The sequence below is a fragment of the Tenrec ecaudatus genome, chromosome 5 (assembly GCF_050624435.1).
Source record: "Tenrec ecaudatus isolate mTenEca1 chromosome 5, mTenEca1.hap1, whole genome shotgun sequence".
In the NCBI taxonomy this organism is placed as follows: domain Eukaryota; kingdom Metazoa; phylum Chordata; class Mammalia; order Afrosoricida; family Tenrecidae; genus Tenrec; species Tenrec ecaudatus.
The window spans coordinates 35,060,854-35,196,126 of NC_134534.1; the positions used below are offsets into that span (position 1 = coordinate 35,060,854).

The following is a 135,273-nucleotide window of genomic DNA, read 5'->3' on the forward strand; positions in this document are numbered from 1 at the left end:
CCAACCTATTCCTCCTCAGACCAATCAGTCAGCATCTCGGGGGGTGAGCCCACACATCAGTGGTTTTTCATGTCCCCAGGTGATTCCAACGTGAGCTGTCATGTCAACAAGTCATAATTCGTTCACCTGTTAATTGCTTTTAAAATATATTCCACTTTATCCCTTTCCTGTGCATATTAAGTAGTCACTGGGTAGGGAAGATGAGCATCACAGAATGCCAGGTTATTAGAACAAAGTGTTCTTGTGGTGAGAAAGTACTTGAGTAGAGGCCCAATGCCCATCTGCTACCTTAATACTTAACATATAACTATATAGACATAGATCTATTTCCCTGTGGTTATATATATGTTGAGTGTTTTTATCAAGAGTGGATGTTGAATTTTATTAAATGCCTTTCTGCATTGATTATATAATCATATTGTTTATCCTTTATTTTGTTTATGTTGGGTCACATTGAATGTGTTTCTAAAATCAAACCATCCTTGCATACCTGGTGTTGATCATGTATTTCACTTGTTTGTTTTTTGATGCTTTGTTGAATTCTGTTGGCTAGAATGTTGTTGAAAAATTTGGCATCTATATTCATCAGGGACCTTGGCTTCTATTTGCCTGGCTTAGGCATCAGAGTCATACTTGCTTCATAAAATGAGTTTGGTAGTATATTGTCCAGTTGTATATTGCAAAATAGTATTGGTGTTTTCAAACTCTCTTGAGCTTGAATCCTTATGGAAGCAATGGTCAGATCTTTTCTCTCAAAGCTTCTGGGTTGGTGTATGGATGAAATATGGTCCCCCAAATTAAGTTTTGTAAATCCTAACCTCTGTGTCTGTGATTAGAGTCCCATTTGGGAGTGTTTTGTTTTGTTATGTTCATGAGCCAGGATTAGTGTAGGGTGTGTGGCCTCCAAGGACCCAGGAAGCAGAATGTGAGGATGTTCCCCAAGAACTGAGAGCCTTCCCCTGGAGACAGTGTTCTGGATTTGAACCTGTGGCCTCCTGAAACTCTCACTGCCCTCGAATCAATTCCAACTCACAGTGACCCTAGAGAGCAGGGTAGAACACCTCCTGTTGGTTTCCAAGTTTGTAAATCTTTACAGGAGCAGAAAGCTTTATCTTTCTCCTGTAGAGAAGCTGGTGGGTTTGAACCGCCAACCTTGTGCACAGAAGCCTCCTCGCTGTGATAAAAAGAAGTATTTGCTTGTTCAAGCCATCTATTTTAGGTATTTCTGTTACAACAGCACCAGATAAGCAAGACAGCTGCCAATCCATCTGTTGGTTAACAGCTGACCTCTTAACTGTGATGCCGCCAGGATTAGTTCCTAGAACACAAACTCTACCCACAAAGAGTACGAACAAGAGACACTCAGGAGTGACTGCTTCACAGCAATTAAGATATACTATTGGACAGCCAATGCAGATATTCTACATTGGGGCTGAGTCGGTGGTCTTGATTAGACCCGGATTCTACTCCCTCCCTCTCACTAGCCTTTAACCCCACTCTTGGGGGAAGTCTTTTGTGTCCATTGTGTTCTGTGGCCGTAAATGAAGAAGGTGTTTGATGTTTTGCATTGCTTATGGTTCAACTGTTCTTGTAGTCTGTTGCCTATGTGTGCATTTGGGCAGCTAACGGTTCCTTCACAGTTTAATCAGAGGCTTTCTAGGCTCATGTGCTTTTAGCTGGGAATTTTTCCTCAAAAAATTAGGAAATTTTCAATCGATTTCCTTAGCAAATTTCTTACATACTAATTTCACATGAAAAGGTCTTTCCTAACATAATTCTGAAGCCTAATTTATTTTTAGTTCCTTACCCCATGTCTTCTTTTTTCTTTCAACTTAATGGGGACAAATGAAGATTTTTGTAAATCCTGTATATATCTTATGGAAGAGTGGTGCAGAAAGGGAAATATACATATTTCCTTCTGGTTTTCAAATTAAAATTTTAAATCATATGTAAAAGTCTACAAATAAGTAAAGATTAAAATAACTATGGGCCCCGCGTACTCTGCTTTCCGCGCCAAATGGATTGGGTGAGCCGCGTCAAAACGGCCTTTAGGACTTAGAAGTCTTTTCAATCTTATGTTCCACTTTTTGTGTCTAGATGCACTAGGCTCTGCCAAGGTTCTGAGCTTCTCCCTGCCGGATGGGGCACTACGCTGCGATGGAAAGGCACTGCCTTTGCTGACACATGTCCTGCACTTGAATCCGCACCCCATCATTTACTAGTTGAGACTAGAAATATCCTTTTTGACAGTAAATTGGGGGCTATGAGGTTTCTCTTTTTCTACTCCACGTGACTTATGGAAAATCCATATGGATCTCTTCATAAATGCCCTTTGTCATAAAGAGAATGGAAGGGATAGGGGATGGGAGGAGGAAAAATAAAGGAGGGAGGGAGGAGAAGGGGGAGAGAGCAAGGGGGTGGGGGAAGAATGTACAAGTTTAAGGTACCCATGAAGATTCTCCAACAGTTCTGTGCACTGGATATTAATGAGTTTATTGGCACAAACGTTGCAATGAAGAGTGTTAGCCTAATAGGATAGTAAGAATCAGCGCCTATATCACACACCCACAAGAAAGTGTCGCCAGATGCACTTTCAGTACCACGGGGTAGCTTCTTGTCACTCTCAGGGAAATCCAGGTGGTCTCGGGAAGCAGGAGATCACAGTACTTTTCATCCCTTTCCCCCCAGAAGTGTTTGTATGTCAAACAAAGACTTTCTTAAGTTGATAAATTCCAAACAACATGCAGCAGTTAAAGCAAAAACACGATCGAATGGGGAAATCAGGTGTATCCTGTGACTGATGGCAGAGTGGTGAAGGGAAGCCACGCGCGTATGCGCGCGCGCACCCTGGAAGAACGAGCCCTTGAATTAGCAGGATCATGGCAGATGGAGGCTCCTGCTGAGGAATGCCAGTGGGGACGTAAGATTCACAGGTTTTCTAAATTTTCATTTTGTTTTTTCATTTTCAGAACATAAAGATCCCTAAAAGCCCTTTCTCAGAGAACCTCAAAATGAGAGGTTTGGGGAAACGAGAGTCTTGTAGAGGCTCTTCATAGGGATTCAGAGAAGACCCAGATGCGGTGTCGGCCCTGACCATGAACGTTTTCACACACACCACGGGCCGTCCCTTAGAGGCCAGGTCCAGCGTAAGCCCGCCCAGTGTTAAGATCCAGGACGGAGTCATGACCGGTCAGATTCCGACCCCGGCCACATCTGCAGTGCCCGATGCAGAGCTGGCTTCCACGCTGAATGAACAGACCACCTACTAATGAGAGAGAGAGTGAGTGAGCGAGTGAGTGAGTGAGTGAGCGAGCGAGAGTGAGAGTGAGTGAGCGAGCGAGAGAGTGAGAGAGTGAGTGAGTGAGTGAGCGAGCGAGAGAGCGAGTGAGTGAGCGAGCGAGAGTGAGAGCAAGTGAGCGAGCGAGTGAGTGAGAGTGAGCGAGAGAGTGAGAGTGAGTGAGAGAGCGAGCGAGCGAGCGGCACTATCCACTGGTGATTGAGAAATGACAAGGAATTGAGAGGTGGCAAGAATGAGTCTGAACTGTGACCTGCTTATATTAATTCTCTGGGCAATGCTCCGTAAACTCGCACCTTCTGACTGCCTATTTCAGCTAAATGTGGAGTTTTTGACTAGATTCGTTTGGCACAACTTTAATCCTATTTTTCCCGATCCCAGGCACGTTAACATCCTTCCTTTAAAAAGCATGCTACGTTACCTTGGAGGAAAATACTTCCTGCTAAACAAGTTTAAAGAGCTGCTAGGAAATGACCCCTATCAACACTCGCTTGTTTGCTTTTAAACTGTAATCAGTTAGCTGGTTTCTCAGGCCCAGTGCATACCAGGCTAAAGTCCGTATGAGCGCACGGCAACCAGGTATTGTCTTTCTAAAGGGGCTTCTGTGTAGAAATCAAAATGACATAGTCCCAGGGCTGTGTGCTGAGGCACCACCAGAAACCATGCAAGGCCGCCAATCTCGCCCTCCTCCCACCACGCCCCCACCCCTGTGTGAGCAAGTTTCAGGCTTTGAGTCATAAGCTGGAGATGACCTGTATGAGAGAAAGCTCTCAGGGAGGCGAGCCAGGCAAAGTGGCAAGCTAAGAAAAATGCAGCGTCAGGCTGAGCTCTGGGGGGACTTCACCTGTATGGGGTATATGAACCACAATGACCATGACTTTAAGGTCTGGAGGCTGACACGGAGGCAGGTGCAAAATGGGTATGGTGGGGTGGACCATCTCAGAGGTGCTTGGAGACTTCCCCAGGACACCCCACCCCCTCTCCGGGTCTGGGTGAAACTGGAGCTGGGCCTTCCTCACACTGGGCTAAGGGAACATTACAGGGAGTTTCCCCTTTTCTTGATTTCTCATCTATGGGGGCTAAAAGTTGGATGAAAGCCAACTGCTTCAATAAACACAACTGGGGTGGTGATGGTGGTACTTGAAGAGGAAGAACAAAGGAAACGCTTGCCTGGAGCCGTCCACGTGATTGTGGCCAGGAATGCTTAGGGCTGGCTGGTGAATGCTTTCTTGCAGCCAGGAAAGCCTCACTTCCTACTTCTTCCTGTCTCAGAAATTGGCTAGTGGCCCTAGCTGCCCGCTTTGACCCCAGGCCACTGCAGAGGCGTTGCAGGGAGGCGAGCTGAACTGGGAGCTTGCAGCTTATTAACACATGTAGGTAATGCGCCAATGCACGTATGCGGCAAGGGACGTCCTGGCAGTGCAGGGGACTGATTGCGGCAGGGAAGACGGACTTCTCCCAAGGCACTCAGCTGCTTTCGTGCTCAGCAAGGGGTGCGTGCACTTCTTCCAGGTTCCTCGGCGGATCCAGTACTGTGAAGGGCACTAAAGAAGTGCCCCTTCTGTTCTACTGGGACGCTCTGCTAATTGACACAGTTCTTCGTGACCCTTCGACTCCTGTCCATTTGTCGGATGCTGTCTGTACCACTGATGTTGACTTCTTTTCCAGACATCCCTTTGGCATCTCTTCTCGCCTGTCAAAAAGGTTAAAACAGAACTGAGGTACTCAAAGATATCCAAGGGTCCCTACATTCATTCTTCTCTCAAGATAGTCACAAAGCACACACACACACACACACACACACACACACAGAAACAGAAAGATCACCCAAGGCACCCAGGTGCCTTTGAGGGTTCCTGTTGAAACCGTGATGCCAAACTTGCACAAGTTAGGCACGAAGCGCGCTCAGTCAAACATGGTTGAATGAATGGATTGGTAAAGTGGGTACGAGAGGTTGCACCGTTGGTTTTAGTATACCGGCTAAGGGTTTTAACTTTGGAGTGAGACAGACGTTGGCTCAAATACTGGCTCTATCATTTCACAATGGCATGATTGAAATGGCATCTTTACAATGGGGCATATTAATAGTACCCACTTCATAGGTTTATTTGAAGGGTTAGATAATAGGTATGTATCAGATCCAAATCCCAAAACCAACCACACTGTCATCAAGTCCATTCCAACCCAGTGACCCTGGATAGGGGTTTCTGAAGCTGTGAAATGTTATAGAAACAGTCAGGCTCCTATTTCTCCCAAGGAACAGTTGGTGGGCTTGCACCAGTGACCTTGAGGGTCATCATTTAACCTGAAAGTGCCACCCAGGATAATGTTGTTATTGCTTGGGTTAATAATTGTCACTGAGTTGATAGTGACTCATCTTGTAAAGAGTAGAACTACTCTATAGAGTTTCCAAGGCTGTGATCCATTGAAAGCACATACACTGCCAGGCCTATCTTTCATGACACCTCTTCTCAAAAAAGCCAATCTCACTGCCATCAAGTCAGTGCTGACTCAGAATGACACTGTGGGTTTCTGAGGTTGTCACTGTTTTCAGGAGTAGAAAGCCCAATCTTTCTCCCTCCGTGCCACTGTGGTTACAAACTGCCAACCGTGCAGATCCCAGCCGAATACGTAATTAGTACGCCACCAAGTTGCCTCTCCGCAGGTTCAAAATGCCAACTTTTCAGGTAGTCATCCAGCACGTCGCCATTGGTGCTACTCAGACACCTTACTTAGTACAAAGCCTGTCTCTAAAATAATGGGCTGGGGAGGAGCATGGCATATAGAATATGCTACTTCCTAACAATCATTCTGTACAATGACATCGCAGCCAGCTGCCCGGAAAACCCAGCCTCAGGTCCTGTGGGAGCATCCACCCTGCTGGGTGTGAACTGGGTGGATTCTGGCACATGCTGTTTTACAACTTGGTCCCTTGACCTTAAGATAGCCAAAGAAACGGTGGTCTGTTTTTAAGTAAGTAAATAAGTAAATAAGGAAGGAAAGAAGGAAGGAAGGAAGGAAGGAAGGAAGGAAGGAAGGAAGGAAGGACGGAAGGAAGGAAGAAATAAAGCTGTGGTCTGTGGCACTACTGGAGAAGACGTAATGGCCTGGTTGTAGAAACAAAGCTGTGGTCTGTGGCACTACTGGAGAAGACGTAATGGCTCGGTTGTAGGCATTCACCAAAGGAGCCCCAGGAGGGCAATGGGGTAAGCACTGCACCATTAACTGCAAGGTGGGTTGTTCAAACCCACCATCCACTCCATGGGAGAAAGATGGACAGTCTCAGAGGGTCTAAGGAGCAGTTCTACTCTGCCCTATAGAGCTCCCACAGGTCAGAAGCCTTCACTTGATGACACTGGGTGCGCACTCACAGGGGATATGTGGGCTTCTTGTACGAACTGCTGCCAGGGCCCCTGTCCTTTCAGCTGCCTCTACTTCCCGACCGTAGAGAGTGCTCGCTGCTAATTCATCACAGCTGCATCTTCCCGCTGATCGAAGCCGCCCACCTGGAAATGCCACGGAAGTCGCATCCCACCCCTGGAGGCGACCCTCGGTCGACGCCTGCCTCCTGGGATACAAACCTATGACGCCATCCTTCTCTCAGCTCCCCGTGGAGTCAGGCTGGGGCTAGCCCGTGGCTCTTCAGCTGAGGTGACATATTGCTGAACTTGACCCCTTGCCCTATCCCGCTTCCCTCACCACCTCACCACAACCAGGTGTCACCTCAGAGCGCTCACTCCTTTGACCCCAACCCTCATCTCAGCCTCCACTTCTGGGCTCCGTGACCCCAGAGGCTATTTTATGGCTGATTTGGGAGGTGTTTCGGGATCAGTTGGACCGTCGGGGTGGCCTTACCCGCTGATTCATGAGCTAGGCCTTCAGGGTTCCCCTCATCATGCTCCCAGTGCCCAGCGCCATGCTGAAACGCAGTAGACCCTCAGTTCAGCATGGAAGAAATTGGCAAACGAATGCAGAAGCATAGCATCTTTGTCCGAGACATGGACCCTTGCTCTGACAAGCAGCCGTTGTGCTGTTGGGTGCTGTTGGTTTCAACATGAGGGTCCTCTGGGCTGGGATCTTTATGGAAGCAGCATGCCGGGCTTTTCTTCCAGAGAGCCAGTGGATTGGTTCGAACTGCCCACCTTTTGGTTAGCAGATGGATGCTCAACCAGGTTTGAGCCACCTGGCTCCTCTGTTGGAACCACGCCTAGCAATGGTTGTCATGGGGGTCTCTCCCCCAACAGCCCAGAGCTCGTAAAGCCCTGTGATCTGCAGAGTGGATATCTGTGGGTGTCTATTGAGTGTTTCTTCTCATGGCTGCCACTTCATCCTCCCCCTTTCCACCACTCTCCCCTATACCTGCCGATCAAACTCACAAGCCACAAACTCTGGGAGACAAAAGTAGGCACCGATTCTGTTTCCAAAGTGCGATCACTTCCCTCTGCCCTCCATTTCTGATCTAAAAGCTTGGAGGGGTGCAGCCTGAATTCGACAAATGGGCCTTCATTGAAATGCGCCGGGTTGATGGCGGCAGGGTCATGCATCGGTGGTGGGTCAGAGAGGCCATAGCACGGACACAGAACATCTGGGACGCAGGTGTGCTTTCCTTGAGAGTTGTTGGCAAAATTCCACAAAGGCTTAAAAAATTCTACACAGAAAATGCACTGTGCCCTTGTTCTAGCTGCAAAATCTAAGCAAAAAGGCAGGCATTTAGGTGAGTCTTAATTTCCAAGCCTGCTTCTGCGTCCAAGGCTAAGCATTTGTTGTCCCACAGCCACAAGAGGGTCGTCTTCTCCTTTCGGAGGGTATAATCGGTATGCTTGGAGTACAGCCGTGGGGCCAGACAGACCTAGATGTCACACGAGGTCTTGCCACCAATTAACTGTACAGACAATTTGCTTCAGCCTGAGTCTCAATCTCCTTGCTTGAAAAATGGGTATGTAATGGCCACTTTTAAGTTGTTGGCTATTTTTTTTTAAGAGGGTTAAGTACGTCAGGTAACAAGAACAGGCACCTGACTGACTTTTCTTGCGTTGGCTAAGATGGCCCCATTCTAAGTCCCAGGAACATCCCTAGGCCCTGGAAAACCAGGGCCAGGCTCCACCCCCCCACCCCCACCTATTACAACTGTTATCATTTTTATAGGCAAAATGGCTATCTCCGCCAGACATCCCAACTTCTAACTGAAAACCTCCTTCCACTGAAACAATGGCACCTGCAACTACTAACAGCAACCGAAGACCAGCTTAACACGCCGTGCATTTGGGTCAAAAGGGGAAACTGGAGTTCTCTCTTCAAAGGATGGATATATACGGTTCCAGGCAATAAAGAAATCCCTTTTCAAATAGTGACACTTTATGAACTTGGGCTGCGTCTTTGGGTGGTACAACTGGTTCATGCACTTGCCTGCCAACCAAAAGATTGAAGGTTTGAGGCCATCCAAAGACTCCTCTGGAAGACAGGGCTAGGAATCTAGGCTGGACAAGAGCTGGCCATTAGAACCCTGGGGAGAGCAGCTCTTTTCCGACACACGTGGGACAGCGTGAGTCAGAACTGGCTGGAGAGCAAACTGACTTGTTAGCTAAGGCAAGCCAAACAATGGGGACTAGGGTGTCTTTTCTTTGAAGCATGATCACTCTCACCTCATGAAAGAGACACGTGCGCGTCTGAGACAGAACCCCAAAGACGCCCACACTGTGCCCCTGTATGTGTATACGTGTCTGCACACATATAAAACCCAAACCAAACCCACGGGCCATTGTGTGGATGCTGACTCACAGAGACTCTATTCAGGGTTTCTGAGGCTGTAAATCTTTACAGGTACCGCCCCCCCCCCACTCCTTTCGGGGCCAGAGAGGCTGGACCTTGTAATTTCCAGTCCAATGCTCACCTGGCAGGGCCACTGTTCAGGTAATCATGAAACCACTATCCAATCTGATTGGGTCACACATCCGAAATGCTGGCAATTGAAATTTAAATGGTTATTTATAGGTTATTTATAAAAAGCAAACAATAGGCAACAGGAATAAATTTCAGATGGTCCCCTTCACTGCCACAAGTAACCCACTTAGCACCGTAGGAGAGAAATCCACTTTGTGCCTAAAGGAGATGCAGCAGCCCCTCCTTTGTAAAAAAAAAAAAAAATCTATTTAAATCTAATCAGCAAGGATTTTCTAATTTAGGAAAGAGAAAGTAGGACCATTTAGATAAGCAATGGAACCTGAGAACTTAGGGAGATAGGGCACTGAGACCTTAGTGGTTATTGGTCTGAGGAAATCTTAGGAGGTACTAGTCTGATAGGCCCTAGAATAAACAACTGATGGTCTGATAATCTGTTGGGACAATGTGCACATATTTCCTGTGAGCCTTGCTGCCTCAGTCCCACTGCTGATCATTGTCAAACCTGGTAATTACCTCTTGTGAAACCTATTTCCTGCCACATAGTTTAAGGTATATAACTTGCTTGATTTTGACTGAGTCTTGGAAGCAGTTCAGTGGTAACAAACCTGTTTCCTTCTGTCAGGGTTTGTAGAATTGAACTTGGAATTTCTCAGATGAACCTGATCTCTGGCTGTAACAGTGACAGGCTCTTCTGCACCCCTTACCTACCAGCAATAAATCCTTACAGGGCTGCCTGGACAGATAGCAAGCTGACCAATCCTTGCAAGCCTCTTGTGTGGATTACAAACCAATAATTTAGCAGTGTATGTGACCTCTGGTAACACAGTGGGTTAGTCATGAGGCTGCTAACCACAATGGCAGTGGTTCCAACCTACTAGCTGCTTGATGGGAGAAAGATGAGGCTGCCTGCTTCACTAAAGATTTGTAGTCTCAGAAACCATACAGAGCAGTTCTCCTCCATCCTATAGGGGCACTATGAGTCAGAATCTCATGGCAGTGGTTTAGGCTGGCTTTGGAAAATCCAGAACTCAAAAGGCCAATAAAAGAACCCCTGTGTATCACAACTCCAATGCCAAATATTTTCTGGGGAAGTTTCAAATAGTCAGTTGTTCTTCCCTCCTATGAGAAAGAACTGTGGATGTATGAAATAGTTACACCGTTGTCCCTCAGGCCTATGATACTTTGGGCAACAATGGATACTTTTTCTCTGATATAGTTTTCAGTTAGCCAAATCTTTTACTTAGTAAATGCCCCCCAGCCACCCCACCCCTACCCCAACACACTTTATTTATTTATTTTTTAATGGCAGGAAAAGAAGCGTCTCTAATAAAATTGCTAGTTTAATTTTTTTTAATGGTTCCCAATTCAAGGGTGAGAGCAGCATATTTGGCACCTTTCTCTCTTGTGGCTGTCTGCTAATTCAGTCCTCCTAACATTCTTGCTTTGTGAATTTTGTCACCACTGACTCTTGCTAATGGGCCACCTCTTGTTTCTCACCTAATTTTACAGCTTTTTCATTCTTCCCTTGCCTCATTTTAGCTTCCATAGATTTAGTAGCCTGTGAATCATAGCTTTTAACCTTCTTCCTCTTGAATTACAAGCCATTCATTGGCCATGGCGTCTCAAGGACAGCCAGGTGGGCTCTAATCACTCTTCAGGAGGGTCAAGTCCAGGTGCTGTTGAATTCAGAAGTCAGGAACCCAGCTCGCCACCTGTGGAAGTGGGGCAGCCCCTCCATTCCCCAGAGGTCTCCACTCAAGGGTGAAGCTGAATCCACTCGCTCACTTCCCCAAATGAACATACAGCTGTTCTGGGCTAGACTTTGAAGTCACAGATCCTCCCACAGGCCTGTGGGGGCAGCTTCCCATTTCTGTCCAGACAGTAAAGAAAAGCCAGGCTTCCCGAGGTGGTGATTTCCTTGGTCACTAATTTTCCTGGTTACCTTGTGTTTGTTTTTTTTCATTATAAAGCTACTCTGTAATCCAGGTGAGCAGAAGCTCAAAGCGTACAGGAGGGAATAGTGAAAAGTGACATTAGCTCTCGTGCCCCGCCCCCTGGTGCTTTCCTCAATGGGTGCCGTAGCTGGTCACGCCTTGTGGAGACAGTAGGCTTCTTCTGAGCATACTCAAGCCTCACCATGGCCATGGAGTAGATGCCCTGGCACGGAAACTCTGCAGGGCGGCGTGGCACTGCGCACAGGGCTGCTGAGGCTGCACATCTTTATGGACCCGTGGACGCCACATGGTTTCCCTCAGAGCCTCTGATGGGCTTGAACCCCTGATCTTTCAACTAGCAGTGGGGCACCTCACCACCCTGTCACCGGGACTCTCTAGTCACTTAGAGACAAAAACCAAACCACTGCCCTGGAGCCGGTTCCCGTTCACAGTGATACAGATCAGTTCTTGAGGCTCTGGGTCCCCTTGTCCTTCCCCCTCCGGAGACGGGTGGTGGAGCCATCGGAGGGGTGACAAGAATGGCTGGGCCACATGAAGGGTGTCATCCGCGGCGCTGAATGCTACAGGTGGAAGTTGTTGAATTGGTGAATGTTTTGTTGTGCATATTTTTGCCAAAATTGAAAAAAATTACATAACGAGTACAGAGAAAAAGAACATGTTCCAAAATTGATTGTGGAAGAGATTGTACAACTCTTCTCGATATGGTTGGACTATTGGATTGTGTGATATGTCAACAAAGTGCCAATAAAACTGTTTAAAAGAAAAAGGAAGCTGGTTGGTTTGAACTGCTGACTTTGGGGTCTGCAGTCCAACGCTTCCCTGATAGCACCACTGGGTCTTGCTATCCCTGCCTATTCTCTCTCCCTGTAGGTTTTCACGGTGGTGAAATGTTTTTAGATTTCCCATGGCAGCCATTTTTAGTGGACACTTCAGTGACGTCGACTGCACTTGGCACGTTGCACGTGCTGCCTTCCCCGTTCACCGTTTCCTGAAGATGGTTCTCTCCGACACAGACACTCAGGCCCCTCAGCAAGAACCCCACCCCCCACCCTCACCCCCACCTCGGCCCGCCACTCATAGACTGTGATCTCCGTGTCGTGGAAAAGGCATTCCACACCTTTCCTACAAGTGGGACCAGGCAATCTTTGTCCTTTTCTGGGTCTGCCTTTATTCCACTCTAGTTCATCCCTAGTGGCGCTCTGTCCCTACACTCTTGGCTTCCTTCCTGGATGGGAAGGAAGCCCAGTTTGGGTTATAGCTTTCTTTGGCCACTTGCTTTCGTCTCCCATTAGCTACTTCGAGAAGGTGGGGTTTCCTCAATATATCATTTAGAGCCTGTCATGTAATAACCTAACCAGATCCACTGCTGTGAAGCCAAACCTGAATCACAGCTACAGGCCAGCGAGCACGGTGCCACGGTATTCTTGAATGCAGTGTCTACCAAAGCTGCCTGCCAGGTCTTTTTCCGCAGTGACAGTGGATGGGTTTGAACCACTAACTTTGGGGGTAATAGTCAAACACAAGCCATCTGTGTTTTACTGCCACCTAATAGACAATTAAAAAGTCTGATGAAGACCATTCATTATAGATGAAGCTAAATTTTCTGAAAGAAAGGGAAGGCTAGAGGGAGGGCGGGAGGAAGATAGAGAGGCTCACCTGAGCCAGGCAAGGATCAGATGAGGCTTCGGCAAAACTCCCCAGTGAGGCCTCCCCCCAGCCTGGGGCACAGCCTGAAGCAGACAAAGACTGCATGCTGGCCCAGCCAGGGCTTTTATCTAGTGGAGCTGTTGCTGTTAAACTTCTACCTCAGATAGAGAGAAGACCAACCGAGAGAAAGCAGCCTGCCCTGCTTCAGACAAGTAATTGGCCTCCCATGGATCGGTCTCCTCAGATGAGGACCCTAGAGGAGGGAGCTGTGGAACAGCTGCCTCATTCCCACTAGGCTGGTTAATCAGCGTCAGTCATTCTTGAGGACCTCCTGCTGTTTCTGGTTGCCAAGCCAGTGCCCAGCCCTGGCAACCCTGTGTGTCAGAGCGAAACTGGGCTCCAGAGGATTCTCAGTGGCCAATAATTTTTGCCCACGCATTTTTCTTCCAAGGTGCCTCTGGCTGGCTTCAAACCTACAACCTTTAGGCTAGTGGCTGAGCCCTTGTTAACCATTTGCACCACCTGGGGGCTCCTACGAGGTGCTTAATAATGGCTGGATTTTTAATTTAGGAAAAAAATTTTTGGTTTTTATTTTTTACTTTCATAGTTTTATATATGAAAGTCATATATATATATAACTTCAGAGTTAACCCTATAATGCTGAGCATGACATTTTGGTAACATTTAATTAAAAAAAATAGAGAGAGAGATAGATATATAGATAGAAGGCTCAGGGGCAAGGGAGCCTTCTAATCTGCAGACTTGCACATGAACAGTGACTCTAGCAAATCTCTATCCAAATAAATTAGCAGACTCTCTCTCTCTCCCATGCTGCTAAATCCCTTCCCGTTTCCCAGATGTGAGCTAGTGAGCACACCAATGCATGCATCTAACAGGTTTCGCTGGTTTTCCTCAATGGTTTCCTTTGTTCTCTCCCTCTTGATTTTGTTTCTCTAAGATCTCTGTTTATTTTCTGAACCTTCCTTCAAGCCTGCAGGAGCAGAAAGATGACGCTGTTCGTTCCCAGAAAGAGTCACGGCATCGGATACCCAAAGGAGACAGGTCTACTCTGTCCTCTGGGGTTGCTCTGCGTCAGAATCGGCCGCTGGCCATCGGTTCGGTTGGTTTGGGGCAGCATCTCGCATGACTGCTGTCTGAGAGGAATCCTGGGCCGGGCCGATCCTCTCTGTTGAGCCGGCCTCCCTCTCTCTCCCCCATCATCTTCTCTGAGGTCTGGCTTTTCATTCTGAGGTTGAACTAAGCAGTGTCATCGGACACTGGGGTGGGGCCGGGCCTGCTCCCCAGCTGAGAATTAGCCCAGACACCGCTAATGCCTTGAGCACAGTCTAATCATGTGGCCCCAAAATAATCAAGCAGCTTGGACATGTGCTGTTTCTGAAAACATGAAGGGTTCATTGGGAGTCTGGCCACATCCTCAGAGCTCTGTCTGCTCACAGCTCTCGCCGTGGCCCCCTTGGCTGGACCCTGGAGGAGGTAGTTCAGAGGAGGAAAAACAGGAGTTCTCAGCCCAACGAGGTGGCATCTTCAGGGGAGCGGAAATGTTTGGAGGCAGCACGGAGTTCCTGGGCGATTTGCGAGCAGCAGAGGACAAGCAATGACAGAGCTTCCTCTGGGGCTGTTTATGGAGCAGAGATTGACCCTATGCACTGTGGGGTCGATAAAGTCTCCAATTAGGAGAGGGACTCAAGGTGCAATGGAGAATAAGCTAGAGCAAGCCACGGAGACAGGCCGTTCCAATTTGTGAACGTTCCGTGTTGCCACATGTGTTCGGTGTGTTTGCCAGTTAACACCCATTAACAGCAGGCACAGGGCCAGGGCAGAGGGAACTGAGCTTGGTGGGCTGCGCCGTGGGGAAAGGCACAGAGCACAGTGCTGAGCTGTCGCTTGCGGTTATGACCAACGCTAGCTGCCTCTTGTCACCCCTCTGAAATAGAGCAGTTGCCATTCCCTGTGGGCCCACAGCTGTCTCAGTTGTACAGCGATGCTGGCTGGTCCACAGCCCAGCAGTTCATGGACAAATGGAATGAAAAGATAATGGTAATGAAAACCCAACAACAAAAGTTCCTGGGATTTTTCCATGAATGTTTTGAAGCCCACTTGTAAAACTCAATACTCATTCAATTGTACTCTTAAAATAGTGACATGCTATGGGATTTCTTTCTTTTTAAGCCAAACTCCTCCGAATGACTTGTGTATTTCTATTTGGGCCACACGCCCCACTTGGCCCATCACCGTCTGTCCAGCTTCTCTTTAGCTGGCCGCTCTGTTGTGGCCACACGGGCCTCTTCATGGGACCTCACACCTTGCCATCTCCTTCCTCCTTTTGGTGGGCTCTTTCCCAGACACGCAGAGGCTCACTCCCTGCTCAAAGGACAACTCCCCAAAGACATTTCCCCAGACCCCTGCATGCATGCATGTCATGGTCCCTGTCGTTGTGAAGGGTCATTGAGTTGGCTCCGGTCCATAGAGACCCTCTGCACGACAGAACGAAACCGTGCACGGTCCCACCACCATCCTCACCATTGTTCCTGCACCTGAGCCCACGGATGCAGTCACAGGTGGCCTCAGTTCCATTCTTAAGGCTCCCGTGACAAAGGAGAACTGGCCCCAGAGGGTTGGCTGGGCTGTCAACCCGAGGGGAGGAGACCATCAGGTCTTCTTCCTCCAGTTCCTTGATGCCTATTGATAGTTGGGCACCTCTCAATGAGGGTTCTGAGAGAAGGCCTTGGGAAATGGCCATGGGGGTGGGCCTCGAGGAGGCCAGCGGATGTCCAGGTCAAGGGGGCAGTGATGGTCTGGCGACAGACTTTTCCCCTGTCATGCGGGAGGCCCAGGCTCTTTCCGCCCCAGTGAAGCTCATCTCAAGCCTAGCTTCCAGACGAATATGGGCTTCAAAGAAGGGCCTGGTGACCTGTCTCCAAAGATCAGGGGTGAGCCACAGAGTTTGAAGGACAGTGGGGTACGGGCAAGAGGAAGAAGGGGTAGGGGGAGCCGAGTGAGAGGAGGAAGAAACTGCAGACCCCCCTGAGCCTAGATCCTGAGGAGCCTTCCTTCTGGGCTGGGCCCTCTGTGACCCCAGGACTCCCCCCACCCATGATATTCTCATCGGGAAGGAACCAGGGGCAGCAGGAAGACTCCTGAACAATCACCCGTTGCCTTCCAGTTGAGTTCCACTTCTGGAGACTCGTGTGTCAGCGTAGAGCTGTGCCCCCTAAAGCTTTCAAGTCTGGCTGGGTTTTCAGAAGTCGAGCGCCCGGCCTCTCTTCCTACGTGATGACAGGCAGCCTCCAACCTCCAACCTTCCGGATAGTAACTGAGTACATCTACCTCTCCAGGGAGAAGGGAAAGGCTGCAGACCAGACCTGGGGATGCCCTTGTCCTGCCTCTTCTGACAGGGGAAGTGTGGGGATATTCTGTGAAGAGACCACCTGGGGGTCCTTCTTCCCACTGCCTGTCTGGTTGGAGGCTCTAAAGAAAAATGCCAGGGCTTGTGTCCTACTGCACTGCTGCCCTCTGTCCTTCCCCATCTACTTCCCATCCTACCAAGCCCTAAGACAGGCCGCCTGCTGGGCCTGAGATGAGCCCGGTACTTAGCCTCGTCCTGACTGTCCAGGTGGTAAGAGCTGCAACAGGAAAGATGGACCTTCCACAGAGTCTCTTTAAGCACCATGTACCTCCTTTGGGGTGAAGACAGCAAGAACCCATCTTTCTGATTCAACAATAAAATAGCCCTTCAGACAAGAGTACGGTCTAGCTATTTGGTTTGTAACCAGTCTGACATGGGTGGGCTGGAGAATGTTAGTCACCCAGGTGACCCATTGCTGCTCCTTCCAAGGACACAGCCTCAGCCTAGCATTGCCCTGACCAAGTTTTACCCCATTTCTCCAGGCTTAAGTTGGCTCTGTGGCTGGGATCCTACCTCGGTGGTCCGCAGGCCATTCTGTTGCTGGGTCAGAGGACCTGAGCTGACACTCTGAGGGTTGGGGCACTGGGTCCCACAGCTCATCTTCATCTCGGGGTTCACCATTCCACTTGGGCCCGGAGGTCGGGGGAGAGCACTGGAGGCGAGTCCGTCTTCCAGCACACCTAGGGAGGAAAGAAGAGGTTGGCACCTGAGGACTGGACTTGCTGCTGCAAAGCATTCCCAAGATTGTGGAGGGAAAACTGGAAGCTGCCAGAAAGGCCACCACCCAGAGCTACCCATTTCTCTAAAAGTGTGTGCACACCTCCATGATAGGATCGCTGAAGACAAATGGGTGCATAAGCAAATGTGGTGAAGAAAGCTGATGGTGCCCGGCTATCAAAAGAGATAGTGTCTGGGGTCTTAAAGGCTTGAAGGTGAACAAGCAGCCATCTAGCTCAGAAGCAAATAAGCCCACATGGAAGAAGCACACCGGCCAGTGCGATCACGAGGTGCCCAAGGGACCAGGTATAAGGCATCATGCAAAAAAAAAAAAAAGATATGTGTGTGTATGTATGTGTATATATGTGTATATGTATATATGTATGTGTATATATGTATATATATATCATATTAAATGAAGGGGGAAGTGCAGAGTGGAGACCCAAGGCCCAAGTGTCGGCCACTGGAGATCCCCTCATAGAGGGGTTTAGGAGAGGAGATGGGTTAATTAGGGTGTGAGGTAGTATCGATGAAGAACACAGCTTTCCCCCAGATCCTGGATGCTTCCTCCCCCCAACTACCATGATCCGAATTCTACCTTGCAGGGCTGGATAGGACAGAGGCTATACACTGGTACATATGAGGGTTGGAGGTACAGGGAATCCAGGGTGGATGATACCTTCAGGACCAAGGGTGTGAGGAACGATGCTGGGAGAGTGGAGGGTGAGTGGGTTGGAAAGGGGGAACTGATTACAAGGATCCACATGTGACCTCTTCCCTGGGAGAGGGACAGCAGAGAAGGGGGGAAGGGATACTCCAGATAGGGCAAGATATGACAAAATAACGATGTATAAATTACCAAGGGCATATGAGGGAGGGGGGAATGGGGAGGGAGGGGGGGAAAAAAAAGAGGACCTGATGCAAGGGGCTTAAGTGGAGAGCAAACGCCTTGAGAATGATTGGGGCAGGGAATGTATGGATGTGCTTTATACAATTGATGTATGTATATGTATGGATTGTGGTAAGAGTTGTTTGAGTCCCTAATAAAATGTAAAAGAAGAAAAGAGAAAAAAATGATTAGGGCAAAGACTGTACAGATATGCTTTATACAATTGATGTATGTATATGTATGAACTGTGAAAAGAATTGTATCAGCCCCAATAAATTGTTAAAATAAAAAAAAGATATTTATGTATAAATAAAAAAAAGAAAAAAAGTGTGTGCACTTGTGCACTAAAATGAGAGTTAAAAACTAATTTTATAACCTGAAATTTTGCTTCCTATGCCAGTGATATTTTTTACACCATTAAATAGTCTCTCATATTTTCTTAGTCTTTGCTTGGTTTTTCCAAACATTATGACAAAGTGGAAATATTCACTAAGCTTTTTTTAAAAAGCCTTTTATTGTGAATTGAGGGAAAACTTACAGAGCAGATGATCAGCTTCACATTCAACAATTCATACGCGGTTTGGTTCCTCTCAATCACCACAGTCCCCTCCATGTTACCATCACTTCCCCCACTTCCTCCCTCTGTTTCCTGCTTCCATTTCTCCTCCTTTCCTAATCCATTTGAATTGTGTCTGGCAAATGCTGCCCTTTTGATCTTGAATGGTTGATTGTTCTAAGGTATGCCACTATTGCTTATTTTTTAGTGCTTCCTTGGGAGAAATTCCTCAAGATGACTGACTGGCTTAAAGGTTAGAGGGAGATCTTTGTGTAATGCCATCTCAACATGTTTAAGTGCACAAGTACCACTCTCATGCCAAATCCCATGAGATGATAGAAGTTTGAATAAATATATATTAATATAGGGTCACTATGAGGCAGAGTCAACTTAATGGCAGTGGAAGAGATCAACAAGAGGAACAAAACCTTGAGACTGTAGAGTATCTGGTTTTAAAATGGTTCAGGGCTGATGCAGAGGGCTTAAGTGGAGAGCAAATGCTTTCAGATGATTAGGGCAAAGAATGTACAGATGTGCTTTATACAATTGATGCATGTATATGTGTGGATTGTGATAAGATTTGTATGAGCCCTTAATAAAATGTAAAAAAAGAAAAGGAAAAAAAAGAAAATGATTAAGGCAAAGAATGTACAGATGTGCTTTATACAATTGATGTATGTATATGTATAGATTGTGATAAGAGTTGTATGAGCCCCTAATAAAATGTTTTTTAAAAATGGTCCAGGGAATCAAAAGAAGATTAGCATTCGGTAAAATTGCTGCATAAGACAAGTTAGAGTATTGAACAGAAGGAGGTTGGTTACTTTGAGGACTAAGGTGCACCTCGCCCAAGCCCTGGTATTTTCAAAGGCCTCATAGGCATGTGAAAGTTGGACATTGAGTACAGAAGACAGAAGAAAAGTTGATGCATTTGAATTGTGGTTCTGGAGAAGAATACTGAAAGTACCATGGACTGCTAAAAGGACAAACCAATCAGTCTGTGAAGAAGTTGGGCCAGAGGGCTCCTCAGAGACAAGGATGGAGAGATTTCGTCTTACCTACTTTTGACATGTTCTCAGGAGAGACTGGTCCCTGGAGAAGGACACATGTTTAGTAGAGGAGCAGCCAAAAAGAGGAAGGCCCTCAACGAGATGGACTGACACCATGGCTGCTCCAACAGACTCCACCCCAGGCACACTTATCAGGACGACACTGGACATGGAAGTGTTTCATTCTGTAGTTCATCAAGTCGCCATGGATCAGAATGGACTCAATGACACCTAACAACACCAATACACACGAGGACAGCTCCAGAGGGCATTACAGAAGCAGACAGAAGCCCACAGGGAAGGGGGCCAGGAGTGCCCATGTCCGTCAGCCATCCTACTGCTCCCCAGACCGAAAGGATGGAGGAGCCTGTCAGGGACTTGGCTCACGGAGCAGTACTATGTTCTCAGAACTGCCAAGAAGACGGGAAGCACCATTCACCAAAATAGATACTGGTTTCTTAGCCGTGAAGACAGGCTGGGGACCTCACATAGCCACTCCTGCTGTTGCTGCTGCTGCTGCTGCCACCGCCGCCCCCAAATACACAGTCAATGATAACAAGAAAGCTTCAAAAGAGGACAAGTAAGAGTTAATTTGACATCTGGCTTTTTATGAACAACCACTGAAAATAAGACTGTGGGAAAATATCTTTGACATTTCAAAAGATAAACACATTTTAAAGTCTTTTGCAACCTTTTGCCAAATTTCCCTTTCTAAGTATTTCTCCAACTACCTAATTATCCTTCCGCCAAGAGTATAGGAGAGGGCTCATATGAGACAGACTCTCACAGACACGGAGTAAATAGGCTTTCTTCCCACCCCCTCCCCATTTTTGTCATTTTGAGAGCCATAAAGTATCTAAACACTTGGATTTACACTTGTTTACTCGAGATGTTGTATTATTTGTACGTGCATTGACGAATTGTGTGTATGTGTGTGTCATTGTTTGCCTGTGCTCACTTCTAATCAAAGTTATGGAAAACAAAGCCCTTTCCCAGAGTGTTGCAAAACGATTTACCATGAGGTAGACATGAAAGCCCAAGCCCCAGTCCAAGCCCAAGGCAGGGACTGGGCCTGTGTACATCTAGGGTGGAATTGCTTTGCTGGGAGGAACTGAAGGCTGCTCCTGCCCTGGGCTACCTTAGCTGTTGGCTGCAGTGTGTCATAGAAATGTCCCCGTTTTCAATTAAGTCCTGTGTCTCTTATCTGGATTGAGGACAGAAAGACTGTCACTGAGCTGTCCACCAGACGCAGCATGTCCCTGCCAGCCTGAGGAGAGGATGGCCACCAGTTTGTTCTGTCCCGAGATACTGCACGAAGTGTACCTGGCTCTAACCCTCTGCCACACCTGGGACCAGGGCCTGTGAAGGGTTGGAGAGCATAGATGGAAACTATGTGGGGGCCACACCTGACCTCTGGCTGCACAGAAGAGGAGAATCCACATCTGCCCAAGGATGGATCCTAGGATATAGAAGTCAGATTTGCCTCCAGTCCGGCAACTGTCCCTTCCCCAGCTCGCTTCTTTTCTGGATTTGGTAATCCACTGCAGTGGCCACACACTGCTCAGAGAAGACAGCTATAACTGCGAGGGTGTATCGGGCAAGGTAACAGGCCACCACCAGTCCGGATCAGAATTCATTATTAGGAGACAATCCTTATGTGCACAGCCACATAGCTTCTAAGCTATGTGTGTGGCCATATTTCTCTCTGGTCCTCAGCCTCGCAGCCACATGGCCTGCTGGCTTCTACCTCATTCTGTGGGCTGGGAAGGCCACCTCTGTGTCTAGTGGTCTTAGCATGGCTCCTGTGATCGGTCTCATGGTCTCGGTGCCTCTGCCACTTCAGGCAGGGATCTGGTAGGGGCTCTGCTGGTGGCTCTTCTTGCTTGATGGTCATGGGATTCTTGCTTCTGAGATGACTCACTCTTAAACCCAGCAGAAGGGTAAGGCCACCAATCCCTTAGAATCCTCGACACCTCCTTCATATGCCCCCGTCCCGTTATAAAGACTATGGAGAGAAGAGCCATAGGAAGTAATTTTACTTTCCCACACCTGCCCATACCAATGTAACCCAGTTGTTCTCTCTCATGGAGGACAGCAGGGATGGGGTCAGGGACTGGGAGGTGCAGGCCGTGGAGAGTAAATCCCATTCAAGTGGTCCAGAGCGTGAATCAAAGCTCTACATTCCAGCACATGCCCCACTGTCAGCCTTAGCATACGAAGCTAATTTCTGAGATAAAATGATTACAAATGTCAAGACTACACTCACGGAGCATTCACCCCTATGCACAAAGCCCCTGATGAGTTGGGGCTTTGGGTCACCACTCTGGTTGCCTGCCCTTGAAGCCAGCAGAGCCCAAGCTTAGACCAGGGTAGCCTTGGTAAGATGAGTTCCTTGATGTGGCCTTTTGCCTTGGCTCTTTGGAAATACGAGAGATTTCCCCCCTCTAAACCCCGAGGAATTACCTTTGCCCTAGTTTTCCATCCCTGAGGGGTTCCCATGGCGTTTGTTGATTGGCATTTACTGGGTAAGCTAGAAGCCACGTAGTTGGATATTTTTCACCTGGCCCTGGGCTGCCCTGTGAGTAATGGGCACATCATAGTGACTGGTCAATATTCTGTGCAAATGGCAGGACCATGGGCGATCCAAATGAGGTGACTCTAACCTGGTATGCAAAGAGGTATCTGACCTGCAGAGAGGGACTGGTCAGTTGGTGAGCCTGATGGGAGGACCATGCCTTGACATTGATGAAGGATCTTGGTGTATTTGCCGCGGTTCCACAGAAGTTTTTCAAACAGATGTAGGCAGGACGAACCTCCTGGAAGGGTTGTAACTCAGCCCAGGGCTGAAACGTTGAAGACAATGTGAGGCCCTGCAGCAGAATCTGTGGGGACAGATGGCAGGGTCGAAGGAGTTTGTCCTGTGGGGACGAACAGGAGGTCTGTGCTCAGGGGAGCTGAGCTGTCCTTCACCAGAGAGGGCCTTTTGCCTGCATGCTTGTTTTTCGTCTCAAGTTGCCGTCTGTTGACCGAGTTGTATTGTTACTGCCTTAAAAGCAGGCTTAACTGGAGTTCTGCACATTCACGGTCATGGGTTGTCAGACTCCAAAGAAAGGTAGAGTGTTGTGGAGGGAGGGCTGGTGTCAGGAGGTTTAAGGAGGAAGGGAGCAGTATGCCTGGCTGCCACCTCACAGGACCCTGTGTTGAGACAACCCCCTTCCTCCACCTCAAGTGAGACCGTTGTGATATCACTGCTCCTACTACCGTTCAGAGACAAGGGGGTGGTTGAGGTACCAATGACTAATCCTTCCTGCCAGCATCTTCCCTCTCCACCATCCAGGCCTCTTTGCCGGGTCTCAGAGTGCCTAGAACCCATGTAAACATCGCTCATCCGGTCCAGTCCTGTATTTCTTGGTGGCTGAACAGAAATGTGCTCTGATGTCTAAACCTCCAATCCAGGGCCTTGGCCAAGTGCATGAGAATGAAAACTCCTACTACGTGGGACGATGGCGGCTCTGAGTGCTGGAGTCGCGGCAGCCGCATGAAGTGGGCACGGGGGATTCAGTAGGACAGCACATCAAGGCCCTAAGGGGTCTGGGGCGCGACAGTTGAGCACGCATTCCACCGCGGACCTGGAGATTGTCAGTTTCGACCAACCTAGCAGCCCCTGGGGAGAGAGGTTTGGCGATCCTCTTCCATAAAGACTCCAGCCAAGAACCCCCACGGGGCAGTTCTACTGTCACGTAGGGGCAGTAGAAGTGAGAATGGACTTGACTCTACCTAACATCAAAGGTCTATCCGTCTCTGGCACATTCACTGGACTTGCTCCGCTTACAGCCCGAGGTGGCCTTGCCCATGAGCTACATTAGTTACAAACGTGTCTGATGCTTAGGTCCCACAATCAGTGCCCAACATCTAACCCACTCCGCCACCATGGTTCCTATGATGACAGGGATCTATAAATGGCCAAGAGGCAGAGAGCTTGAGAGGTCTCCCGAGGGACACAAGCGGAGGGGAGGGCGTGTCCTCTGAGACCTGGAGGGACTTCTAGGGCCCAGGAGCAGGTCTGCAATGGAGAGAACTGCCAGCTACAGCCGGGCTGGGTCGCTGAAAGGATGGCAGCGGAGGCAGAGGTTAGCCGAGAGCTGGGTTGGCAAAGCAGAAAGCCAAGGGGAAGTCACCGGCAGGGTGGCCCAATGGGCTACACTGGTCCTGAGCTCAGTTAGCAGTAGAGAGGTCCAGTGGCGGACAGGTCTGGTAGCACAGAGCTAACTGGGTGGAAGCTGCCTTGCCATCGAAGAAGTCAGGGATGTTTTCTCCACTTCAGCCGGGCCTTCCAGATCTTGCCTGTGTGCAACAAATTCGTCCACCCCAGCAGAGAAGCAGAGAGTGTAGTGGGTACTTGTTGTTGACACTGGTGTCGGAGACGGTGCAGAAAATGGAGTGGGGAAGTACGCTGACCTGCGTCTCATAGGAATCAATTTTGTGCAGATCCCCATCCTTCTCCCTCATGAGTTTAGGCAAGCCTCAAGGTCAGGAGAATGACCAGGCTTTTTACTCCCGTCAAGAGTTACTGCCTCGGAAACCCACAGGGACAGCTGTCCCGTCTTACATGGTCACACGCAGTCGGAATCCACTCGATGGCAGCAAGTTTTATATGCTGGGCTCAGGCTCTCAGAACTAACTCGGCAGGGACCCAAGGGTACAGATTTTCACAGGTCCCCTGAATGACCGAGACAGGAGTCTAAAGACAGTACTTTGAGGTTCCCACAGAAATAGATGCGCGGGCTAATCGCAAGAGCTGCATGCAAGAAGCCCATCTATAGATTGTTTCCATGTGAACTCAGTAGCCATAAATGCAGAAGCATTTGGGTGCCTCGAGGCATGTCTTTGCTGAGACCCTTCACAAAATTTTCATTCCATCCACGAGACACCAAATCACTGACTTGGGCAAAAGATGGGAAACAGCTGTGGCCAATGCTTGCTGGTCCAACAGCTTCTTGCCAAGGCTGCTTGCAATTTTGGAAACGGGCCTTGGTGGGTGGGCAGGAGCGAACGAATCCATTGGCTCTGCAGCCCTGTGGAGGGCAGTCCAGGGTACAGTCTCCTCGTACCCAGAGCAGCTGGCCCGCCTCAGTGAAGTTAACCACCAAGGAGAGTCTGTTTAAAGTCACCAGAAATCACCTAGAAGCCATTCCTTAGGAGCACAGAAAAGCCTTGTGTAAGATGTTAGTTTTGGAAGAAGACTCTAAAATCCTATCAGACGAAACTGTCTCAAACGCTGTCTGAATTCGGACCCTGAAGACATGGTCAGTGATCATTTTGTCTGAAGTGAGATGTAAATTCATGGCAAATGCTTAGGCACAAATCTGTCTCCTCAATGTCGGCGTGATTTAGAATGGGAAGATGGCTGTCATTTACTTCTTCAAGCTGATGAGTAGTTGGTGGGTAGCTTCTATGTACAAGAAATTGATGTGTAACTTTTGGCATGGTTAATGTAAGACGTTTCTAAAAAAAAAAAAAAGTAATGCTCTCTCATTTCTCCAGTTAACCCTGACATTTCTAGTTAACCGATTTATTTTCAACAAATATTTCAAGACAACTCAGTGAGAGTAAAATAGTGTTTTTTTTCTTTTCCCCCCAATAAATGGCCCTGTAATAACTGGATCTCTACATGCAAAAGAACCAAGTCGGGCCCACACCTCACATAAGCAACCTATTAAAGTTGCTACTCAAAATGGGTCAAAGACCTAAGTATAAGAGCTAAAACAAAAAAACTTAGGAGAAACCACAGATGGAAATTCTCATGGTTGTGGATTAGGCAATGTATCTTAGAAATGGTCCCAGACTCACAAGCAACAAGAGTGACAACTATTCTACTCCAAGGTTGCCTTCAAGAAAGTGAAGACAAGCCACCAAATAGGGGGGAGTTTCTGCACATCTGATGAGCACTCACTTTACAGCTCAATAATAAAGGCAAACCATGCAACTGAAAAGTGGGCCAAAGATCTGAAAAGACAGTTCTCTGAAGAAGATAAAGCAAATGGCCAACAAACCCATGGAAAAAAAAAAAGCTCAGTGTCACTGGCTAAGAGCAAAATGCATATCAAAACCCTAATGAAATATTGCGGCACACCCAGATGGTTATCCAAGAAAGGCAAACAACAAGCGTTAGCATGCACTTGGAGGAATGAGAACCTCCGCATACAGCTGTGGGAATGTCAAAGAGCGCCGCAGCTTTTGAAGAGTCGATTGCTCAAAGCGTGAATTGTAGTGTTACCACCTGACCCATAAATTCCACTGCTAAGTCCATTGGTTGTTAGATGCTATCGAGTAGGCTGTGACTCATAGCGACTATCTATGTATAAAGAAGGAGACACTGCCTGGGACATGCCCAAGAGAAATGAAAACCTATATCCAGAGAAAAATGTGTACATGAATATTCATAGCACTAGTCATAATCCTCAAAGAGGTTATCATTTTATTAATCATTTTATTGGGGGGGCTCTTACAAATCTTATATCTATCATTTAGTGGTATGAAGCACACTTGTCCATATGTTGCCATCAACATTTCCAAAACATTTTCTTTCTACTGGTGCTCTTGGTAGCAGCTCCTCTTTTTTCCCCTCCCTCTCTCGTGAATCCTCGATCAATTATATATTATTGTTATTTCATGTCTTACACTGCCCCCATCTCCCTTTACCACGTTTACTGTTATTTGTTCCCCCTTGGGGGTGGGGGGCTATATATCCAACCTGTAGTGGGTTCCCCTTTCTTCCCCCATCATCCGACCCCTAATCATCCCCCGACCCTCATGATATCGCTACTCTCATGACTGTTCCTGAGCGTTAACTCAAACATTCATCGGCTGATATTCATGCAACGGATTTGGCATTAAAAAGAAATTAAATGCTGACACGTGTTACAGCATAAATGAACCTCAGAAACACTACTCTAAGGAGCCATTCACAAAAGGCCACCTATTGCGTGATTCCATTGACAGGACATGACCAGAAATAGTCCACCATACAGGGAAAGAAAGGAGGTGCCCGGTTGCCTAAAAGTGGGCGCCTGGAGGCTGGCGGGGAAGGAAATGAGGAGTGACTGTGAATGGGGTTGTTGTGGGCAGTGAACATGTATCACAACGGTGGCAGCAGGGCACAACACTATGAATACACTAAAAAGCATTGCATTTACACTTTAAATGAGTGAATTGTATGGTATGTGAAGTATATCCCAAATAAGGGTGTCATTAAACCACGTAAGCAGCATATTGGGATGTTATATTGACTAAAGGAAACAGAGCACATTGCAGCTTGGATGGCAAAGGTCAGGGAGACTTCAACAGGGCTTCAAAAAGTAACAAACACTAAGAGACAGTGGAAAATTTCCACAACCTGCTTGAAGCCCCTTTGTACAACCCTTTAGAACCACCTGAGCCCTGGCTTAAGACCGCGTGCTCTGACCAGAGTGGCATTGGAAGGCAGTTGGTTGTTCCCTGAGATGACCCACTGGCTGCCACATTCGCCCTGAGCCCTGGTGGACAAGTGATGGAAAGCGCTTCTGCCCGGTGCCCCACAGCATGCAAGGGAGGTGCCTGCTGAGAGCGACAGCTGTAGCCCAGAGAACAGCAGGCAGGCGCGCGCACAGAGCTCCCTGTCTGTCCTTGGTGAAATCTGTCTTTGTTGTTGTTCTCTATCTCGCTTCCCCAAAGATTGACCCAGGAGCCAAAGAGCGAGCCAACGCGCTGGGAGTCAGCAGCAGGGAGGCGTTCTCAAATGCTCTATTTCCTCCCTGCATATCCTTGGAATGGGCCAGTCCCCTCTGCTGGCTCACTGACCCTTTCCTCTCTGTCCCTGGTCCTCTCTGCCGTGCCTCCTTTTGAGGCGTCTAGTCTTGCTCAGAGACCATCACGAACAGGTTCTTCAGGTGGTGCTTCTTGCCTTGTTAGGGGCCACCCTGTCAGTTCTGACCCCTAGCTACCGTCTGCAAGACAGAAGGAAACGGGACACGGCTCCGTGCCATCCTCCCAATCGATCCTATGCCTGAGCCCATTGGTGAAGCCACTGTGTCCATCTGTCCTGTTGAGGGCTCCACTACTTCTTGCCTTATCTGTGTTAACTCACTGGAACTGTCCTCATACTACGGAGCCCTGGTGGTGTCGTGGGTAATGCGTTGGGCAAAGTCGGTGGTTCAAACCCACCAGCCGCTCCACGAGAGAAGGATGAGACCTTCTACTCCCCCGAAGATTTAGTCTCGGGACCTCACAGGGGCAGTACTAATGTAGGGTTGCCGAGAGTCGGAATTAACTCGGGCGAGTTTCCATTCTGCAATATAAATTCCGCGTTCCCATGAACTGCACTTCATTTCTTGCTATGACCATAGCAAGGCCTCCATACTTTCCTGGAGCTTTTTCTTCCTAAACTGTTGAAACCATGCCTCTGGTGTTCTTCCCTCTTTGTCTTTAATGCCTAGTCCTCTTTGACTAGTTCTCTTAAGCTGTGAAGGTGTGTACCCTGAGTTCCATGTTTTAAACTAATGTTTGTTATGATTATACAAGAAGTAGATGTTCAATGTTGGAACCAGACGACAGTGGTAAAAAAAAAACTTTTTTTGGTAAAATAACATTGCCCATAATTGAACCATCCAGGACTAAGAGTTCAACATTTTGACTACAGTCCCCAGACCTTTCTCAATGCATAGGCCCATCAACAAAGTTTAGCGGGAGAAATGAGATTAAACAGTCTTTCATTATTTTCCCTTCTCTACGGAGTGTTCGCAGTTGGCTTCTTCTTCCACACCGTAGATTACTTACCTTTACAATCTGTCTTCTAGAGCAACCATTTGAGAAATATTTGGTGCCCACGACATGGCAGAGGTCCCCAGATGGCGCATGTTGTTAATTCACTTGGGCACTAGCTGAGAGGTTGGCACTGCAAGTCTCCCAGAGGCCTCTTGAAAGAGAGAGATGGCAATCTACAGCAAAACCAGTGATAGACACTCGGCATGGCACAGTCGTGCTCGCTCTGGGACAGAGTCCACGTGGCTGCAACCGACAGCGCTAAGAAGGCCAGTTGGCTCTATTCAAATTAAGAGACTTTAATCAGAATTAGGAAAAATAGGTCAGTTGACTAGGTTTATTTTTTGAACTTTTAAAATCACCAAAGCCTCTATCTTCCATGGAGACCCCTGGTTTCTACAGAGAACTAACTAGTAGGGCCGAGCCCATCCTGACTTCTAATGGCTCTATGTGCAACAGAACCAACCTCCCCCTGCTCCGGCCCCAAGCCCCCGGTTGTAACCACTGGGGTCAATCCATCTTGATGATGGTCTTCCTTTTTCCCACTGACCCTTTACTGTGGGCCAAGCATGACTGTCCCTAGGAACGCACGGTTTATACAGGATAATAAGCACGGTCCCATTGAAGCCTCCCCAATGCTTGCATTTTCATGGAAACTGTGACTTAAATTTAAGAACTACTAAAACATGGGTGGTCCCATCAAGTTATTCCAAAACCCCACTGCCAGTGAGTTGATTCTGAAGTACGGTGACCCTTTACAGCAGTGGTTCTCAACCTTCCTAATGGCGCGACCCTTTCATACAGTTCCTCATGTTGTGATGACCCCCAACCATAAAATTATTTTCGTTGCTACTTCATTATTGTCTTTTTGCTACTCTTATGAATTGGGCGACCCCTGCAAAGGGGTCGTTTGACTCCCCCCCCCTCCCAAAGGGTCACGACCCACAGGTTGAGAACTGCTGCTTTATAGGGTTTCTGAGGCTGTAAATCACTAAGGGAACAAATCTCTCCTCCTTTCTCCTGCGGAGCAACTGCTGGGTTTGAACTTCAGACCTTCTGGTTAGCGATCCAGTACACACCTGGCAGCTCATCCGGGCTCCTGCACCAAGCTGTCAGTCACACAAATCAAACCAGCACATCCCTTCTACCCTCCAGATTGGCAAGAAATCTGATGACATTAAATGTTGGCAAGGTATCTGCTAATGCTTCTCACACAGATTCCTGGTAGGAGTGCTAGAACTCTTTTGGAGGGTACCCGGTGAAAGCCTACTTGGGTTTAAATGCGCACACCGTGATGCCTCAGCAGTCTCGGCCCGCTGTGTCAGCCGTAGGAAGTCTCTTTCGTATGCACGGAGGCCAGCGGAGGATGTTCTGCTTGTCACCAGTGGGTGACTGCTATGTAAATTGTGGTTTACCTGGACTATGGGGTTCTGTATAGCCACTGACAAATCTGAAACGGATTTATACAGTTAGAAGTATGATATATAAGGAGTGGGTAAGGAAAATTGAGGGAAAATATCAACTAAAGGCAAGTTTTACGTGCACATAAGTACTATGCTACGTGACTTTGTACAGGATACACGCAATGATATAAATAGATTATGGATCTGAGGGAAAGCCAATAAGCTGGCAGTGATGGGGACCTCTGGGGAGAAGGCAAGGGACTAGAATCAGGAGGTGGCCAAGGGGACCTTGTTAGAACATTTCTTTATTCCTCATGTAGGGCTTGTAAAACAAAGTTTGGGTTTTTGGTTTTTTTAACTAAGCTATGGTACCTGGCTGCCAATGCTCGTCAGAGGTGCCACAAATGAATCCTGATAGAAAGGGCGTGGAAGGGGTAATTGTGGAACCGAATGTAAACTTTTTAGGAAGTTCAGGTTGACTGAACCCTGGAGACTACAGCACTCCCAAAGACTCTACCTGAGGTGCTTGTCACACCTTGCAGAAAAGAGTGACATAAGAGGGTAGCACCTGACCTTCTGTACCTTCTTAAGGAAAATCACCACCCTTGGCTCCAGCTGCCCGCACTGATTCCTCTGAGGCTAAGGTCAGACACGCTACCACCCTCCAACAATCCCTCCCAAGGCACTCTGTTTCGCAGCTGGGATTGAAAATTCACTGCAGTGGTCACACACAACTGACATGCTACTCACAATGATGGATTTTCTTAGTGAAATGCACAGGTTACAATTCAGGTGAGAAAATGTTCAGGGATACGATTGTTTAGCCAGCATAAGTTCCTTGTGCCATGCTCACAGGCAGGTCTCTCTCTGGTTCTCAGGCTCTTGACCTGTTCTCTGTTCTGCTCAGGCAAAGCTCTTTTAGGGCTGCCAATATATGTCCAAAGGGCAAGCTACTCTGCTGTAAGCCTCAACACATGAAGTTCTCAGAAACACCTGACTCCATGAGCTAGCCTCTTGCTTCAGTCCACTGCTAGGCCCAAGCTCTGGCTCCTGGTTCTGCTCTTGCTGCTCCTCTGCCACTCTCTGGTATCAAAGTTGATTCCTAGTTCAAGGTGGTTCAGTGTTCAGGGATTTCAGGGTCCAAAATACATGCTCTATGCCAGGTTCTTCTCTCTTGCTAGTAGTGAGATGCCCCACTTCCTATTTCTGTGAAGGCTCATTTTATACCCAGCAGGATGCTGATCACAAATAACCTTGGTAATATTCACAGCTGAATCATATAAGTACCTTTCTCCACCTTCTTCCCCAGCCCCATCAGGAAAATGAAAGTCTTTGATGGGCGTAATGAAGGCTATGGCTAAAGAGACATTAAGTAATTTACTGCATTGCACACCTTGAATGATTAAATAACAGATTTGAAATAGAATCACCCATGAATATTGTGCTTCTTTCAAAAAAGGATTATAAGAACAAAGATCAACAATTACTCTATGGAAAAGATAAGGAAGGAAGGGACCAGAGAAACTAGGATAGCTAAAAACAAAATGACTGGAACAGATATGAAAGTGTTCCTTGTGGGAAAAAAATGTAACCAATATTACTGACCAATTTGTGTAGAGATTGTTCAATGGGAACCTAGTTTTCTATGTACGCCTTCACTGGAAACATATAAAATATTACTCTTTGAAAAATGGAGCTATGAAAGTACTCCCTCGATGTTAAAACACTTTGTTCTCTTAAACTGGCATTCCGTGGTGCTCACATTCCTGACACAATCGCTGAAGACAAAGTGGGTGCATAAACAAAGGTGGTGAAGAAAGCTGATGGTGCCCGGCTATCAAAAGATATAGCATCTTGGGTCTTAAAGGCTTGAAGGTAAACAAGCAGCCATCTAGCTGAGAAGCAACAAAGTCCACATGGAGGAAGCACACCAGCCTGTGTGATCACAAGGTGTTAATAGGATCAGGCATCAAAGAACAAAAAATCATTTCACTGTGAATGAGGGGAGTGTGGAGTGAAGACCCAAAGCCCGTCTGTAGGTAACTGGACACAGGGAGGAGACAAGCCAGTCAGGGTGCAGTGTAGCACCGATGAAACATACAACTTTCCTCTAGTTCTTTAATGCCCCCCATATTATCACGATCCCAATTCTACCTTATAAATCAGGCTAGACCAGAGCATGTACACAGGTACAGATAAGAACTGGAAACACAGGGAATCCAGAACAGATAACCCCCTCAGGACCAATAATGAGAGTAGCGATACCAGGAGAGGAAGGAGAAGGTGGGGTAGAAAGGGGGAATCAATCACAATGATCTACCTATAACCCTCTGCTTGGGGGATGGATGACAGAGAAGTGGGTGAAGGGAGACATTGAACAGTGTAAGACATATAAGACATGGAAAAATAATAATAATTTACAAATTATCAAGGGTTTGTGAGGGAAGGAAGGGAAAAAATGAGCTGATACCAAGGGCTTAAGTAGAAAGCAAATGTTTTGAGAATGATGATGGCAACAAATGTACAAATGTGCTTGATACAATGGATGAATGTATGGATTGTGATAAGAGTTGTACAAGCCTCCAATAAAATGATTTTTTTAAAAAGAAAGAAAAATAGAGCTATGAAGAACATAGGTGACACAAAGGGTTAAGCACTTGATTATTAACAGAAAGACTGGCAGTTGGAGATCACCCCGGGGTCCTGAGAGAGACAGAGCTTCTGAAAGGTCGAGGCCTTGACAGTCCTAAGGAGCAGCTCTGCTCTGCACCCCCAGTATGGCCCTGACTTCAAGCCACTCAACAGCAACCAGCAACCGCAGCCTGGCAGAGTCTGGCTGATCCATTAATAATATTTTTAGGCACACAAAAGACCACTTGGTTATTCATTTTTTAGTTTTACATCACAGTTAATCATCAAAAATACTCTCCCCCAAACAAATCAAAAGCAATGACATGCGATGACCGTGCTGATCTATCGATTGACTTGTTGACAAGGACAAGTCTGTATTGTCGATCATTTATAAGTTAAGTGATGAGCTGTCCAGCTGCCTGTACAACAGCCCAGTGGTGACAGTCATTAAGCCATCCCAAGAGCAAGTATGAATGGAAGCAGTAAGAGTTGTTCACAGGAACCTGGGGGTTACTTAGGGAACTGAAACCAGGCGTGGTCAGTCCCATCGAGAGAGGGTGCCGTCAAACTATACAGACGGCTTTCTGTTTGGGGTCTCAAAGACAATCCACAGCTCAGACATCTTACTCCTCCAGTGAAACAGAGGTTTGGGAAACTTTAGACTCCAAGTCATTTGCCTTAAGAATCCAGCAGGTCACACGGGAGAGTAGCCAGTGAGAAGACAGGTGTGTTTAATTAAACCAGGGGTGGGGATGAACCTTTTTTCTGTTGAGGGCCATTTGGATATTTATAACATCATTTACAGGTCCTACTGGTCAAATATTAATGAACTCATCCCTTATGCGATGGCTATAACTGTTTCTATATGGTGAAGTGTGTGATTTGAGCTGGAACCATGATTTCCTAGGCCTTAGGAGGCCTGTAGACCAGATGTTCTCCACCCTGAATTAAGCACTCAGGGCATTCCCTTGTTTCCTAAAAGTGAGAGGGACTTGAACCCCTTGTGGGTGAAGAGCAAGGATGGCAGCCTTCAGTATGGAGTATAACTCAATGTAAAGAAGACCAAACTCCTCACAACCGGACCAACAGGCAACATCACAATAAATGGAGAAAAGTTGGAAGTTGTCAAGGGTTTCATCTTACTTAGATCCACCCCAATGCTCAAGGAAGCAGCAGTCAAGAGATCAAAGGACTCATTGCATTGGGTAAACCTGGTGCACAAGATGTCTTTGAAGTGTTGAAAAGCAAGGATGTTACTTTGAAGACTAAAGGATTGGGTCAATACCTGATCCAAGCCAAGGTATTGTTCAATCGCTTCCTATGCATGAGAAAGTTAGACGGGAACTAGGGAAGGCTGGAGAAGAGTGGGTGCGTTTGAAGTATGGTGCTGGCGGGCAATGTTGAAAGTACCTTGGGCTGCCCAAAGAACCAACAAGTCTGTCTCGGACGAAGTACAACCAGAACGCTCCTTAGAGGCAAGGAGGCGAGACTTCCTTTCCTGATGGGCTGGACTGACACAGTGGCGGGACCAAGGGGCTCAGGCCTGGGAACCCCAGTGAGGAGGGCTCAGGGCAGTGCCTCATGCTGTCGGACTTGCAGCTGCTCTGAGCCAGAACTGACCTGATGGTACCCAACAACAACTGCAGGGACCTCTCTCATCCTCTGGCCCACCGAGTTGATCTCCTGCCAGGGACTCAGACCTCTGGGCACCCCTTCCAGGTGCATCATTTATCCCCTCACATGCACAAAGAGCCACACGCAGGTGCCTGGTTTGCACTCAACATCATTCCATTGCAGGTGAGCAGCCAACTCGCCTTTCCCAGTGTAACCATGGCTACCTGCCCTGCAGTGGAAAATAATTCTAGGGGCCTCAAAAGACCAGGGTGCTGTAGACATTTGATGATCCAGTTAAGGGGCCAAAGAGGCTGCCCAATGAAGAACAGAAGGGCTGGCCGTTTGTGGAGGCCACTCTCCACTGGCCGCCCGGGACCAGCAGACGAGGAATTTGATCCTGGCCCAACGCTCCTTGGTTTCTCAATGCCCTTTGAATATATAGCCCAACGTCCTGCCTGTCCCACGAGGCTTTCTGCAAGGTGGGCCCTGCCTTTCTTCCCGGATTCCTTGATCGATGACCTCCCCTTTGCTCTTGGTGGTTGCTGTTCAGTGGCATTGAGTTTATTCAGACTCATAGTGACCCCTGTGATAGACTGCAACTGCCATGTAGGGCTTTCTTGGCCATAGTCTCTGTGTGTGTGTGTGTGTGTGTAATATCTATTAATTTATATTTTATTATTTTTAACTTTCACATTGCTTTTTTTTAAAAGATGATTTTATCAGGGGTTCTGACAAATCTTGTTACAATCCATACATCAGGTGTATCTGACATATTATATATTCATATGTTGCCATTGTTCATTTCTAGACATTTACATGACCCCACTGCTGCTTCCCACTCTGGACTGGAGGGGACCATGTGCATCGGTAGAGGCAAGAGATAAAGCTCATGAGACACGAACCCAGGAACAGGAGTAGCGAGACCAAAAGCGATAGGGGGAAGAAGAGGGGAGGGAAGAGTACTGATCACAATGAACGACACATAGCCATACATCACCCCCCACCCCACCCCCACCTGCAGGGGGAAGAAGGACAGACCAGAGGGGAAGGGAGACAGCAGTCGGTGTGAGAATGAAAATAGTAACAATCTATAATCTACCAAGGGGCCATGAGGTCGGGGGAGAGGAGCTGATCCAAGGGCCGTTATCTTTATGGGAGCCGGTTCCCGGGTCTGCAGCCCACGGGGAACCACTAACCTTTTGAAGGCCCGTCACGTGTGCCGCAGGGCTCTTCACTAGACACCAACACTGTTCCTTCTTAGCATGCGCTTCTCCTTCCCCAACTCTCCCTCTGGCCTGGCTCCACCTTCCCCTTGACCTTCAAGGGCAGACCTCAGACTCCTCCCCCACGTGAGATCAGCCTCCCCTTTCCGTCCCTCCCACCCCAACACTGTGAATGGCTCGCTTTGGGGCATTCAGGACTTGCAATCATTTGGTTGGTGTCTGCCTACAACAGGAGCCCAGGAGCTCACAAAGACAAGGACCAGCCTATGGTGCGGTCCCACCCCTCGGGGTTCTCCGAAGCACTGGAGGGATGTCCGTTGAGGGATTGCTTGAGCCCCTGAGCAGATTGGGAGGGCTAAGAATCACCAGGGCAGGAAGGAGCGGTCATTTAGAGCCGTGTGTGAACTCGGTTTCTCCCTACAGGTAGCAAACAGCCAGAGTTGCAGAGCGCAGGTGCTGACGTGAAGCCAGCTGCTGTCCCTGGTGCAGCGGAGGCACAGAGTGCCTAACGGGGCCTTGCCACATGCCGTCCCCCACTCACCCCCATACGCCGCTGGCAGGGTTCCCTAGGGGCTCCAATCACAGGGTCAGACTGGGAGTCAAGGCTGAAGACAGTGTGGTCACCCCTTCCCAGAGTGGCCCTTTGGGGGATTGTGGGCAGGAAGGAGGGGCAACTTCTCCTCCTCAGGAACTTCAGGGCCCTCTGGAGACAGCTGCGCTTAAAGGAGCTCTCAGTAAAGGTCACCCTGAACTCAGCTACAAGGAGGGCGGTGCAGTGTGGGAGAAGGCTGTGTGGGGAGAGGTGAGTCACGCCGGCTGCTCCTTCCTCGCCTCTCCATGGCAGCGTCACTGTTGGAAAGGGCAGTTTTGATGACGGGCTTCTGGTGCGATGCCGAGGGCCTGCCTGCTGGACCTTCTGTTCCAGGTTGGAGGGCCCACAAGGTCGGTATTATGCCAGAGGAGAGGAAGAGCCCCCAGCCCCCAAGGGATCCCTCCTGACCCAGGGAGCAGCATGTTTTACACAATCATTAGCTTGCTCCAGGGCTTAAAATATACCCTAGCTCCCAGAGGGGAGCTGGCAACCTAAATTCACACTCTTCTGTGATGGGGCTTAAAAGCCAACGTTACAGTAAGAGGCTTTGTGACCTGTATCCACCTTTTAAGGGCAAATGATTCTTGTTCGCTAGAATAACCTCAAAACTTCCTGGCTTTGGGATTGAAGAATCTAGGGGCTGACCCAGCATGTTTGGAAATCAAAGAAAAGAAGATGAAGCTGGTGTGAAAAGCAGCAATGGAGGTGGGCGTGTCTGACCTCCTCCGGCTTCCCTATTGCCAGGAGGAGGGCCCAGACCTGCCTCCACGGTCCACCCTCCATGACCTATGCTGACACCAATCATCTTCCCACACAGTATCTCTGCTGGGTTCGCCCATGCATCGCCATGGCCACACAGAGCTCACAGGCAATCTTCACAGTTAGGAGGTTCTTTGGGACGTGAATAGGTTATCATAAGCCTCCATTGGCAAACAGTAAGGATACAGTCTATAGGTATCCTCAGTCAGCAGCCAAGTCTCTGGTTCTCAGCCTCTCAGCTGTGTGGTCTCTCCCTTGACCTGTGCCTCTGTGGGCCCGGGAGCCAGTGTGCCTGTCACTCTGTGCTACAGATCCACAGACTTGGGCCAGATGAGAAGGTGCCCATCGTCTCCACGCTGCTTCTCTGACTGTGCCAGCGTCTCTGATACAGCTGGTCTCTGCAGCCTCAGTAGTTTCAAACAGAGATCTTTTTGGTTTTTTTAATTAAATACTTTTACTGGGGGCTCTTACAGCTCTTATCACAATCCATCCATCCATCCATTGTGTCAGGCACATTTGTACATCTGTTGCCATCATCATTTTTAAAGCATTGTCTTTCTACTTGAGCCCTTGGGATCAGCTTCTCATTTTATCCCTCCCTCCCCCACCCTTCCTCCCTCATGAACCCTGGATAATTTATAAATTATTATTTTCATATCTTACATTGTTCACTGTCTCCCTTCACCCAGTTTTCTGTTGTTATATGTCAATCTTTGTGATGGAGTCCCCCTCTCTCCCCCCACCTTCCCCTTCCCCTCCTGGTATCTCTAGTCTCATTATTGGTCCTGAGGGGTTTATCTGTTCTGAATTCCCTGTGTTTCGGAGCTCTTTTCTGCACCAGTGTACATGCTCGAGGTCTAGTCAGATTTGTAAGGTAGAATTGAGGTTGTAATAATGGTAGGGAAGAAGCATTAAAGAACTAGGGGAATGTTGTACGTTTCATCGGGGCTATATTGCACCCTGACTGGCTTGTCTATTCCTTGTGACCATTCTGTAAAGGGATGTCCAATTGTCTACAGATGGGCTTTGGGTCTCCACTCCATGCTCCCATCCCCATTCACGTTAGTATGATTTTGTTCTGGGTCTTAGATGCCTGCAATACCTGATCCCATCAACACTTCATAATCACACAGGCTGGTGTGCTTCTTCCATATGGGCTTTGTTGCTTCTCAGCTAGATGGCTGCTTGTTTATCCTCAAACTTTTAAGACCCTAGATGCTATGTCTTTTGCTAGCCAGGCACCATCTGCCTTCTTCACATTTGCTTATGCACCGTTTTGTCAGATAGAGATCTTGAACATGCTCTCCCAAGGACTTCAGGGTTTCTCCCTCCTCTCCCACTGCTTCAAAGATGACGCATCCTTATAGCCAGGACATGGTAATGAGACCTGACCAATCCCTCTATTCATATTTGCATGGTCCCATCCAAACCTGATGGCATAATGGTTTTGCAGTGGGCCGCTAACCCACCAGCTGTCCTTTAGGACAGGACTTTTTGCTTTCATAAAGTGACAGTCTCAGAAACTCACATAAGTTTCTCCCTCTTGCCCCACAGGTTCATTGTGAATCAGAATCTACTCGATGGCAGTGAGTTCTTGATTGATTGGACCCAATCATTTGGTGGGAGTTACAGAGACTTGGGTAGAAGAATCATATTAAGAAATATCACTCCACCATAGTTGGTTTCTGTCACAGGGCTAGGTGCAAACAGTTCATGTACTCTGCAGCTAGCTGAGAGTCTGGAAGTTCAACTCCAGCCAGAAGCACTTCAGAAAACAAAGGCCTGGAGGTCTACTTCCAAAAGGCCTCGAGGACCCTATGAAGCACAGCTCTATTCTGCACACATGGGCTCGCCATTGACATGATGGCAAGTGACAATGACAGCAGGAGCACTGGTAGTGCCATGGGTTAAGCGATAGGCGGCTAACTGAAAGGTCGGCCATTTAAACCCACTAGCGGCTCCTCAGGAAAAAGATGAGGCCATCTGTTTCCCATACCCTTGGACACAGCAGTCAAGGAATCACATGGCTCATGGCATTGGGAAGTCTGCTGCACAAGAAGACCTCCTTAAACCGATGAAGAGCAAGGATGTCACTTTGAGGACTAAGGTGCTCCTGACCCAAGCCATGAGATTGCCAATCGCCTCATACGAGTATGAAAACTGGACGTTCCATAAGAAATCTGGCGCTGGCATAGAACATTGAAAATACTGTGGACTGCCAAAAGAGCAAACAGACCTGTCTCGGAAGAAGTACAGCCAGGATGTCCCTTAGAAGGGAGGGTGGAGAGACTTCATCTCTCATACTTTGGACGTGTCGTCTGGAGAACCCAGGCGCTGGAAAGGGGCATCATGTTTGGTTGCTTGGTAAAGTAGAGGGGCAGCAAAAAAAAAAAAACAACAAAGAAGAAGAAGAAGAACAGCCTCCAACATAGCCATTGTGACGATGGCAGTGTTTCCTTCTGTTGTACCCAGGGTCGCTGCGAGTGAGAATCCACTCGATGGCACCTAACAGCCACCACAATGTTTGATTGGATCTGGGACAACGTTGTAGCCTTCGTGAAGTCTGGTGATATTCTATTGGGCCACCTTTTTCCTCCAGTTTCTTTTACCTGTTTATACTATCAGTGGGCTGAGAGGTAGCCTACATGCATATGTATATATGTAGGTGACATTTATGGCAGGAATAACAAACAGAGCATAACACCCACAAGCTCCGGTGGGTTCACCGGCTCTAGAAGGCAAGATCATTTGGAGTGTGGAAAACTATCACACTGGGTCTTTTTGACAGAGCCAGGGGGGAAAACACCCTTGGGTGTATGGTGGGGGTGAAAGGGTACATGCAGGCTTGTGCCACATATTTACTGAACCTCTCTGACTGCCACACTGTGCTCTAGGGGCCGGGGAGGCAGAGGTGCGGGGACAGACCAGTCCTTGACCTTTGGGAGTCCATAAGTGGGAAGCTGGGGGCGGGGGGCGGGAGCTATATATCTGAGATGTTGCTAATGACCGAGGCCGGTAATGGCCAGCGAGAGGCAGGGGGCCATGTCATGGGTGGCCTGTGTGCATTGTCAAGGCGTATGGACCTTGTCCTGTGGGCAATGGAAGACTTGGAATGGTGTGGAGGGTCCATCCACCGAGAGGGTTCATGGCTGGAAGCAGGGACTCCAGGGCGGACAGCCTGCCTTTGTGGTATACACACCTCTTTTCAGAGTCCCCCTCAGCCATCTGGGTGCATTGGGGAGATGATGATCATCCCAGCGAAGCTCACCAAGTTAGAACCGCTTCTAGAAGCCGAGATGCCTGCAGCTAGAAACAAAGTCCCTTCAGGAACACCAGCTTTTGCAAAAAATTAATAAAACAATAATAATAATAATAATAAAAAGCAAAATAACCACACCTGACAACTACCATTTAGTATTTCAAAAGAAGCAAAGGGGGGTGGGGAGTGAATTGGTTAGGACAGTCCTCCTATAACAGCAATCTAAGTGAAAAGGCTTTTGCTAACAATTTCACAGCCAGGATGAAAAAGATTAAGCAGGACACCACTCACTCTTCATGTTTAAGTACTTGTTGACATCCATAATCCTTCCTGTATTAGTCACATAACATGGTAATTCTGTGGGTGTTCTATTGGAAGCGTAAAACAAACCCTCTGTGGGACTGCTCCACGACCCACCTGCCATTTTGTGGTACTGGGCTGGCCTGAAGTGTGGCGTGGTGTTGTCAAGCTGGGAGCCATGCCACTGGCCTTGCAAACACCAGCAGGATCACTCACGGTGCACAGGGTTCAGGAGTGTTTTCAACTAAGACTGACTGGGACGAAAGGCCTGGTGGTCGGTGTCTGAAACTTACCCACTGAAAATCTTACATCGTGTGGAAATTTGGAAGGCACTCTGAATACAGGGGCCACACCAATGGATTTGAGGTTACTAACTGCTATGGAGCAAACCGCGTCCCCTGACATTTACTGTTGGAATTCTAATCCCTCTCTGCATGGTCAGCAGTTCGAAAACACCAGCAGCAGCAGGGAGAAAGACTTGTCTTTCTACTCCTGTAAACAGTTACAGTCTAGGAAATCCGCAGGGGGTCGCTGTGAGTCGCCATTGATTCGATGGCGGTGAGCTTGGTCTTTCAACACCAGTGCATAGAATCCCATTTGGGACTGGGTTTTCTTTGTTATCTGTGTAGGGTCTGTCCTAAAACGAATCCTTCCCGGGTTATACACAGAGCAGATAAAACACAGACGCCATCACAAGTGGTCGCCAAAGAACCAAGGAGCTGGGGCGACGGGAGCTCAGAGAAATGAGATCTTCCCACAGAGCCAACCGAGAGAGCCTTCCCCTAGAGCCAGTGCCCTGGATCTGTTCGTCGCCCAACTTTGAGGAAAATAAACTTCTGTTCTTTAAAGTTACCTTTATGATACAGTCTGTCGGTCTCTCCACAAAGCACCTTCCTGTCTAAGAATGTGTAGGTAACTCATCATCGAACTCAACCAAACCAGATGCCAATGCGTCCATTCCGGTTCTAGTGACCCCTCAGGACAGGGTAGAACTGTCCTGGTAGATTCCCACGACGGTCACTCCGGCGGGAGTAAAGAGCCTCATCTTTCTCCCTCGGAGCAGCTGGCTGTTTCGATCCACTTGCTCTGTGGCTAGCAGCCCAACAACGTGGGACCACTACACCATCAGGGCGCTTGTACGACAGAGCAGGCGCCTGCAGTTCTGACTTAGCGCTATTTTCCTGCAGGATTTCCAACCAGTTTGTTCTGGTCTGAGTCCCTGCTCAGAATTTGTATTTCTACCCTGACCTACTGAATCGGAATCCACGGTTCAACAAGATTCCCAGGTGATTCCTCCTGTGACTGGTGGGAGCCCTAGGAATCCCTGGCAATCCTGTTCAAATGTAGATTCCGATACTGTATGTCTGCAGTGGAGAGGCAAGTTCTCAGACAGGGATCAAACTGGATAAACACCAGTTCAAACACTGTTTTAATACCCCCACCCCCCGCCAAAAAAAAGAGGCTCAACTCATTTTCAATGATTTAGGAGCTCCACAGGCAGGTCCTGATGGTGAGGAATTTGTGGGGGTTGGATGACTCATTTCAAAGTGTGGACAAACTGACATAAAGTTCAAGGGCAAGTAGGAGCCGTCCATCAATTGGATGCGCCCAACTCCAGGATGGCCTGGACTTGTGTGGTAGCAGCATGCGTTCACCACCACCGATTGTAGCCAAGTTCTAGGACCGGGCGGCGATTCCGTGACTCTGAACGACTCGCTGGTAGCTGACAACACCGAACTCCTTTAATTTTGTATTTCTGCAGTGACTCTTAACCCCCCACGTCCAGCCCCTGCAGCTTTCCCGGGCTACCATTAAAAGTGGGTTGAGTTTTCTTTTTGCTTCCTGAGAAACGAGTTAAAGCTCCCTCCCTGCCAATACATTGCAGCCAAGTTCTGGGAGCAGGCACAGTTGGCTTGGGTTGAAATCACATTGCAGTTCTTTTTAAAAATCATTTTATTGGGGCTCTTATAGCTTGTATGATATTACGTACATCAATTGTTTCAAGCATATTTGTACATATGTTACCATCATCATTTTCTAAACATTTACTTTCTATGTGAACCCTAGGTATAAGCTCCTCTTTTTTCCCTCCCCCACCCTCATGACCCCTTGATAAATTATAAATTATTATTGTTTTAATATCTTACACTGACCGCTGTCTCCCTTCACCCACATCTCTGTTGCTCATGCCCCTGTGTGGGCTTGTTGCTTGTTGCTTCTCTGCTAGAGGGCCACTTGCCTTTCACTTTAGGCTAGACCAGAGCATGTGCACAGGTACAGAGAAGAGGCGAGAACTCACAGTGGTGGTGGTTATGTGTAGATCATTGCTATCAGTTTCCCTTCCTTCCCTCCTTTCCCCACCTTCTCCTTATTCTCCCGGTATCACTACTCCCATTTCTGTTCCCAAGGGTTTTATCTGACCTGGATTCCATGTGTAATGAGCTTTTTATCTGTACCAGTGTACATTCTCCTGTCTAGCCAGAACTGAAAGGCAGGGCTGAGGTCATGATAGTGGGGGGTGAGGAAGCCTCAAGGAACCAGAGAAATGTTGTGTTTCATCGGTGCTATACTGCACCCTGGCTGACTAATCCCTTCCTTGTGACCCTTCTGTGAGGGGACGTCCCATTGTCTATAGCTGGATTTTGGGTTTCTGCTCCGACTGACCTCATTCTCAACGATATGTTTTTTGTTTGTTTTGGGTCTTCTGATGCCTGTTACCTGATCTCATCGACACCTCATGATCGCACAAGCTGGTGTGCTTCTTCCATATGGGCTTATTGCTTCTCTGCTAGATAGCTGCTTGCCTTTCGCTGTGGGCTAGACTGGAGCATGTGCACAGGTACAGATAAGAGATAAGAGCTCATGGAATCCAGGAACAGGAATGGGGACTAGCAATACCAGTAGGGTAGGGAGAAAGTGGGGAGAGGAAGGGAGGAAGAGGGAACTGAATGCAATGATCAACACTTAATCACACACACCCCCAGGGAGACAAACAACAAAGACCACGGGGGAAGGGAGACAGTGGTCCATGTAAGGTATGAAAATTATAATAATTTATAATTTATCAAGGGGTCATGAGGGTGGGGGGGGCGAGGGAGGGAGGGAAAAAAGAGGAGCTGATGCCAAGGGCTCAAGAGAAAGTAAATGTTTAGAAAAATGATGATGACAACACATGTACAAATATGCTTGATACAATTGATGTATGGATTGTTATAAGAGCCGTAAGAGCCCCAATAAAATGATCTTTTAATAAAAATAAACAGATAAAAGCATCGTGTCTTCATTTCTTAGGACTGCTCTAACAGAGACACCACGCGTGGGTTTGAGCAAACAGGAACTCACTTTCTCACAGCTAAGAGGCTGGAAGTCCCAATTTGGGACCCGTATTCTCTCTCTCCTCCCCTCTCCCTATCCCTCCGCCCCTCTCTCCTCCCTCCTCCCTCTGCTGCCTCTTCCACTCCTGTTCCCGGGCTCCTTGGCTGTCTTCCTGGGGTGTGGCATCTCTCTTCCCCAGCTGAGCTTGCTTCCTTCTGTGCGTGATCAGCTCCTTTTAGATATAAAAAGTGATCAGCTTCCAACATACCATATACTGGTGTGGTCTTATTAACATAACACAGAAACCTATATTCCAAATAGAACTGCATACATAAGTGCAGGGGTGAATATTTACAATACACATTTTTGGGGGTCATTTACATAATTCATCACCCATAGCAAAATGGATTTTTCTTCAAGTTTCCACGCAGAAACTTGTCTCAGGGATCAAGTCTCAGGGATACCCCGAGAGGTTGGTACCTCTACAGAAAATGTCATGAGCTCCAGGGCATGCAGGGACTTCAGAGTGGTCCCGGTGGTCAGAGATGCTCATTAAAGTTGATTCATTCCGAGTGCCACACGACTGCCTGAGACGTATCCTGGCTCATACATCATGGGAAGATGGTCACCCTAAGAATCTGTGTCCTGTCTTTGTTCTACTGTCGTCCTCCCTGAAGCAGACTCCATCTTCACCGTGTTCGCTCCCCTCTGATACTCAACTCTCTGCTCCTGTCATTTCACCTCAAACCGTATTTGTGGAGGCCCAACACCAGCAGGCCATTTCCCCAAACTCAGGTGACTCAGAAAAGTTGTGGTCGTCATCCTCAAAGTTCTCCCATCCAGTGAGAGCATCAGAAACAGAAATCAGTGGGGTCCTTAGCAGTCAAGCCATCCTTGTGGTCCAGTGTCTAGGTGCCAGGGGCCCAGCGCTGGACACACATAAGCTACCAGGAGGTAGAGCGCAGCCTTTAGGTGCTGCTCTTGCAGGAAAAGCAAAGGAGCTCCATTCATAGTGCCGAGTTGGCAGTCTAATCACAACCAAAAGCAAAGCTCAAAGACACCAAGAAGCATCGGTGAGAGGAGATGCATCAGCAAGAAGGATTGATACAACAGAGGCCAGAGGTGACAGGGCTCAACTAAGAACATGGGGCAGAGGGTGAGGTTGACGAGGACAAGGGTGGAGTCCAAAGATATGCAGGGAGGGAAAAAGATTTAGGAAGTGAAGTTAGACAGTCTCACGGGAGCTGCAGGCTACCTTTTCCCAGATAGAATTCTCTCAACTCACTCTAGACTCAAAATACATCCAACGCTGTCAAGCCAATTCCTCCTTGACTTGCCCATTTCTGTCAGTCAAGCCACCAATGTTAGAGCTTCCGGCCTTAAAATCTTATGTGTTATCATTTCCTCTTCCTTCGCCCTCCTTCCCCATCTTTAACTGTGACACCAGGTCCCGTCACTTCTTCCTCTCCATGTCCATCTCCCAGAATAGCTCTGCTCTCCATGCAAGCTTCCTGTGGAGACAGAGGTCTGAGTTCCCTTCCCCTCCCCTCCCCTCAGGGCTGGCAATCCGCCCACTGCTGGTCTCCTTGACCCCCATACATTCTCACAAGTTATTCCTAAAGCAGGAGCTGCTTCCTCGCTTCAGCTCACCCCACTGAGCGTCCTCAGAGCCCAATACCGCTGCCTGGCCTTGGCGTGCTCCCTCGTGTGCATTCGTTTTGGTTATGTGGGCTTTGTTCTAATGACAGGCTTAGGGGCACAAAGTGGCTAGGTGACAAGCTTGGATTTGTGTGTTTAGTGTTAAAATAACTGAAACAGGGGAGTTTTCTCTTTGCCGGATGGGTCTGAGCAAGAGAAGGTGGGTGTGGGGAGGAGGTTGATCAGATTATATGACTCAGGTGTGATTATCAAGAGGGTTCATGGAGAGGATAAGATTGTAATTGTAGAAGATGTGCCTAAAAGAGGGGAGAAGTTCATTTATCAAGTCTGAAGGAGACAGTGAGCAGAAGGGGTGGGTTGAGCTGTAGTCCTGTAGTGGAATGAACTTCTTAATAAGGCTCTTCTGCCCATGTTTCTGTAATTCCACCAAATGACTGGTAAGATTATGTAAATACAGCGCAATCCTAACGGAGGGGATCAGTCCGTTTCAGTTACCACCCCCTTGCTTATCCAGCTGAGACTTCTTTGCAGCAGGAGCAGAGAGAAAGCCCAGGACCAGCGGAAGAGCACCTGAGACCATGACAAAGAGAGCGAGCAAAGACTGAGCAAGAGGAGCACCACTGAGGCAATGGAACGAACTAGAAGACAGCGACTGGCTGGAGTCCTGTGCCGGAAAGCAGAGGCTCAGGGCAGACCTGGCGGAGACGCTGAGGACCAGAGAGAGACTGGGCTGCTGGCTGAGAGAGGTGTTGCTAGAGACCAAAGACCTTACTGTTTACTGATCCTGACTTCCGGTAACCTATGACCTTCCCTAATAAACTCGCATCATGTGAGTTCTGTGGGCCCACTGCAACAAATTATCAAGCCCAGCCTAGAAATAGCGTGCTGTGAAGGAATGCTTGGTGTCAGAGTATGCAAAAAAAAAGGAGTCTGGAGGCAGGTCTGACCCTTGCCTGGTGGCAGCAGGGAAGCCAGTCAGGAGGTCGGGTAAGGTCCTCGCACCCTTGACTGTAAAGCCTGACCTTTCCAGCCGGCTTGTGCTCTCTCTAAATGCCAGGCTCTTGCCCACCTCCCAGTTCCTGCTACTCAGGCTGGTCCCCTACCTGGCATGCCTCCTTCCCATCCAGAATCACCTGTCCACATCTGGTGAGTGGAATCCACTGGTGAGGGCCTTGTTGACTATCTTCTGCCTTGAAAGTCAGCACCCACCATTGATCTGACATAGGTTCTTGATTAGCCCAGGTGCCAGGGTTCTCGCTTCCCTGCGGGGCTAGTGCCTCAGGAAGCCTCTCGCTCTGCCCAGCTGCCTCTACTCAGCCAGCACACAGAGGGACATTCAGGAGAGTTTTGACACCTTAGCTTTTGCTCTTAGTTTCCTCAATTCAAATAGGAAAAACCCAACAATAATCATTGAACCAATTGTCTCATAATTTATACTCTACCTTTTAATTGTGACATCTTCTAAGAGCAAAATGCTTCATGTTAAAGGCCTCATAGGCACGTGAAAGTTGGCCACTGAATAAAGACCGAGGAAGGATCCATGCATGTGAATTGCGGTGCGGGGGCAGCCGTGGACGGCGCAAAGGGCAGGCCAGTCTGTCTTGGAAGAAGGGCGCCCGGAGTTCTCCGTGGAAGCAAGGATGGTGAAACTTCATCGTGCATGCTGTGGGCGTGGCATCAGGAGGGACCAGGCTCTGGAGAGGGGAGTCATCAGTGGTGCGGTGGAGGGGCCAGTGGAAAAGAGGAAGGTCCTCGACAAGGTGGAGCGACACCGTGTCTGCATAGAGACGACTGTGCCGGTGGCGCAGGGTTCCGTTCTGTTGTGTATGAGGTCACTTTGGTCAGAACCGACGTGATAGCACCAAACAACAAGAGCAAAAACGCTTTAAGTGAGATGAAACTATAATGTAGGTTTAAGTAGTATAACCTCTGGGAAAATATGAATATCAGTATCTGTATAAACCATAGTGGCCTAATCCATCTTTTTTTTCTCTAATGAGAGTTCTTAAAGTCTTAAAATTAAATGGAAGAAAATTAGTACTTATAAAAAAGTACTGAACTAGAGGCTGGTTTAATTTAAGCCTCACGATGGTATTTTGAGACAAGTCCAAAAAATCCACTGCCATCAAGTCAATTCTGACTCATTTATCCATATAAAGTCAATTCCGACCTTTCGGAACAGCGGTTCTCAACCTTCCTCATGCCGCAACCATTTAATACAGTTCCTCATGTGGTGGTGATCCCCCAACCATAAAATTACTTTCATTGCTACTTAATCACTGTCATTTTGAATCAGGAGACCACATGTTGAGAACCGCTGTTGGGAAACTGGCCCATACGGTTTCCAAGACGAACGCTTACAGAAGTGGACATCTCTTCTCTCCAGTAGAGTCACTAGTGGGTTCGAGCTACAGACCTTTTGTTAGCAGAACTCTCTGTGAAACAGGTACAAGGATATTTTAAATTGAAATTTTATGTTTAAAATTACTTGAATATGCTGAGTAAAATGTACTTGGAAATCTAGTGGAAATAAAAGACATTTCTGTCAACACTGACCTTTTCAAAGAAAATATTGGAATATGATTGATATAGAAAGTTGCCTATTAAAATAAAGATGTGAGATTTCACAGAGCAATTTGAGAGTCTCAAATGTTAATTAAAACATAGAGCAATATTAAATATCATCACACAGTCCAGTGCACTGTGACATATTGGGAAGTAAAAATCAGTGCTTTTTAAGTGTCGGCTATTAAAGACTGTGTCTAATTACATATGGTTGTACAAAGTAAAAAGAGCCCTGCTGGCATAGCGGGTTACTCATTGGGCTACTAACCACGAGGTCAACAGTTCGAAACCACCAGCGGTTCCACATGAGAAAGATGAGGCTTTCTACTCTCATAGAAAGCTGCCATCTCAGAAACCCATGGGGGCAGTTCTACTCTGTCCTATAGAGTCTCTCTGAGTCAGAATGGGCTCGATGGCCCGAGGTTTGGGTTTTTGTTTGTATACAGAGTGTAACCAGGTGAATGTGGGCATTTTGTTTTGTTTTCCTATAGCAGTTTCCTTTTGGAGCCCCGATGCCCTCCCGCCCCCGTCCCCTCTCCCAAACACAAACTAGAATTGTGTTTAAGTTGCTTAAACACAAAATTATGTATCCACGTCCCGTATTTTAAATGGCTGTATTATTCATCAAAGATTCCTTTCCTGACCTTCCTATTGGTAACCTGAGTAGGCGGACTTGACCGCTAAGAAGAAGACTCTACCCGATGAATAATGACGGGCAGGTCACCTCGACATTCAGGCGCCTTTTCCCCAGGAACCTCAGCCTCCAACTTTCAGAATGTCTTTGTTTGGAGCACGTGACCCACTGAAACCATTCACCACTTGGTATTCTCCTGGGCTATGTGATGAGCAGGAAGGCCCTGGTGGCGTGGTTACGAGTTCAACTGTGATCTGCAAGGTCAGCAGTTCGAAACCACCAGCCGCTCTGAGGGAGAAACATGGACTTTCTATTCCCATAAACAGTGATAGTCTCAGAGCACACGGGCAGTCCTACCCTGTGCTCTAGGGTCGCTGTGCGTCAGTATTGACTCGAAGGCAATGGGTGGGGTCCTGTGATTGGTGGTGGGCAGTACCCTAAGCACAGTGTATCTCGGCTCCTTGGCAGGAGCTCCAGGAAAAGAAGGTTTCTTTCCTCCTTTCTATTGCGCTTGTATCGGGCAGCTATGAGGCATGTCTGTGGCAGTGCTCTGGCCACCAAGAGCGGCAGGAGCTTCCTCAGAACAGAGCCAGCACAGAAGAAGAGGCTTGGGGGAGGGGGAGGGGGCCGTGGGTTTTTTTTACATCACATAACCCTGAATTCAGTCTCATCAACCAAGTCCTGCCCTTGGCCTTTCAGTACCCGAGTCAATGCAATCCCCTTTTAGCTTAAGTCTTGTTTTAAATAATGTGCCGCTTATTTACTGCTTGCCATCAAGGGTCCTACCCAATGCACAACATAAACTACAAGCCCTGTCCTTCAGCAAAACCCAAAGCAAGTCAATGGCCTCGGGATAAAGTTCAGAGATGTTAGAAGAAACCGGAAACAAAGAAATACAGAGAGGAAGTGGGACACATGATGTTACATTGGGGGCATGGGGGGGGGGAGAGTTTGCAGCCAATGATATGAAACAAAATGTGTAAGCATTGTTGAATGGAAAACTGATCTCTCTAAAACTTCACCCAATTAATAAAGTTTAAAACAATATTTAACCAAGTCCTATGGTATCTGGATATCAATTCCCAAGAGTCTCTCAGCTCAGGCTGTGATCACTGCATGGCAGGGAAAATGGGTGGGGGGGCAATAGCGCATTGGCACTAGGGAGAGATGAGCTCCCCCCAAATAATGGCGCCTACAGGGCAGCAGGAGCCAGCCCAGCGAGCCTGAGCACCAACGGAGAGCCAAGTCTTGAAGGGCAGAGCAAGTGAGCCGTCTTGGGGAGGATCAGAGTTTGTTCCCTTGGCTCTGTCATCCATCCACAACCTCAGTTCTGAGCGGTAGAGGATGCTCAGCTGCACCCTGGGCTCACCAGCTGTGACACCCGACATGTCCCCAGAGGGGGTCAAATGTCCCTGGGCAGCCAAGCTGGGCCGTTGAGAAGGACTGCTCCAGAGCCCTGCTGGCACACCAACTAAGAGGAACCTTGAGTGCCTCCTGGCAGTGGTGGTGACGGCAACTGCCACAATAAACGTGCCGGAAAACCCGGCCCAAGACGCATGTGGGGAAGGCACGGGCTGGGATGCATTAGTGGAGAAATTTTTCAAGCAGTGGATGAGAAAGAACAAAACCAGGATCCCAGGAGAGCGGAACAGCAGCTAGCCTGTCCCGTGCGTGAGAGACCCCTGGTGACCGCCTGTCCCATGCGTGAGAGACCCCTGGTGACCACCTGTGCCATGCGTGAGAGACCCCCTAGTGACCGCCTGTGCCATGCGTGAGAGACCCCCTGGTGACCACCTGTCCCATGTGTGAGAGATCCCTGGTGACCACCTGTGCCATGCGTGAGAGACCCCCTGGTGACCACCTGTCCCATGCGTGAGAGACCCTTGGTGACCACCTGTCCCATGTGTGAGAGACCCCTGGTGACCACCTGTCCCATGTGTGAGACCCCCCTGGTGACCACCTGCCCCATGCGTGAGAGACCCTTGGTGACCACCTGTGCCATGCGTGAGAGACCCCTGGTGACCGCCTGAGTGAATCCAGGAGACTTTGCAGCAGGTCCTGAGAAGACCGTGGTGGTGAAAGCTGGTCTGGGCATGTGGCTTCTCGTGCAACATCCTTTAAACCCAGAGGCCAATGAAACCTCAAGGAATTTGGATTAGACTTGGGAAATCCTATAAGCTTGGGTCGCTTGGCCCCACATTACTCATTTCTGTTCTCTCGGTAAATTTACTTACAGCATAATAAACTCTAGAAGCTACGGCTGAAACTCAGTGTGGCCTCTGTCCTCAGGACGGGGACATTCCAGTACATGCACCGGGAGACAGAGGGAGCTGGAAGGCCTTTGATGGACACATTTAATCAAGAGTCTCCCTGGCAGCAGGAGGATTCGTCTGGGGGCAGAGGAGGTCTTGAGACAGAGCGTAATCTCTGTGGCAACAGAAATGAAGCTTGATGACAGCAGCAGGGCCCTCTGGAATGTTCACAAGGAGCCAGGTTCATTTACTGACCGCATCTTGGTTGACATGCAATGCTGTGTGGTATGGTCTAAGGAGGATGGCTGCTGACCGAGCGGGGCTCTGCTGTACAGAGGTGTCAGAGATGCCACCGTTGCAGATTGGCCCCAAGTCGTTTCCTTCTTCATAGTCAGCTGGTACCTGTTACCCCAAAATATGCCAGCAGTACAAAACTCAAATTTATTCATAGCCTTTTTTTCCAAGTTTCTTTTTGCCCTAAAATTTATTTATTTTATTTTTAAAATCCTTTTAATGGGGACTCGTACAACTTTTGTCAAGATCCATCCAGCCATCCATTGTGTCAAGCACATTTGTACAATGGTTGCCAACATCATTTTCAAAACATTTTCTTTCTACTTGAGCGCTTGGTATTAGCTCCTAATTTGTCCCCTTTCTCCCTCACCCTCCCTCCCACACAAACCCCTGATCATTTAGAAATCATTTTTTTTCATATCTTACACTGATCGATGTCTTCACCCACTTTTCTGTTGTCCATACCCTAGGGAGGGGGTTATATATAGATCTACCTAAATCAGTGGTCCTCAACCTTCTAATGCCGAGACCCTTTCATACAGTTCCTCATGTTGTGGTGACTGCCCCCCCCAAACCATAAAATTATTTTTATTGCTACTTCATAATTGTAATCTTGCTACTGTTATGAATCGGGTGACCCCTGTGAAAAGGTCGTGTGACCCCCCAAAGGGGTCGCAACCCCCACGTTGAGAACCACTGGCCTAAATAAAACAATTGGGCAGTTTTTAGCCACTTAGAGGCTGCCTGCTTTACATTCCCCACAAAAACGGCAACCCTGCATCCTCCAGCTAAAACTATAGTTAGAAGGCACTAAGGTGTTGCTGGACTTCCTGGGTGGCACTGATGGATAACCTTGTGTGGCTGCGAACTAGAAGGTGGTGTCACCCAGACAGGCCCCCACAACAAAGAAGTACGCAGGTCCCAAATGTCAGTAGTGTCGAGATTGGGAAACCCTGGTTTTGAGGTTGTAATTTTGTTGAAATAAGACAGGCCCAAAATTTTATGATTCCGTGAGCTGGTTAATATGTGATGGGTTTCTTTCTGCCTCTGGTAGAGAAAAGATAACCCCAAGATGGTAGGTTTTTTGACCTGTAAGCGAGAGCAACTTGTATCATATTTACCAAGCTTACCTTAGCTTCCTTCTTTCTACTGCCTTTTAAAAGTATAGAGAGAAAAGTGGTGGGGGCCACATCTGGACCCCCCAGCTTCAGTAGGGGGAAGAATAATCCAATTCCACACCAACCCAAGCCCAATTGCCAGAAGCAGGGGTCAGACCTGCCTCTACTCTCCACACTTCTGTTCTGACACCAACCAGCCCTCCCACGGCTCTACCTGTCTGCTGGGCTCTGGATGATTGAGTGCTACGACCACCCAGAACTCAGACAAGACTCACAGCTGTGGGGGTTAGTAGAGAAGCAACAAACTGATCATGATACAGTTTGGTCCACAGTGTGTTTTCTACACCATATCACAGACATGTAGCTCTGATCCTCGGCTTCTCAGCCAGAAGGTCCCAGTGGCCTCGGCCTCTGTGGGCCAGGAAGCCCACCTGCTGCTCTGCCTCATGGTCTCTGGTCTTGGTGCTGTGGCTTCTGGCGCTGCCTCCACTATTTGAGGCAGGGATCTTACAGTGGGTCCACAGGTGGCTCTTCTTTCTTGGTGGTCTTAGATCCTCTCTGTTTCTGCTTCTGAGACAACGCTTATCCCAGAATAATGGCAAACCGGCCAATCCCAACTATCAGTATTTCACACACCATATTTGCATGGCCCTACCTAACCATTTGGTGGAGTTACAGAGACATGGATAGACCGTAAATAAGTTATTTCATTTCTCCAGACTTAACCTTCTTGTATTCTTTTTCGAGCTATTTATTTGTTGGATTTTGTTTGGTTATTTCAGTTATACCTTTTCTTTTTAGAACTCTGTAAATTCAGATACAATTGTAAGAAATAGTACAAAGAAGTCCTATGCATCCTTTTCTGGGTTCTCTCAATAGGAACATGTAGCAAAAGTCTAGTACAACGTCATCATCAGGATACTGATAGTGATAGAATCCAGAAATCCTATTCAGATACCCCCAATTTTACTTGTATTCATCTATGAGATTTGCTCCTTCCCTGCTTTAAAAATATATATTTACATTATGTGCTGTACTTTAAATGATCTGTATCCCTGTACATAGAAGTAAGCATGAAGATAAAGTATTTTTTGTTTTCTTACAATTTTATTCCCCAGCACTTATATCAGTGCCTGAAACATAATAAAATCAAAACTCAATGTAATTGAGTTGATTTCAAGTCACTGTGACCCTATGTTGTATTTCCAAGACTGTAAATCTTTATAGGATCAGGCAACCTCATCTTTCTCCCTTCACAGCAGCTGGTGAGTTTGAACCACCAACCTTGCTGATAGCAGTCCAGTGATCTCCCAACACCACCAACCAGGGCTCCTCATGGAACGTAACACGTATTCAATAATTGGGTTGTTTATTTCTGTGTGTGGGTAAAGACATGAGTGAGAGAAAGAACATCCTTTTCAGGGAAATGTTGGTACTAGATGAATAACAAATGGACAACATTGCATTAGCACGCACTCATTCACACCTTTAATGTTCTTTTTCATTATATCGGTCTGTGGGTTCCAAAAGACTGGGCCTCTGAGGGCCAGAAGAAGGGCTCTGGAGCAAGGAAAGTTTCATTTTGAGTGCAGTGCACCTCAGTTTGGCCTGTATTTTGCTGAGTTTCAACTTCCTTATCCACATAAGGGGAAGAGTCACTTTGAGGGGCTGTCAGAAGGATTGGGAGGATGACATTTACAAAGCAAAGGCCTGCACAGAGTCTAGCTTCCCCTCAGGGTTCCACAGTGGCTGGGGCGGGCCATCTCCACCGGGGTCTGGTCCCAAAAGCTTCCTGGGGGCCGGACTCTTTGTCTCGGCCCACCTGCTGGCAACCGCCCAGGCTGGCCGAGACAAAGGCCACCCAGAGGCAGTTTCCTGGCATTCATTGGAGCTATTCTTACTTTGACCTGTTTCAACATCAACTCCCCTCAGAAACGTATCTAGGGAAAATAGCACCCCTGGAAAGCACTGAAATCTCACCCCATGTCCAAACAGCTGACACACACCTTTGAGAGAACTTTAGCACAATGTCAGTTCAAATATACACGCCACGCCACGCTCCCTAATCTTTTACTGGACACATTTTAGTACCACATGAAAAGCACAGCAGCCCCTTACTGGTTTCCCTGCGGAGAATGGGTCTGTGATGTGCTCAGTCTCCCCCCACCCCCCCACACACCCACCCCTTCAGTGTCTTCTCTTTCTCCGCTCAGCACAGCAAAGTCACCCAGTCTGCCTTGACCTGTGGAGACTCTCAAATACAAACATATTCCTTGTGATCTGCTGGATGACCTCACACTGTTGGCAAGGGGAGCTGTGGGGGTAACAGAGACTGCCCATGTGGCCCCCGGGGCACGCTCCATGCCTTGCCATACCTGGCTCATTTGCTGCAAAGGTGAATGATGAAACCAAAAGGCTTCAAAGCACCCGAGGCCAAGGGACACAGCAAAAAAGGCAGGCCAAGGCCGAGGCTGGGGCAAGCAGACCGTGAGACAGAGCAGAGGAGCAGCGTTAAGACTATGACACTGTGGGGCAGAGCACTGGGCTGGCCCACCGAGGCAGAGGCTAAGGGACCATGTGACTGGGAGGCTGAGGACTGGCAGGAAACAGCTACGGGCTGAGGAGAGGTCTGGTTAAGGGACAATGACTGCATCCTGACTATTCACTGATTCTGACTTATAGTAACCTGTTACCTCCCCTAACTCTTCCCTGCTGTCGGCTCAGTTCTCAGCGTGGGCCTGCGGGGAGCAGGTGGACGAACCCGGAGCGGAGTAGCTGACGCAGTGAGAGCCCTGCAGCCACCATGTGAGAGGCTCTTTCTGAAGACCAGGCCATTGCCATCTCTCAGGCCCTTTAACGTCTATTTCTGAGCCATCTCAACATCAAAGCCTGATCAAAACCACCAGGGAGCCTGAACAAGTCCTTCAGTGGAAGCCCCCCCCCCCCAAAAAAAAGTGGGAAATGTAGTCGGTAGTCAAGGTTATCTGAAAAGGTTATACCTGTAACTGAACATTGTTTATTCTCAACTGCTATCATCTGGTTGCAATTCTTATAGCAATTCTGAAATCCCTTCATTAGAACCTCAGCCATTTATTTGCTTGTAAAAATGAAACTTTAAACATCTATAAACTTTTCAAGTATGCATATGTTTGTAATAGATACATATATTTAACACATATATATGTACGCACACACACACGTGCACACAAGGAAGCTTCAAGAAGTACATGGAAAAATCCATTGTATCTTCATTCCCTTTTTCCATAAACTTTCTGAAGCTCCCTTGTATATATTTGCATATTTATGCATATATATGTAGACAAAATTGGGAGACTGGTATGACGCACTTCCATATACCATCAGGCCACATCAATGCCTGTAAGCATGTGGCACAGCGTCCTGCATCTGTGTCCTCACTCCCTGCCACCCCCTGCACTAGATTGAAGCAGATTCCAGATGTTATATATGTAACTTCATCCACATGAACTATAGTATGAAGGGCTTTTTAAAATTTTAATCATTTTATTGGGAGCTCATGCAACTCTTATCACAATCCATACATACATCCATTGTGTCAAGCACACAGGGCTTTCTAAAAGACAAAGATTCTTTTTAAGAGGAGCTGATACCAAGGGCTCAAATAGAATGTACATGTTTAGAAAATAATGATGGTAACATATGTACAAGTATTCTTGATACAATTGATGTATGGATTGTGATAAGAGCTATAGGAGCCCCAATAAAATGGTCTCAAAAAAGACTCTTTTCAAAAGCTATCAGATGAAGCCATTTGATATTATCATTTTTTTAGGGTAAAAAATAGTACAATGTCGACAACTTTAATACTTTAACCTAATATATTAGCACAACACTATTATCATACCTTAAAGTAACAATATTTCATTAATACAGTCCAAGATCCGGTTCAAATTTCTTTAATGATCCCATAAATATTTTGTCTGTAATTGGTCTGTTTGAATTGGGATAGAAACAATGTCTACACATTATGTTTGTACGTTTCCTCTTCCTTCCCATCCCCTATACCCCAATTCTTGCTTTCTGCTATACCCTTTTCTAGGCTTAGTTTGCCCTTTTCCTGGGATGGACTGGGCATTTACGGAGCTCCTGGGTGCCGCCAGGTAAGCACTGGGCTGCTAACTGCAAGGCCAGCAGTGCAAACCTACCAGCTGCCCTGTGGGAGAAAGATGAGGCTCTCTGCCCCATAAAGATCGACAGCCTTGGAAACCCTATGAGTTGAAATGGACTTGGCATTGGCTGCTTCTCTAAGGAGCCTTGGTTCCCTTCACGGAAATAGGACCAAGTCTTTAATTTGGGAATCTGAGGTCCTGGGTTGGTTTTTATTTAGGTCTTTTCAGTCTAGGATATATTTATTTTCTTTTTAAGAGACAATATGTGGGGATACCCCCATCTCTAAAAATAATGGGGAAAGCTCTGCTGGGTCTGCCCAGCGTTCATTGGATTCCCCCCCCCGCCTCCCCCTCAGCATTCATTGGATTCCCCCCCACCCCCATCCCCCTGCAAGCATGGAGCAAGGCGCTTTGAGTTAGTGCACCCAGTGGCATCGCCTGGGAAGGTTCTCTCTGGTCACATTGAAATTTTGTATATGAGCATTTTCACTGGAACTTCTTTTTTTGTGATGGCCAATTTAAAAGAACAGCATGCAGCTGTGCAATTTTGTTTCCATTCAGAAAAATGCTGCAGAAGAAACTTGTGATGTTAAGCACAGTTTACAAGAACAGCAAGTGCTATGGGAAAAACTCAAGTGTACGAGTGGTTTTCTCATTTTAAGAAAGGTGAAATGTCGATTGATGACAAACCTCATTTTGGACGTCCGTCAACTTCCCAAACGGAAGAAAATGTTGACAAGATCCATGCACTTGTGCTTGAAGACCAACAATGGACCACTGAAGAGATGGGGAATCTTAGAGCTCGGTTCAGCAACTTTTAATGGAAGATTTGGTGCTGAGAAGCATCACTGCAAAATGTGTGCTTCCATTTCTGACTGACTGGTAAAACATGTGTCAAGTGGAAACATGCTGTACTTTGAAAGAACAGTTCTGAAATGACCCAGACTTTCCCCCAAGGCCATTACTGGTGAGGAGACATGGTGCTAGTCTTAGGACCCAGAAAGCAAACATCAATCAAGCCAGTGGGAGACCCATTGTCACCTCGACCCCCAAAAGCTCCTCAGGTGAAATCAAATATCAAGATGATGCTTATTTATTTTTATGATGTGAGGGGAATAGTGCATTTGGAGTTCATTCCACCAGGTCAGACTGTTAAGCAAGCTTTCTATTTAGAGGTTCTTTAAAGATTGTGTAACAGAGTGCGACAAAAAAAGGCCTGATCTGGGTCTGTCTGAATAGGACAGGCTGGATGAACTGTATGGAGGAAAAACAATGGGACCGACAGTTCTGGGGGGAATTGGGGTAGAGGAGGGGGAGGGGGGCAAGGAAATGGTGTTAACAAACACAGGGACAAGGGAACAACATGGGACCCAAAATGGTAGTGAGGGGGGAGTGGCAGGCCTGGTGGGGAATGAGCAAGGGTAAGGTTGCGTACAGAAGAGGGATAGCTGTAGCCCAGGTGGGGACGGAGCATGGTGGTAGGGCAGGAGGAAAGTCAAGGGACATGGAGGAAAGAGCTAGGAGTCAAGGGGCATTTATGGAGGTCTAGACAAAGACATGTACATGCAAATATATATATGAGGATGGGGAAATAGATCTATGTGTCTATATTTATAGGTTTAGTATTAAGGTGGCGGAAGGACCTTGGGCCTCTACTCAAGCACTCCCTCAATGCATGAATACTTTCTTTTATTAAATTGGCACTCTACAATGCTCACCCTCCCGACACAACTGCTAAAGCCAAAGCGGGTGAACAAGTAAATGTGGTGAAGAAAGCTGATGGTGCCCGGCTATCAAAAGAGATAATGTCTGGGGTCTTAAAGGCTTGAAGATAAACAAGCGGCCATCTAGCTCAGAAGCAACAAAGCCCACATGGAAGAACACACCAGCCTGTGTGATTGCGTGGTCCCGAAGGGATCAGTTATCAGGCATCAAAGAACAAAAAATCATATCATTGGCTGCACACCTCCATGATATGATCGCCGAAGACAAATGGGTGCATAAGCAAATGTGGCGAAGAAAGCTGATGGTGCCTGGCTATAAAAAGAGATAGTGTCTGGGGTCTTAAAGGCTTGAAGGTGAACAAGCGGCCATCTAGCTCAGAAGCAATAAAACCCACATGGAAGAAGCACACCAGCCTGTGAGATCATAAGGTGCCAAAGGGACCAGGTATAAGGCATCATGCCCCCCCCAAAAAATATATATATATATACCATATTGAATGAAGGGGAAATGCAGAGTGGAGACTCAAGGCCCATTTGTCGGCCCCTGGAGATCCCCTCATAGAGGGGTTTAGGAGAGGAGATGGGTCAGTCAGGGTGCGATGTAGTACCGATGAAGAACACAGCATTCCCCCAGATCCTGGATGCTTCCTCCCCCTCAACTACCATGATCCGAATTCTACCTTGCAGGACTGGATAGGGCAGAGGTTGTACACTGGTGCATATGGGAGCTGGAGGTATAGGGAATCCAGGGTGGATGGTGCCTTCAGGACCAGGGGTGTGAGGGGCGAGGCTGGGAGAGTGTAGGGTGAGTGGGTTGGAGGGGGGCAACTGATTACAAGGATCCACATGTGACCTCCTCCCTGGGAGATGGATGGCAGAGAAGGGGGGAAAGAGAGACTCCGGTTGGGGCAAGATATGACAAAATAACAATTTATAAATTATCAAGGGATCGTGAGGGAGGGGAGAGTGGGGAGGGAGGGGAAAAAAAGAGGACCTGATGCAAAGGGCTTAAGTGGAGAGCAAATGCTTTGAAATTGATTAGGGCAAAGAATGTACGAATGTGTTTTATACAATTGATGTATGTATAAGTATGGATTGTGATAAGAGTTGTATGAGCCCCTAATAAAATGTAAAAAAAAAAAAAAAGGTCTGATCTGTAAAAAAAAAATTTTAATTTAAAAAGGCCTGATCTGTGTCAGGCAGGGGACTGGTTCTGTCACCACCACAAGGCACCTGCTCATGTAGTCATCTCAGTGTCCCAGTTCTTGGCAAAAAACAGCATGCCTCTCTTGCTCCACGCACCTGACTCACCTGACCTCGCTCTGTGTGACTTTTTTTTTGTTTCCAAGAATGAAGAGGAACATGAAATTTGACAAATGTGTTAAGTGTAATGGATAGTACTTTGAAGGTGACAAGATTGTTTTATTAAAAAAATTTAAATGCATAGCTTTGAAAAAAAATCTAGTTTTGTTGTGTAACCCCTCGTATATCATGTGTTGTACTGCCATTCCCAAGGCACATTTTTCCCTTGTAAGGCTTTTATTCTCTTTTTTTAATGCTGAAAATATTTTGATTCCTAAAATTATTAGTAATAACTTTCTTTGTCTTATATACCTAATAACATGATTACTGAAAATAGTCTAAGATTTTTGCTTTATTTGGTCTTTGGGATATAGACCAATAATGCCGTACAGTTAGTGTACTGTGCCTTAAGCTACTTGAAACAATTTGAAAAGTAAACATGAGTAGTCACATATATATTCTCTTCATGCTTAAGGTAAAACTGGACATTCTTTGCTTGGTGACGTGGTAGGTTATGCACGGGTTGTCAACTGGAAAGTCAACAATTCAAATCCACCAGCCACTCCGAGGAGGCAGGGGAGACTCTCTGCACCCAGAGGGATCTGCAGCCTTGGACACCCACGGGGATGGTCTACTGTCCTTTAGGGTCACAGAGAGTCAGACTCAATTTGCGGGCAGTGAGTTTGATTGGAGCCTCCCAGAGACCAAGTCAAAGCAGGACGGAGAGATGGTCCTCAATCATTTCTGTGGCTACACAATGCCACGCAATTGTACGGATGTGCCACCATTTATTAAACCAGTCTCCCACAGCCTACTGGGGGACTTTCCAGTCTTTGCCATACAAATAGTGTTGTCCATGTGTCTTTTAACTTTGCCAGTGTGTATTCTATCTTTCCTGAAAATAGGACTAGCCTCCTAGGTCTGGTGCCATCTTGCGTTCCTGCCGGCAGGCTATCGGAGTCCCTGTGTCCCCAGAGCCTTGCCAACAGAGCATATTGTCAAGTTAGGAGGTTTTATTACTTTAATAGTTGAGAATTTGTAGCTCAGTTCATTTTAATTTGCATCTCTGTGAGAGGTTGCTGACATGAGCGTAAACCACTGTTGCAAACACACCCCACCCCCACCCCCACCCCCATACAATCGAGGCACATTTCTAGGCATGTTCTCCTGGCCATGTTCAGTAGTGGCACATCTTCACCATTTCAGAATGTCTGAGATCTTTCCCGAAAGCTAACCATCCCTGAAGTTACGTGAAAGCCTTTTTTAAGGATAAGATCGTTGGGCTCTTTGTTCTGTTGTCAGATTGAGCAACTGGGTCTGGCTGGGCCTCTCTTGCTCCTGGGGCTTCAACGTGTGGTCTTCCTGCACAGGCCAGTCTGCCTTCCTCCCACCATGGTGGCCTCTTTTCAGTTTCTGTCTACGTAACTGCTCATCGCTCCAGCCTGGTCTCAGCTAATTGCCTCTGATGACCTAGCCTTGCCAGTCATACAGCGTCACTTCTGTTGGCTACAAGTGAATCCCAGGCTTCTCCAGATGCAAAGGAAGGAGAGTCAGATGTCACCCCCTGACAGGAGAAGGCCCAGGTGTAAAGAGGATCGTGGTTTTGAGAATGGTGAAGAAGGATCTGAGCATTTACCCTATGGGCTAGCCAGTCACCGTTTCCGTGAGTGTTGGTAGAAGATGCAAGGCACTTGGGTCAAAGGAAGGGGCTCCATCTCTAGTACCATAGCAAGCAGCATGGCCCCTGGTGTGTTTGCCTCAGTTTGTACCAACTGCCACACAGGGACACGTAAGGGTCTAGGAGGATGCGTGCTCAGGCAGAGGGGGACATTACAGATTTCTATTCCCACTAATCTCCTGAGACCTCTCACAAAGGCTATCAATGACCTGGTCAGCACATCTACGCTCATTCCCCTTGACCTCGCTCTGCAGCTTCCTGAGTCACTGATCTGGCCAGGGCACCAGGTGGTGTAGTGGGTTACTCACTGACAAGCAATGGGTGGTGGGTGATGACCTGCCCCCTCCCTCCTAGTTTCATGATGCCACTGTTGTCCTCCCACCTTGAATTACATCTTCTCTGTTTCAGCTTCCTTTTTGGCTCCTCTTCCATCATCCGAAGGTGTCCTGGTGGCCCAGTGGTTAAGTATTTAGCTGGTAACTGAGAGATCACCTACCAGTTGATCAAGGGGAGGCAGATTTGAGAGCCTGCTTCTGTAAACATTTACAGCCTGGGTGTCCCCATTGGGTAAACACTCTCCAAGGGCATTTCAGTGGATTGGAATTGACAGATGACAATGAGGTGGGATTGAGTCCTGGTCCTCACCCCCACACCCCAGGTGTGTGCATTCTTCATGCCCATGCTCCAACTCTCCTCTCCCAACAGGCTCTGACCATAGTCATTTCTCCTAGTGCATGGCTGCCCAGGTTCCATCTCCCTCTTGATTCTAGCCCACATTTCCCTGACACTGTCAGCCAGGTAGGAGCCCTGTCAGTGTAGCAGGTTATGCCGTAGGCTGCTAACTACAAGGTCAGCAGTTTGAAACCACCTGCCACTCTGTGGAGAAAGATGAGGTTTTCTACTGCCATAAAGATTTACAGCCTCAGAAACCCACAGGGGCGGTTCTACTGTGTCCCATGGGATCGCTGTGAGTCAGGATCGACCCGATGGCGGTGGGTTTGGCTTTTTGGTCAGCCAACTGCTTTCAGTTCATCTTGTTCCAAACTACACCGACCTCTTCTTCCACACACCTGCCCTGCTACTGGGTGTTCCTTCTTGCCAACATTGCCCTGATCATTTTTCTGCATGCCTGGGGGCAGGCTTTGGAGCTCTGTTTTATTTATGCCAATTTTCCCTGGGCATGAAGAGCCCAATCGGACAGACTACTTGTGAAAGAAATGCTTTTGATAGTTGCTTCCTGCTCTTCTTGTCCCAGGTCTCCCAGCCTGGTTCTGACCCCCAGCATGGGCACCGGGTCCATTCAAATCTCCTGCCTTTGGCATGGCTGGGTGTGCGGGCATCCCGATGGCGGGACAGATGCCCCACGGCTTCTCCTGCTGCCCTATAAGCATCTCTTGTAAAGTCATGGCTCTGCGGCATGTTCTCTGCATTCCCCAGAGAGAGCGCACACTTTCTTTCCTTCCTTCTTCCCTCTGTCCTGGACTCGGTCCTTTGCTCTGTCCACACACACTGCTCAGCACCCTCTCCAGGGGGGCACAGCTCCAGATGCTGCTGTTTGCATTAGACTGTAAATTCTCGGTCTGGGGAAGGCTGCGGTTTCCCGTGGGGACTCTACTCCATCGTCTGTCAAGTCAGCCTTCATGGAGTTCTGACCATGAATCGGCCACGTAAAACACCCTCTCTCAAACGCCAAACCAAAACCAAACCCACTGCCATCAAGTTGATGCCGACTCATAGCGACCTGACAGGACAGGGTGGAACTGCCCCTGTGAGTTTCAGGGACAGAAACTCAGTACAGGAGTAGAAAGCCTGTCCTTCTCCCCCAGAGGGGGCTGGTGATTTCAAGCTGCTGACCTTGCAGTTAGCAGCCCAACACCTAACCACTATGCCACCAGGCCTCAAGCACAATGTTGTAGGAAGGAGAATACAACTCCCCTGGCCAGCCCAGGGGTGCTGTCAGGTAAGCTCTGGATGACTCACCAGAAGGTTCGAGCCCACCAATCCCGCTACCATCAAGACTTACCGGCTACAAACCCTGCATACGGTCCCTGTGAGCTGAATCGATTCAACGGCAGTGAGTTTAGTTTGGATGTAAAACCTGTGATACAGTCACGTGCACTAGCCTTCCTATAGACCTGCGTGCATTGCCAGTCAGACTGGCTTCTTAAAACCCACTTGCTATCATGATCCCAATTCTACCTTGCAAACCTGGTTAGACCAGAGGATGCACAGTGGTACAGTAGAGATCTGGAAACACAGGGAATCTAGGACGATGAACCCCTCAGGACCAACAGTGAGAGTGGAGATACTGGGAAGGAAGGGGGGGGTAGAAAGGGGGAACCGATATCAGGGATCTACATATAACCTCCTCTCTGGGGGACGGGCAACAGGAAAGTGGGTGAGGGGAGATGCCGGGCAGTGTAAGATAAAATAATACTTTATAAATTATTAAGGGTTCATGAGGGAGGGGGGAGTGTGGAGGGCAGGGGAGGGGAAAAAAGGAAAATGAGCTGATTCCAGGAACCCAAGCGGACGGTGAATTTTGAGAATGATGAGGGCAACAAATGTATAAGGATGCTTTACTCAACTGATGTATGTATGGATTGTGATAAGCGTTGTATGAGCCCCGGTAAAATGATTTTTTTAAAAAACCACTTGCTTCTTTAGTCTGTGAGTCTCTCAGGCTCTGTAGGTGACAGGTCTTGGGACAGCCGTTCAGTTGCTTTTGTCCTGCGAGAGGAAGCGGGCAAGAAGGCAAGCAGATGGAGGCCACGGAGGTGGAAGCTATATCGAGGAGAGCACCCTCATCTGTCAGGCCCAGTTTTCCGAAGTATTTCATCATTAGAGCCTCTCTGAAGCAGAGTTTGACTTGGAGATGGTATGTGGGTGGGGGAGGGGAGCACCAGTGCAGAGCCCGGACTGGGGCTGCACACCGATGGCCCCATCACCAGCAGAGCATGCTGGGGAGGCAGAGCTGGTGGTTCTACTGCTATCCTGAAAGACCTGACTTGATTTTTCCCTAAGAGGCCCCGAGTGCTCAATATATTTGAATGCATCTCCGGCTTGTTTAATGTGTTCCAACCCAATGCACACACACTCCCCATTAATGAGGTCCTTCTGCCTCTTCGAAGGCCCTGTAATAATCCTCTTAAAAGAAGATCAGAGCCATCCTCTTTGTGCAATTTGAAAGAACATGTGGAGACTGGGCTTTCAAGTCCCTAATGCCCACCGTGACTCCGCTTGTCACAGCCAGGGGGCACAATAGGAGGCGTATCTTCTGAATGGGCTCTGATGTCTCCCAGGTTAATTGGCATGATGGACTCACAAGACCAACCAGAAACCTAAGAATGGGAAAGTGAGAACCGAGGAGAAATGGCATCCTTTTCTGGTCTCCAGGCATCATGGGAGTCCACTCCTGTGCCCAACAGGATCCCTGGGGGGTCAATGGTGAGGGCTTGGCCGCTAACCAGAGTCAGCTCTTCTAACCCACCCCCAGCCCAAAGCTCCGAGGGAGAAACAACCTTACCATCTGCTCTCATAAAGATCACCACCCTACGAGGCAGCTCGACTCTGTCCTATCGTGCCCCCTCTGAGTTGGGATCCACTGGGTGGCACACAGCAGCAGCGTGGCACTTGGGGCCCCAAGGAGATAAACAGTGTTGGATTGTGCATCCACCTGCAAAAGGGCGATGTGACTAACGGACACATGAGTGGTAGCTTTGTTTAAATGGTGCCTTTCTCTAAGAAGTCTCACATCGTGGCCAGAAATGAACACCTGGTCCAGAACAGCAAACACTGGAATGGTAACTCCTCCATCAGCTGCCCAGACTGGGAGCACACTCAATCAACGGCAGCAACGTCTGAAAAGCCCAGCTCCGGTGCTAGTTCCAGCCGGTGGGGGTGGTGGGGGTAACTGGGTGCTCAGGAGAGGCAGGCCAAGACCGGACAGGAGAGAGGTGTTACTTTTCACATTTGCAGGGGCACGTCTGAATGGGGGGCCAGCTGTGAAGAGCAACTCAGGCCCCCAGGGGGTTGGCACTGAGGAGAGGGGGGTCCCCACTGGCCTGGAGGCCCAGACAGGGTGAGCTGCTGAGAGCCCCAGGAAGAAGAGGAGGTGACGTCAATCTCCAGGGCTGCTTTCCCATTTAATGCGAGTGTTCCAGGGGGGTGTTTCCTTGTACAACCCTACCAAACTCAAGAGTATGCTTTGCATGATAATCTAAGACCTCAATGCCCTAATGTTATCAGGAGTATTTCAATAACCTTTCAGAACTGTCTCTAAGATGAAACATCAACATTATCCCACTTAAGCATTCTCTGCAGGCTCCATGAACATTGTTTAAATGCCCGGTCGGTGTTTGGACATTTACAGCTGGGTTTGAAGCTGGGGTTTCTATCCTTCAACCATGGTTGGGTGATCTTCAGCAAAATTTTACTTGCATGTGATATCAATATTGTTTTATATTTGAGAATTCTGAGGGGTCACCTTTCTTTGGAATGGGTACAAATATGGATCTCTTCCAGTCAATTGGCCAAGTAGCTGTCTTCCAATTTTCTTGCCATAGATGAATAAGTGCTTCCAGTGCTTGTTGAAACATTTCAACTGGTATTCCATTAATTCCTGGAGCCTTGTTTTTGGCTAATATTTTCAGTGCAGCTTGAACTACTGAATTGTATGATATGTGAATTACACGCCTATAAAGCTGCCAGAAGCAGTGCCGATCATTGGATCTGCTCCAGATCGTCAACAAGGAGTCCTGGTATTGGAATTTCAGCCAAAGGACACCTGGCTAGCAGTCAGCAACTCAGTCTTGCCCAACTGCCCACTAAAATACCTGTAAAGACACAGGAAAAGACCAAGACTCCCAAAATATCATCAAAAGTGAAGACTAATACGCAGCCCAATCCCACGATGTAGGATAAATGAGCCCCATTCGTAAAAGCAGATGGTGTTTGGTTGAAAAACATCTGCCCGGGCAATATGTACTGTGTATGAGGGACCTGGAAAATGAGATCTAAATATCAACAGAGGTACTATTGGCTTCTGGATTTGTCTAGACTTTCTCCTGCGATTGCTTCCCCCTCTCCTCCCCCAAGTTAGGAACATGCATTGCATTTGAAAGTAAGAGAAAAAACCATTTTGTTCAAAGGCTGCTCCTCTTTTTTTAAACCATTTTATTGGCAAGTCATTTGCATATCGTATAATTCAATAGTTGGATCATTCAACCATATCAAGGAGAATTGTACAATCACCACCATGTCCATTTTATTAGAACAGTCCCCCTGGATGAGTGACGCAATCACGATCCATTCCAGTGCTCCCTCCCCCTCCCGTCTCCACCATTTACTCCCCTGATCCTCTTACCCTCCCCGTCATCCACCCCCCACCCCTGGCTTCCCTGTATCCCTGTGTCAGCTGTTATTCTCATCATGCATCCACTCCTGCTGTGCCTCACAGCTGGGAGACCCCTCAGAAAACAATAAAAAACAAAGTTGTGCTAAGATGCTAAGGATAAACAACATGAAAGTATACAGACCGAGATACAAATAATGGGTACTCCTCTTTAAGGAGCTGCCCGCCCCCAAGTGATTGACACGCAGTGATGTTATGAGCACCCCCTGTGGCTGTAGAGAGGGGCACAGGGCACTTAGCCTGGGGAGGAGGCAGCAGGGGGAACCCTAAGAGTGCTAGTCTTCAGCCTTGTGAAACATTGGATGCTCCCCTTCCAAGTGGTTAAGGCTTTCCCAAACAGCCAAAGACAGACGAGGCAGCGTCGGTTACTAAACAGTCACAGGACACAGACACTGGTCTGGATTTAGAAGCAAGACCCTGAATTCAGGTCCCGACTCTCCCACTGCCGAGGTGGGCAGCCTTGCTCAGTCTCCTTAACAAAAACAAAACCAGTGTGCACATAGTAAACCAACGCTTGCTACATGCTGGTTTTGACCCTAAATGGCAAGGAAATAGAGCATTCGCAGAAGTAAAGGTGAGGAAGCGACTATGCCAGCCCTCTTTCATCCCCTGCTGTTCACAATACTGGTGTTCCCTCTAAGAGACTTATCTTCAGAGAGGTGGAGGGTGTTGGGGTGCGGGAGTGGGGAGAACAGGGAGAACGCAGAGGAGGGGGAAACCACTAGCTACTGGTTGCTATGCTAGGAAGGGCTAGATCTCAGTTTAAGCTCAGGGTCAACCCAGCCAGTCTGCTTTACTGATGGAAGCAGTAGTGGCCGCCACACCATTCCGAGAACTCTGTGGGAATCCTGACCAGGATTGGATTTTGCCATGAGAAACCAAATGGTCTCCTGGTAGCAACTAGTGCCCAAGGACTCTGCACCTAAAAGTGCCAGGGATGAGTATCCAGGCACCAAAGAAGAACAAATTCAGACACCCAACTTTGCCAAGGGTAGACCACCCTATCAGCAGGAAGGTAGCATAGGCCACAGATCCCCAGCATAGGCCACAGATCCCCAGAGGCAGAAATCTAGGAGCCTGAGAAAAAGATGAGCAGAGGCTATGCTAGAAAAAGACTCCCTACTAGACAGAGAGAGAACTGATTATCTTCTCACCAATGGGATTTATGCCTGGAACTAAAAATCAGGCGGCAATTCTGGAATTCACTCACAATCTTAAATTATAAGACAAAAGCATCTAAGATGAGCTTCAGAAAAGAAATAGAAAGTAAGCCAACTTTTCATCGCTACCTCAGTCATCCGCTGATTCATTCATTCTAACAGTCATTGCACAATATGGGAGATGCCAGGCGTGGAAACAGCAATAACAAGGATCCCAGACTGAGAGAGAGCTCATGGGCCCACTGGAAACACAGAGGCCTGAATAAGGCCCAGCGATACAGGTGACCCATGGAATCTCCGAGACCAATCCCATTGGCAAGACCTGCTATTTCTGCCCAGGAGAAAAGGACACAGACTTGCTGGATGGCCTAACCCTTTGTGATTTGCCTAATGGTCTACCACCTGTTTCTCTCATAGCCAAGAAACTTGTGTCGGAGGGAAAGGCAGGCCCGGGAGAGGTGGGGATAGTCTCTCACTGTGTAACCAACCAGGCAGACGAGAACTGGAGGAGTCTGAGCAGAAGGAAGAACGCATCATCCCCAGGGCCGTCAGAAGACAGGAGTGGACACGTGGAAATTTAAAGAGTGGCGTGCACGGGTGCACAGTGGGAAACAAAGGAACCTCACCTGGGGTCACAGAGCTTGTCATCCTTGAGAGGGACAGACCTGCCTCCATTCTTATTTGGGGTACACCAACAGTCACGGCAGCACCCTTCACACTAGCAAACTGTGAAAGCAACCAAAAGGCCCGTCGACAGACGGACAGGTCAACAAAGCCCACTGTGGGCCCACAGTGGAACACCATTACTGTCAGGCAGAAGTGGGAGTTAGCAGGGCAGGTGAGTGAAGACATACCAGGAGCAGGTGAAAACGCTTCAAGGATGCTGTGAGAGGCCAGGCCTCCCCCTCCCCTTTCAGGGGCCTTCCAACCCATGTGCAGAAGGCTGACAGTTACAGATAGCTTTGAACACTGTTGCTTAGCCCTGGATCTGCAGACAACAACGTTGTAGTGGAAAATTCCCTAGCTACTCCCTTCCCCCAGACCCAGGCTATCAAACTCCACCTCTCGCCCACCCAGATGGCGAGAATTCATGGGCCCTCAGCTAAGGACCCATGAACCTCGCCCGGGAGCTCAGGATGCTCCTGTCCCTCTCTCTGTACTCCCTTCTCTCCCGGGCTGTGCGACTTCTCTGGCCCCAATTTAGGGTCCGTGAACCTCACTCGGGAGCTCTGAAATCAACCTTTGAAACTGCTTTCTACCTGTGCCTTCTTCTTTCTTTCTTTGCATGGCCAAATCTACCTTACCGTCACTTACTATAAAGAAGCGTGAAGTCCTGCTGTCTGTCAGAGCTTTAGGCTGAGGGAAAGAAGACCTTCGCAAACGGACGAAACTACGCTAGGATCTCACTTAACTCGACGGAAGCAAACATTCGAGGCTTCAAAACGTTCCCAGGAGAATTACATTACCATTTAACTCCACTCCCTCCGCTGTGGACTCAGGAAGCCCCTCCTCTAGAGATGGAAAGTGAATAAGGTGATGGTGGGTGAGAAGGCGGGGAGAAGGGCTTTTGTGGGTTTGTCTGTCTTTTCCCCTCAGGGGACTTAGCTGAATGGTGATGGAATCATTTGGCTAGTAAGCAAGGTTATACAACTTGAAGAATGGAATCAGTGGCATTTATTCCATCTGTAGAAATTGTTATAAATAAATGAAATAGGAACATATAATTATTTGGCAATTGTATGTAGAGGGAGCTGGGAGGAGGGTGGAGGAAAAGAGGGTGTCCTGGAAATGCAGCAGGAAGTCCAGGTGGGAAACCAGACAGCTAGGGGGCCTTCCTGCCCACCTCCAAGCTGTGGGGGCCTGAAGGACCTGTACTGCTCCCTCCCGGCGCACACAGGGGTCTGGACATGTCCTGTCACCTCCTCAGAGCCCAGCTCCCAGATCACCCAGGCATACCAAGCCGTGGCCAGCCTCACTCCTACAGCACCCACAGCAGGTACCACCTTGACCTGAAGTGTGTCTGCTCTCAGAACACTCGAGCCCTGTCTTTCTTTTCAAAGGCCAAGCGACGCCTCACTCACCTTGGTACGAAATGCGTGTTGAATGAAGAAAAGAGCAAATACAAGTCTTGTTTCTTGTCAACCCAGGCAAACAAAGACCTAGAATATTATCTACATCCATCAAACTGGATCACTGGCAGCAATTTCAATATTAGATTGAAACCAACATGATGAATTTAAAGAGGAATAAGTGCAAAATCTAAATGACTATCGTCAACAGAACGCAGGGCTATTGGGAGGGGGCAATCCTTCATTGGTTCAAACAATCAGTCTTAGACTTTGAGTCCCTGTCAAATCTAAAACCAAGATTTCTCTACTTAACCCCCAACTGTTTGGGGGAAGCCAGGCATGTAGGAAGGTGGGCTTTGTATTCAGACAGAGCCCATGTAAGAAGGTGGGTTTGTATCCAGCCCTGGCTCTACCCCCAGGAGCTGGGTGAACTGGTGAAAGTGACTCGCACTCTCAGTCTCATTCCCTCCCTTGTAGGCTGGCTCAGCGAGTGGTGAAATCTGTCTTTCTCTCCGTTGTAAAACCCCAAACCAGAGCAAACTCACCTTTGTCGAGCTGGTTCCAAATCATAGCAACTCTACCCGCGGCAGAGGAGGCGTGATTCTGAAGGTTTCCAGACTTCCAGAGACGGAATCTCTGCCATGGCAGACACCTTCACCTTGATCCCACTGAGCGGCCAACGACCCACTCACACCCACTGCTTAACTCATTGCGCCCCCATGCTCTTCGTTGTAAAGGGGGGGGGGGCGGGATTCCTCTATCATTTGGCCTTTGAGGATTAGATGAGATCATTTACATGGAGTTTCAAGCATGGTACTGGGCCTCAGGCAGAGTCACCAATACATGTTAGCTGGTGACACTGAGCGGCTAACCACAAGTCAGCAGTTCGAACCCACCGGCTGCTCCACAGAAACATGAGGCTGTCTATTTCTGTAAAAATTTAGTCTTGGAAATCCAAATGAGAAGTTCTACTCTGACCAATAGGGTCACAGGTGAGTCGGAATTGACTTGATGGCAGGGAGGAAGAACTTTTAGCTGAGGGTGTTATTAAATGCCATGACTCAGAACTGGCTCCTTGGTGATGAGTTGGATTTCGATTTGCTGTGGGCTTTTTGTTTCCCCAGTTCATTTGGCTGTCACTCAATTCATTTGGCTAAATCCATCTGTGTGGGTCTCTAAGTCTGCACACACCTGTATATGAGAGCAATTTAAAACCTAAAGCGAAACTTTGAAATTTTACTCCCTGGGGAAATTAGAGGGGAAGAAGCTAACAGTACAAATGGGAGTGCTTAAGGATGTAATTTATGGAACTTGTGATTAAATCCAAGGGAGACTGGGTAGTTATTAATGTACAGAATGGTGGAGCTGGGCTGGGTCATGGTAACCTCAGAGCTTCTATCCCTGAGAGAACCCCATTACACAAGGAAGTAAAAATCAATTGAGCAAATGGATTTCGCAAGCACTAACTAACTCATGGCAGGCCAGTGTAAGTTCCTGCTGTGACACAGAGGCGGGCTTAGGTGATCCTGGGAAGGAATGGATGGCAGATACAGTGGTTTCAATTAAGACTTAAGTTCCAACGAGTGCATTAATCTAATCCAAACAATTGAATTGAACTCTGCTGGCTAATAGAGAACAACAACAACCAACGACAGCATCGCTTAAGGGGAAGGAGGCAAGAGGTTGTTTTCTTTGTGGGATGGCAAACCAAGCCCCCTACCACAACAAAATTCCGAATCCATCCAACAAACACTGCATCCCTGCCCCAGACGGAAGAGGCTCGAGTGAGATTTCAAGGCAGCTGTGCTTCAACGGAAGCCTTAGTGGTGCTGTGATCAAGCACTGGGATTCTGACTGTGGAAAAGGATGTGGCAGTCTGTCCCCATAGAAACCACAGCCTTGGAAGTCCAATGGGGTAACTCTGCTTTGTTCTGTGGGGTCACCACGAGTCAGAATCTACTCCAAGACACTGGGTAGAAATGGGGTCTGTTTGTTTTTGGTAGGTGTGATTGCAGATTGAGGTAGGGTGAGGGAGAGCTTTGACTGGGATTCTGTTTAAAGAAAGGCAATCTTTGGGCTGAGCCAGGTGGTTCAAGGTAGTAGGGCAATTTTTTAGAAGAAATGACAGAAAGAATGGTGAGGGAAAATTTGAGAGAAACTGGGGGATTAGAAAGGTAGTCGGGCGGCTCTAGGTCACATGGCTTCAAGTGGGGAAATGCACAAGATCTGGGAGGGAAGGAGGGAGGGAATTGTGAAAGAGTTGATAGGACTTAAACCCCATTCCAGCCAAGGATTGGTTTAGGAAGAGTGGCTATTCATTCAGAAAACCTCCACTAAATCCCAACCACGTGGCGCCTATGTGTTAAGCCCAGAAGACGTAAAGGTGAATTAGAGCCACTCTCTGCCCTCGGGGGGGGGAGGGGGGGCAGAAGGAAATAGCTTCAATTTGACACCCAACAAGAGCAGCCAGGTTCAGAAAACAAGGGTTCTTGAGGTTGGAGGAGCTGCAGATCCTAAGGGTTCTAAAGAGATTGAAGGCTTGTCCATCCCCGAGTAGGTGATCTCCACAGAGCCCTTCCAGCTCTAGAATCCTGGTGAAGAAGCCATTCCATGGGTTTGGAATACTCGGCCCTCCTGGATCATGCGCTTCCCTGTGCCCCACGCCCATCGAAAAAGACAGCTGTTTGTGCATCTGGCATCTCATCATCTCATCACAATACAGACACCGTGGGTCATTCGCTGCCACCTCAGTAGCCTGAGACTGAATTCGTGAGTGGAACACTGAGTAAGAAGAGCAGGATGTGGAAGAGAATGAAGAAATTGATCTTCTCAGACAGCTGAAACTCAGGAGGTGAGAGCTCACTTGAGTGACCTACTCTGGCTAAAGAAGGACCACCACCACCACCCCCCCGCCCCCGCCCAGGAATCAGGACTGAGAATGCCAAGGGAAGCCCTGGCTCAGTCTTGAGCTCTGAATCGTCTCCTCCCCGCAACCCACCCGCTGCCATCAAGTTAATCCTAATCAACTCTAGTGAGCCAACATGGGGTTTCAGAGCTGTGGAGCTTTGCAGGAGCGGACAGTCTCATCCTTGTCCCTCAGAGCGCCTGGTGGCTTTGAACAGACTACCTTGTGGTTGGCAGCCCAACTCCTAGCCCACAGCTCATAGCAGCAATCCTTCCCTCAAGGCGGATGGAAATTTCTAGGGACGTGAAACTATCTTGCCCATGCGAATTCTCCCGTTCTTGGGGTGTGATCCTGGGGCAGAGGAGCCCTGGTGGCACACTGGACACACAGTGGCTGCTGACTGCAAGGTCGGCAGTTTGAAACCACTAGCCGCTCTCAGAAGGGAGGTGAGACTTTCTACTCCTGAAGAGTGACCGTCCTGAAAGTCCACAGAAGGCCAGCTCTGCCCTGTCCTGTAGAGCTTCTATGAGTCAGTACGGGCTCACTAACGGGGAGCGTTGGGGCTGTCCTGGGCAGAGAAGCCGCGCTGGTGTAGTGGGTTACACACTGGACTGCTAGCCACCAGGTCAGCAATTTGACCCCACCACCCACTCTGCAGGAGAAAGTGTTCTGAGATTTCAACTCCCATAAAGATTTACAGCCTTGAAAACCCACAGGGCAGTTCCACTCTGTCCACTGAGTGGCTATGAATCAGAACTGATTCGATGACAGTGCGTTTAGTGGGTTTGCTGGGACTGACGCTTGAAGGATGCAGGTGCTCTGAATGGCCTTCCTGGTGGACTGTCCGTGTCCAGTGGGGCACTACGCATGAGAGTGCGTGTCCCAGGCCTAGTTGTTGAGGGGACCTCATGATGAATGGGATAGGACTCGAAGTGGCAGAGTGATAAGGAAGTGTTGGGAAAGAATTGACGATCAGTATATATCGGTTTAAAATCAATTGCCAATGAGTTGATTCCAAAGCAAGGCAATCCGCAGTGTCCGAGTGGAACCATGTTTCACAGGACTTTCGAAGGCGGGTTTTCCAGAAGTAGATTGCCAGTTCATTTTTCTGAGAGTCCTCTGGGTGGACCTGAACCTCCAACCTTTCAGTTAACAGCCAAGTACATTAACCATTTGCAAAACCCTCCTTCCCATTTAGCCATCCCATGACTCCCTCATACAGCCACACCCACAGACTCAGTCACCAAGGCAACCATTCCTTAAAGCTGAACTTGATGTTCTTTTGACATCTTTTTTAGCCAGATTGCCCTGGCATAGAGTGTTGGCCTCTCACCCTACTGAGAAGTACCATGGCCCCTGGCGAACTTTAGACACTGCCCCACCTAGCATTCACCTGGTCTCTTGAGAAGGCTCCCCTTTGAACTCTATTGGACCCTGAATCCAGCCAACATGTCATTCAGAGATGTGATGATTGTGAGGAAAATGAGAAGGCAAAGAGGACAGATTTCACTGAGGGCTCTAAGGAAAAAGTCTGTCACCAAGCTCAAGTGTAAAGGAAACCAGCTTTGGTCCGAAAAGAGAGATGGCCAGTTTTCAAGATTAAGGCGTCAGCTTCTCATTTAGGAGCTATGGATGTAGGGTTGCTTGTCTCTTAACAGAAGTTCACATTTCTTTTCTTCCTCCTTACACTCTGCACTTAGTTCATATTTCACTACTCAGAAAAAGAAGAAAGGAGAACCAGGTAAGACATTTTCATCCAAATAGGAACCTGGCTTTTGATCATGGACTAGAACCATGTCGAGTTTTTTTTGATGGTTCCTTTCAATGTTGTAACATGCTTATGATTAAAGGTCTGTCTTATACCACGTAGCCTATTTTCAGTTCTACCCTAAATTTTTGTTTGCTCGTTTGTTTTAACGATCCCGATTTGGGGCTGGTGGAGAGAGTTCTTTGCACGTTCTTTATCCCTGGTAGACGGAATTATCTAGGTAAGAGTCCAGCCTGCAGTCCTGCCTCGGATCAAGCGCTGAGGCACCCTGGGGCGGGGAGAAGTCCCCGTGGTAAAACAACTGCTGGAAAAGTAATCGTCGGAGAGGGAGTAGGGGCGAGGGCCAGCAGGGTCTACTTGGCCCTGGTCTTGGCAGCCCGAGAGGGGGCTCCTGCCCAACACGGAGACCAGGCAAAGCCTCGAGGGCTCCCTCACCCAGGCAATCCGGCCAGGCATCCTACCTGTAAGCCCGAGGCAGAAGGGCCAGGTGGCCTGCGGATGGAGGGGGCCAGAGCGCAGGTGGCCAGAGAGAGACGAGCCAAAGCAGGGCAGGGGCGACACCGGGGGTTGGGGGATGTAGGTGGGAGGGGGGGTGTCGTGCGCGTGGGTGGAGTGAGTTGCGGACAGGCGGGGGGAGAGGCGCTGTGCAGATGACCCGTGCGCCCACCCCTGCCCTCCCCCGGCCAATGAACGTGCTCGGGCGGAGGCCAGGAAGAGCTGGGGTTCCCCGCCACTCCCCAGAATCGGAACCTTGGGCCAGGGGCTCTGGCGCCGTCAGTCCATCTGCACGCCAGTCCTGGCTGCCTGGGCGCCCACCCGGCTCGATCGGTCTCTCTCCCCCACCACCGCCCCAATTCCCCAGGAGATGGTGCCGCGCGCCCCCAGCCCTGGGCTTCCCCTGGCGGCCGGCCTCCGGGCGCCCAGCAGCCGGCCACTCACCCGCGTGCAGGCCGCCCGCCTCGGGGCCGCTGTCCGGGGCGCCGGCGACGCTGGGCGGCGCGTCCGAGTCGGTGTAGGTGAGCCAGGTGGACTCGGTCTCGCGGGTCCAGCTCTCGTAGTAGCGGGGCTCGATGGCGTCGGCCCGGCTCCCGCCGCAGCCCATCCTCCTGGCGCGTCGGGAGCGCCCGCCTGGCGCGTCAGTCCCGCCGCAGCCCGGGCCCCCGAGCAGGAGCAGGAGCGGGAGCAGGAGCGGGAGCAGGAGGAGGTGGCGGCGGCGGCGGCGGCATCGCGTCCCTGCGCCCCGCTTGGCCGCCGCCCGCCGCAGCTCGCAGGCCCTCCCCTTCCCCACCGCTCCTCCTTCGCCCCACTTCTCCTCCCCCACCCCCTGCCCCGCCACCTCAAGTCCCCCGCCCACCCCGCGCCTTCCCTGCGTGCATCCCAGCCTGCTGGGACACCTGACCAGTGAGCCCAGGGTGAGAAAGGGTCCCATGCGGGGTTTGTTACCCGCCACAGGTAGCTGTCGCAGCCTCTTGTCTGTCCACCCATCCATCCATCTACCCATCCATCCAATGACTCATCCACTTGCCCGTCCTGCCTGGCATCCACCTTCAGGGAGAAGTGAAGCATTTAGAAGGACCCCAAGCTTCCTGGTCATTGGTTTGGAAAGCCGTGAAGTTGAGACAAGCTGGGTAGAAAGGGTCACACGAAAGCGACTTGAAGGAGCGCTCAGACACCCGCGCCATCTTTGCTGGCTTCAGTCGCAGGTCGCAGGGCCTACTGCGCTGGATCCTTTCACCGGATCCTCAGAACTTCTCCAGAAAGCAGAAGAGGACCAGGCTTCGCAGAACATCAGCCCTCTTTTGGCAGGGGGAACAGGCCTGCCTGGCTTCCTTCTCAGGGTTTTTGTAGAGAATCACAAGATTTCAGGCAGATTCAAAATCTTGGTCTGCCAGGATGCTCCTTAGAAGTGAGGAAGGCTAGACCTTATCTAGTGTAGTTTGGACATGTTGTCGGTTGAGAGAACTGGAAAAGGATGTTATGTCTGGCAAGATAGACAGCAAAAAAAGAGGAAGACCTTAAACAAGATGGATTGACCACAGAGTCTCTGAGTCTGCATCCACTGGATAGCACCTAACAACGGATAGATTGGGGGGGGGGGGCAGGGTCCAGGTGGGCGGGTCCTATGGTCCTTGGACCTCTTGCCCCCTAGAGAGAGACAGGCCCAGAGAACCAGAGTGGGACCTCAAAAGCAGGGTGCGTGTCCTCTTGCTAGGACCCTTCTACTTCTGACTATAGTTTGGGGAAACAGTCACAGAGCAAGTTCGTTTTCCATTCAACAATGTTTTCACATTTTGTTTTATAACATCAGTTGCAATTCCCTTTCCCCACTTTCTCTCTTGGTTCAATGATTCCATCCTTCTTTTCGGCCCTGGATGTATTTCTTCACAAACAAATTTGTTTGTTCTTCTAATATCCTTCGTCAATATCATAATCCAAAAGCATCAGTTCTTTGTGATCGTTCTTATTCATTGACCAGCTTCCACATGGCCACGGGGTGTTTGAAAATACCATGGCTTGGGTCAAGCATACCTTTCTCTTCAAAGTGACATATTTTCGTTTTAATATTTTAAAGCGATCTTCTGTAGCAGATTTGCCCAATGTAGTAAATTGTTTGATTTCGTGACTGCTTTGTCCATAGGTCTTGATTGCAGATCTAAGCAAAATGAATCCCAAAGCTGTCTTCATATATCATAATGTTTATTGGTCCCGAGGTGAGGATTCTGGGTAACAAGGAACCCTGGTGGCATAGATTACATGATGGGCTGCTAACCTCAAGGCGAGCAGTTCAAAACTATCAGCCGTTCTGCAGGAGAAAGATGAGGCTTTCTCCTCCTACAGAGTTACAGTCTCAGAAACCCAAAGGGGTTCTACTCTGTCTGATAGGGCTGCTCTGGGTCAGAATTGACTCAGTGGCAATGAGTTTGTTTTGTTTTGATATTGAAGTGCAGTCCATTTGGAAGGCTGTAGTCTTGATCTTCACCAGTTAATGCTTCAAATCCTCTTCACTTTCAGCAAGCAAGATTCGGTTATCTGCAGATCAAAGGTTGTTAATAACTCTCCAATTCTGATGCCCCTTCATCTTCCTGTAGTCCAGCTCTTCCCAGATTATTTCTCAGCATATACAATAGATGAGTCTGGTGAAAAGGCAACCCTGGTGCACATCTTTCCTGCTTTTATACCACGCAGTATTCTCTTGATCTGTTCATACAACTACCTGTTAGTCTGTGTACAGTTTCCACATAAGGGTTCTGGAATGCCCATCCTCTGCAGTGTTATCTATAGTGTACTCTGACTGACACAGTTGAATACTTTTGCATAGTCAATTTAAACACAGGCAAACAACTTTTTAAAAAGTCTCTTTATTACGATTGGGTATAGGTTTCCCGACCAGACAATCAGTGTTATCTTCGACAATTCATGCATTGTGTTTGAACTTATTCACTGCAATACCTCCACGTACTATTATGTATCCTCCTTCCCTCTCTGCGCTTCCTGTTTCCATCCCTCCTTCTTTTCTAACCCTTTGAACTCTGTCCTTGGGTAAATGCTGCCTTTTTGATCTGAAACGTTGATGATTCTAATGCTGTGGGGGTGGAGAGTTCAGTTCCAGATCTGACAGGTGACTAAGAGCTATAATTGGGGGGAGGGGGGTGGAACACCAGTCTCTATCTAACCAGTAAGCCTGTTTATGACTTTTAGTTCTGTCCCACCTTCCCCCTCCCTACTCTACCCAGGCCCCTGTCATGGGCTCTTTGGCAGAGCAATGTGGCAGTCGCCAGGCACTACCTAATTCTTGTCTCACATTTCATGAAGACTGATGTTCACAGTGTCCATGAGTCCATGCTACTAATTTTTTATGTGTCTTTCTATTTCCATCCCTCTTTCCTCTGGATAGGGAGAGACTAATAGTTGCATCTTACAAGTTTTTAAGACTTTAGTCACTACTCACCAAAGCAGGATGTCTTTGTCATGCAGAGAAACACCTTTCTGGTTTCCTCTGCTTTCAGCCAAGACCCAGCTGACATCTGACCTTAACATTGGCATCCTTTGTGCCACGTCCTCTTCTGATCCTGGCTTGAATTTCTGGAGTGTTTCCCTGTCTGTACTTCTGCAACCATGTTTTAATTAACTTCAAAAAAAATTTACTTGTGTGTGATATTAATGACATTGTTCAACAATTTCCACATTCCATTGGCTCGCCTTTCTTTGGAATGGGCACAAATATGGTTCTCTTCCTATTTGTTGTCGAGGTAGATGTCTTACAAACTCTTGGCATAGACGAGTGAGTACTCGTGGAAACATTCCAGTGGGTATTCAGCCAATTCCTGAAGGCTTTGTTTGATTTTGTTTTTCACTTTCAGTGCAGGTTGAACCTCTTCCTTCCGCACCATGGGTTCTTAGTAAGACGCTACCTCCTGAAAGGGTTGCCTGTCCGTTGATTTAGGGAGAGGGGAGGGTGATTCTGTGTATTTCCTCCATCTTCTTTGGATGCTGCCTGTATTAATCAGTACATTGCCCACAGAGTCCTTCTACTCGACTTTTTCTTTTTCAGCTTTAGAAACTCAGCGCTTGTTCCTCTGTAAATAGAGACCCGTCACTGTGTGGGGTCAGTGAAGCGATCCGAAGAGTGCCTGGCCCCGGGAAGGCACTCTGGCCAGTAACTGCACGTTTGAGGTCAGGAGCAGCCAGGACTAAGGAGCCTCTCTGAAGGTAACGTTCGCTTCACATGCATGAGTGGGAATCTGCCCACCACACCGTAGTTTGGTAAATGTTCATCTTTTCTCCCCTTCCCTTTCCTTTTCCCGTCTTTTACGATATGATGACTGACAACCTTCCTGTTCATAGAATCTCTTACCACTCTTCCTATACAATCACCCTCAACAGAGTGACATTCTTTTTTCCTGAAATATGAAATGTGTTCTGGTCATTACATAAAACCATAGCCTCCGAGAACTGGGTTGTTATTGAGTCAGCTCCAAGTTATGGTGACCGTACGGATGACAGAATGAAACATCGCCTGGCCCCAGGCCACCATTGTGAGTACTGATATAGTTACATCCACTTCACAGGGCCTTCTGACCTGTGGGGCTCATCTCATAGCACTTTGTTGAAAAATGGTGCTCCAGACTTGTGATCGGTCATGGGCACAGGGTTCTCGTGTGTTAGCATCCAGAAATACTCAGAGGTCATCAGGCCTTTCTCCTTAATCGGTCTTAGTCTGGATGCTCCACTGCTGTCTGTCTGTCTGTCTGTCTATCTTTGGTGCCCCTGCTGATTATTAAGTCTGCTGCAAAGATAAACTGAAGCCAGGCCAGAGAGAAGGAAAAAGGAGACATTTACTCTACGCTTCCTGGGTGAGATTCATGGACGCCAGCAGGGAGTCCGAGAATCCTTGCTGCTGGGGAAGGAGAGGAGAGAAGGGAAAGGTAGAGATACAGGAGCCCTGAACTAAAGGGGAAAAATTATGAGCCCCACTGGGGGGACCCAAAAAGTCGTGCTCATCTGTGGTGGAGAGCGAGCTTTAAGTTGGTCAGGAGAGGAGGAGGGTAAAGCATAAAGTGAGCAGGTAGAAACAGGGAGCTGTAAGTCCTCTCTGTCCATAAAAATTCCATGGTAGGGTGCTGCTTTGATCATCCTGTTTGGTGCCAGGCAGGTGGCTCATTGATGTGCAGCCCTTTGGAATTATCCGTAGGGGCAGGCAGGCTTTTTCTAATGTCCTCTGACAGGTACCTGACCCAGCACTGATATCTGAGAGACGGGGTGGCATGATTTGCATCATTGCAACAACACATAAGCCACCTCAATATGACACACTGACAGACTGGGTGGTGGTCAATGAATTTCAGAACCCAGAATAACTGAGAATTCACTTAATCTCATCTTTCAGTTTTACCAACAAGGAAACCCTAGCTCGGAGAGGTTCTCAGAATTGTCAAAGTCTAGCAGAGCTGGAGTTTTCAACCTAAGCCTAGAACCACTGGCTGCTGCATCCATTTTCTTCTCATTACTATGCTCTGGTTTGTATTGGATTTGCTCCCGGATCTTGAGATATCGTAAATTATTGTGTCCCACCTGTTCAGAATTGATAACTTGACTAGCTAAAAAAGAGACTGGGGCATGAATTGGTCATCAAGTTTGAAATCAACAAAGGAGGGTCTGGTAATGAGAGAGGTCTTGCAAAAGGTCATTGGAAGGCCTTGGCCAAAGCCATCCAGAGTAATGGAGGAGGTTATGCCCGCTTGTGGAGTGCCGTTGGTTAAGGGCCGAGATTCTCAAAAGAAAGCATCTGTGGCTTAAAGACCCTGCATCCTGGGCTGGTTTCTATGGAAACTCTAAGCCAGAGGCTTGCGGGCTCCAGGGTTTTCTTTGTGTGACCCAGCCTCACTGCCTCTAAAAGCAAGGCTGAGAATTTGCCTTTCCACCTCAGTCTACTAAATCGGAATCTACATTTTAACAAGATCCCCAGGTGATTCTTGGAGGTGGAGATTCTGAGTCAGCATATCTGCTGGGGAATTGCAACTTCTCAGCACGGGGGCCGAGAGCCCATTCAAAGGAAGCCCTGAGAAAGGGACCTTCCCTAAGGCCCAGGAGAGAGGGCTAGGGGATGTCCCTGGAAGAACCTACACCAGTAGGAGCCTCAACCAGCCTTCAGGTTCAGGGGTGCGGATAGACTCAGCGCCCTGTAAGTTTTTGTTTTTTCCAAGTGAAAAAGTAATCAAAACAGGAACAGTAAAAGCAATCATTCTGGCCAATGGGACGTAGAGTCTTGAATGCCAGACTTCAGCATGTGACCCCTTCTCCTGGGGTGCAGCAGGGTGGCTCTGGGCATACTCTCTGAATGCTCACTCCCCGCCAGCACCTTAGGCCCAGCTCCATGACTCTATCAACTGCAGTTTCACATGGGAGTGCTGGGCTTTTGTCCGCAATCAGTTTCACCCATGCAGGATGACTGAATGGCCTCCTCAGGAGGCCAGTACTTCACTTGGAACTCAGGAGATGCCTTTTGACAGATTCGAAAACAAGAAAGGGAGACGGACATCTGAAAATGACAAGCAGATCAAGGAGACTTTGACTTTCACTTGATTGGAAAGGTTAGAGATCAGGAAAGAGGGAATTTTGAAAACAAAGGAGAAAAAGAAAGTACTAGTACTTGGGTCTCAAAAAAAAATAAACTCACTGTCAGAGTCAATTCTGACTCACAGCGCCCCTATAGGACAGGGTAGAACTGCCCCTGTGAATTCCTGAGACGGCAACTTTTTACCAGAGTAGAAAGCATTATATTTCTCCCAAAGAGCTGCTTGTAGGTTTGAACTACTGAACTTGCAGTTCCTAGCCCAATACATAACCACTATGCCACCAGGGCTCCTGAGTACTTGGATATGTTACCACAAAACAGCTTATAAAGGAACATTTGCAGTGAACCAGACACTGTAGAGTTAGTTCTCTGTCCATCAATCTTCAAACCAAAAAATTCTCCTGGGAAGAGGGGTCAGCTTCCTTGACTTACTCATATTTAACAAGGTGTTTCAATGGCTGCTAGAAGAGCCCTGGCGGCCTAGTGGATTACATTTTGGGCTAATAACCACAAGGTAAGCAGTTCAAAACCACGAGCCACTCCACCATGAGGGTTAGTGCTCCTAAACAGATTTGCAGTCTTGGAAAACCACCAAGGCAGTTCAACTAAGCTCTGTAATAGTGGTTCTCAACCTGTGGGTCGTGACCCCTTCGGGGGTCGAATGACCCTCTCACAGGGGTTGCCCGATTCATAACAGTAGCAAAATTACAGTTATGAAATAGCAACAAAAATCATTTTATAGTTGGGGATCACCACAACATGAGGAACTGTATTAAAGGGTCACGGCATGAGGACAGTGGAGAACCACTGCTCTTGAAGGTCCCGATGGATTGGCATCGACTTGATGGTAATGAGTCTGGTCTTTAAGTTAGTTACAATGGCTGCAAAGTTTTTGTTTTGTTTTTTTAATCATTATATTGGGGGTTCATACAACTCTTATCACAATCCATCCATTGTGTCAAACAGTTTTGTACATTTGTTTCCCTCCTCATTCTCAAAACATTTGCTTTCTACTTGAGCCCTTGGTATCACCTCTTTCTTTTTCCCCTCAGCTGCAAAGTTGTTTTTTTTTTTTTTACTCTTTCTCAGTTCTTGGATTCGTAGTCTGTAGCCCTTCATCCTATCCCAAATTAAACACTGGAAAAAGCACTTTCTGGAGTTTCAGAGTTTCCGTGGTCATTGTACTGCCCTTTCCTGTAGTCCTCGCTCACTGAAACAATGCCACAAATGGCCCGTCCATTTGTTCACCAGGGACACAGGAGCCCAAATCTACTGGCAAAAAGCCTGCGGAGAAAATGTGATAAAGCTGAGGTACAGTGACTGGCTTCTTGTTTACTGATGGAATAATTTCAAGGGGTAGACTGTAATCCGTAGAATAAAAGAGGAATGGATCAGCTAGGAGAATCATTCCAGAAAGGCCAGTTTCAAAGGGAGCTGTGTCCACATCGCATTACATATTCAGAAGTACCTTTGGCACCTTCATTCTCCCTTCCTTCTCCACTGGCACCGGGCGGGTGAATAACACGTTCTCCTGCACAGGAGTCGCGGGGGAAGGTTGACGCCTTTGCCAAAGGGCACCCTGAAGGTCGGGAAGTGAAAGATAAAGGCCCAGATCTCTTAGCCCCTACACATGGAACCTCACTGCCTGTGGGGCACACAAAGGGCAGGTGGCTCCTTCTGCCACTCGTCAGTGGTGATTCAGGCGAGTAGAGCACTTCAGGGTGAAGGAGGAATTGGGGAATGGTGATGGTTGAACATGATGGATGTGTCTCATGTCACTAGGCAGAGCAAGACAGTTGAAAGGGCAAATCTGTTACCTATATATTTACCACAAAAACAAACAAAAACATTAGCATAAAACAGCAATGACAACAAACCTTTTGCAGGCATCAAGTCTCTGTGCTGGTGCCTCCTCCATGAAGCTTGGGTAGCAGGTCGCATGAAGGTGGGCAGACACCAGTGAGGATAGTCTGATGACAGGAGCAGAAGTGAGATACCTGGCAGTGATTTTAGCTGATGGGTGGGGCAGAAGGGAAGGCACGCAGGGTCTGGGCCTCCCAGGCAAGACAAAGAGCAGAGAGGATGTCCTCACCCTGAACGTTGCCCTGGAGAACAAGGCACACCCTTCCCTGTGCCGGTGAGGGCTCTCATATATGTTCCTGTAGCTCACGTTGGCCAGGTCATTGTGATCCTTTCTCTGACAGACAAGGGTTCGCTATTAATGTACAGATAAGAAAACAGCGAATATATACCAGGTCCTCCAGAAATCTGAGTGATGCAACTGGTTAAGTACTTGGCTCCCACGCAAAAGGCCAGCACTATCCAGAGGCGCCTTGGAATAAAGTCCTGGCTCTCTCTTTCCCATAGGTCATCCCCCAGTCCACCAGCATCGAGCTGATTCAGACCCATCGAGACCCTGTGTAGGGGTTCTGAGGCTTGTCCGTCTTTGCAGGAGCAGACAGATTCATCTTTCTCTCAAGGAGGGCCGGGGGGGGGGGCGTGCAACAGTCCAGGCTGCAGTCAACAGGCCAATGCGTCCCCAACTGCACCATTGGGGTGCCTTCTGAAGACCATAGCCACCGATCACAGCCCTATGGAGCAAAATTCAAGTCTGAAACACACAGGACCCCCTTGATGGGAAGCGACTCCACTATACCTGGCTTCGGTTAACCTGCAGCTCCAGTCATGGAAGGTATGTTACGTCTTCTGTTCTTTTGCAGAGTTCTTTACTGCCTGGATCAAGTGAAATTAAAATGAGTCTCGGGTAAATGAGACACACACACACACACGTATTTGACAGCTCCCTCAGTTGGAATCCAGTTTGCTCTCTCAGTTGGAATCCAGTTGGCAGCACACAACAGGTGTGGCAGGCAGGGCACCTGTATTCAGGTGAGACAGGGCCAGGCTGACAGATGGTGGCTTGTACTTATCATTTCCCTAAGTGGTGAGCAGAAAAGGATCCCATTTCAGGTCATTTATTAGATCGGTGCTATTGGGGTTGTTGCTATCGTGATTGATGCTTTTGTCAGATAGATGCCGAGAGACGGGCGAGCTACTGGGAAGCTGCGCCTGGCTGGCAATCCTGTCCCAGTAAAAGTCAGGTGGAAATGAGGCTTCCTTTGCTCTGCCATCAGGAGAGCAATTGCTTTGTTCCACACAGAAAACATGAAATTTTGGATGATAGAAAATAGGAGGAAGGAAAAATAAGATGAGCAGGGTTGACAACTGGGTCTTTGATTTTGAAGTTGCCTGGTGAACTGCTGCTTCCTGAGCTGACCACAGGAGATTAAGGCTCGGCGACTAACCTAAACGGTGGTTCAAGCGCCCGAGCCACGTGGTGGCCTCAGTTCTACTCCGTCCGATAGGGTGGTTATGAGCTAAAATAGATCTAAAGGCAATGTTGTTTGTTTTGCTGTCAGTTTGTTGGGTTGTTTGGTTTTCAAAGAGAGCGCACTAGCAGAGCCCAGGTAGCCCATAGGGCGTTTTAAATGTGGATATTGTCCATATTGGATGAAGTTTCGGGCACACAGCCTCTTGAGTGGGTTGCCTAAACACTGCCAAATCAAGGTCTATGAGCCATTGGCAGTTCAGCGGTAGAATCCTTACCTTTCCTAAAGGGAACTCAGGTTTGATTCCCAGTGGATGCCTCTTAAGCACAGTGGAGGCTTGCTTGTTGCTAAAAAGCCTAACAGATGTCAGTGGTGCGTCCAGATTAAGATGAACTTGGCAGACAGGCAGAACCAGGTGTTGTTTGCCTGCACTGTGCATGGGACTGACTCAGAGGCAGCCAACAGCAAATCAGAGAGGAGAGTGAGTGCTTTTTCCTTCCCTCGCGCCAAACAAACCTTTGTTCGAATTGTGTCTCTGACACTTACTGACTGTAAACCACGAGCACCTCTCTTCTCTGTCTCCTCCTGTGTGAAGTGGAAATAACAGTGGTACTTTCCGAGCTTCGTGAGAGGCTCTTTAGTCCCTCCGGATTTCTTGTTCCCTTGAGAGCACTTCATTCTGCTCATACAGGTTCTGTCCGTAGACCAAGAGGCCGTCGCTCCAATAGAACAAGGGGACAGACACTGCATGGTTGAAAAACAGGAAAGGTGTGTGTCAAGGTTGTAGGCATCCTCTCGCCATACTTACTCGATCTGCATGCTGAGCAAATGAGCCAAGGAATCGGACTTTGGGAAGAAGAGCACTCTATCAGGAGTGGAAAAAGACTCATTAACCATCTGTGACATGCAGATGACACAAGCTTGTTTCCTGAAAGATCAGAGGACTTAATGAAGATTTTTAATAAAACTACAGCCTTAGGGTTCCCATGTGCATTCAGCTTCTAGTGAATCCCCTCTGGCCACTGACCAGGGGTATGAATAGTTGTGCTATCCGACATTGGAAAATGGATTCATGCCTATGTAGTGAGGTTAAAATCTTAAACCTTATTACTTATTCTCTTTTGGGACCCATTTTTAAATTTGTTCTAGTGTTTAATATTTTCTGCTTTCTTTTTTTAACCATTTTATTGAGGGCTCGTACAACTCTTATCACAATCTATCCAGTTCCTATCTTGGCCAGTGTACATCCTCCAGTCCAGCCAGAATATGTAAGGTAGAATTGGGATCATGATAGTGATGTGGGGGGGAGCTTTCAAGAGCTAGAGGAAAATGATATATTTCATCATTGCAATACTGCACCCTGATTGGCTCATCTCCTCCTCACAGCCCTTCTGCAAGGGATGTCCACTTTCCCACAGATGGGCCCTGGGTCCCCACTCCACACTCCCCTTCATTCACAATGCTATGATTTTTTTTTTCTTTTTTGTCTTCGATGCCTGATACCTGATCTCTTCAACGCCTTGTGATCTCACAGGTTGGTGTGCTTCTTCCATGTGGGTTTTGTTGTTTCTCAGGTAGATGGCCTCTCATTTATCTTCCAGCCTATAGGACCCCAGATTCTATATCTTTTGACAGCTGGGCACCATCAGCTTTCTTCACCGCATTTTCTTATGCACTCACTTTGTCTTCAGGGACTGTGTTGGGGTAGGCTGGTATGCTTCTTCCATGTGGGCTTTGTTGTTTCTCATTTAGATGGCCCCTTGTTTATCTTCAAGTCTTTAAGACCTCAGATGCTACATCTTTTTATAGCTGGGCACCATCAGCTTTCTTCACCACTTTTGCTTATGCACCTGCTTTGTCCTCAGTGATCAAGTCGTGACAGGCTAGTGTGCTTCTTCCATGTGGGTTTTGTGTTTCTCAGCTACATGGCTGCTTGTTTATCTTCAGGCCATTAAAACTTCAGATGCTATATCTTTTGGTATCCGGGCACCATCAGCTTTCTTCACCACATTTGCCTGTGTACCCATTGTCTTCAGCGATGGTGCCAGGAAGATGAGCATCTCAGACTGCTGAATTGTTAGAACAACGTGTTCTTGTGTCGAGGGAGTACATGAGCTGGGGACCACTGTCCATCTGTTTCCTTAATACTAAACCTATAAATATATGTACATATATCTATTTCCCCCCATCGTCATATATATATTTACATCTGTATATGCCTGCATTTAAATCTCTATGACGACCCTTTACCTTCGATTCTTTCCTCTATTTCTTTGTACTTTCCTCCTGTCCCACTATCATGTTCAGACTTTGTTTGGGTTTTAGGAATTCCTCTCGGTTACATTGCTCTTGATCCAGCCCTGCCAGACCTCTTATACCCACTTGCCACTGATTTTGAATCAGTTGTTGTCCCCTTGTCCCTAGGTTTGTTAACACCCACTTTGTGCTTTCTTTTCTATTGCGGTTTTCCTCTGTTTTACTTTGCTACTTTTGTTGAGGGTTTTTGTTTTGTCTTGTATGTTTTTCTATATATGAAATCTGGAATCAGTAAATTTATACAGCCAGTAACTGAATCAATAGTTTCTTAGGGCTGCGGCGGGGAAGGCTGGGGAGAAACTGATAGCAATGATTACTCAACTCGTTGTAATGCGATTAAACCACTGAGTTCTCTGATATGTGAATTGTACATCGATAACACTGTTTTCAGAATTCCAAGTTGCCTTCCCAATACAATTTTTTTCCTCCTATGTCAAATTCTATAAATATTGCCCGTGTAATTTTTCCAGTAAACAAATAAAACTTCAGCCCTCAGCGTGGATTACACCTCCTGACAGAAAACAAAAATCCTCACAGCGGGACCACGGAGCAGTATGGAGATAAAGGAGCAAAGACCGGAGTTGCTGAGTCAGCACCACCCAGCCACCACCACTGCCCCTGGATCAGGCCGCGCGCATGGCAAAGAAAGGGTGCTTTTCGGAATGTGCTGGCCACCGGCCTGACAGCGCAGTGGTGCAAGCCCACCTCGCTGTTCCTCTGGCCTTCGAAACAATGTCTTCTCATCATGATGTGTCCGTGGCTGGCTGGGACAGTCACGTCTTCCTTTGGGAAATTTCCCTTTCCTATTGGCTTAATTACAATTACTGGAGAGGCGTGGTCCGTCCTCTCACCCCTTCACCAGCCCTCACGTGCTCCCTCACCTGAACCCAAACCCTCGTTGCCAACGCAGGACGGAGTAGGGCTGCTCCTGTGGGTTTCTGAGCCCGGACATCTCAACTGTCTCCCAAGAAGCCACTGACCTTCCAGTTAGCATGCCAACAGGCACCCTTTATGTTGAAGGGGCGTTTTGCTCACTTGCAAGAGCCTTACTTGAAGTCCTGGCTCCCTCCCCTGGGGCAGCAGAGGGCTGAGCACTAAGGTCCCTGCCTCAGCGAGGCTCTGCCCGGAGAGGCCAGACTTCCCTTCTGGACCCAGAGAGGCAGAGCCCACAGGCAGGACCCACTGTCTGTCTAGAGCCATGGGTCCCCACCTTCCCGATGCCGGGACCCTTTCATACAGTTCCTCAAATTGTAGTGACCCCAAACCATCAAAGGATTTTCGTTGCTACTTCATCACTGTAATTTTGCTCCTGTTATGAATCGTCATGTAAATATCTGACAGGTTGGGTGTATTTTCATTGTTACAATTGAACATCATGAAAGCATAGTGATTCATCACAAAAACATTATATCATTATCTATTGTGAAATATTTATTTCTAATGACAAATGAATGAAATTTTGTCTTGAAGCGCGTTGTAGCCTGGGTAACAGTCTTCACGTGGTACTTGTATGTGAGCGTGTCTGCGTGTGGGTGGACACGCCTGGAGACGGATAGAGGAGCGATGTCTCGGTTCCTAAGACCATCGGAAATATGTGTTTTCCGATGGTCTTAGGCAACCCCTGTGAAAGGATGGTTCGACCCCCAAAGGGGTCTCGCCCCACAGATTGAGAACTGCTGATGTAGAGGCAGCTGCTTTTGCACCCTGAGGTGACTGTGAAAACCGCCTGGGGGCTCAGTGTGTCCTCCCTCCTTCAGTGACACCCTTCCTGATAACCCGTGGGTTTGATGGGCCTCTGTATCCAGAAGAGGCTCCCAGGCCAGCAGGACCAGCCATTATACAGGGCAGTGGCCCAGGGAAGGGCTACACTCAGAAGGAGGGGGTCACCCTCTCTACCACCCTACAGAAAACAATGCCACGGCCTTTCATTTCAGATTGCTAAGTGGCAAAGGACACTGCCCTCGCCAATAGAAACTGCCCATTGATGCCCCGCCCCAAGACAGGCCCAGAGACTCCCCATAACTGCCATACTTTACGTCTCCATCCAGCTCACACTCGTAGCTGGCATTTAATGGGGCACTTAGATGTCCTAGAAGAGCCTCAGTGGCATTGTGGATTGTTGGACGGCTCACTGCAGGGATGGTGGCTCTGACTCCTCACCAGCCGCTTCTGGGGCGGGGGGCACGGGAGAGAGAGGGGGCTCTCTGCTCTCATAAAGAAGCACTGCTATAGGCAGTCGCTATGAATTAGAATCAATTTGGTGGCGGTGGGTTTGATGTGGGTTTTTATGCCTTGGCTGGGAGCCCTGGTGGGTCACATGTTGGGCTGCTAACCACAAGGGCATCACTTTAAACCACCAGCCACGCTGAGGCAGAAAGGTAAGGCTTCCTAATCCCGTAGAGAGTGTCTCTCTGAGACACCCACAGGGGCAATTGTACTCTGGGTATGGAGTCGCCACGAGTCAGGATTGACTGGATTGAATTGACTAGGCAGTGAGGGTGTGGCATGGCATATCTTGGAGTTCATGGGTGTAGCAGAGAGTCCGTGCACTCAGTTCTTAGGCCAGAGGGTGGGTGATTTGAGTCTATCCCTAGATATCTCAGAGAGAGGCCTGAAGATGGGTTTCAGGAGAACCAGCCAGAATGCCCCTCTTGGAGCACAAGTGTCCCCTGGTGCAGGAAGTACCAGGCATCACCCTAGGCTCCACAGCAAGCCCTCTGGGAGGAGTTCTAACATGGGTGCTTGGTGTACGATTGGGAGCGGGGACCCAAGAGTCAAATAGACCTGGCTTTAAATGCTGGGTTTGGTGCTCCTGGTGGGTGCAGGGAAGACTATTTGCTCTAAGCCTCAGTGGAACCCTACAGTGTCTGTAATAGCACCCACCTTCTGGATCTGACGGCAGCAGGTCCACCAGTCAAAGGGGCTGGGGGAGCATGTGAGACAGAAGACAATGGGCTAGAGGAACCGAGGAAGGGGCTGGAAAAGAGCTCATATTAAAAAGAGAGAGAATCTAGCACATACTGTGCCCAAGGACAATGAGTTGCTTTCCAAAAGAGAAACTAATTCTGAGTGTAGCAGAGGCCGATAGGGTAGTTACATAATCTGGTGTCAATTTGAGAGGATTATGAGTGAAGGGTGGAGTCTGGCCTATCAATCAAGATATAACCAATGAGGCCTCTGTGTGGGCACGGCCTTCTTCTGAGAATTCTGGGAACTCCTGTTTTTCCTCCATGGAGGTGGGAGACACTGTCTCTCTCTGCTCACTCCCTTACAGAGACGCTCTACTGACAAGACAAATGTCATTACACTGATAGACCTCCATTCCCAGGGAACTGGAGGAACCACATGAAGACCCTTGCCTACACTGAGATGCTTCTACCACCACTGGATCCACAAGACTTTGCACTCACTGGCCTGTGATCTTCCTGCATTCAGCGTCATTGTACGTGTTGCATAAGTCTGAAGAGGAACTTATAGATTGGTATTTTACATATGGGCTAATATCTGACAGATTGACTTGATGTGGACTGGGCTGGGATATTTTCTCAATAGTCAACTGCTCTTGTATATAAAGCTCTTTCTTATACAAATGATTCTCCCTGGATTTGATTCTCTAATCTAGCCAGACTAACACAGCCAACTTTAATTTACCTAGCCCAAGTACCAGGATATGTCTTAACACTGTACAGAGTTATCAGCATATATACCCTATCCAAAAAAAAACAGAGGATAGTGTCTGAAGTCACACACTCTACTCAGGGACAATCTTAAAGATGCCCCCCAAAGGAACAAAGGGTATGGCTTGATACTTCATACTCTACTAAGGTAGAGTCTAAGGATGCCTCACCACCACCCTTCCTTCAAAAACCCACTACCATTGAGTCAATTCTGGGTCATAGCAGCCCTTTAGAACAGAAGAGAACCACTCCCTCCAGTTTCCAAGACTGCAAATCTTTACAGGAGCAGAGAACCTCATCTTGCTCTCAAGGAGCTCCTGGTGGGTTGGAACTGCTGACCCTGTCATTACCAGCCCAACACTTAACCCTCTGTGCCACAACAGCAATAAAAAATCATGGCACCAAACTAGAACCTCGGACTTCTTGATTTCAGTGGTCACGTTCTTCAGATTTTTTTTCTGATTTAATTTTTTAAAAATTTAATCACATGGTTCCAGATTTAGAAAATGACTACCATATGCACCCTGAAACCACCAGCACTGGCTCCAACCACCACCTTCTCTCCCTCACATGCAACAACATCATTAGATTGTTATAGGACAGTGCAGAGAGATTTTATGAATTTCATGTTACAAGTCACACTGCCCTGAGCCTCACCCTTTAGCCTCAGGCAGAATCCCCTGTGTCCTTCCATGTCTGTGGCCCGGAGAGCCCCATGCTGTGTCCAGCTGCTGGGGCTCTCCCGGTCCTCTATCGTCCATCATGGGGGGCCGTGGTCCTTCCGGCCTGTCAGTCTTCTGCCATCAGACACAGGCCTCACTTCCAAGCTCTTGACTCAAGTGGACCCCACTGCCCTCCTGAGGGGTCCTGAGGGTCTCCTTTCAGCCACAGTCCTCCAGGTTTCCTGAGCCCCCTGGGAGCTTATTGAGTTGATGTTGACTCATAGCAACCTTACAGGACAAAGTAGAACCGCCCCACAGGGCTTCGGAGGCTGTAACATCTTTCTGGGAACAGACTACAGCTTGGTTCAAGTGATCCATTTTCCCATTAGCAGCTGAATGCTTAACTACTGTACCATCATGAACCCTTTTATGATGAAACCACACACACACACACGCGTGCGCGCAAAGAACCTGGGAGGCAGCTTGAGAGAGACAGTCGACATTGTGGGGGTCAGGCCTGCTTTTCGAGGGGCACCATATTAAGGTGACCAAGATACCCCCCACCCCATGTTCCTGAGAAAACCTGGTAGTGTAGTGAATGACACATTGGGCTGTCATCTGAAAGGTCAGTATTTCGAAACCACCAGCCACTCTACAGGAGACAGACAAGGCTTTCTACACTCATGAAAGAGTTACGGTCTCAGAACCCCCAAGGGGCAGTTCCACTTTGCCCTGTAGGGTCCCTGTGAGTCAGAATTGATGGCAGTGGGGTTTGGAGCCTTCCTGAGTCTGTGCAGAAGCAGAGGTGCCTGCCCCATACTCCTGAGGGCCAGGGTCTCCAGCAATAGCCCCCTGGCAAGTGTGAAGAGCTCCTGCCTGGCTTCCCCTGACCTGAACCCCACCAGGGGCAGCAGGAGGGTGGGGCGAGTGGTGGAAGATGGTGAGGCCTGGGCATCATGGTCAGTTTCCTCAGGCTTGAGACTTGGAGCAAAATCACCTAGTCAGCAGAAACTCTGGGCCAGGGCGCCAGAGCTGCTCAGGAGGGGCTGGAATTCTTGCTGAGAGACTGACTACACAGGCCGGTCATCCATAAAAATAGAACTCTGACCACAGTGGGCCCCAGCCAGGCCACCACCCCTGTAGCAATCAGCCCAGTGGTCAGGACTTCATCGCTACCAGCTGGCCTCATATTCGGCCCTGCTTCCAAGATGTGCTCCCCTAATCAACCACACAGGATGTTCTGTGTCTAGCTGGCCTTGCACGCAGCTTCCCTCGCCAACCACCTCCAATCAGGGCAAGCTGCCTTTGAGTCTCTGCCGAACCCCAGGGATGGCGGTGGCCTCCCTGGGAGCTCTGAATAAGTCACCCTTGCTGCTTCTCATGTACGTGGTCTCCACTGACACACTGCCCAGTCACAGAGAGCCCATCAACATCACCTTGCTGTCAGAGCCAGGCTGACTCAGCCAGGGCGGGAAGGGGACTGGGGGGGATGAGTCCCTAGGACCACAGAAATGGACTTTCAATCTTCAAGAGCAATTGTGCATCCCTTAGCTCACCCACGTCTTATGAAGTGAGCATTATCGGTAGCACCCCCATTTTACATATGAAAAAATCAAGGCTTTAAGCGGCTACGCGGCTACATCGCCAGGAAAGAACGGAGCAGAAACTCACACCCAGGTCATCCGTCTCCAGGGTGTCCCTCCTCCTGATTCCAATGCTCCCTGAGCTCCTAACTAGTACACTTTATCTCTAGGTTCTAACAGCCATTGCAATGACTACCCAGAACTCACAGGACAAATTCATGATTAAAAGGTTTGTTAAGGAAGTCAGCGGCTTGTGCTGTGAGCGAGAACTGCTCAGGATAGTTATCCATCAGGAGTTACCGAGTTCTTTCAGGGCTTCTTTTTTTTTTTTCTTTTACATTTTATTAGGGACTCAAACAACTCTTACCACAATCCATACATATACATACATCAATTGTATAAAGCACATCCATACATTCCCTGCCCCAATCATTCTCAAGGCATTTGCTCTCCACTTAAGCCCCTTGCATCAGGTCCTCTTCCCCCCCCCCCCTCCCTTTCAGGGCTTCTAATGATGCCTGAACCACTCTGTTAGAAGTCCCAACCCCAAGCATGCAGCTCAAACTCTGTGGGTCAGCAAACTCAGCTCCCCGAGTTCAGTGCCCAAAGGCAGTCATTCCATTAGGCAGCCTCCTGCCCCAAAGCAGGAGCCGCTTTACTTGCTCTGTGGATCGGGAGATCCAACACCAGGGTCTATGCTCTGGCTCCTGGTTCTACTGCTGCTGCTTCTCTGCTGTTACAGCTGTCTTCTAGATCCAGGGGATTTACTGCACAGCAGTGTTGCGTCCAGAGGACACACTCCACTCGTGGCTCTTGCTGGTAATGAAATCCCTCCTCCCACTTCTCAGAGGGCTCATTTTACACGCTCAGGGTGGCATGCCAGGGAATCCTGTTCACAATGGCTCACAGGTGAATCCTATCCATGTCTGCCCCACCTTCTTACTAGACTCAAGCAGGGAAAGGTCCCTTGGCAGGAGTTAGAGACTTTGGCTAGCAGAGCCACATCAAACAATCCACTGCCCCTGCCCCTCCTTTCCTGGTCCTTGTCAGCCCGCCCTGCTCCCACCTGCCAGCGCTCGCAGGGTCTCTTCAGCTTCCCCTGCCCGCCCTCTCCATATTTTTTGGTTGTGCTTACTTGTGTCCTTGCCTAGGCCTAATTCCCAAACTCCAGTGGCCCCAGGATTCAGTCCTGGTGGCACAGAGGGTTACCTCTTGGGCTGCTACCCTCAAAGCAAGCAGTTCAAAAGCACCAGCATCTTCAAGGGAGAAAGACGAGGCTTTCTACTCCCATAAAGAGTTACTGGCTCAGAACTCCACAAGGGCTGTTCTACCCTGTCCTGCAGGATTGCCATGAGTTGGAATCCACTCGATGGCAGGGAGTTTGTTTTTCTGGTTTTTGTAGCAACTCCCTGTTTCTGCGCTCCTTTCTCCATTCAGATGCTCTCTGGTTGGGCTGCCTTCTCTCTGTGAGGTTTCCGTGAACAGAACCGATGTACCTACGCTGTCCCTGCCAATGCCCCGGTCCATACCCTCTACACATGGTGTCCAGAGCACTACAGAACAATGCCCTCGAGAGAGCCAGTCATAGGCAAGTTAGAGAACTGGGGGCTGAATTATGCAGGAACGAGTGACAGGTCCACGACAGTTCGTCTTGCTGGTGTTTCCCCAGTGGGTTGTGTGGGGATTTTCTTCGGAGACCGGTCATTTGTTTCTGCAGCAGGGCAGCCAGTTAGGCTCCAGGACCGCAAGCAGCTAGCAGCACTGAAGGATTTCTCACTCTGCACCTCATTGAAAAATGAATCGCACTTCATAAATTTTCCAAAACCGTGCTCCACGGAGAGAGAGAGGGTCATTTATGCCAGGACAACAAGAGGCCCTGTTGTTGGCTGCACATTAGCATATTAAAGGCTCAGTGCACACCAGCGAGGCAGAAACTGGGGCGATCTTGTTTGCTAGAGCCTGGCTTTTCTCCCTGCACATCTACCCAGGAACACCGGCAGAAGTGGGTTTCCCTCAACAGACTGTGGGAAAGCGGTGAAGGGGAGGGCACATGCCCCAAAGGCTGCTGGGATTTCACCTCCTCTCACATCAGGTCACAAGCATAAACCTGCCACTGTCGGGCAGCAAGGACTTCCTGGCTGGGACCTTTCTGTCATTAACTACTTTTTTAAGATTTGGTTCACGTGCCACTCATGCCTTGGGCTGTTCAGCTGCTCCTCGGGAGAAAACTAAGGCTTTTTAGTCCCATGAAGAGTTACCATTTCAGAAACTCACAGGGCAGTTCTGCCCTGTCCTATAGGGTCACTCTGAGTCAGCATGCACTCCGTGGCAGTGAGTCTGGTTTGGGGTTAGTCATTAATGTCAAGCAACCTCTGTGATACTGTCTGTTACTTTCTATGGATGGATAGGAAATTCAGCTTAGACTGCGCCAAAGGGAACTGTCTAGGCTCAGTCATGGAGGCATGCTGCTACTAAAACTCTGGCTCCACATCCAGCCAGGTTCAAGTTCGGTAGGAAAGCAGTCCTGTTACCAAGGGAAAGGGGAAGGGCTGGATCTAGGAGGGTCCCAAACCATCAGGTCCATTGTGGTGCACAGCACAGGGAAAATGTCCCCAAAAATGCTACTTACTCATCTGTCTCCCCACGCAGACTGTGAGCTCCCTGAACTGGGAGTGGGGTCTCTTCACATCCAGCACCTAATACCCCGCTAGGAATGACAACTGAGGGGCACAGAGGTGGTCAAAGAACCGGCTTTCAAAGAGTCCCAGGTCTAGTTAAAGAGCTAGGGTTTATACAATAAAAACCAATGAGCCAGACAAAGGAACACATCTAAGGGCCAAATGAGTGGGTCAGATGCTGTCATAGAAACGCAGAGTGACATTTGAGAAAGGGTTCTGAGGAACCGAGAGCCCTGCTCGTGATACCTTGGGGTCGGTGGGTTGCTAGAGAAAGAAACAAAACCAGGGAGGTGTATCGCTGGGTAAGGAAGAACTTTATATTAAGAAGTAATTTCATATATCAAGGCACCCAGCCCAATCCAGCTCAAGTCCATTGGTGTGATGCTCGCTGGGGCCCTCTTCAGACTCACATACTTCCCGGACTATGGTGCCAAGTGAAGTGGGACACAGGGAGACCACAGGCCAGTGGGTGCAGAGGCAGTTGGATCCAAGGTCAGTGGGAACAAGGCCAGGCACAGGCAGCTCAGAGGTTGACTCCTAGGGTCTGTCACCCACATGGGCACCTTCCACCGGCGACACCGACAGAGTCCCCGCAAGCAGGAAGGGAAAGGAAGCAAAAGAGGAAGGAGAACTTCTGTTTCTCTTGTAGAAAGGGCCACATCCTCAAGGAGGCACCATCAGGCTGTGACCTGATTGGGAGGTTAGACTCCATCCCTACACTTCCACAGAAGTTCAAGTTGACATCAAATCTAACGATTGCAGCGCTCAGACCTCGGAGGGACCTACGTAGGAAGCAGCTACCCCAGGATTTTGATGCCATAGGGAAATTAGCATCAAATGAGGTCATCTCTACAAAACACCAGCATAATGCTTGGCTCAGAGTCATTAGTTGTCAACTAGTAAATGTTGTATCAGTTAGCCACTGCTGCCGAACAAATCACCCAACAGCTTAATTGTGGGAATGGTCCTGAAAGAATCGGTGAGTGGAAAAGATTGGTCATTCTTGTGGCCGTTTTTGGATTATGCAACTGGACACAAGGAGGATTTAGTTTGTCACTTACTGAGCACATGCCCTGATGACTTTCATGTATGCTCTCAAACTATCTTAAAGCACCGGGTTATTAATTAAACTGTAAGTTTAGAAGACTTTATCTGTGCAAGCATGAGCCTGTTCTGAGAGTCACAAAAAAGAAAACCCTTCTTTAATGAAAGGGAAAGACGGAATTGCTGTTATCAAGCAAGTTATACCCAACCCATAATTCAAACTATGTTCAATTACTCAGAACAAAGCAATTTTTATTTAAACGGACTCCTTGGGGCAATGACATTAATGTATCTGCAGCAGCTCAAAGTGATTTACGGAATTTCTAGCAAACCACACCCTTGAATCTCTGGCAGCCTTCTGAGTCATCCTGGGCAATGTTGGGGTGGATTTGTCTGATTTTACTTTTATTCCTGAGCTCTGCAAGCCTTCACACTGGCCCGGATGAGAACATATCAAAAGCTTCAGGCACCCAGCGGCCCATGTATGTACTTGCATAGAAAAGCCACTGGTTAGCCATTGAACCTATGATTCCCTCCATTCTTGTCACTTCCTAAAGCAAGGAAGTCCTTTATCTGGGAGGGAAGAGATCTTAGTTAAGGAGCACTGGTGCCTCTGCTGGGAGAGTGGAAGACTGGGCTTTCTACACCAGTAAACCGTCTCAGAAACTCACGTGGGGTCACTCCGAGTCAGCATGGGCTCAGTGGCAGTGAGTGAGAGAGAGTGCTGGGGAGAAGCCTGGGTTCCCCTCTGGCTGATGCATTTCCTGCCAAGCTGCTACCCATTAGCAACGGGGATTTGTGTGATGCCAAATGGGTTTCAGTGATGCTTCCAGACTAAGAAGGACTAGGAAGAAAGGCCTGGTGAGCAGCTTCTGAAAATCAGCCAATAGAAACTCTATAGATCAAGATGGTCCAACCAATCATAGGGCAGATGTCGGCCCAAGAATGATGTTCACAGAGTCCCCATAATTTGTAGGCCAACTGCTAACAACTCTCTGCTATTCATTCGATGCCTACTCCTGGCCACGCCATAGGACTGCGTAGAACTGGCCCTATAAGGTGCTGGCACTGGAATTTTGGGGGAGTAGAAAGCCACGTCCTTCTCCCGCTGCTAACAGCAGCAGTTACCCTACCAAGAGTGGCGGTTACATAATCTCCTGTCAACTTGAGGGAAGGGGTGGAGTCTATCCTGTCCATCAGGCCAATGAGGGTTCGGTGGGGGCATGGCCTTCTCCAGAGGATTCTGGGAACTCCTGTTTTCCTCACTAGAGGTGGTACACACACTCTCTCTGCTTTGTCTTCCTGCTGACAAGACACACGAAGCCACGCTGATCCCAGCCAGAGCCCTGGAGCTGGAGGAGCCACGTGGAGGCCCATGCCAGTGTTGAGATGCTTCCACTGGTGAGACGTTCTGCCACTGGATCCACAAGACTTTCCACCCACAGGTCTGTGATCTTCCTGCGTTCAGCATCATTGCATGTGTTGCATGAGTTTGAAGAGGAATTTATAGAGTGGTATTGAACATATGGGCTAACATTGGACTTATGGACTTAATCTGGACTGGGCTGGGATGTTTTCTTAATATACAATTACTCTTTGATATAAAGCTCTCTCTCTTATACACATATGAGTGTCTCTGGATTTGTTTCTCTAGTCAACCCAGAGTGACACACTAAGGTATTTGTTTATCTTACCAAAATCTATGAATACCTACTGATACAGATCACGGTGTGGGTCCCTGCGGGTTCAGGTGCTAAAAAGGGAAAAGCCTGGGACTGGCAGGGGGACGTGAAGCCTGGGGCCTCATATTGCTGTGATGGGCAGCTGAGCCCCTGAGCCCTGGAAAGAGTCCTGACTCCACCCATAAACTTCACCTGTCACGATTTTCTCACAGCCAGCCCTAGCGTTGTGAAGTGCGGTCCAGCGGACTCTGACTCAAGGCAACCCCTCATCTGCCGAGGAGAGCTGCCCACAGGATTTTCAAGGCCCCCTGGCAGCAGGTTGCCAGGCCTGTCTTCAGTGGCACTTCTTGGCGGCTCAGAAGCAGCCAGTCCTCCGCGTGGCGATTAGCCTCCAAGGGAGTGTGGAGCCAATTCTGAAAAAGCAAAAACAGAAAGCACACAAGGTGTGAGAAGTTGTGATGTGCATATTGGAGGACTAATATGTTTCAAAGGAAACTCAGGAAAACTCACTGCCATCGAGAGGATGCCGACTCATAGTGACGCTACAGGACAGGGTAGAACTGCGCCTGTGGGTTTCTGAGACTGGGACTCTCTACGGGAGTAGAAAGCTTCATCTTTCACCCTCAGAGCTAGCTGGTAGTTTTGAACTGCTGACCTTGGGGTTAGCAGCCCAAAACAGAAGTACTGATTTTAGGAAGCAGCCATTACTCTTATGGTATATAGAATGAAGGAGTGAATTGGGGGACAATGGAAATTAAAGCTTATGAACGGGGCCTCCAAAAGTTAGGATACAGATCTCTAAGGAATCACTGGCCCGGCGGAGCTCGGTCTCAGTCATCCTGAGCCAGGCTGCTTGAGAACTCCCGGGCAGTGTAAGTAATGGACTGCTCGGGAGGAGGTGCTACAGGAGACTGGAAGGTCGGAGACCAGATCCAGTTTGACAGCTGGGAAACATGGGAACAGGCACGGCCAGCCTACAGAAGGGAGCCCCTTCTCTTTCCCGGAGCCTACCAACTGCCCCTGGCAGAACTTAAGAAGGAACCAGCTGGCATTAAAAAAGAAGTTTGCCACATGACAGAGTAGAGCCCAGAGCAAGAGCAGAGAGACCATGATGAATAGCCGGCTCGGGTGGTGCTAATGCCTTCAAAAAGCATTTCACACCGCCGTGCCGTGCTGTTGTTGGGTGTTGCTGCTGTTTGGGTGACTTCTGTTAGCACCAGTTTGTCCTTTTTCTCGCCTATTGCGCCAGGGCCGATGGGGTAGGTCTCAGCCCCACTGGTGGACTTTACGGCTGTTCCTCGTAGAAAGGATGGGGAAGGATGGGGTCTCTGTCTCTGCTGCTCTACTCAGACAACAGGTGTATGAATAAATGAATGAATAAATGAGCTTATTAATATTTAGCACAGAAAACGATTTAGACGTCCAGTAAATCCATGGACTTGACGTGTTGGAGCGGACTCTTTCTAGTGTTCCCATCCCCTCTTTCTCCAGTTACATTGGCCTGGGTCTGAGGCGCTCTGGGAGGGGTTGATGGCTTTGATGGGTTCATGAAAACCCCTCCCCCCTCTTAGGGGGGAGGGGGAGGGGTTTGAATTGCCAAAATGACTCTGTGAAGGGCTGAGCCTTGCCTTGTGCTTGGGCTGTAGAGGCCAAGGCTCACCACCACCCACCACCATGCCGGCCTCTCTCACCGCCCCTTCTCAACTCTCAGTCCTGGAGTTTCAAACACACAAACAGCCATTGCTTTCAGGTTGATTCTGACTCCTGCTGAGCCCTTTGTGCCAAACTCGCCCTGCGCTCAACAAGGCTGTCAGTGCCTGACTACTCAGAACTAGGCAGCAGACCTTTCTCCCAGGTGCCGCTGGGTGGCTGACCCTCCAGGCTTTGGGTTAGCAGCTAAACTCTTTGCAGCGCCTGGTGGTTGAGACATCAGGTCATTCCCTAGCCCAAGATGTCGATGTTGGAAAACTCCAGTCTTCAGGGAAGCCCGTGCGTCAGATGGATAAAGCATGGTTCCTGTACAAAAGGCCTCTTTTCAAAGTTTTGTTAGCATGTAATTCACACACTGTGTAGTGCAGCAATTCAGTCACATGGAGAAGGGCGGTACAGTCAGCACCACAATCAGTTTTAGAACATGTTTGTCTTTCCTGGACTCGTTGTTATTAGCTCCCTATTTCCCTCAAGCTCCCTGCCAGATCTCCAAGAAGCCATCCATCTAGTTCTTGTCTCTATAGATTTACCTAGTCTGAATTTCATATACCAAACACCACCACCACTGGAAAAAAACCCCAACAATAACAAAGTGAAACAGAGAAAAACCACAGTTGAAAAGAAGAAATTATTAAAAACTAGAATAAATTTTCAATGGACCAAAAGGAAGATCAAATGATAAGGTGTTAAATTTTTAACCGAACTAGATCAGTCATAAGTGACTTCACGGTCCTTTCAGTATCTGTCTGGAGCAAGTCGATTCACTTGCCCTAACTGTGGCTGGAGCGGACTCACTGGGAGCTTGATCCGTGAGTGGACGCTGCAAATGGGTGAGGGGCTTCCATTGTCTCCAGAGCCTTCCTCAAGCCAGGCGTTTTCAGTTTCAGCTCTGATGCCAGTCCGTCCTTCAGATTTGGAGTTAATTATTTACATGTGCTTCTTCCATGTAGACTTGGTTGATGGCTCATGTAGATGGCTGCTTGTTTGAAGGCAAGCCTTTAAGACCCCAAATGCTATTCCTTCAAATGGCTGAGCACCCTCTAGTTCAAAGGCTTTTATAAAAAAAATAATGATTTTATTGGAGGCTTTTACAGCTCTTATCACAATCCACACATATATCCATTGTGTCAAGCACATTTGTACATATGTTGCCATCATTATTTTCAAAACATTTTCTTTCTACTTGAGCCCTTGGTATCAGTTCCTTATTTGCCCCCTCCCTCCCTCCCTCATGGGCCCTTGATAATTTATAATTTTTTTTCATGGCTTACACTGACTGCTGTCTCCCTTTACCCTCCCCCTGGAAGGGGGTTATATGTTGGTCGTTGTGATAGGTTCCCCCTTCTCCCTGCCCCTTCCCTTACCCTCCTAGCATCGCTACTTTCACTATTGGTCTAGAGGGGTTTATCTGTCCTAGATTCCCTGTGTTGTGAGCTCTTATCTGTACTAGTGTACATGTTCTGGTCTAGCCAGATTTTTAAGGTAGAATTGAGGTCACGATAGTGAGGGAGAGAGGAGAGAGGGGGTAGGACGCATTCAAGACCTGGAAGGAAGTTGTATGTTCAAAGGTCTCTTTTAAAGCATCTCTCCACTCCTGTTCTGATGAGCTTTTGATTTCTATTGTGAAACTTGGAGTTAAACCTCAGGCCCACTTCCCCTGCCTGACCCTTCGCCCAGGGTGAGGAGCCCAGTCACCCTCTGCAGAGGATGCTGCTGTCCTCCCAGCACAGGAGCATACAGGATAATAAGAGAAGCTGTACACAGAGAGATGGGTGGTTTCCCTACCCCCTGCACTGTCTCGATCCAAGTGAAGATTTAACTTAACCAGATATAAAACCTGATGGTTCTCTCTCCCAAGCGAAGCAATGGGGAGGAGCTGAAGTGACATTTGTTCCACGATCAATGAAATATTTAAAGAGAGGGTTTTCTATTCCCCCACCCACCTTGGGAAGGGAGCCCTTAATATTCCCATCAATGCTGACATGTGTGAATCACCGCCATTTCCTCCCTATAAAAGCATCATGATTCATCACGAACCCTGCCAGCTGTGGGCTGCACAGGATTCTTCTAACAGAGCAGGCTGTTCCCAGAGGACTCTGGGAACACACCACTCCCAGCTGCTCTCTGATCTTCATGGCATCATGAAGCAGCCGGCTGTTTATGTTTCCTTAGGAGGATGGACAGAGGTCACCTGGATGCCAGCAGCTGGGAGCTTGTTGAGCAATCAAAAGATGTGGCAGAAGGGACTGCTCCCCTGGCATCTCAGCTTAGGAACCAGGTCCCCTAGATGAAGAGAGAGCAACCATTTTTTTAACCTTATTTAAAATTGTGAGCATAACAAAAAAAATGTATTACCGTTTATTGTATCAACTGAAGTGTAATCTACTTCAATGGATTGCACCTATTTTCTACGTAGTATTGATGCTTCGACCAGTTAAATACCCCTGTGCAACAATCTCAAGGAGTGCTGGTGGCATAGTAGTTATGTGTCAGGCTTCGATCCACAAGGTCAGAAGTTCAAAACCACCAGCCGCACACTCCATGGGAGAAAGACAGTGTTGTACTCCCATAAATGGTTACCACCTCAGAAACTCACGGGGGCAGTTCTATCCTGTGTGGGCATTGACTCGACAGCCGTGAGTTTGGTTGGGGTCTGGTGCAACCATCCCCTAGAGCATTTCTATCACCCGTACTCTTTGCTCATGCCTGCAAATAAAGAGGCTTGGAGTCCACCTCTCCCTCTCCCGCCCTGGCAAGTACTGAGCTGCGCCCTTCATTGGAGGCTATTGTCAGGTGCCGTCAGGTGACCCTGTGCACAACCGGACGGAACGCCGCCCAGTCCTCACAATCGCCGTTATGCCTGAGCCCATCATTGCAGCCCGTGTCAATCCCTCTCCTTGATGGTCTTCCTCTTTGTCATTGACCTTCTGCCTTTACCGGGCACAATGTCCTTTTCCAGAGACTCCTGATAACATGTCCCCAGTACCTAAGATGAAGTTGCTCCATCCTTCCTTCTAAGGAGCCTTCTGACTGTACTGCTTCCAGGGTACTGTAGATAAGTTTTGCCGATTCTCAGATCTCAAGCAGATGGGATCATACGGTATGTATTCTTGCATGTCTGGCTTTTTAAACTCAGCATGTTTTTGAGAATTGCCAGCGTTGTTGCTTCCATCATTAGCTCATTGTAATGACTGAGTGGTATTCCATTGAAGGGATCTGCCAATATGGGTTTATCCATGCTCCTGCTGATAGGCACTTGGGTTGTCTCCAAGTTTGGGTACGTGTGAATAAAACAACCATGCACATTAATGTCCAATTCTTTCACATGCATGCATTTCTTTTGTGTGCTAACTACAAGTGGAACAAAATACATCTTTAAGAGCTCATCAAGTGCAACCATGCAGACCATGAGCAGGAACTCATGGGAAGGTGAACATTGGTGGCATTCAAAAAGTGATAATACGGTGAAAATCCAAATGGGGTGCTTTCTGTGGGGTGTGCCCGCAATATGGCGAGTGCGGAGTTCCCTGGAATACAAAGATCTGACCATGCCCTGTTCTTCCAGGAGGAAGATGAGGCTTCTCCCATAAGCCATTATCATCTGGCATGAGTCAGAATTGCCTCAATGGCAGGGAATTTTGTTCGTCTCCAGACTGAATGAGCTTGGACAAGCCTCTTGCCTCCTGGAAGTACCATGCGCTGAAAGTGTCCCTAGCTGATCCTATCTTCACTGGGCTTTCAGATCACCTCTTGGAAAACGTTGGGGTCAGTTAAGAGAAATTTAGTTATAACAAACCAATGTGACATACATGCTACTGATAAAGATGGTGTGTTCGTCCAGGTTAACTAGAGAAACAAATCCAGAGACATTCATCTGTGTGTAAGAGAGAACATTATATCAAAGAGCAATTGGTATATTAAGAAAACATCCCAGCCCAGTCCAGAACAAGTCCATAAGTCTGATATTATCCCATATGTTCAATATCAGTCTATAAATTCCTCTTCAGACTCACACAACACATGCAATGACACTGAATGCAGGAAGATCACAGGCCATTGGGTGGAAAGTATTGTGGATTTGTTAGTTAGAATCAGGCACAAGAGGGTGGTCCCTCCCATATCTACACAGACTCCAGATCCAGTGTGGTGGTAGAAGCATTTCAGCACTCATGTGGATCTCCATGTGGCTTCTCCAGCTCCAATGCTCTGGCTCCATCAGCACGGCTCCATGTGTCTTGTTAGCAGGAAGATGAAGCAGAGAGTGTCTCCCACTTCCAGGGAGGAAGATAGGAGTTCCCAGAATCCTTGGGAGAAGGCCATCCCCACACAGAGGCCTCACTGGCTATGGCTTGATTGACAGGCTAGACTCCACCCCTTCGCAAGTTGACTGGAGATTATGTGACAGCCACAGATGGATTGAGTGCGGGAGGCCAGACACAGAACAGACACGTGGTAGGTATACACACAGTGAACGCACCTCAGAATGATGTGTGCAAACTAAGTCTTTCTGGGTCCCAGGTACCAATCGGGCTGCTCAGGATGAGTGATGCGGAAGGATGGCACGGAGGCGCTAGCCTTTGGTTCAAGTGACAAACTCCACGTGCACTTATTCTATTCTGTTTCCACCTCTTCTCCTCTCTGTTCATTTTTATTCCTGAGGTGGCTGCTCTCGCCTCCCACCATTAGCTCGGGGGCTTTGATAGTGGCTGGGGACCCTGAGGTCCTTCAGAGGCCACAGCAAGTCCATCCTTCACCCTGCGCCTCTGGGTCCGGGAGGATTCAAGACCTCTACTCAGTGGCTGGTGAGGGCTCTGGTTTCCCTGTGTCACCACCCTGGGAAGCGGCCCAAGAGAAACTCATTAGCTTCAAACACAGCCACAACCTGTGCCCTCCTCCCTGAACTGATCCCCTATTGTTCTCTCTGAAAAGAGACACCTTAAGCCGCCTGTGCCCGTGCTCCCAATGTCTGCTCCTAGCTGAAATTCGGTGACTTCCCTTCCTAAGGCATTCAAGGGACCCTCTTCCAGCATGCCGGCAGCCATAATTAGGCCCCCCTCAACTCCCAGGGGACTACTTAAAACTGGGGGCTGACCTTCATTAACACCCGCTATTGACCTGGGCTGGGCTTCCGGGCACAAGAAAGAGCGTTTTCAACAGAGCTGGTCTTTAACCCGCTGGCTCAGGGAGAACAGCTGACCACCCACTCGATTCGGCCCGCACAGAGTAGCTGGCTCAGGGGGCGCCGTGCAGGTGAGCCGGTGTTTGGTGATGTGTGACACCACAGGAGGAGGAAAACGGGTGATGGTCGGATTGGTTCCAATCACTTCCACGCACCAGGCTGAGTCACGGGCACGTCACTGCTAGCGATTGTGACGTCAGTCTCAAAAATATCCCCCTGCCAAGCCTTCCGCTGCCAGGAGCGTCTGTTTCCTCACTCCCATCTGGTGAGGTCACGGGGATCCTTTCGCCCCGTGCAGTAACTCATTGAGTCATTACCTACCCCTACCCCCACGATTAACCACCACCACCCCTGCACCCCATGGACCTCCTTCCATGCCAGACCTACAGAATCATTAGTCAGGCTTAGTGGTGATTTTAATCATAGAATAAAGAATATCTAATAAATATAGCGGGGGTTGCTTCAAGGTAATGCTTCTGAGATGACATCGACACTAACAAACTGGTTTGGGAGAATCTTTCTACACTGAATGACTGCATTATGTTAGACTACTGTCAACCAAGCAGAGCTTTTTTGTTGTTTTATTATTTTTCTGTCATTGCGACTCCATTCTCAAAGACAGTTATTGACAGAGGTTCACAAATACCAACAAGCACAATACTGCGGCGCAGGCCAGGAATGCCGGCATGTTAAGGACTGTCCATCCACACATGGGCAGCAACCACAGACACGGCCCTGACTTAGTGCGTGTGTGTGTGCACGCGTGTGCACGTGGACGAAAAGAAACAGCATCCTGGTCACTGGGCAGCAACGACAGCTCTGACCCGAGCACGTGAGGGAGCTCACAAAGCAAACAAACCAGCGTGCAGCTTAGCCTAGGACTTATATTAGTACCTGCAAACTGAGCTTCCAAAACACTGTTGATGCTCTCAAAAAACCCAAGAGGGATGTTTGTAGGAAAACTCAATAAATGCCTGCTGAAACTCTGCACACACATTTCATGGACAGCCATGTGGGTGTCGCTGCCCCAGCCCCCTTACCCTGTCACCCAATGTCGTCTGCAGGCTCCTAGTGATGTCACTGCACAGCCCGCCTTAACAGGAATGCTCACGCGGGGCCTCAGCAACGGACGCCTGAACGCTCCCTCTCCCTCTTGCCAACCACAGCAGTGAGGGCAAGCACATCATTGTAGGTCTGGGCAGTCCCCAAGCCTGGCTCTGAGCAAGGATCCCAGAATCGGTGTCCTCATGCTACACCTGAGGACATGCTACACCCGAGGACATGCTACACCCAAGGACATGTTACACCGGAGGACATGCTACACCCGAGGGCATGCTACACCCGAGGGCATGCTACACCCGAGGGCATGCTACACCCGAGGACACGCTACACCCAAGAGGCTGAGGGACTCGACCAAAGTAGCCACAAAGACACTGGAGCGAGGGTCCAGGTTAGCTGCAGGAACCCTGGTGGTACAGGAGTTACACACTGGGCTGCTAACCACAAGGGCAGTCGTTCAAAACCACCAGCCACTCTGCAGGAGGAAGATGAGGCTTTCTATTATCTGTAAAAACGTGCAGTCCCAGAAATTCACAGGGGCAGTTCTTCCCTATCTTAGAGGGTTGCAGTGAGTTGGAACCCACCTGATGGCAGTGGGTTTGTGTATTGGTCTGGGTACACTAGAGAAACAAATCCACAGAAACTCATATGTAAGAGAAAGTTTAATACAAAGGGTAGGTGCACATCAAGAAAGCCTCCCAACCCCCCCTCCCCCTCAGAAGAATTTATTTCAGAGTATGGCACTGAATCTGCAGCTCTGGGAGAGGGACATATCTGATCAGAGCACACAGGAGCAGATGAAGGGGGAGGAAGAGAGAGTGGAGCACAGCCTGGTCCACCAGGCCTTGAGGACAATGTTCCCACTCAGAGCAGCCAGTCCACAGAGAGGACCATATGGCAGTCCCCACTATGAGACACAAAGTCCCTCACTGACGCGTAGCCCTACAGGGAACAACACTGGAGACACAGTGTGGGAATTGCGCCCAATCTGATTCCACTACACCACGGCAAAACACTAAGGGGGTGCAAGAGAACAGCAAGGGAATGGAGCGAGGTCCCCAGGGATTGACAAAGGTAGACTTTGGGGTCAGGGCTTGGTGCCCCAACAGACAGGGCTGGAAAACACCAACAAAGAGTCCTTGAACTAACTACAAGCTTTTTTTTCTTGTTTTGTTTTTTTTGGTCATTGTTTTGTTGTTTTTGTTGTTTTGTTGTATATTGTTTCTTGGTTTTGCTCTGTCTTGTTTTTGTGCATGTTATTATCTCCGCAGGTCTGTCTAAATAAGATAGGCTGGATGAACAATCTGGAGGAGAAAACAACGGGACCGACTGTTCTGAGGGGACATGGGAGAGGGGGAGTTAGGGAGAAAGGTAGTGGTGTTAGCAAACCCAGGAACAAGGGAACAACAAGTGATCCAAATCAGTGGTAAGGAGGGTATAGGGGGCATGGTAGGGCATGATAAAGGGTTATGAAACCACGAGGAATTACTGAAACACAAATGAAGACTGAGCATTATAGTGGGACAGGAAGAAAGTCAAAGGAAATAGAGGAAAGAGCTGGGAGGCAAAGGGCATTTATAGAGGTCTAAATAAAGACACGTACATATGTAAATATATTTGTGCACGAGGATGGGGAAATAGATCTATGTGCATATATTTATAGGTTTAGTATTAAGGTAGCAGATGGACATTGGGCCTCCACTCAAGTAACTCCTCATTGCAAGAATACTTTCTTCTGTTAAATTGGCATTCCATGATTCTCACCTTCCCGTGCTGAAGACAAAGCAAGTGCATAAGCAAATGTGGTGAAGAAAGCTGATGGTGCCTGGCTATCAAAAGATATAGCATCTGGGGTCTTAAAGGCTTGAAGCTAAACAAGCGGCCATCTAGCTCAGAAGCAACAAAGCTCACATGGAAGAAGCACACCAGTCTGCGTGATCACGAAGTGCTGAAGGAATCAGTTATCAGGCATCACGAACAAAAAAATCATATAACTGTGTGCTCACCTCCCTGATATGATTGCTGAAGACAAATGGGTGCATAAGCAAATGTGGTGAAGAAAGCTGATGGTGTCCAGCTATCAAAAGATATAGCATCTGGAGTCTTAAAGGCTTGAAAGTAAACAAGCGGCCACCTAGCTCAGAAGCAACAAAGCCCACATGGAAGAAGCACATCAGCCTGTGAGATTGTGAGGTGTCGAAGGGATCAGGTATCAGGCATCATCAGAATAAAAAATCATATCATTGTGAATGAAGGGGGAGTGCAGAGTGGAGAACCCAAAGCCCATTTTTAGGTCACTGGATATCCCTTTACAGAAGGGTCTCGGGAAGGAGATGAGCCAGTCAGGGTGCAATGTAGCAACGATGAAACATACAACTTGCCTCTAGTTCCTAAATGCATCCTTCCCCCTCCCCCCCAGTATCATAATCCCAGTTCTACCTTACAAATCTGGCTAGACCAGGGGATGTACACTGGTACAGATAGGAACTGGAAACACAGGGAATCCAGGGTGGATGATCCTTTCAGGACCAGTGGTGAGAGTGGTGATACTGGGAGGATGGAGGGAGGGTGGATGGAAAGGGGGAACAGATTACAAGGTTCTACATGTGACCTCCTCCCTGGAGGACGGACAACAGAAAAGTGGGTGAAAGGAGACATCAGACAGCGCAAGATATGACAAAATAATAATGTATAAATTATCTAGGGTTCATGAGGGAGGGAGGGGGAGTGGGGAGGGAGGGGATAAAATGAGGAGCTGATGCCAGGGGCCAGGGTGGAGAGTGGATGTTTTGAGAATGATGAGGGCAATGAATGTACAAATGTGCTTTACACAATTGATGTATGTATGGATTGTGATAAGAGTTGTATGAACCCCTAATAAAACGATTAAAAAAAGAAGAAAAGAAAACATCCCAACCCAGTGTTGCCCAAGCCCGCAAGCCCAACATTAACCCATATGTCCAACACCAATCCACAAAGTCCTCCTCCATCTCTGAAAGCATACACAATGATGTCGAATGCAGGAGGAAAGTCGAAACAGTGAACATTTAAGCATCTCATTGCTGGCAGGAGTCTCCACACGGCTGCTCCAGCACCCAGGGCTGCATCAGGGTAGGTCCACGTAGCTTCTCCTCAGGGATGTCTTGCAGGAAGTGAGCCTTGCCAGCTGAAGCAGGGAACTGCTAAGGCAGTTGCACCCTGGTCCGACTACCAGAAAGCAAGAGACCCGAGAACTAGAAAGGCAAAGCTCACGGAGCCTTTTGTCTTTCCAGCCTTCAATTAACCCCACATGTGTTTATCGGCCAGGATGGCACAATAAACTTTAACTATATCAGTTTGGTTGTTTTGAGACTGAACCTGGAGGTTTCTGAGTGCTGCCAATGGCTTGCTCTTGGCTCAAATTTACCCAGTGGCACTTGGCAGAAAGGCTTGGCCATCTCCTTTCCTAAAGACTGCTGCTGCTGGATGCCATCAGGTCAGCTCTGAAGTCCCGCAACCCCTGGTCACAGCAGAACGGCCGCGCTCAGCAGATGGCCAGCCAGATGCACACCAACAACTTTTGGTGGGCAGTCGAAGACCAGCATTGTGCCACCCAGGCTCTGCCTATAAAGATGGCAGCCTGAAGCCCCTGTGGGACAGCCCGACTGTCTCACCCATGCCATCACCAGCACTGGATGCAACTCAAGGGCGATGGGCTGGGGTCTGGGGTGGGGTTGGAGGACCCGGTCCTGTGCCAACGAGAGAGGGAGGCGGGCCTCTGGATGTGAAACTATGGACAACCCCGAAATGTTCCGGCAGGGTTCACGTGAGCACACACGAATGCACTTGTATGCTGTAGTCTCGCGGGCTCCGGACTTAACCGAGCCGGCCATTCTCCCCCTTCCTCATGCGCCACCGGGGTCTGTCTGCTCTGGCCCCTGGGATCTCAAACAAGAGCCCACCTGCCAGCGCTGGGCTGGTTTCAGAAACCACACTGATGACCCTTCAGAGGCAAAGAAAGACTCCCCCACAGGGAGCCTGGAGGGCCCCTAGGTATTGACTCCCACCCCACCCCCACTGTGGCCTGGCAGGTTGGGGAGGAGCCTGGCTGCCTTTGAGCAAGTAACTTTTGACTGAGCCTCGTTTCTTATGAGTGTTGTTCTGAAGATTCCGCAAGACCGGGCTTTTAAAGGCCTTCACACACGCAGAAGGCCCTGCAAGTGCTGCTGACAGCGGCGATGCCCACGTCCCCTGCTGCAGCTTCTCCGAGAGACTCTCTACAGTCCAAGGAATGGCTCTGGCCTCTTTTTAAGCACCTTCTGTAATGACAGCTTCACGTTTTTTTCCAGCACGCTCGCTGTTAGGTGGATGTCTGAACTTCTTTATCCAAGCGTGGCCCCCAAACAACTGTCTTACATCCATTTCCCATTCACCTGTGGCTGACGGGGGCCCCCTACTGTCGGAGGACCTCTACTACTTCTCTTTGCTGTGGGTTTCCAGACAAGCCAGGCCTGCTCAGGACTGGCTGACCCACCAGAACAGGCTACAGCCTTAAGAAGAGAGAAAGGCTGCCCTCTGTGTAGAAACCTGAGGAGGAGAACATCAGGGTTTCTTGCTGCTTCTGCTAAGTTGTACCTCCTCCAAACAAGGGCCTCCACCTGCCCCACAAACCGCTGAGAATCCCCTCACTGTACTTCTGTCCCTGAGAAGACCTTGAGGCTGTTTGGTTCCCATGAGATGTCCCATTGTCCCCATTCTGTTCTGACTGGGAGAGGCCTGGCACCCGGGAGCTCCTCCCAGTCTGCTACTCATTAGAAACCAGTGCTAAGGGCAGGCTGCAGAGGGATCCCGGCAGATGGTGGCCACAATGGTTGGAGCAGAGTGCCTGCGCAGCGGCCTGTGTAGAATCTACTCTCCTTGCTGGGGGCCACTCGGATGAAAAGCAAAGACCCTCCACTCAAGTACTCCCTCAATGAAAGAACACTTTGTTCTATTAAACTGGCATTCCATGATGCTCACCTTCCCAACACAATTGCTGAAGACAAAGTGGGTGCATAAGTAAATGTGGTGAAGAAAGCTGATGGTGCCTGGCTATCAAAAGATATAGCATCTGGGGTTTTAAAGGCTTGAAGGTACATAAGTGGCCATCTAGCTCAGAAGCAATAAAGCCCACATGGAAGAAGCACACCAGCCTGTGTGGGCATGGGTTGTCTATAGGATCAGGTATCAGGCATCAAAGACACAGAACAAAAAATCATAACATTATGAATGAGGGGGAGTGTGGAGTGGAGATCCAAAGCCCATCTTTAGGGAGCTGGACATCCCCTTACAGAAGGGTCATGGGGAGGAGACGAGCCAGTCAGGGTGCAGTATAGCACCGATGGAACACACAACACACCTCTAGTTCTTTAATGCTTCCTCCCCCTGATAACATGACCCCTATTCTACCTTACAAATCTGGCTAGACCAGAGGATGTATATGGGTACAGATATGAGCTGGAAACACAAGGAATCCAGGACAGATAAACCCCTCAGGACCAATGTTGAGAGTAGCCATACCAGGAAGGGAAGGTAGTGGCAGAAAGGGGGAACCGATCACAATGATCTACCTATCACCTCCTCCCAGGGGGATGGACAAAAGAAAAGTGGGTGAAGGGAGATATTTAACAGTATAAGACTTGACAAAATAATAATAATAAGTTATAAGTTATCAAGGGTTTATGAGGGAGGGTGGGTGAGTAGGGGAGGGAGGGAGGGGAAAAATGAGAAGCTGATCCCAAGGGCTCAAGTAGAAAGAAAATGTTTTGAGAATGATGATGGCAACAAATGTACAAATGTACTAGACACAATGGATGGATGTATACATGGTGATGAGTTGTATGAACCCCCGATAAAATGATTTAAAAAGAGAAAAGCACAGGCCCATGTGTTTGATTGTTTGGGAACCATAAGGAGTGACGATGATGATGATGACGACGACTGACAGACAGACATTAACACATACTTACACTTCACTCACACCGGGCCCGGGACGGACAGAACAACAGTGTGAAGGCCTCCTAGGTCCAGGGTAGGAAGCATGGTCCCTGCCAGAGAGGGACGGAACGCAGAGAGCATTCTCTTTTGTGGGTTCTCTCCTGATTTTGTGGAACCTCATCAAGACTTGGGACCTCTCCCCATCTTCTTCTAAATATCTCTGCCTCACAGTCATGCAGTCTTCAGAACCTGGGCATCTCCTGAATATTTTGCCCAGCACGGTTGGGCCCCCTCCTCCAGTCATCACCAGACCACCAAGGGACCCTGCACCACACGTGTCTTCTCTGGGTCTCCCTGTTACCTATGTCAGCAGCAGCCACCTTCCAGGGCTCCCACTCCCAAAGCCAAAACCACACCCACTGCCAGCAGGTTGATTCCATCTCACAGGGACCTGATAGGGCAGAGCTGCCCATAGGTTTTCAAGACTGGGAATCTTTCCTGGAGCAGACGGCCATGTTTTCTCCTGGGTGGTGGTTAGAACCTACGACGTTTGGGTGAGTAGCCATGCACTGGCACCACTGCACCACAAGGCTCTCTCTGCCCCAGTTTAAAACCCCAAACTCACCGCCATCGAGTCAATTCTGACTCACGGCCAACGTACAACTACCCCATTGGATTTCTGAAGTGGTGAATCTCTACAGGAGCAGAAAGCCTCATCTTTCTCCCAAGGAGCAGCTGGTGGGTGCAAACTGCTGACCTAGAAGTGAGCAGCCCACCCTGTAATCCACCCAAGGCTCATGTCCACTGTCTACCAGACAAAGCCTGAAATGGATCCCTGGCCTGCAGGGTTTACAATCGTTTGAGTCCTTTTGATGTTGCTAGATAGAAAAGCCAGGGATCTTCTTGAGGATCAGAATTACTTCCTTTTCTGTTTGCATCTTTCCGCAGAGATACACACAGCAGGCACTCAGAGGGCGTCTCTTCAGGAAATGCACGGGCGGCCTTGTCAGCACTCGGCCCACTTGAAGCAGAGCGAGGACCAGCATGTCGCTGATGAGTGGCTGGAGGGCATCTCTAATTAGAACATGCTGAAAATAATCGATTAGCCAAACCCAGATGGAGGAGAGACTGAAAAAGGACTATGTTGACACAGTGGAATTATAAAACCCATGCCCCATCTGCCAGGAACATTTGAGGGCAGCCGTGTGGACACCCAGCACTGAGACGGGATAGTTCCAAAACCCCCGTTGGGTTCAAGAACTTCATACTCTGCTGCTCTGGAGGAAATTCTGGCTCGGAGCGCAGCCAGGTTGACCCACTAGCTGACTGCTGACTGGCTAACTAACTGCGACGTAGACAGAGCAGAGCTGCGCCCCCCCCCCCCGCCCCGCCAAAGGTGTCAAAGGTTGCCGTGTTCAGGTAAGCAGAGTGACTCGTCTTTCTCTGGTGGGGCGGCTGGTGGGCTCCCATGCTGACCTTTGGCTTGGGAGCCGAGTGCTTAACCACTGTGCAAACGGGGTCATGGAGTCGACATAGCAGCCTATGCACAACAGAAGCACTGCCCGGTCCTGCGCCTTCCTAATTGTCCCTGTGTCAGCCCATCTCACTGAGGGCCTTCGTCTTTCCCTGCCCCCCTACTCGACCAAACGTGTGTCCATCTCCAGGGACTGGTCTCTCCTGACAACATGTCCAAAGTCTGCAAGGACTTCCTAGCCTATCCAAACTTCAGAACGCAGGAGCTCAGCGTGGGAGAAATGCAACTCCAGCTGTCAGACTCTCAGCCACCAATCTCATGTGCTTCCCTGAGTCACGCATGTCCCTCTCTACCGAGTCAGTCTCTAGCAGCCCCGAGCTTGCCCCGGCCGCACCACTATGCCTAACAGAAAGGCGAGGGAGGGGTGAGCCCCAGCACGGCAGGCATGGAGTAGTAACACAGCGGGCTCCTGAGTGGATGCAATGCAAAGGAGAATGTGCTCCAAAGGGGGGCGCAGACGTAACTGAGATGTGGACCCAATGCGTAGACTGGGAGGCACTGGAGATGGTAATTACATGCAGGCACACCTCACCTGATTGGCCTTCGTCTTATTGCAGTGTGTGTGTGTGCATGTGTGCGTGTGTGTGTGTACTCTGAGTTCTCTCATTGGTGCCAGGTTTCCAACGGCATGTGTGTCTTTTGGCAATTCTCACAAACGTTTCGTCACCATGCCCGTGGAAGCAGCAGTCAAGAGATCAAACAACGCACTGCACTGGGTGGAGCTGCTGCACCGGACCCCTTCAGCGTGCAGAAAAGCAGGGAGTTCACCATGATATTTTCAATCGCCTCATATGCCTGTGAAAGTTGGCCATGGAGTAAGGAAGACCGAAGTGTGGTGCTGGGGGAGCCTCTTGAAGGCACGTCGGACTGCCAGAAGAACAAGCGCATCAGTCTTGGGAGAAGCATGCCACAGTGCTCCGTAGAGGCGAGGACGGCCGGACTGCGTCTCACATGCTTTGGACCCTGCTGCCAGGAGAGACCAGTCCCTGAAGAAGGACATCATGCTTGGTAAAGCATGGGGACAGCAAAAGAAGGAAGGTTCTTCATCAGATGGACGGACATAGCGGCTGCAACCACAGGCCCACGCGCAGGGACCATTGTGAGGACGGCGTGGCACGGCACCACAGCAGCGCTGCACGCTTCCCAGGCCGCAGCGGGCACAGGGGTAAGCCTACCTTGGATAAGCAGTGGAAGCCAAAGCATTTGGGCGACTGGCTCAATTGTGATGGCCGGGACCGGCCTGCAGCAGCGCTGAGACCTGCCTGTAACGGCAGTAAAGATCGCCTCTCCCTGAGTTTCTTCCATGCCAATCTTACCCTGTGATCATTTTATCTGCAGCAGCGGAAGTCATTTTTGGCATACAGTCACTGTCACTGTTGCCTTTGGGGAAGCGGAACTGTCCCTGTGGAGATGGGTCAGAGGTGGAAGGCAGATGACGGAAAAGAATCCCCTTTCCTGGGGCTCGAGAAGGTGGCCTTTGAATGCTCGGGGTTTCCCAGCAGTCCCTGCCTACCAGCGCGGAGATGTGTTGAGAACTTCAGAATCACTTTTCTTCTACTTTGCTGTCCAGGAGCATAGGCCAAACCCTGGGACCGGCTCTCACCTCCTGCAAGAACATGCGCTGGATAGCCTCAGTCAGCCCCAGTGCCCAAGCCCCCTGCCCAAAGCGGGACCCTCCACCGTCTGGTTGTGCAGCAGCTCTGGTGCCTATTTTAACCCTTGCATTTACTCCAGCCCACAGAGCCCTGGTGGCACAGTGGTTAAGCACCTGACGGCCAACCTGAAAGTTGACAGGGGTAGACCTGCCGTCCCCTGTAGGAGAAATGGGTTACAGTCCAGGAAGCCTGAGGGGGCAGTTTGACCTGGTTCAGCGGTGGTTTTTCCCTCCAATGCAACCACCCGGCCTGATGCCCTTTGAGCCTCTGGTGGGCAGCCTGCTGCCTCAGTCCGTTTGCACGTGCGGTTCCTTCCGCCCTCCCAGCGCCTGCTCCAGACAGCTGTGTGGCCCCAGCTGCTTTCTCGGGGGCATGACCTCTATAAAGAAGAAAGCCGACAAAATGGTTTTGACCAAAAGGACCCGATTGGATGAAACTCCGTTCTGGCTGAATTAAAGGGGTCTTTTACTTACTTGCCTGTCCGCCTGGGTCTATCCATCCAGGCAAAACTCCCACGGGCTCCTGTTATCCAGCTATGCTAATTGCAAGACGCGAGAAAAACCAAAAGGCACTTCTCTCTCTGGTCCAGCCAGGATGCGAAAGAAATGTAGACTCGTGACACAGCTCAGCTCTCCTTGGTAGGCAGTGGGCCCACGAAATAGTTCTTCAGACAAGCTCCACCCAAACCCACGGCCCCGGAGTGGATCGCTAATCACGAGGTTGTTGTGGCTCAGTTGCCCTGTGCGTGCCAGCGACCCTCTGAAAACAGAACGAAACACAGCCTGGTCCTGTGCCAGCCTCGCCGCTCTCCTTATGTTCGAGCTCCTGGTGGCAGCCACCATGTCGACCCATCTGGTTAGACCACTGTCTTAGTTTGTCACACCGTGGTGGCTTGTGTGGTGCTGGAGGCCATGTCCCGGTATGTCCAACACCAGCAGGGTCAGCAGAGCTTCCAGACTACGAACAGACTATGAAGCAGGACAAGGCCGTCCTCTTGAGAGCAAGGAGCCACTGACAGACCATCTGGTGGAATCCGACTCACAGGGACCCTACATAGCATCTGTGAGATCGGACATCCTGACCGATGCAGACAGCCTCATCCTTCCCCTGGGGAGCGGCTAGTGGATTTGAACCAACCTTGCAGTGAGCAGCCCAGCACCTAACCCACAGTGCCACCGTAAGGGTGGAATACAGAGAACTGCTTGAAGGAGTCTGAAGCCCACCTCATGTAAAGTTGCTCAGACATACTTCTGCTGAACAAGCTGAGTCAGGGAAACGAGGTCCCAGGACGAACGTTGTTTTACAAAGTCCTGGGACATCTGGTAAAGCTGCTGACATGTCCCTCCTGCAGGCTATGTGGTCATGTCATAAACCTCTGTCACTGGTTCCTGCAAGGATCCCTGGAAGCCTCTCGACGCAATTATCCATTCGAAGCCCGGTCCCTACCGCTAGCCCACCCTCCACGTGACCATACCCAAAGACTGACCTGCCAAAGGGCTGTAAGGTAATTTCTTCGTTCCCTGGACAGAGCTGTCCTCCGTTAGGCATTTTCCATCAGAGGAGCCACCAGTTCTGATTTTGTAGGCTGTATTTAAATATTTCCCGTTAGGGAGCAAGAGACAGGGACAGGGAAGCTGTCCCTCTCCATGCCTGAAGGCCTCCTACAGGAGGTTGGAAGAGCATCAAGCGAACCTTAGCCAGCCACACCTGGGCGGCCCAAACTAGGCCCAGGTGGGCTTCATTCAGCCCACGGGTCAACCAATACCTTCAACCAGGCCCCAGCCAGAGGCCTCAGCCAAATACCTTGATTTCAGACCACCGGCCCCTTTTCACCCTGCGGCTCCTGCGATCGGTCTGCGTGCGGCGGTCTTGCGGGCCTCAGGTCACCACGTGGGGGCGAGCTGTCCCACAAGGTTGCATGTGGGCAGACCCACCTGGAGATGGAGCAGTGTCCCAGTCCTAAGACCATCGGAAATATGATCTTAGATGACCCCTGTGAAAGGGTTGTTCGACCCCCAACGGGGTCACCACTCCCCGGTTGAGAAGCGCTGCTATATAGAGTTTCTGAGACTATAACGCTATATAATAGCAGACAGCCTCATCTTTTTCCCACAGAGCAGCTGGTGGCTTTGAACTAACGACCTTGATGTCAGCTGTCCAACACTTACTGCACAGCACCACCGGGCTCTTTTTCTCCTTAATAACTCTCCTTTATCTCATTTCAAGTGCCACGTGGGTAGTTTGAGGGTTTGCTTCCTTCACTCTCACACACTCCATTTGAAATTACAGCCCTCTCCACCATCAGCAGGACCACCCCAGCTTCTCTCTCCCCACTTCCTGTGCTCCGCGTTCATCTCCCCGCCCTATCTAAGAAGAACACACCTGAGGACTGGGCTTCTTCACCCCCCCCCCCGCCCCCTATCTGTCTTCTTTAAGTGAGATTCATATGTAACAAAATGAAGCACTTTCAATTGAGCATTTCAGTTTGGGGGCAACTACTTCTTCTATTTAGTTAGAAAACATTTTCATGACCCACAAGAAAATCTTGTACACCGCCGCAAGAGATTACCCTGCACTCCTTCCCCTTCCCGTGTTTCTCAACCTTCCTCACCCTTTCATACAGTTCCTCATGCTGTCATGACCCCACCAACCATAAAATTATTTCGTTGGTACTTCATAACTGTCATTTTGCTAATGTTATGAATCGGGCAACCCCTGTGCAAGGGTCGTTCGACCCCCAGGTTGAGAACCACTCTCATAGACCACTCTTCTTCACAGGAAGGAAACTCTTTCCTAAAATCTCTTTAGCAGACTTCCCCTTGAACTTCATAGATGAGGGCATGCCCTTTCCTAGCTGCCCTGGTTCCATGAGGCATGCTCGGTCTCCTGGGTGGAAGGCAGACACTCCCAACAAGGATGAAGAGAAAATTAATGTGGAGCATCTCATACATGCAACCACCTGGCACCAGGTGCTCTGATCCTTTCTGATGTGCCTTTTAATGTCCAAGGACACTCAATACCTCCAGGAGAGGGCTTCTAGACATCTTCTGGGGTGACGGCATGAAGGGAGAAGATGCCACCCTTCTCTGGGCAACGCTAACTGGAGGATTTGCTATGTGTTTGTCTCCTTACTCCTCCCACTAGGTCAATATAATGGGGTGCAAACCATCACAGCAGAGCACTGGAGGCTCTTAATTAACCTCCTCAGGCCCCACCACCCCAATGATCACTTTCAGAATAGCCCAAGTGTGAGTTCAGAAGGGTTTCTCCAAAGGCCGATGTCAGCCGATCTTGGCAGAACAATGCAATGACAGTATGAACTGACACTAGAACGTGATTCAAAGAATGCTGGTGGGCAGGATCTAGTTCTGTAGGAAACAGGCGAGGCTGGCTCTTGCTTTTCTATGTAAGACCCACTGCTTCTCAGAGACAAACAGCAGGAACATTGCCTCTGTGAGCCAAAACAGATTTGTATGATGCCATCACCTGTTGTGGTAGGTCCATCATCTGTTGTCAATTTGAGACTTAAGAGTGAAGGGGTGGAGTTTAGCCTGTCAATCACGTCGCAGCTTCAGGACCTCATTTGGAGGTGCTAATGAGATAAATAGCTCACTGGAGGCAGGACACACACTCACTCCCTGTGAGATATTCCTGTTGAGAAGACACCATGGAGCCCTGGAGCTGAAGGAGCCACGTGAAGACCCCTGCCAGTGCTGAGATGCTTACACCATCACTGCATCCATAAGACTTCCCACCCACTGGCCTGTGATCTTCCTGTGTTCGGTGTCATTGCATGTGTTGCATGAGTCTAAAGAGGAAATTATAGACTTGTATTGGACATATGGGCTATTGTCAGACTTATGGACTTGATCAGGACTGGACTGGGATGTTTTCTCAATATTCAACTGCTCTTGTATGTAAAGCTCTTTCTTATACACATATGACTGTCTTTAAATTTATTTCTCTAGTCTACCCAGACTAACACACCTGTATCTACTTCCACCGCCTGTTCCAGTCAAAGGAAACAGCCCACACACTTGCAGTAAAAAGAAGAGTGGATTGAGCACACTCAATAAGAAGGTACTATACAAATGAAAGAGGAATGTCAGATACGATGTTTAAAAAATACACCACAGCTACACTCTGCATACGCAAACTTAGATGTGTAGATGGATGTGTGTGCATACATGAGGCGGGGGCTTCAGGAGTTGGTGGTGAAATTTCATTACCCTTCCATTCCATTCCCCATGGATTTTTGAAGCCTTCTCATATATACACACACATATAATAAAACAAGGTAGCTATGCCCTTCTCTAGCTGTGCTCCCTCACACGAAGTCTCCGAGAACTAATTTAGCTCTGAGAGTCAGGTGCGCTGGTGGGATCCGGCAACTTGGGACAGAAAGAGGGCAGTGGGTTCTCCATTTCTAAATGTGTGTGTGTCATGTGTGTGCAGCTTAGGATGTTCTCTGATTCATTAACCACATCTGGTGTGATTGACATCATTTTCTAAGGAGCCCTGGTGGCGTGTGTGCGAACCACAAGATGAGCAGTCTGAAACCAATAGCTGCCCCATGAGATGGAGCCCAGGCTTTGAACTCCCATCAAGAGTTACCTGCTTGGAAATCTACCGGGACAGTTCTCCTTATCCTGGAAGGTCACTGTGAGTCAGAATCGACTCGGTGGAAGCGAGTGTGTTTGTTTTGGGGTGGGGTGGGGGGGTATAATGGCATTTATTGGGTTTACATGGACTATGTAGAAACACAATAAAGAAAAGTCATACACCCCATGAGTTCAGGAAATTCAAGTCTTCAATGCCTCTGTCTATGCAAGGATGACTTCTCGATGGTTTATTGGAAAAGCTCAAAGCTCACGATTCTAGAGCTGATTCTGTCATAGGAAACCTGGGTTAGAATACCTTCTCACAGTCCATCCACACGCTGGCTTTCCACCTGAGGCGACAGAAGAGTGGGGTCCTGGAGAAGACCCTCCGCGAAGCAGCCCGTTGACCTCACGTACAGAGACTCTTGGACCATGCCAAGGAGAGTGTGTCCCCAAAAGCTGACATCAACGCTTACAACTTACCTGGTTCTGTTTATAAAAGTTGAACTTATTGAGAAAATGGGAAAGAAGAAACCTACATGCTTGCTCCCCCCACCTCAGTGTTTCATTACTTAAGGTAATGCATGCTTTAGAACATACCTGCATAACAGGTATAAATCAATTTGGGTAGTTAGCTTAAGTCCATGTTCTTAACACTTTTGGGAACCGTGACCCATAGTAAGAAAGTACATGTCATATAACAAAGTTCCACCAAACAATATTCATGCTTATTATCTATGAAGTATACTCTTTTTTTCCTTGTTCTGTTCTGCTTTCTCTGCCCTCCATCCTGGTCTTCCTCCTCCTTTCTCTCTCTTTTTCAAGAAAACACTGATTGAAACTCCCTGTACTGGTTTCACAACTCCTCTATGGATCTTAGCCTGCAGTTTGAAAAACATGGGCTTAAATCGTGATTAGAAATTAACAAGGTCTGTGTGATCACGAGGTGTCCATAGGATCGGGTATCATGCATCAAAGACCCAAAACAAAAAATCATATCATTGTGAATGAAGGGGAGTGCAGAGTGGAAACCCAAAGTCCATCTGTAGGCAATTGAATATCACCTTACAGAAGGGTGGAGGGGAGGAGACGAGCCAGTCAGGGTGCAGTATAGCACCAATGAAACATACAACTCTCCTCTAGTTCTTTAATGCTTCCTCCCCAATTCTACCTTACAAATCTGGCTATACCAGAACATGTACACAGGTACAGATTATAGCTGGAAACACAGGGAATCCAGGACCAATAAACCCCTCAGGACCAATGTTGAGAGTAGCCACACCCGGAGGGGAAGGGGAAGAAAGGGAGAACCGATCACAATGATCTACCTCTAAAACCCCCTCCCATGGGGATGGACAACAGAAAAGTGGGTGAGGGTGACATCGGTCAGTGTGAAACATGAAAAAATAATAATTTATAAATCATCAAGGGTTCATTAGGGAGGGAGGATAGAGGAGGGAAGGGAAAAATGAGAAGCTGATACCAAGGGCTCAATAGAAAGCAAATGTTTTGAAAATGATGGCAACAAATGTACAAATGTGCTTGACACAATGGATGGATGTATGGATTATGATAAGAGTTGTAAGAGCTCCAATAAAATTATTTTAAAAAGAAAGAAAGAAATTAACAAGGATTAACACAGAGGGCACTTTTAAATACATGCACAATATCTGTGCTTGGGGGATAAAGCGAATTCCCATTTTATCAACTCTAATAACAGGTTTTTTGTGGGATTCTATTCTTTTACTTAAACCAAAATTTTCTCTCTCCACACACGTTTTAATTAAAATTATATGAAGCCTGAACACATTCTCACTACAACAAAGACCCACCTGTTCCTCATATCACCCCTGAACCTTGTTCCTGTGCTAACTGGTTTCCAGATCTCTCAGGCATTTACATACTTATGGACACAGAAGGAGTTTGGTTCTGTGTTTTAATGACACAGTCAAACACTGTAATTCTGCTCTTCAACTTTTTTCATTTTATTAACATTAACACTTCAAATGACATCCAAACTCACTGCCGTTGAGTTTATTCCGACTCATAAGGTCCCTATATGACAGACAGAACTGTCTCCTTGGGTTTCTAAAGCTTTGAATCTGTTGGACGTAGGCAGTCTCATCTTTCTCCCTCTGAGCAACTAGTGGATTCAAACCACTCACCTTAAGATTAGCAACTTGATGTGTAGCCCACTAGGCCACCAGGGCTCCATAGAATGAGCATGTGTGCAAAGTCCATTTTAAGCACACTGTATTCAGATGCTTGGGGAGAAATGAGGGTGATAGTAAATTACTTCCTAAAGCACAACCTACACTTTTCAATGTCTTAGAATTGCCAACACACCTAGCTTTTGCTTCTAAGCATGAATGTTCTGTCCTCTTGTATTTCTTTGAACATCTTACTCTATTTATGGAAGTCATGCTTTCCTCCATCTTAGTCTTTCTGTTTGTCGCGCCTGGTGCCTCTCACTCATGTGCTAGAGTTCTTCAAACATGCGGGGACCCTCGGATGCGTGTCTATCCACATACCAGAATCCCACTGGTCTGTCTGGGAGCGCTGGCTACTTAGCGGACTGCCTTCAGCAATGGGGCAGCGGGCCCGAAGACTTCCCTCTTCTTGCTGGGTCCTCTGGCACCTCCAAATCCTGCCCTGTCTCATGGGTGCAAGTAGAAAGCACTGTCCTGCCTTCGTCTCCCCAAGGCGTGCTGGTGGCACCATGGTAAAGCACTCAGCTGCTCACCACAGCCTGGCAGCTCACCCCCGTCCAGCGGCCCCTCTGAAGTCTGCCTCCATGCAGGTTGTTGCTGTTGCTGTGGGTTGTTGAGTCCATCCCAACTTACAGCCACCCACCAGGGCCAAGATGACAGCCTCCGAACCCCGGCGAGGCAGGACTACTCTGTCATGTGGCGTCTGTCTGAATCCACTTGGGGGCACTTGACAAAGCAGCAACATTCTCCCCCTCCCCCATCTCTCCCCTGAAAAGTGACCGAGACTTGAAAACACAGCACAGCCTATCGCTGAAAGGAGGTGGGTTGGCTGGAGCCAACGTGGTGCACACGGACCACCACAACAGCGAAAGGGAAAAACCATCAAAGCACCAACAACAAAGTCACGGCCGTGGAGTTGGCTCCCACTGACTCACGGTGACGCTAGAGGGCAGAGGGGACCTGCCCCTGGGAGTTTCTGAGACTGTCACTCAGTAGAGTAGAAAGCCCCATCTTTCTCCCAATGGAGCGGCTGGTGGTTTCAAACTGCCGACCTTGTGTTTAGCAGCTCAATGCATAACCACTGCACCACCAGGGCTCATTGAAAGGACCCAAAGGGAGCCAGACTCATCAGAAAGAGAGATTCTTTGGCAAAGTGGTTAAGAAGCACAGAATCGGAGAGGATTCTGGGAGACGAGGAAAAGGCAGGACACATAAACTAGCAGCGGCACCCAGGACAAAGGGAGGAAGGAGGAGCCAGGTACGGGTCCAGCTCGAGCACGCGGCGTGGATGGCTCCGAGGAGGATGACTGCCTACCCGGGGACAAGCTGGGCACCGACCGTTGTTGGAGCTCAGAGGCCGATCTTCCTGGTCAGGAGGAACGAGAGGTGCGTGTCTGCTGGTAAAGATAAGGGCTTTCCAAAATCATTTCTTTCCAAAGAGAAATCCTGACGGCAAGGGCAGGCAGCCAATGAAAATCTGGAAAGCGAGGACGGTGGAAAATTTTACACTTCCTTCCAACTTAAGTACCTAATTACGCCGCCCCTTTCCGCAGCTAGCACGAATCCTTCTCAAGCCACAGTGGGTATATTCCATCGTTCTGTGTCTCCTGAATTGCGCTGTTTTTCTGGGGGAAATGCAAGGGGTCTGGTAGAGCTGGCCCAAGCACACCCCATCACTACCTTCAGAAGCAGAGGCCAGAGGGACGGTGGGCTCCAACCATCGGTGGAAACGCCACTCACGGGAAGTGAGTGGCGGTCAGGCCATTGGCCTGCCTGCCTCCCAACAAGGGGGCTGGCGCACAGGCAAGCAGAGACAAACCTCTCCTGGAAGGACCTGGTCGTGAGAAACGCAGACATGGTGGGGAAATGAGACAGGCTCCAGAGTGCCAAAAAACACGGGGGGGGGGGGGGGGGGAACAACTGTTGTCATATGTTGGCTATTGTCAAAGGATAGCATGTGACTGTGGGGCTCCAGTCACGGCCAGTCATGTGTCAAATACTATTTAAGACACCAACTTTTTAAAAAAATCATTTTCTTGTGGTTTGGGTGAAAGCGTACACAGCACATTACTCTGCCAGCAACACTTCACACACGTTTTGTTCTTGACAACCCTTCAATGGAACAGCTCTCTTCTCATTGTCTCCCTGGGTCCCCTCCTGCCTGCTGGATTAGGCGCTGGGCTGCTAACCACAAGGTGGCTGGTTCCAGCCCCCTAGCAGCTCCAAGGGAAAAGGCTGAGGCTGTCTGTTCCCACAGATCCACAGCCCTGGAAACCCTCAGTGGGGCTGGCAGGAGCTGGAATCAATGGGATGAAGGTGGGTTTCCATGAAAATAAACCAGCCTCCAACAACCGAAGGGCCAGTCGGTGCAATTGTACGGTTATAGTAAATGTAACGGTTATAGTAAAGTCATAGAGGATAAGAAAGTTAGAGAATAAAATAAAGGAGTCAGATACATTTTGTGGTAGCAGGCTCACCTCAGCTCGTCTTGGTGGAACTGGGAGGAGAGAGAGGGAGACTTGACTATCTTGGGACATTTGTAGGTACCGTAAGACATGCATATTCAGTAGTTACATACATCACAAGGTGGGTGGTATCTACCTGAGCTCATAGGTGAGGAAATCTAAAACCTGCATTGGAGGAAGGTGGCGGGGGGCGGAGGGGGGGAGGGCTGGGTGACAGAGCAGGAAGAGATAGCAACAGGATGGCTGCTTCTGTAGGCGATACAATTAACCCGGTGCTCACTTTAAGGCAGCAGAGTTGTTAGGGGAGAATCTGTGGGAGCGATAATTAAAGCAGGATAATGCACTTGGATTCTACCTCTAACTTACCAAAGTGTAGGCTTTCCTCCTGTGGAATACTAGCTTTCCAGAATCCCTCTGTTATCAGTTAGGGAATAGAGTCTTCATCGTATTTCCTTCAACATTAGTTTCTCACAGGTTTCCTGCCTCTGGAGCTTTGTTTGGGGGTAGATGCTCCCCCTTTGGGCTGCTCATGGCTGATTCTCTGAGGAGCATGTTCCTCATGTGTGACTGTGCATGTCACATAGCTGTCTCTACTGTTTGGCCGAGAGGTACCCTGATGGCGGGTCCTGTTCCAGGTTTGAAGCATGAAGTGTACCTGCTCGGATAACCACATGCCGCTGATGTCATTGAAGAAGCAGGGCGTCAGCACTAAAGCCGATGAAACACCCAATGCTGCTTGTTCTCGGCCGTCGCAGGAGGGTGTGCAACTGTGCTGCACTTGAGTGGAGTGTCCAACACACTCCTGGCTCATGCCCTGGCTTTTACACACCTGGAAGTGTGTAAATGAGAGCCAACAATAGGTTCCCCTTGTTATTAAGATAAAACCAGACACCAAGGGCACAAATAGAAAGTAAATGTTTGGAAAATGATGATGGCAGCATATGTACAAATATGCTCGACACAATGGATGTATGGATGGTTATAGGAACTGTAAGAACCCTCAATAAAATGATCTTTTAATTAAAAAAGAAAGAAACAAACAACAGCCAGGAGCCAAGTATATCCTTACAAGCCAACATCCCTGCCCCAGCCACATGCAGGAACTGGACAACTGGGATGCCAAGCCACAGGGAGATCTGCTGGGACCGACAATGGCCTTCCTCACCTCCTTCTAAGTGAGAAACCCACTGTCTACAACCCTGCCCTACATTTCTATTTTCTAGCACTAGCATTATGAGACAATAAACATCAGTTGTTGAAACAAACAAACAAAAGAGCCCATACACCCGAATTCTTCCCCATTTGCTGGGCTCTGTACAGCTTCCTGCCCTCTGAGGGATGGAACCCTAGAGATGCTCAGTGGTCAGAGGCTCATCGCTTATAGAAAGGTCTGAAGTTCGAACCCACTAGCAGCTCCACGGAGAAAAGACCTGGAAATCCGTGGCCATCAAGTGACAGTCCAGGAAACCCGACACTGTCCCCTAGGGTCTCCATGAGTTAGTTCCACTTAACCGCCCACAACAAACACTACTGCCATGTGGGCCTTCTCTGAGCTAGCTATCTCCGTGGGACCTTTCTACCTGCTTGCTGCCACTGCTTCAGCCAGGAGGGGCTTTCACCTGGCTGGCTCCTTCTGGGTGTAGCCCTATGCTACCGCCTCATCAAAGCCCCCCATGGCCACCCCATTGGAAGTAGCTCTTCCCACCAGGTCAATTTCTCCCTGCAGTCTTTTGCCTCATTCCCACCCGGTTATTTGTTAGGCTGCTAACTGTGAGGTGAGCAGTTTGAAGCTATCAGCCGCCCCACTGGAGAAAAATGAGATCATCTGCACCTGTTACAATTCATAACCTCAGAAATCCACAACTGCCACTCTCCTTTGTCCTACAAGGCTGCTATTAGTTGTCATCCACTCAATGGCAGTGATAGGCCATTTGGTTGGGATAGGTTATATAAATGGAGATGCTCAATATGTGTTCTCTTGTGTCTGGTTTCGCTCAACATGTTTTTTCCCTGATAGATTTATTGATATAAAATTCACCTATTATACGCTCCCATAAGTTGTATTGTATATCCATCACAATCAGGTCTAAGGTACCCTGCCCCCCCCCCCTCCAATTCCCTCAACCTCCACCTCATCCTCGATAAATCACTGCATCAGTTATGGGCTCTATCAGCATGTTGTTAAAGCTCACCCTGCGATCACAGGTATCCGTGGACTGGCCCACCACCTTTCCACGGTTCGGCTGCATCACACCTGGTTTGTTCTTCCACAAGCCGACAGGCAGTCGGTGGTTTCCATGTAGGGCGACAGCTAACCTTGCTGTTCGAATGAGTGTTCAGGGCCAAGCGTTTGTGTGGTCTGTGTGTAGGTGTTGCATTCCAGCAGCAAGGGAACTGCTGGCCCCACAATCCCGGCAGCCTTTGAACAAGGGGTTTGCGGCGATGAATCCATGGACATTCAAGGGAAACGAGTTTCTGTTCATGTAACAAGATAAGAGCAAAACTCAAAGGAATATGAAAAAAGAAAGTGAATGGAAGATTATGATGCTAAGCCTAAAAACAGCAGCTGTTTCAAATGCCCCTTCCGTGCCCGTTCCGCACACTGGAGCGCACGTTCACCTGTGCTGGAAACGCTCTCTTCTACACGCAGAGCCAAGTTGGGGCTTTGGGGTCAGCAGATCCAAACCGCCGGCGGATCCACAGGAGAAAGATGAGGCTGGCTGTCTCTGAGCCCCTATCTAGGGCCACCCTGAGTCAGAATGGGCCCAGTGGCAGCGGGCGGCACAGGTAAGAAGGGGACTCAGCCCCCCAGAGGGCAGGCTCGTTTTTTTTGAGAACCCAGGTCTGTCCGTGGCTAGCTCCGAGGGGCTGGGAGGCCAACGTGCACCAGGGCGGTATTCATCGCAGGCACCCTGGCCTACATCCCCACCAGAAAGACTGTCGAATTAGAAAGACAAACGCCAGGCAGCATTCCACTCTCAGAAAACACACAGCAAGGCCGAGTTGAAAAGATGGAGGCCCTCCAGTTTGAACAAAGGGCTTTTCAGTGCTCCAGGAGGGCCCGGGTGCGCGTGTGTGCAGACTCGGCGGCCCCTGGCAGCAGCCGTGCGGGGTCAACTGAAGGTGAGAGAGACGCGGGGTGGTAGTCACATTGTTTTCATGTCAGTTCGGAGATATTTAAAAGTGCAGGGGTGGGCGGACGGTATTCGGCCTGCCACGGGGTCACAGCCAGATAGTGCCTTCTTATAGGCATTGCAGTCTCATCAGGAGGGCCTGGGACGCCCCCTCCCCCAACTCCCCTCTTAGCCGCTGGAGCCCTGGGATGGTTTCCACGCACTTTGGATCCACAGGACTCTGCGCCCACCGGCCTGTGATCTTCCTGCATTTTGCATCACTGCATGGGTCAAAAGAGGGGCCTGTGGGCTACTATCAGACTTACGGACTGGGCTGGGATACCTTCTGGATATATAATTACTTCTTGATATAAAGCTCTTCCTTACACGAGTGTCACTGGATTTGGTTCTCTAGTCAACCCAGAGCCGAGGGAGAGAATTCAGCCCCAAGGGCGGGTGTGGACGGGGAGAAGGGGGAGAGGACCCTTGAAATGCTAGGGCATCTGGAAGCAAAGGGTGGGGGCCAACAAGTAGATGCAGGGGGAGTGGGGGTCGAAGGTGAAGAGCAGGTTTTGGCAGGCTCCTGCTTCCTTGGCCCCCGCTGCCCCATGCAGTCAAACCACTGGCCGGGAGAGGTGGGTCACACCTGCAGGGTCTCTTCCAGCCAAAGTCACCCTGACTCCTGCCAAAGGACATTCCCCAGATGGGAAGGAGGTGGGTGGGAGCAGGGACTGACAGGATCCACCTGTAATTGTGAATGGGCTTCCTTGGAATGGCAGGCTGCTTGCTGTGTGTGAAAAATGAACCTCCTGAGGACAGGCGAGGGGACTCACTAGCGGCAAGAGTTGGGGGGAGCCCATCCTATGGACCACCTGATTCACTCTGAACCTGCCAGATCCAGAAGACAGTGAGGACATCAGAGGCGCGGCAGCCTGGAGTGGTAAAGCCGAGTGCTGGGGTGCAGGAGGCTGGCCTGTGGAGTGGGGTGCCCCTGGGCACTTGATTGGGGGAGTTGGACTCACTGATTCATAGCTGTGGAGCTGAGTGCCTTTGAGCTGAGGCTTACTGGAGTGGGGGGTCTCTGGGCTCTTAATTCAGGGAACGGGGTTCACTGATTTGCAGGGCTTGAGCTGAGGTTGACAGGGGCATGGAATGCCCTTGCGGCACTTGTTAGCAGCCCTGAAAGAACTCTGTATCATGCCCTGGTGAGCATTGTTATCCTCAGCAGTTCTCACTTATGAACCCTGTCATCATGAATACGGTCTGTGAGGGCTGGGTACCCACTGCAATGGATATTAGAACCCAGATTAAAACAAAACAAAAAACACAGAACCAGAAATCCCTGCCATCGTGTCCATGCCGACTCACAGTGACCCTACAGGTTAGGGAAGAACTCCCGAAGGTGGCTTCGGGGGTGGGCCTGGTGACCGGATTCTGTAAGGGTGCAGCTTCGAGAGCCCTAACGAGTGGTTGCCCAGCACACATGGGGCCGCCCCGAGTCGGAACTGACTCACAGACCACCATACACAATTTGTCTCTCTGGACACTGGGTCTGTTGTTGGCCTTCTGGGTGGAGACTTGTTTGCGAACCTCTTACCTTCCTGGGCGAGATGGTTAACGTTGTTCCAGAGCAAGTGCTGTGCGTCTCCTGGCTGTGCGGGCGCAGCAACTGCCCAGCCAACAGTGCACGAGTGAGCCCTGACCGGCAGGGGACATGGCAGTGCCCTGACACCCCACACAGCTGCTTCCAATCCTGCCCAGGCAGTGCTTCCAGAAAGGGCTCTTGGTCTTTCCGGACTACAACCGGTCCCCTCCCGTGCAGAGGCACCCCATATATGTACTGTCTTTCGTAGTCAGGAAGAAAGCTGCCGCCCGTGCGGTGAGCCACGGCACAGCAATGCTTCAGAAAGCTGCCCTCCCCTGGATCCTCGGCCTGGTTGGGAAATTAGACCCAGCAACGAGGTCTGAATAGAAACTAGGCCGGCGACTCGAGTTACATGGAACAAACCAGCCAAAGGAAATAGGAAATCCTGGAAGTTTAAGGAGAGAACTGCTCACCACCCATGTGGCCAAGTGGACCGTCGCCACAGCAACCTCCGGGCCCAGGGGCCATCTGAATGGCACCTACAGCTGAAAATGTCTGTCTCCTATGGCCACATTCAAGGGTGCTATGGCCACCAGCATCACAGTAAAATCTGGTCGGGGCTAGCCGTACCATTTGAAAAGCCCGGGGTCTATCTAAGCACGATGGGTTGACTTGCCTGGACCAGTACCGTTGTCAGTCTGCTTCCGCCTGAATGGGAACAAACCTGCATGGGAGCAAAATGAGGCCGTCTGTCCCCGTTAAAGGTTGTCTCCGAAGCCTGTCCAGGGTTGCTGAGCCAGAATGGATTCAGTGGCTGCCACCAGGTGAGGCCACCAGCCCTAGGAAGGCAGGCCCTGTTTAAGCATTTGATTGCTTCTGCCTATGTGACTATTGCTAAGTGCCATGAGTCGGTTCTGACCCACAGAACGAAACACTGCCCACTGCCCAGTCCTGTGCTGTCCTCAGTGGGTTGGTTTGTTTTTATTAATCATTTAATAGGGGCTCATGCAACTCTTATCACAATCCATCCATACATCAATTGTGTAAAGCACATTTGTACATTCATTGCCCTCATCATTCTCAAAACATTTGCTCTCCACCTAAGCCCCTGGCATCAATGGTTCTTGGTCCGTTGTTGCAGCCACTGTGTCAATCCATCTCGATGAGCGACTTCCTCGTTCCCTGCCCCACTATACCAAGCATGGTGGCCTTCTCCAAGGGCGTCTCTGGACATGTCCAAAGTCTGTGAGACAAGGTCTAGTTCACAGGATTTGCTCTAAAACTAGCTGGATAAATGGTTTTGTATACTCATGCACCTACAGATATGGTATCGGTGTCATGTATCTTCTGTTCATTTTCTTTACTGCAACCATTGGGCGTGGCCGTCATCAGTCTACTAAAGGTTCCTGAGACTCACTGGGATGCTATGCCGAAAGCTGTTAGTTCCTGGATTAAATCACGAAAGGATGACGGGGGCTCTAACTCCCGAGAGCATCAGATGAATAAACACCTGGAACATTTCAAATCAGGCTGTTCCTAAGGGTCTGTAAGATTCTCTAAAGTAGTGGTTGTGTGTATGGATTGTGATGAGCCCCCAATAAAATGATTTTTTAAAATTCTCTAAATTGACAGTCTGCTTCGTAACCAGACCTGGGGAATGGTGAAGTAGGGGGTGGGGTGCTAAGCTCTCCCCAGCCAAAAACAAAATTGACTGCCGCATTCGCTGTTCTCTGTGGCTCCCGAGTGCCCCCTTGTGGGAGCACACAGTGCCCCTGTGCAGTCTTTATTTTAAAGGAGACTTGTTGCTTCTTATCACCTGACATCTGAGAACCGGTGTAGTTAGACAGATAATCTGGTAGGCTATGTTCAAGAGTGAGAGTAATGATGGTTTGTTACACCAACACAAAGACATGAGAGCTGCTCTTTGGATCCCATGTTCTGGACAGTCTTGCTCCTCCTCTGGTTACAAAGGAGCTTGGTGGCGGGCGCGGGAGCTAGCTGCAGGGTCAGTGGTGGGAGCTTTCTACTCCAGAGTCAGTCTCTGAAATTCAGGAGCAGTTCTACCCCATCTTATAGGAAGGCAGAAAATTTGGGGGTTTGTTTTTTGGATTTTTTGGTGGGGGGGCAGGGGGATGGGCTAGTTAAAAACAAACGACTCTCCAGTTCAAGATAGTACTATACACACTTTTGTCCAATATCAACAATTTTTGCTGCACCCAACTTGGTCTTTTTCATCAAGTCCTTCTGCTTCCACATACGAACACCATCCTCAGGGGTGTGTGGCTCCTCCAGCTCTCAGGCTCAGGTTCCATCTGCGAAGCTCCATATGGCTTGTCAACAAGAATGTTAAGCAGAGTGTGTCCCACCTCCAGGGAGGAAGGCAGGAGTTCCCAGAATCCCCATAAGGCGATGCCCACACAGCTCTCATCAGCAGTGAGAAATCATAAACCAAGAACCAAAGTGACCACAAGGCACCTTCTGAACTTGGAAGCGAGTTCTGGAAGTCACCTTTCAGCCGCATCTATGAGAAATGTGCTTCTCGAACAATGAGACCCAAGGGTCAACAGTTATCGGTCAAGAGGCAAGCAGAGTTGAGAGGGCAGCGAGGAAGGGAAGGGAGCTAGGTCGATGGAACCGAGAATGAGCACGAGACAAGGAGGGACCGGGAAGGCTGCCACGTGGTGCAAGCTCTGACCCGTGTCGGGGAATGAGTTGTATAAAAATGCTCTGGAGGAATTTCATTGGCTTTGTCGACTTTTGGCTACAACGAAGCAAACTATTTAACGTGGATTCTCTGTTGAGATAGAAGGTGACCGTGATCATTTTGAGAGCTTTCCGAAACTCCTGCCTATCTTAGGGCCTTGCAAACGCAAAAACCACTTCCCAACGAGCCCTGGCAGGGCTAAGCTTTTGGACTGCTAACCACGAAGGTACAGAAGGAAGGTCTACACCGGCGGGTTTCTGCCAAGGCAGAACTCCATGGTCCTACTGATGAATGGCGTGGGGAGCTGCCGGAGAGACAAAACGGCAGCGATGGAGAGGCCTGTGTGAGATGCAAGAGTCTCCTTTGAATATGGCCTCGCGGCTCACAAATCAATGACTCAACCCCATCTGGGGCTCAGGGGAAGACGTTTTCAGATTATACTTGGCTGATCACGACCATCAAATCCTCCTAGCTGTTGGTTGAAAATGTATCTCTGGTTCTACTCAAAACATCTCTGTAGAGGCTGGCAGTGAACCTGCATTTTTGTTGACATCCCTAAGGAAGAACCGCTGGGGACAAGCCACCCTGTCAGGGAAGGTCCTGTGATTGCTGCTGGTTCCTAATTTGTTTCACACGCCACATGGCCACTCTGTGGGTATGCTGGCCTCAGGCCTGTCTCCCCGGGGCGCCCGTTCCCAGGAGGCTCTCGCTGTGAGTCGCTTCCCTGGGTTTACTCAGCTCTTCTTTTCTCTCCCAAGTCATAGGCTCCGAACTGAAACCAGTCTCAGGGTGAATCCTACAGCGTTCGGGTGTGCAATTTCCTTTCTCCAAGCCACCGATATCTCCATATTATTCATCTAAATGACTTAATGCCATTTATGCTATTTAAAAAACCGCTGACAAGTTTTCATTATTGAAATAAGTAAACTTCAATTTAGTGATCGGTACTGGCAGTTACATTATCTGTCAACTTGTGCTAAGGGGTGGGGTCTAGTCTGTCAATCAAGTCATAGCCAATGAGAGCTGTGTGTGGGCATGGCCTTATGGGGATTCTGGGAACTCCTGTCTTCCTCCCTGGAGGTGGGACACACTCTTTCCCTGCTTAACATTCCTGTTGATAAGCCATATGGAGCTTCGCAGATGAAACCAGAGCCCGAGAGCTGGAGGAGGCACATACAGAGCCACGTGCTTCTACCACCACTGGATCCACAAGACTTTCCACCCACTGGCCTGTGACCTTCCTATACTCAGTGTCACTGCATGTGTTGCATGAGTCTGAAGAGTAAATTTATAGACTGGTATCTGATGTATGGGCTAACATCGGACTTATGGATTGGTCTGGAATGTTTTCTTAAGGTATAATTACTCCTTGATATAAAGTTATTTCCTATACATATGTGAGTCTCCCTAGATTTGTTTCTCTAGTCTACCTGGGCTAACACAAATACTAAATGAGGAACGTTATCAGGTTTCCGCTAAGACATAATTATTAACGCAGATGCTAGGACAAACCATCTTTTTGACTCGTATTGAAAGATGCCCTGTTTTGTTTTTAGAAGGTGAGGCTTCCATGATAAGGTTCTCAGGCATGGCTGTGTATGTGGTTCTTCGCGTTGGGGTCTGATACTCTGATTTACTCTTGTTCTCAGGAAAACAGAGGCAGCTGAGAATGAAGACTAACCTCATAGATCAATTTCTCACCTTTTATTTCCAAGGTGTGGGAGGATTCTGAAGCGAGAGCAAGGAAAGGTTCACAATTGCGAGTATAGGTCACGTACACAGTATCACGCTCAAGGTATGACATGTGGCCAAACATACTCATTCACAAAGCATCCTGGGGAGCGCCTGCCCCACAGCAGAGCTGCTGCACGCATGCGCAAGAGTCACTGCCGCACGGTAGCATCGAGGTAGGAAGAAAGCATCTAGGTTGGGTAACTAAGGCTTCTGAAATGAGCATGCAACAAAACTCGACAGCATCACTAGTCGTCCACAGGACGGGCTGGCCTCCTGTGTCCCTGGCAACAGGCCAACCCAGTTTAATATTCGATGAGCCAAACCTCATGCCCCTTCTGTGCCCTGCCTTGCCTGTCAGTCATCTAAGTGCCAGGCGGAAGGAACAAGGTACGGTGTGAGGGGCAGAGACCAGAAGCCAGAGATCTCGGGTTCCCATTCTTACTCTTGTCTCAAGGTCTGTGAGTTTGTAGCAAGGGCTCAGGTAACTGCTGTGAACCTCCACCAGCCCCCCACCACCCCGACCTCCAACCCCTCACTACTACCCCCCGCACACAGCGGGCTGCTCAGCAGTGCTCCTCACCCACGCAGTGGGGTCACAGATGAGGGACATTAATAAACGCTCAATGAACTTGTCACCACAGCACTCTCCTGCGGGGAGAACCAGCAGACTCCCCAGCAAACAAAGCAGGGCACAAAGAGATGGGAGCAGTGGCTGCCTGGGGCCACCAGAAACAACCCAACACAAGTGGATGCTCCGTGACACTCACACCTGAGCTACAAATGCTACTGTTAGCAGCCCCACCCGCCCCACTTACTTCCCTAACTCCCCACAGTAATGTATCTCCTGAAACCCCCAAATCATGTCTAAGTGGCGTGACCTTGAAGCCCAGGGTAGGCGAACACGTGGTGGGGCTGAGGCTCTCACCACCACAGGCGAATGAGGTGAGGTGAGCACTGGGGCGACCTCGCCGCCCACCTGCAAATGAAGGGTGGAGGCACAGAGCCCACTCTGCAGGACCCCAGAGCTCGGTGGCGGCCCGCTGGGCTGTGAATGCTTGTAAATCCAGCCGCAGACCCCTCAGCCGCTCTGCTGTCTTGTATCCCTGGTGGAAATTGTATATGCTGAGCCCCACCCCTCCCATTCCAAAACTCTGCTGGGAATTTCCACCTGAAAAAATCCCAACCTACTCACATCCAAAGACTATTAAAGTCTCATTCAAATCTCCCCAGTCATCGTGTGGTCCTACTAATCTTTTATTTTGCTACTCAGAACAGTCAGTCTATGGGAGAGGGACTGTCCCCACTTCACAGACACGCAGGCTCAGGACTGCGGCCCCACTGTTGCTTTCTTGTTCTGTGTGCCCAGCACACTGCTATGGGCAGGAAGCTCTGCCCCTGCTATTTCAAATGCCAGCAGGGCTGCCCATGGCAAACAGGCTTCAGTGCAGCTTCCAGGCTGAGACGGCCTAGGAAGAAAAGCCTGGAGACCTACATCCAAAAGTCAGACAAGGAAAACCCGATGGGCCCCAGCAGACTACTGCCCGAAGCCGTGCCGGAAGACAAGCGCCCTGGTGCAGGACCAGTCAGTGCATCATGGTGTTCCACGTGGGCCACCATCCACCAGAACCGGTTCAGAGACAACTAACACCGATGGAAAAATTCAAAGGACACCTAAATATAAACAGCAAAACAATTTTTTCCAA

The 135,273-nt window shown here is 48.9% G+C and overlaps 1 protein-coding gene across 1 annotated transcript; it reads right to left on the reverse strand.

Annotated features, from left to right (window-relative positions):
• Positions 1-1,453: 1,453 nt before the first annotated feature.
• On the reverse strand, positions 1,454-75,248 carry BAALC (BAALC binder of MAP3K1 and KLF4). Its single transcript, XM_075549416.1, has 3 exons — positions 74,960-75,248; positions 16,739-16,905; positions 1,454-4,988 (listed from the first exon to the last, which is right to left on the reverse strand). Exons 1-3 carry the CDS (start codon positions 75,120-75,122, stop codon positions 4,878-4,880), a joined length of 441 nt encoding a protein of 146 aa, XP_075405531.1. The 5' UTR covers positions 75,123-75,248; the 3' UTR covers positions 1,454-4,877.
• Positions 75,249-135,273: the final 60,025 nt, after the last annotated feature.

Excerpts from the sequence above, each read along its gene's own strand:
- BAALC (XM_075549416.1), bottom strand. The coding sequence starts at position 75,122 with ATGGGCTGCGGCGGGAGCCGGGCCGACGCCATCGAGCCCCGCTACTAC. Across the intron at positions 16,906-74,959 it reads GGCGGGCGGCCTGCACGCGG|GTGTGCTGGAAGACGGACTC; the intron begins GTGAGTGGCCGG and ends TTTCCTCCCTAG. Across the intron at positions 4,989-16,738 it reads ATGGCCTGCGGACCACCGAG|GCGAGAAGAGATGCCAAAGG; the intron begins GTAGGATCCCAG and ends CCTTTTTGACAG.